Source organism: Amphiprion ocellaris, chromosome 1, assembly GCF_022539595.1.
Source record: "Amphiprion ocellaris isolate individual 3 ecotype Okinawa chromosome 1, ASM2253959v1, whole genome shotgun sequence".
NCBI classification, from domain to species: domain Eukaryota; kingdom Metazoa; phylum Chordata; class Actinopteri; family Pomacentridae; genus Amphiprion; species Amphiprion ocellaris.
Window position 1 is genome coordinate 4,711,354 of NC_072766.1, and position 118,912 is coordinate 4,830,265.

The 118,912-nt window shown below is 38.7% G+C and overlaps 5 protein-coding genes across 8 annotated transcripts; 4 read left to right on the top strand and 1 right to left on the bottom strand.

The window, feature by feature from the left end:
* Positions 1 to 12,490: 12,490 nt before the first annotated feature.
* gpa33a (glycoprotein A33 (transmembrane), paralog a) lies at positions 12,491 to 21,808 on the top strand. Its single transcript, XM_023267013.3, has 7 exons — positions 12,491 to 12,670; positions 13,424 to 13,593; positions 13,693 to 13,909; positions 16,238 to 16,402; positions 17,171 to 17,287; positions 17,382 to 17,508; positions 18,823 to 21,808. The coding sequence occupies exons 1-7, from the start codon at positions 12,631 to 12,633 to the stop codon at positions 19,235 to 19,237; spliced, it is 1,251 nt and encodes a 416-aa protein (XP_023122781.2). The 5' UTR covers positions 12,491 to 12,630; the 3' UTR covers positions 19,238 to 21,808.
* Positions 21,809 to 25,035: 3,227 nt separating this feature from the next.
* Positions 25,036 to 45,953, top strand: LOC111566424 (immunoglobulin-like domain-containing receptor 2). 4 transcript variants are annotated; one of them, XM_055013561.1, is made up of 11 exons: positions 25,036 to 25,210; positions 30,409 to 30,798; positions 32,887 to 33,006; positions 36,862 to 36,918; positions 38,979 to 39,125; positions 39,241 to 39,408; positions 39,867 to 39,995; positions 40,334 to 40,679; positions 41,495 to 42,230; positions 43,151 to 43,183; positions 43,548 to 45,953. In XM_055013561.1, the coding sequence occupies exons 1-10, from the start codon at positions 25,051 to 25,053 to the stop codon at positions 43,181 to 43,183; spliced, it is 2,286 nt and encodes a 761-aa protein (XP_054869536.1). In that variant the 5' UTR covers positions 25,036 to 25,050; the 3' UTR covers positions 43,548 to 45,953. The 4 variants fall into 4 exon arrangements, with proteins under 4 accessions (XP_054869536.1, XP_023122774.3, XP_023122776.3 ...); XM_023267006.3 differs by lacking the exon at positions 43,151 to 43,183; XM_023267008.3 differs by lacking the exons at positions 39,867 to 39,995; positions 43,151 to 43,183.
* A 7,939-nt stretch (positions 45,954 to 53,892) lies between these two features.
* On the top strand, positions 53,893 to 65,195 carry ildr1a (immunoglobulin-like domain containing receptor 1a). Its single transcript, XM_023267011.3, has 9 exons — positions 53,893 to 54,120; positions 56,303 to 56,473; positions 57,632 to 57,781; positions 58,322 to 58,441; positions 58,761 to 58,907; positions 60,934 to 61,056; positions 61,180 to 61,361; positions 63,232 to 63,840; positions 64,005 to 65,195. The coding sequence occupies exons 1-9, from the start codon at positions 54,072 to 54,074 to the stop codon at positions 64,041 to 64,043; spliced, it is 1,590 nt and encodes a 529-aa protein (XP_023122779.2). The 5' UTR covers positions 53,893 to 54,071; the 3' UTR covers positions 64,044 to 65,195.
* A 2,792-nt stretch (positions 65,196 to 67,987) lies between these two features.
* tmem39a (transmembrane protein 39A) lies at positions 67,988 to 82,241 on the top strand. Its single transcript, XM_023267012.3, has 9 exons — positions 67,988 to 68,275; positions 71,962 to 72,175; positions 73,072 to 73,294; positions 73,987 to 74,070; positions 74,206 to 74,360; positions 76,041 to 76,398; positions 76,545 to 76,732; positions 76,827 to 76,947; positions 78,271 to 82,241. The coding sequence occupies exons 2-9, from the start codon at positions 72,063 to 72,065 to the stop codon at positions 78,508 to 78,510; spliced, it is 1,482 nt and encodes a 493-aa protein (XP_023122780.1). The 5' UTR covers positions 67,988 to 68,275; positions 71,962 to 72,062; the 3' UTR covers positions 78,511 to 82,241.
* Positions 82,242 to 82,312: 71 nt separating this feature from the next.
* Positions 82,313 to 85,406, bottom strand: LOC111566425 (serine protease 23). Its single transcript, XM_023267009.3, has 2 exons — positions 85,104 to 85,406; positions 82,313 to 84,350 (listed from the first exon to the last, which is right to left on the bottom strand). Exons 1-2 carry the CDS (start codon positions 85,127 to 85,129, stop codon positions 83,174 to 83,176), a joined length of 1,203 nt encoding a protein of 400 aa, XP_023122777.1. The 5' UTR covers positions 85,130 to 85,406; the 3' UTR covers positions 82,313 to 83,173.
* Positions 85,407 to 118,912: the final 33,506 nt, after the last annotated feature.

Consider the following 118,912-nt stretch of genomic DNA (forward strand, 5'->3'; position numbering starts at 1 on the left):
CATATACATCATATATTGTACAAATAACAAGTCAAAGGAAAGAGACATACATTGTAGAATTGTAGTAATTGTGGGCTGACTGATTTACTGATTATCAGTATTTTATTTTGTACTGATTTACGGTAATAAATAAATTTTAAAGTGGTGCTACTTTTGCTCTGAACCTTTATCTACCTGTGGTCGCTCTGTCTTCTGGAGTGATTTGACTGGCTATACGTCACAAATAAAACTCCTTTAACTTAACATCAGTAAACAAAACAAAAATGCATCCACAAAGTTTTCTGTTAGAGTTTGTGTTCTTTTAAGTTTAACTGTAAGATTTTAAATAATTTCATTTACTGCAAAAGGATAAGCTGCTCCAAATGTCTCACTAATAATCATTATCAGCCTTAAAAACCCACAAAACACCCCTCTATACTGGACCACACTTAGTACAGTCCGGTTCCCCCTTCTATAAATCTGCTTGGAATCATCCACTTCCTGTTTGTCAAAGTGGCCTTCTACCTGGACAGGTTTTGTTGGAGCTCATGCAACAAACATTTTGGGTAACTGCACTTTAATATGGATGGATGACACTGAATTAGAGTCTGTTTTAATGAGACTGAGTTAAGATGTGTAGCTCTGTCATTAAATAGTAAAGTATGTTTCAGAAATCACAGAGAAAAGTCTGAAATGTTTGCTAGGTTAGCATCCCACATGTTCTGTGGCCCAGCTAAAGCTGACTTTGTCTGACTTCTGGATCTCTTGAGTTGCTTGTTGTTAAAATATCTTGCTAGAGGTGCTGAAGCTCAGAAAGTCTGAGGTGTTTGTTCAGAATAAGCTCATTCTCAAGTTTGATCTCAACTGTCCTGTTTTGTTTGAACTTTCCCTAAACTTAGGAGTTAATGACAGAGCAGCACATCCAGACTCAGTCTCATTTATGTGGAGATGAAACTTCAGTGTCATTCATTGATGTTCAAGTGCAGTTTTTCAAATGTTTGTTGCGCATGCTCTCGACCAAAGCAGTCCAGGTGGAAGATGATGTGAAGAGAAAGCTCCAGAGGATGAATATCACACATTTACGTTGGAAATAAATGTCCTTTAATTAGACATTGTCATGCAAAAGTTGGATTTCCCTTCAATGATGTTTAAATCTTTGTTGAGTGCTTTGTTGATGTTGGTTTCTAAATGTTTTCTGATGCTCGGCCCCAAAGATTAAAAGCTTTTACGGCTCACAAGCTGCAACAATTCACACATTATCAACTATCTTTCTGACTAAACTAAGATCAAAAAGTGAAAAACTGCCTGATTCCTGCATCATGAATGATGAATCTGTTTGGTGTTTATGACAGTAAACTGAATATATTTGGGTTTGACATTTTATAAAACAAAACAAAAATTGAATTAGTGGAGAAAACAATGAACAGATTAATGGACAAAGAAAATGTGTTTTACAACATATATGGATGAATTACTCTGTTATTTCAAGATACATACAAATGTAATTCAGTTTTATTGATATAATGCCAAGTACAGGTAAATTGTGTCCAGACACTTTATTTTTATATTTTTTGTCATATTTAAAATATGATAAAGTAAGAAGTTTAATCCTCTTGACTAATCAAATTTATTAAAGGATTTTTAAGAGACTAATTGACAAGTCAAATAGCTTTCTTAATTGAAAGGGGACAGTGGTGGTGGAATGGTTTTGTCTCTGGACTACTTATCAGAAGGTCAGAGGTTCAAGCTGTGATGTAGCTACTGTTGGGCCATTGAGCAAGGCCCTAAACACTTCCTCTTCCAGGGGCGCTGTACTGTGGCTGACATGTTGCTCTGAGTCCCGCAATTGTGGAGAGATGTGAAAATCAGAATTTGTCCTTGTGGGATTAATAAGGGATAATAATAAATAAATACAATCAATAAATATGAGGTCAAATAGAAGGAAGAGTTTTAAATACTGCAGTCACATGGCGACAAGAATAAAGTTTGTCAACAAAAAGTAAATCTGCAGGTGGATTTCATGAAAGTCCTAATAAATGACAAGAAAGTGTAGTTGAACATGTGGATGGAGGTTTATAAAAGTTGACCTTCCTTCATTTCTGTGGAGTGACTCCATGGATTTTATGGATGGTGGTTAAAGACATGCTCTTTTAGTTGTCTTCCTTGTAGTCTCTGTAAAAAGTCAGTGTATCCTGACCGATTTCAACATCTCTTCATGACAACTTGTTCTGCCTCCGACCTTGTGGAAACTCCAGAAGCTCGGGACAACCTGTGGAGACTCGAAGAATTCGTGGAGACTTGAGGAACTTATTGGGTGGGGGAAGGTGTGGTGGGTGGAGGGGGAGTAGAGGGGGGAGGCTGCCACCCACCTCCCTGCCTATTCTCTGTTTTAACTCCATCCAGACTCTGCCTTAGCCCCACCCATGTGGTCACTTGGAAATTACGATGACAAAGGGAGGATGAAATCATTTTATTTTCATATGATCTGTAGCTCAGTGAGTTAAGCATTTGCTTGTGGAGCTGGATGTCGCTGGTTCAAGACCAGACCCTTCTTAAATTTTTTCCATGTCTTGACAAAGACAAAGAAAGAAAAACAGAATTAGTGGGTCTTGAACTTGCAACCTTACACTTGGTAGTCCATGTTGTTATCTCCTGAGCTATTTGCTCAGATACTAAAGCTTCTTTATTGTTGTGCATGTATCATTTATATTGTTGCCATTTGTGAGTTTTTTTTAACTTCAGTTTTGATGTGAATGTTTTTGTGAGGAGGTTGGACTTTAGGCTTTGTGCTGGAGGGTTGAACCCTGATTTCCAAGATGTTCAAAGTGTACAGACCTCTTGAGTCCTGAGGAGATGAGCTTTTACACAGTCTGAGGGCAGAAATTTTTGAAGTCTCACAGTAGTTGTTTGTAAACTAGAATGTTCAGATAGTCCAAGGACTCGTGTCTTCTATGTCCATGTGTAGTTGTCTGTTAGATTGAAATTTCAGATAGTCTGAGGGCTGAAATGTGCAAAGTTTCTTAGTACTTTTATGTTAGTAAGAAAAATCTGTTTAATAGAAGCCTTAAAAGTTGTGACCATGAGTCTTGATTTCACGTTTAGAGTATCCATTAGAGTTTTGGTGAGATATTCACCTGTGTGCTTGTTAGAAATGGTCAAGAAACTTTGATTGTATTCACTGAAAAGTATAGTTTGTGGTGATCAGAAGGTAACATTAGTTTGATCAATGATTTCAACTATTAGTACACTTTATGAGGGAAGCAGTTTAGAGAAAAGAGTTATTAGTAAATCAATACATAGTGCAACCCAGAACATTGAGAGAGGAAATGTTTGAAGAAACAATGAGATGTTTTTGTTTTAGAATAGAAAACGTTTTAAGATATGTATTTTTTTGTTTTTTATTTTGATTGTGTTATTGTGTTTTCAGTGTAATTAGATAGTCAAAAGTGTAATAGGTGTTTTTTCAGATTGAGTGTGTGTATTTTGATTCATCTTAAAAGTGTAGTGTTGGTCTTTTGTCATTCTTTATTATTTTATAATATTAGATGAGAAGTCCAAATGTTTTGTGTTTTTGATGTGTAATTGTTGAGTGAAAAGAATAATTGTCTGTTATGAGTTTGAATTTTATTTTCAATATTAAATCTGTAGATAAAGTCGTATAGGTAGTAATTTTAAAAACTTGTATTAGATTTGAAAGTGTAATTGTATTTTTAAAGATTTCATAGTAATAGTAATAGTAATTTGTGTTTAATTCCTAGTAAAAGTGTTATTGTCTGTAAGATGTATTTTTGTAAATAAACATTGAACTATTTAAAAAAGTATAGTAGTCTCTTTCACTTTTTGTTTGGATAGGCATAGTGAGAGAAAGCCGGACAACGGGCTAGAAATCAAATCATACAGCATGGGGTTGCGAGCGGGAATCGAACCCGGGCGTCAGCGTTGGGGACCTAGTACATACGTAATTGGCTTAACCCGTAGAGATATATGAGCACACATGGACTGTGCTTTGAAACGTGTATTTATTCATCAGAAAGTCTAGGGGTAGGGTTAGGGTTACAGAGTAAGGCCCTTACAGCTGTAAAGCAAAAAATAGGGTTAAATTAATATTACACAGTAATATTTTTAATGTTAATACGAAGCAGCTGAATAATCAGAGGAATTAATTCCCGGTTTTTCCTTCTGCCTTTTGGCCGGGCTATATGCATAAGGTTATAGCCCGGCCAAAAGGCAGAAGGAAAAACCTCAACTTTATTCAACAAATTTTTTGGCTAGTTCGGATAAATATTAAATTATGAAAATATTTAATCACCATAATTTTGGTACATTGCTACTGTCAGGACCTCTCTAACCCTAACCCTACCCCTAGACTTTCTATTGCATTTATACACGTTTTCAAGCATATCACATGTGTGTTCATATAGCTCAACGGGTTAAAGCACTGACGTATGTACTAAGTCTCCTACGCTGAGGCCCGGCTTCGATTCCCGTTTGCAACCCCGTGGGATATGAGTTGCTCTCATTCTTATTTCTACCCCATTGTCTGGCTGTCTCTCACTACGCCTATCCATCAATTAACTGAAAAAGACTACAACACTTATTTATAAATTTCTTGTTTATTTATTTAATACACTTCTTCTATTTCTTACATCTTTTTTTCCCCCATACTTTATAAAAGTTTGATTGTCTTAACTTTTTCCCTTTTATTTAATTGCTTCTTTTTTATGTACTTTCTTTCTTTAATCTTCTTCTTCTTTCTACAATTTAACACCAACCTTCAATTTTGGCTCATTTTTTGACATTTTGAAAAGCTATCAACTCAAACAGGGTAACACCGACAGAGACGACATTCAGCCAGGATGTACTACACACATGGTTGATCAAAATTTATCAAAATGCTCCGCAAAAGTCTGAGGGCGTGGCCATGGCAAGCTCCTGAACTTTCATGCTTCGCCATGAAGCATCAACTGCTGTGTAACTGCCCGAAACATACTCTGCCTCAAACTTTACATGTATGATCAGAGTCCCGCCCTGATGACATTCACATGCTGAAATACAGCCACAGTCTTAGCGCCACCTGGTGGATAGAAGGAAGAGCTCTATAACTCGCCTGTACATGGTCCAATCTGCCTGAAATTTTATGTGTCATTCTCGGTCGCAGCGCCGCCTGGTGGACGTGCGCGGATTCGCCGACCAGCAAAGATGCGAGGACCCGTCCAACGCTGCTTGCAGCTTTAATTTTGAAATTGCCTTTCCTTGTGTATTCCTTGTGATTTTACTTCTCTTCTTTGTCCCTCTTTTCCCTCCCTTTTGATTGTCCTGATTAGTTTCACCTGTGTCTTGTCTTCCCAGTCAGGTTGGAGTGTTTAAATAGTCTTGTCTGATTTGCCTCCCTCATGTTAGACTTCCTGTCCATCTGCAGGAGTTCTTTTGCTGTGTTCACCTGTCTCTGGTTTGTACCTTTAGTTTTCTGAGCCCTTTTGTGTTTATTTCTTGCTTCCGTTTATGCCATGCTTTTGCTACCATCTTAGATGTTTGGTTAGCTCCCCATAATTTAATCGATCTGGACTGTGGTCAGCTGATTAAAGTTTTCTTTTTGTTCCTTTAATACTCGTCGTTGGGGGTCTGTATGTGGACCTGTAACAGTGGAGGTGGTTTGGAACTTTGGAATTTAAATGTATGGTCACAATCAAAGATAAGGGAAATGTAATTTTTACATATGACCTTGAACATGACGTATATGTGAACCGTACCAAATGTTGTGATAGTCTCCCCAGCAACCACTTAACTAAGTGAAAATGAATAACAATAATTATATCATGTAAATGTTCTGGCTAACTGCATGTTTAACCATTTCTCTGAACCAGTGCAAAATGTGTTCTTATGTCTTTTAACCACTGTGAAAATTCATGCAATTATGTAAATTCAAATGGAATTTTTATTTCACCCAAGAAATGACAGTTAGAAAAACCAATATTAGGGTCAATATATAATTGCTGGACTTTTTGTAACATAGTTGACAGGTATCATAGTTGACATTTTTGCTCTTTTCAAGCCTAAAGTCTACGTGGCATTTTTACAGAAAGATTTTTCTAAAATATTATACATACAATTGAGTGAAATTGAAAGCTATTCATGAAAATATTGTAGGAAACCTGTTGACGTGATAAATCCACACTTGACTCACACACTACTTTATATTAAGTAACTCAGAAAGTCTTGGAGTCTCAGACACAGATACAATTTATTCTCCATATAAAATATGATATATTACCAAAAAAGAAATATGTCATGATTATCTCAACTTAACAAAGAAGATTTTTTTGAATCAGCTCATTTTATTATTGTTTCTGTAATTAGAAGGTGGTTGTTATTAAATTCACATCGTTATTTATTTTTTCAATCATTTTTTATTAAGTGATTGTTTCCATAATAAATAATTATGAAATTTGTAAAGACATTATCATATTGAACATGAAAAAACATTTTTTTAACTTTTAATAAAAATGTATGCTAGATATATCCCATGGACTTCAAACGTCCCTCGGTTATATATTGACCTACTACATTCCAGCCCATAAAGGTCAAAATAACTGAATTTAACTAGGACTGTAAGCAACAATATAACCCAGCAAAGCAGTTGCACCAATCAAACAAACTTGTAACAGATCTGAAAAGCACTGATCAGACCAGTTACACAAAACAGGGGAAACATAAAATACCTAAAACTAACAGTAAAAGGCACAAAACAGTGCAGCTGCTCTACTTAATCCAATGAATAACATATAAATCCCAAACTATATCTAATTGCCCAACACAAATCGTATGAATGAAGTAATATTTAAATAAAAAAAAACTGGTCCACCCCTTAAAGTGGCAGCCACTTGGTATGATCTGATTGTCAGCTCTGGTATAAAAGTCTGCTGCTCCTCTGATGCCATCTTTAGCTTGAAGCCATCCAGGTGACCACAGCTGGTGAAAACCAGATACCCCGGCACTGGTAAGGCAAAGAAAAGATTAGCAGAACTTAAAAAAACAATGGTCCCCATACAGAAATTAACTAAACGTGCTCGCGACAAATAGAACTTAGCTTCCCCAAATTTAGTCAAGAACACCTCTGCAAATGTGAGACTGAACCAACAGCAATGCACTCCATGGATAAGAGACAATTTTGAAATACAGGAGCTTTTCCTCTTTGACCTGCTCGGACACTGGTGGAGACGTTTGGTTTTTTGAACTCTGGTTAAGCTAAGTCTCCATTTTGAACCAATTTTCAGGCTTGTCATCTTTTCTCGCAGCAATTTACGGCAACTTATTCCTGCTGCTTAACCCTTTTGCCCTCCTTAAACCCTTAAATATGCAACCACACCCCAGAACACATTCCTCCTCATGTAGTGCCAATTGTCATTTCTGCACCTGAAATTATTTGAAGGATTTTTCTTACTATATTAAATTAAGAAGGATTACATTTTTCCCTGACTTTGAATTTGGTTTCTGTTTTTGTTGGGCAGTTATGTGCAAGATATTTTTGTGTTTGAGTATTTGTGTTGTATACGAGCAGATTTAGATAATGAAACTGACTTGATGGATGAGTTTTCCTTTTAACTTGTGTGTTTTTGTAGCAAGGATGCTAAGCTACCCTGACTTTACCTCTAATTTGTTTATGAAATTAACTTTCTGAAGTGACAGGCGGAGTTTTGCCTTTATTCTCTGGTCTGGTGCCCGACTTCTTTTAAAAATTAGACACACCCTATGCGACACCTTGACTCCATCACCAGGCCAGAGTGGGTTAGGTTTGTCAACACTGATCGCATTGAAGCTAATCTATATATTGTCAGCTGCAGCTACACCAAGTTTGATGCAACAGAACTGAAGCACAACAAATGCTCCATCTGTTTCAGTCCCAGCGGTACCAGGCGGCATCTTCACTGAATGCGTCGCCGCTTCAGTTCAGACCCAGTCTTTTAAAACCGTGACCCATGTGGTCCAAACACATTAATCAGTCATGTCATGCTCCTGTGAAGGATATGAGATGTGGCGTTTGCAGACTGGCACTTTGTATTTACCTCCTGCTGGCTACACATCTAGTAAATACTCTGTGGGTTCCTGTGGAAACTGATGTCTCTGGACATTCAGCCGCCGCAAGATAATGGAACTTCACAGGTATCCAAGATGAAAAACAGCCCATCAGCAGGCATTCAAGTGGAGAAATGGTCGATGAAAGAGCCCAGAACCATTTATTCAACACAGATATCACAAGTACCAACAGAGAAACAGCAACAACCAATAGTCTAATACACCATTAAGGGAAAAAACATCTCTAATCCCTGTTAATCTCCATGGTAGGGCACAAGATGCGGGGCAACTTACCGTGGTTTATTTATGGTGTAAGAAAAGGTGTCATGGGGTCCGATGTCATCGTTTGGAGGTGAGATGAGAAAACCAGGAATGCAAGAAATTAAATTGGTTATAGTGTTAAGTAGAAGAGACAGAAAAAGAAACCTGGAGATGAGAAGAGTTCAATTCAGACACACACTTCTGCACTTTTTCTGTTTTTCAAGCTTTATACCCTCGATTCATGAAAATACAATATAGGAAATGAAGTATTTAACAAGAAGAAGGTTCTGCTTGGCACATAAAATGTCAGGAAAATATCAAGCATAGAATGCTGTGATGTTTCCACAGTGATCAAACACTAAGTGGCTAATTTCCCAGTGGAGACACACAGCTCAATTATCTTTAAATGCCCTGCTTTTTCTGTGGTGTGCCATAAAATGACATATTGGACCTGTTGTGAAGCTACAGAGCTCAATAAAATGCTGCAGGACAATGTAAAAAAGAAAAAAAAAATGTTTGGCCTGAACAACAAAATAAATGCAACTGTTTGCATCAATCTTTTGATTAAGTTCAACCAACAAACTTCATTAAAGTTAGAGAATTAGAATTTTCTTAACACTCAAATGTGTTTTTATTTAACAATTAGTGGGCTACACATACATTTTAAAATTGATTTCATTAATTAAACAAACTTTTTCATGTTATTTTCTTCAGCAGTCTCTGACTTTTTCATGTTTTTTGTTCATGTAGCAACTTTTAAGAAAACTTCAAACAATAAAATTGTTATTTTTGTCATTTTATTGCAGTTTTATATTTGAACATAGGTGTTACTGTTCTGGAAAACATCACCTCTTTTATTTGTCGAAGCCTGAGGTCCTTTAACCCATTAACTTACACAATTTGACTCATGGTGAAAATGAAAAGATGTTATTCATCAGGTTTCATGAAGTTAGTACAACTTGAATTTAGTTTTAAATCTATTAGTCTAAAAATCTGAGTTTAAATTACACAAAAATATAATTTTTTGGCTTTGACAGGTTAAGTTGAGAGGCAGACAGGAAAGTAACGAAGAAGACCTGCAGCAAAGGGCAATGAACTGGAATCAAACCCAGGTCGCTGCATCGGTGAATCTAACCCCTGTTTATGGGTCGCCTGCTCAAGTTGAGCTATCTGGATGCCAAAATTACACAAAATTTTAAGTTCATGCAATAACCAATTATTGTCCAATTATCCAAATATGTCTGAACAATTCATGAAAATAATGTTTGCAACTTAAAATGTTAACCTAAAGCAATAAGTGTGTGTGTGTGTGTGTGTGTGTGTGCATATTTAACAGACTGTAAAGGCAACATGACTCACAGAAAACCTCAGTGACGTCTAAGAAAGTGTGATTGCATGAAACATTCATAGACAAAGTCCTTGATGGCTGGATTAAGGCTGAGTGTTTCAAGTGATGACACACAACTGAAAAAAGCTGCACCTATTGTTCCAGAGTGAGACAAGAGAGCCTCATTTGAAGGTCACACATATGTATTTTTATGCTCATTGGTGCATCATGAGTGATAATTTCCCCGTTGTTTTAACGTGCCACGAGCTAATCACTGTTGCCTCTTTTCAATACCTGCTTATGGGAAGTCGAACAATGTACTTTTTTACCACATCCTCATGAAGAGAGGATGTAAAAGAACACACTGTACCCTTTTACCACCTGCCGATGGGAATCTGAATAGCAGCATCAGGAATACGACCTTCATCGTACTCCACGGTTAAATACAGAAAGAGACTTATGCTAAAATCTCTACTTGATCAACTGTGAGCAAACTGTGTCTGCTGCTTGCATTAATCTTTGTCTGGATTTCTGCTTCAGTGTGCAGCATCACTGACTTGTGTCACTAGAACTGTTTCGTTTTTTTTTTTTTTTAACCAATTAACGATTGCAACCTATATTTTTACTGCTTTACTACACCAAGGAACACGGTGGGGTTGTGAGACGATCAGCGTTGGTTGGTCGGTCTGTCTGTTAGCAACATTACTCAAAAACGGATTTTAATGAAATTTTCAGGGAAAATCAGAAATGCCTAAACACCACATGGCATTTTTAGAGCAATATTCCTCCAGTTATATAACAATTGGCGTACATTTGTCCGTTTTTCAGTGTGCAACATTTATCAAAAACGGACTAATAGATTTGGATGAAATTTTCAGGGAAGGTCAGAAATGACACAAGGACCAAGTGATTAGATTTTGGCAGTGATGCAGCTGATAGTCTGGATCCACGGATTTGTTAAAGATTTTTGTACCATTGTGAGATAGCTTCCTAGAGTCACTGTAACTATGACAAGTGAACGCTGCATCAGCTGCCTGCTGATGATCATGTGTTTGTGATCCTACTACAAATCCACAAACTGTATGATTTCATCCGTCAGAAATCATACAAGCCTTGGTGGAGTACTGTGCTCTGAGTGCTTCTCTTGTTTTTAATGCGTTTGTAGGGATCAGGTAATGGTAAAAGACAAGAAAATGTCTGAGGACTATTAGATAACAGGGAGAGAAGGTGCATATGGCTTTATCATGTGAAAATGCAATTCACAACAATTCTTAAATCTCTCCCCTTAACAGCTTAGATCATATGAAGCCCAGGTTTGATTACGTTGAACACATTGTTGGTTTGGTTGCATGTGAAAATTTATTTAAATATTTTGTCTGTTTCTGTCTTTTATTTTCTTTTCATCCCATTAGGAAATTAGGAGCCTTGACCTAAGATAATGGATTTTGAAGGGTATATCAGATTTTACAGAATACAAATTTCAGTGCAAGAACAGAATTTATTCTACGCTGTTTATTGTATACTGTAAAACAAATCTTTAAAAAATAATGAAAATCTTGAAACAAAAATTAAATAATGACTTGAAAAACCATGTAATACTGAAATATATTAACAGTAAAGACTAAAAAATAACAGCAATTATCTGTAAATTAATGACGTTTTTAGCTCATTTAAATACAACAGTGTCATTTTGTAGTTGTAGAAGAGAAAAAAGTACTATTTGCAAAGATTTTGATGTGGACATTTTGCACAGTTTAAACAATCTACAATTTATCAATCCCTAATGGACATATTTTTTAAAATAGTAAATACCCATAATTTTTAAAAAATAAAGATACAGTTGAAAATAGCATAATTTAAACGATGTGGACATTATTTACAGTTTTGTTTTGATAACTTCAGTTTTGTTTTTGAGAATTTCTTGGAGTTAACATACAAATTAATTATTGTTTGTGATTTGAGTACTAATGTGTATTTTAACAAAACTGGGAAATCTGTAACTGTTTTTAGAAATCCAGTAAAAATTGTCTTAAAATGTTGTTTGTTTTTTACTTTTTTCTCTCTTTTTTTACACTGTACATCACCAGAAAATGTTCCCCAAACGCCTCAAACTTCGGCAATAAATGTAAAGCACTTTATGAAATTTAGAATTGGGTTACATTAAATCATTAGGTTGTTCCACTTTGTATGTAACTGATATAGGATTGTTGGATTCACACACAGAAACGCACGTTTAAGGCTGAGCCAATCACTGAGGTTGTGTGTTAATTTCTCAAAATCAAATATTTCAGCTTTACCGGAGAACAGTTACGGTTTCACAATGCTTTCACATTGTGTTTGTGTGCTTCCGTGTGTGTGTGTGTTCGCCTCCAGGTGATAAATCCTCGTCAAACCAGTCCGACAGGGGAAAAAACGCTTCCCTTCTAATGGCACACAACAGTTCAGTGCTGCTCCACCCTCAGTCCGTCAAGTGTTCGGTTTGTCAATCCTGTAATGCCTTTAGTCCTCTCTTACAACATCAAGCTCATCTCCACAACAGAATAAAACATAATAAAGAAAGAAAAAAGGTTTCTATCGCTATCATGGGAAATAGACACAGTTATGTGATCAAAACGTCTCATTTTGGCATATTTGGTTCTAAAATGCTGCGTAAATGAATATATGTTCCTGTTGTCCGCAGATCCTGGCAGACACCGGTCTGACTGGAGCAGTATCCCTGTAAAGGAAGGTATGCTGGAGGAGAGGACAGGCCAGAACACGACAGGTGGGCGGAACAAAAATGTTACCTGAGCAGCAGGAGTCGCAGTGATTGGCGGAGAGCGCCGTCAGTCATCCGGAAGCGGAGGGCGCACCCAGAGAGCGCATCAGTCTCAGGACGAGCTCGGGTGTCGATGCAAATGTTTACCGGACGGTTCCGGTCCCCCGTTTCATTTTAGACACCAAAAACGACCAAACACAGAAGAGTTAGTTTGAGAAAATAGGTTTTCGCCATGGAGAGGAGGATTTCTACGTTAATTCTGCTCAGTCTGGGTGAGTAAGAAATGATATTTGCTTCTGTCCTTTTGCGCCTTTTCCAACTGCCACACCTGTTTGCGCACCTTAGAGTTCACCCTCTAAAAAGGAACAGGCCCGAGCCTGAGTTTGCAGGTGAACTTACTGATTTCCTTATAAATTCGTATTTTTTCCTCTGAAAATATATATAAGCAAACAGAATATAATATATACAAGATAAGGAGCTCTTGAAATTGATTCCTTCCTAACACTGGATGACTCAGAATGGTTTTGGTTTCTCCTAGAGCCTACGAAACTTGCACCAAAATTCAGTGGCTCAGTGACATAGTTAAAAACACAGGCTTGCACCAACTATTATTTCCATTATCGATTAATCTACCATTTATTTTCTCGGCTACAATGTGAAATGGTCAATAAAATCCCTATTACAAGTTCCCAGAGCCAATTGTGGTCCCCAAAGTGATTTTATTTTGCCCCAAATCCCCCCAAAACCTTAAAACAGTGAATACTGCTGCAGGGATGTGAATTGTGAATGTTTTGCTGATAAACTCTGCCATTTATTGCTCATTTCCTCTGTTGTTCTGTGAGTATGTGGGTGGGAGGGTGGGGTAATGAGTTGTTTTTAGCTCCAGATCTGCAATTTTTGCTGCGAAAAGGCTCCAATGCAGACAAATATAACATTGTAGACTTAATCACAATTTTACAGCGCTCATAAATGGAAGAGTAATTGTGTGCAAATTGTAATTATCTGTATGGTTGTTTTTAAATCAGCCTTGTCAGGTGTTGGCGCCCTCAATGTTGTCATCCCTCAACCTTTGTACGAGTACGCCCGGGGTGACAACATCACGCTGCCCTGCACCTTTACACTCAAACCAGGCTCCACACCACCCCTAATCTTCATCTCATGGTCTATTGAGGGTGTAGCAGCTAATGCTAAAGAGGTCAGTACATATCTATCTATCTATCTATCTATCTATCTATCTATCTATGGGCATGTCATCTTGATTTAATATTCCTGTCATGCTGTTGTTTTCCAACAGACCCAGATCATCTCCTATTATCACCCCAGTAAAATTACTGACGTTAAAAAAGTATACGAAGGCCGGGCGTCCATGGATGTAGACATTAATAGTGGAAAGGCTAACCTGAAGCTGAACAGCATCACACTGGAGGACAACAAGAATTTTGAGTGTAGACTCAATGTCCCAGGTGATGACGAGGGCAAGCCAGCCGCCAACACGCGTTTGGTGGTTCTAGGTAATATTTAATTGTTTTTCAAAGAAATATTTTAGTACTAGATCCAGTATCAGAGATTAAATACCATTAAAATGTTTAGCCTTGTGTACTGTGCCATGTCTGCTGGTTGTTCTTAGTGCAGTGTAGTATCAGAAAGATATGTCTGACACTTATCCTAGTCATCGGTATCTAGATCATGAACCAACATATGAGTTTTAATCCTCTGAACCCCAAGCAGTTTCTCTGTATTTTCCCTGAAATATAAAGTCCTGCACCTCTATTGAAACAGCACAACCATGGTTAGAAGTAGAGAGAACTCAAGCATCTTGTGCAGGATATTAAAGCTGTATTGTCTTAAATCATAAAAAGAAAATGAATGAAAATTTCTTTAATTACTAACATCAACATGTCCAACGGTTTTCCATTTGACCACAGATGTTACCAATACTTGGAAAAAATAAAAAGTGACTCTACATATTTACAAGTTTTATTTTTCTTTATACTTGTCTCCTGTCTGCCCTGCAGTTCACCCAAAAATATTAATAATAATAATAATAATAATAATAATAATAATAATAATAATAATAGTAATAATAATAATAATAATAATAATAATAATAATAATAATAATGATGGATTAGATTTATATAGCGCTTTTCTATTAAGGCATACTCAAAGCGCATACAATGAATCCATTATTCATTCACTCACACATTCTCACTCAGCGGTGGTAAACTACATTTGTAGCCACAGCTGCCCTGGGGCAGACTGACGGAAGCGTGGCTGACAATCTGCACCTACGGCCCCTCCGACCACCACCAACATTCACACGCATTCATACTCCAGTGTGAGTAGCAGCACTGGAGGCCAGGTGGGTAAAGTGTCTTGCCCAAGGACACAACAGCACATGACTAGGACAGAGCGGGAATCGAAACGCCGACCTTTCGATCATTGGACGACCCGCTCTTCCACCTGAGCCACAGCCGCCCACCACAAAAGCAAAAATATTACAGAATTTTTGTCATATGACTAGTGGTCAGAGCTGAGTCACTAACGGTATTCCAGTTGTGCCACAGAGTGCAGAGTTTGTTTTTTTTTCAAGGATCTGCTTAGAGTAAACTGGTAATTTGTGACAAATTTTCAAATGACACAAAGTGATTTTGAGGAAATATCATCAAAATACTTCTCCACTGTCTGTAGGCACCAAGGTCCTATTATCACACTTGAACTTGTTTCATGGCTCTTATCCAGCTTGTTTTCTCCTGACTAGATCCATTGTTGTGTTGTATCTACTCTGAGTTCCGTCGCTTAGGGTAAAAGCATCTGCTAAATGAAATTATAGAATTGTAGAAATATCCCAATTTTAAATTTAGGTTTGGAACGACATGTCAGTTCAATTCAATTTTATTTATGTTGCACCAATCATCTCACAGCACTTAACATAGTAAGGTGCAGACGATATGAATTTTAAACAAAGAAGAGAGAACCTAACAATCCAAAGTTGCCTTTGGATTCCCTATGAGCAAGCAGTTGGCAACAGTGGGAAAGAACCAAAAAAAAACATAGATAGTGAGGGGAAAAAAGCTTTAGACAGAACCAGGCTCAGGGAAGGCGTCCCTCTACCTCGACCAGTTGGAGTGAGATTGAAACAATACAACCAAAACAATGAACAGCACAGATGAGTTGTTCAAGGACCACTGCAGAGTTAAAAATCTGTCAATTCTTTCAGTTTTTACAGTATCTGGCTCTGATAAGGGCTGCACAGTGGTGTAGTGGTTAGCACTTTCGCCTTGCAGCTATTAGATCCCCGGTTCCCGTCCCGGCCTTACCAGGATCTTTCTGCATGGAGTTTCTCCCTGTGCATGCGTGGGTTTTCTCCGGGTACTCCGGCTTCCTCCCACAGTCCAAAAATATGCTGAGATTAATTGATTACTCTAAATTGCCCGTAGGTGTGAATGTGAGAGTGATTGTTTGTCTCTGTATGTAGCCCTGTGACAGACTGGTGACCTGTCTAGGGTGTCCCCTGCCTTCACCTGAGTCAGCTGGGATAGACTCCAGCCCCCCCCCGCAACCCTAATGAGGATTAAGCGGTGTATAGATAATGGATGGATGGTTCTGATAAACGGTGTAATCTTGCCAATTTTGTAAAGACATGCTCTTAAAACCTGCTGACCGGTTTTGGGGTTCAGAGGGTTAAAAGTAAATAGTAGTTGACACTTTGACCTCACAGCAAGAAGGTTCTGGATTCTCCCAGTGTGTTTCAGCCCACGGTCTAAAGGTATTGCGGTTAGTTGGCAACCCACTCTATATGTCTGTCTCTATATTTATCTATATTCATCTTTATTCCAGTGGCTCCATCTACACCCATCTGTAAGATCGAGGGAAAAGCAGAGTATGGTCAGAACATCAACCTGACCTGCAAGTCTGAGGAGGGTTCTCCGGCGCCCACGTACAAGTGGGACAGTCGGGATGTACAGAACATGCCTCGTGTTCGAGACCCCAGAACCACTGACAGTAAGTACCAGCGACACATTAGTCCTGGGAAAACAAGGCAGCTATCAGTGCAAAAAGATTTATTTACTGTCACAAAGGAACAACTATGGCCATGATCAGGCTGAGGATAGAGTCATGCTCTTTTCAATCTGGTAAACAAGTTTAATTTTTGTGAACCACAGGATGGCGTGTAGTGCTCCCAAATTAAAAGACCTTCACTCTGAACACACATGAAGCTAACAATTGAATTTCAGAGTGCTGGTCGAATATTTTCTAGATGTAGGGTCACTATTAAGTTTTGCAGCACAACCTGGATTTTTGAGACTGATTTTCATGATCTTATCTAATGTTTGTTGGTTTAATACGTTTGGGGGAATGGCCAGAAAGTGATCAAGATGTGCACTGAGCAGGACATTTTCCAGAAGAAGAAAAACAGTCTTCTGAGCACTCTCTTGAAGACATTATATGAATGTATTCGGCCTTTCTGTGCATCATCATTTGAAATAAGTTAAAATCGGGCTCTGCTTTCAAGGCTTTAAAGTGAGTAATTTGTGTAGATGAGAGGACTGTTGCTCTTCTCTTCTGTGATATTGTACAAAACGTACAATAAACTTTCAGAAACTACTTAAAAACAGTGTTGATTAAAATAAACAGCAGTTGTTTTCTTTGGAGTACTTTGTAGCTTTCAGACTATTAACAGTAGTAGTACTATTTCATTTGTTGTCAATAAAATTCAAAAAATAATAATAATACGTGTTCAGCAAATGTGACTAACTCTTTGTGTTTCAGAGGGAGGCGTCCTGTCTCTGTTTAATATCTCCAAAGACACATCAGGATACTACACCTGCACCTCAAGCAACAAGATCCGGTCTGCTACCTGCAACATCACCCTAACGGTCATGCCACGTAGGAGAAACCTTCTTATAGCCGCTTTTCATTTATTTTCAATAAATACATCTTCACAGCAGTTCTCTAAAATCATTTTCCTTCAATCTTGCAGCATCCATGAACATCGGTTCCACTGCAGGAATCATTGCAGGAGTCGTCGCCGCCTTGGTCGCCCTCATTGTCATCATCTACTGCTGTTGCTGCCGAAAGAAGAAAAAAGATGAGGAATATGCCATGGGGTAATGGGTTTTTTTTTCTCCTGTAAAGATGCATGCAAACACAGAAGAAGAAGATGTTATGGTGTGAACAGAAGTCAGTGTTGTTCATCAGGTTGAATGAGCAGCCGGTCGGTAATTTCAGGGCACTCAAGGTTTGCAGGCAGAGAAAGAGACTGTTTTCTCAGTTAACCCTCGTGTCGTCCTGTGGGTCAAAATTGAGCCTGTTTTAAAGTCTGAAAATGTGGGGAGAAAGAATATTTTCACAGTGAAACTTCTGATGTCCACATTTTCAACATTTTTGTGAAATCTTTGAACATTTTTTGGTGGAAAAAAAGAAATGTTAAAAATGTTTCTTAAGAACATTCACCAAAAAATCAACCAAATCCAGTGAAATTCGCTGGATTTTGGTTGATTTTTTTGTGAATTTTCTGAAAGAAAATATTACAAGTTTTACTGATATATATATGTAGTTACTTTAGATATTTTTAGGATTTTTTTGGAAGTTTTTTACTCATTTTTTTGAAAATATTTACAAGAATTTTCCTGCTAAGTTTGGGGGATTTTTTTAAAATAATACTTTTAAGGGAAACTTTTAAACAATTATTGGAGTTTTCTTCCTGAAAGCTTTGCAAAGTTTCAGAAATTTGAGAATTTTTTTTTGCTGATTTTTGGAATTTTTTACAGACAAGGAAACAATATTTTTGGTGCCTGTTAATGAAGACAGCAGGAGGGTTAAGATCCTGACTGTGAGAAGTGGTTTATACAGCATCATTTTTCATAAGGAAATGTTTAAAAGTAATAGTGAGTTTTGTAATTGTATTTAAAGGAAGGGCGTATTATTGCTGAGGAGGCAAAGAGACCAAAAAAAGTAGTTTTAACAAGCTGTCCGCAAATTGTCAGTTTCATTTTTATATCCTCTTCATGTGTATAAATAAAACGTCAAGACAAACAATGACAAAGAGCCTCACATTGCGTATTTACACTTGTGGATGGCTAAAGAGCTTTTTATTCTTCGTCTGTTTGGTTTGATACAGCCTGCACATTATATGTTTTTATCAATCGGAACCAAAGACAGATTTCTAAATCTTAGCATCAGAAATCCAACAAAACTTTTATTCTTTACACAAGTGGTTTTCAAATGAGTATTTGTGATTTTAAACACAGACAGTGTCCCACCTACCACCTATCTACCACGATGCATGGGATGAAAAAGAATCATACTGTACAATCCAATAGTTTAAAGAAATCAACTAGTAAAACAACGCTGTGACTGGATTTCTTTAGAAAATTCATGCAAACTGTGTTCCTCAAACTGTGTGTCTATGCTCCCACCAGAGTTCGCGAGGAGGAGTACCACGACGAGGAGCCAGATAAAAATGGCAAGAGGCCCCCAGCTGACAGGCAGGACAGCAATCGTAGTTATGATGGTTCTGGTGATCGACGTGATCACTATGAGGACAGGAGTGAGCGCAACTACGACCGCAGCGACTACGATGATCGGCGCAGCGACTACGACGACCGCCGCAGCGACTATGACGATCGGCGCAGCGACTACGACCGCCGCGAAAGGTACAGTGACCGCAATGAGCGCTATGACGACGACCGCCGCTATGACGACGAGCGACGCTACGACCGCAGAGACCCTCGCTACGATGATGACGACCGCTATGATGAGCCCTACGACCGTGACGCTGACAGGCCACCAGTGCCCTCCAACCCAAAGCCAACAAGGAGAGACTATGATGACTAAGATCTCAAACCACCATCCTCTGTCGTATCTCTGTCAGACTTCACCCCAATGACAAGTTAACTCACACTCAAGGTGTTTCCTGTGGGTGTAGTTATAATTGGCTATAAAGCACTGCTATCATCTTAAAGTTAAAAGGAAGCATAATCTGATACTTTCTGACTTGTTTATTAGGCCCCTTTCAGGCATGTGCTCCTTTCCATCAACCGGACGGCATCTAAATGCACCAGTTTTATGTCTGAATTAGCACCCTTATTGTTTTTCTGTAAATGTTCAGTCCAAAATAGAGACGTTTCTGCGTCACTTTCAACACAGCAGAAGTCTGAACAGCATGCTATAGCATCAACACAATCAGTGTGCTTCCAGTTAGTTGTTTGTAGGAGTCTTTCCTCTGAGTTTATCAAATAACTAGAGCAACAAATAGTAGCAGGATGCATATTAGTGTTGCTAAAGCAAGAAGGATGTATGCATTTATGCATCGAACAACATAAGTAATTTCAATAATTAGATATAATCATAAATTATCCTCTACATGGACACATGATTGGTCAGGATCTAATTGCAGTTGAATCAGTTGTTACGTCGGCAGATTTAGATTTAGTCCTTTTGTGCATTCGTGCATTAATATGCATTAATAATGTCCCTCAGTGTACTGTCCAGTGTTGTGTGTAGGACAAATAATGTGGACGTACTATGACTCTCTCCATCACTGTCATGGGTATGTCTAATGAAACCATGAGCAACATTATTGGAAAAGCGTTCTGTGTTTGAATGACAGAATGCCGTCACTTTAGCAGACCGGTGAGGATGGCAGTGTTATGTGTCATACGTCTGAAAAGGGCTTTACATTAACATACTGTAAGTGTGACTGAGAGGAGGAAGACAGAGTTCATATCAGTTTGGGAAAGGCAGGGAAACCCATTACGGTGCCCACAAATCCCATCTGATGTGTTTTTAGCAGGCAGTGGGTGAGTGGGGTCAGCAGGTACAGTCACTGTTTGGGGTATAAACACTCCCCAGGGCAAAACCTACATTATACATAAATAATAGGCACTGGATAAACATTTCAGATTCCCCCCAAAAACCTAATTTTCTTGAGATTTCAAAATAATATATTTGTCTCATACATGACTAATTATATTTGCTCATAACAGCACAGTATATAGGGTATTTGATGCAAACAGCAGAGACAAATTACACTGTAAACATAGACTCTCTACATTAGGTGTCTATTGTTTTTTTCCAAGGTCAATACTGATACAGATTGTTAGTTATCAAGGAGAGCGTTAACTGATATTTGTAACCATAAATTTACAGTAAAAATTGCAATCTCCATGCCAAACTTTTGAAGAACACAAACTCTACTGCAAAACTTTATCTAAATGCCTTTGTTTGTTTATGCTTTACAACTGTCTAGTTAAATGAGTACTTTTTACCATCAGACAGTGCTGTGGGCAGAATAATACAGCAGGAAACAGGGTGGTGACTACACTTAGCGGAGTAGTTGCATCACAGTAGTGTGTTTTTAAAGGATTATATAAGGAAAAAGTAAAAAAAAATATGAAAACAAGTAAAATGCTCAACATTGAATCCAGTAATCTGCCTCTTGATATGCTACGCTGTATGTGTCATTTTTATATTTTCTTCATCAGTAAATAGTTCATTCTCTGCTAACTGAAAATCTAACATTCTTTATTATCATGTACTTGATCTCTTTTTAGTGATATACAGCAGACAGGATTTTTACTTTGTGTATAAGGGCCATGTCTGACTTGTGAAATGTGTGTAATATAACGTTACAGCAGCTCAGTCTGGTTTGGTCACATTTTAAAGCGACTGAATGTTTGACACTGAGACAAAACATGCGACTCTTGTGGTGCCAAATGTGTGGGAGTGAGCTATGTAACCCAGAAATTAGGTCCTTGAGTGTTTAAATCCATGTCTGGCCTGTTTCTGTCTGTTTTTGTGATTGTCCAGATTTAACATACTTTCTGCTGTTGGGTTTAGCTAGTAGTAGGTTTAGTATTTTCAGTTTTTTTTTGCAAAGCTATACCTCCACCTCCAATGTAAAAGTCTTTAGCTTTGGGTTATTCTTTACATTTACTGAGATTGTTTTCGTATACAGAGTTGGATACTGCGTGTTCTTGTGCAGAAACAAAAGCATTGTTCCACTCGCTATTGAGCGGTTTCAACTTTTTTTTGTCACCACAATATTATAAAATGCTTTTATGGTCATTGCACAAGTACAATGTAATTGGATAGCAAAAAAAAGTAGAACTAGAACTTCCATTAATTGTTGGGCTTGATAATGTTACCACTGATGTCTTTTTTTTTAAACTTTTAACATGCATGTAATCTCCTTTTGCAATGTCACTTCAAAAATGTTTATGTTGAATTATTACACAGAAGTGTGCTGTACATATATGCTATTTTATCAAGCAGTGGCAATGTCAGGAAATTTTTATATTGGGATTTATCGAAATGTTCTGTATTATGGAACATATTGAATTGATTTGACTTGTATGAAAAATGCTGTAAAAGCAAAGGTAATGAAATAAAACGAGCATTACAACATGTTCGGGTCCTGAACACTAGATGGCAACACAGAACCTCACAAACAGTTGTCTTACAGAGTTAGACTGTAACCTAATTAGTAGGCCCTAGTATAAATAGTGCCATTTCCATCATTATTGGCAGTGTTTTCATGTTATCTTACTTTTTTGTTATTCATTATACACTGCCTGTCCAAAAAATTTAAAAAATCGCACAGTCTAATATTTCAACGGACTGCCTTTAGTTCTGAGAACGACACACATTCGCTGTGGCATCGTTTCGATGATCTTCTGCATGTCACAACATTTATTTCTGTCCAGAGATGCATTAATTTTATACCAAGATATTATATTGATGATGGGAGAGTCGGACCGATGCACAAAGTCTCCTCCAGTGCATCCCAAAGATTCTGATTCTGAGGTCTGGACTCTGCGGAGGCCAGTCCATGTGTGGAAATGATGTCTCATGCTCCCTGATGCATTCATTCACAATGTGAGCCCCATGTGAACCCTGGCATCGTCATCTCTGAATATATTGATGGAAAAACCTGGTCATTCAGTATCTTCAGGTAGTCAGCTGACCTCATTCTTTGGAAATATAACATTGCTGAACCTGACCAACCCCAGATCATAACCCTAACCCTCACAGGCTTGTAGACACTAGCCATGATGAGTGCATCACTTCATCCATCTCTCTTCTTACCCTGATTTGCCCACGTTTAAGTCCCAATCTTTTGAGTTCCCTTTGCACTGTGCATGTGGAAATGCTCTTACTTTCACTGTTAAACATAGCCGTGAGTTCTGCTGTTGATTTCCTATGATCATCTAAGAGTTTGCTCCTGGAAGATGATGGTTCTCCACTTTCCTTCAGGTTTTAATAATCTGTTGGACGGTTCTTAACCTGATTTTAGTAGTTTCAGTCATCCCCTTAGTTGTTTTCTTTGCTTGATGCAGGTCAGTAATTTGACTCTGCTGAGACAGATCGACATCCTTTCCATGACCACAGGATAAGTCTTCCAACATGGTTGTTTAAGAAATGAGAAGCTCCTCACTGCATCAGCTGGGGTTAAATAAGTTGCTGCAGCTGAAATGTATTCACCACTGCAGTAATTATTCAATGGAAGGCTCTTACTTATTTGCTTAGTTAAATCCCAGTGGGGGCTGCACAGTGGCGTAGTGGTTAGCACTTTCGCCTTGCAGCGAAAAGGTCCCTGGTTCGCGTCCCGGCTTTCCCGGGATCTTTCTGCATGGAGTTTGCATGTTCTCCCTGTGCATGCGTGGGTTTTCTCCGGGTACTCCGGCTTCCTCCCACAGTCCAAAAAAAATATGCTGAGGTTAATTGATCATTCTAAATTGCCCGTAGGTGTGAATGTGAGAGTGATTGTTTGTCTCTATATGTAGCCCTGCGACAGACTGGCGACCTGTCTAGGGTGTCCCCTGCCTTCGCCCGAGTCAGCTGGGATAGGCTCCAGCCCCCCCGCGACCCTAGTGAGGATTAAGCGGTGTATAGATAATGGATGGATGGAAATCCCAGTGGTGACTTTTTTGGACAGGCAGTGTACTGTATTTTAAACAGGGACTTCACCCTCCTGTTTCCCTCCATCCCCGCCTCCATCTATTGTCTTTGGACACACTGATGGTGCATCTGAGCGCCTCACAGCCTGCAGTGTAAAGTTACACAACTAGTGCCGAGTGCATAGTCAGTTGGGCTACAAAATAAAATTAAATTATAGATTTTTTTTTTTTATAAAAGAATATCCTTAAAATATGACAGGCCATTAATCTAATCTGCATTACTTCTTACATTGATGGCATAAATAATATGCTTTTAAAAAACTAGTGTAGTCATACTAATAACATATTATCGATTTCTGTATATTAAGCACTTTATCTTTCACAAGTTACCACTGCTATTGGGCTGTCATGAGATTATCAGTTTTATTACCATATTAATTGGAGTCTGGTGTTCTGTCTACAGTGGGTGTGGTGGTAGAATCAGTCTCATGCATGAATTTAGTTGTTTCTCTGAATGTCTATGTATGACATGCTTACATATTTCACAAATATATTAACCAGATAAATTCAATTTAGACATAAAAAATAACAGTGATTTCCTTTGTTGCTAAGATGGAACACAGTCAGTGGGACTTTATGCAGAATTTAGACTTCCTTAAAGTATACTGAACAAAAGCATGAACACAGTATGTAAATGGTAGTACGTGAAACATCACACTTCCATTATGCTGAAAAAAAAGTTAAATGTAGCCGTTTGTACACAAAATGTTTTTTAACTCCAACTTGTGACAAATTCTTAACCATTGACCTTACCCACCTCCTGGTCAGGTGTGACTTTAAAGGACAATGATCAGATCATGTGAGCAGCACACAGACACTCCTCTGACTGGTGACTATAAAAGGCCACCTTAAAACTTAGCTTTATTTAAAATGGCACGATGACTACTTAGGCCTGCAGCCGGCATTTGTAAAGATAATTTCAGACAGCTCTGGGTGGACATGTCCAACAACATGATCTGGTGTCCCAAAATGTCTGTCAATTTCAGGAACAGTGGGACAACATTTCACAAGCCAGCACTGATAACCTTATTAACTCACAAGCATGTGGCACTATATGATGCAAATCCATGATGGTTTGGTTTGTGACTTCTCTCTTGCTCTGTCCATTATCACTTTCAGTACATTGTATACTTGGTTGTGTTGTGATGTCCATTCTATTGTCGAGATGGTATGTCTCAGAGAAACAAATTTTCATCCCCTCTATGTTAAAAGCATATAAAGAATTCAAATGATTTTATTATCATATGCAGGAATAATTATTGCAATGAATTCCTGTTTTTCTGCCTAGTGCCATGATTAACCTATTTACATAATGCACTCATACAAACTAAAGAAAAGCACAAAAAATGTTTGTATAGAAAAGAAGTGAAAAAGAAGGTATGTGCATTATTTGTAGTTGTGTAAAAATATACAGTGGTCCATGCATAAAGTCCTTTAGCCAGTGAAATGTAAAATTAAAAAATGGATGGAATTTAATCAGATATTAAATAACATCACCTAAATATAATTCATTACAGATTCAATATTAATATGTGTTCAGCATACATTAGCACAGTACAGTTCAGTCTCTCTCCACACGAATCAGTGCTTCCAATTCTAACTTAAACATAAAGCTTTTATTTTGAAAGCCGGTGAAGTTTTATTTTGGCAGGCTTGACGCCGGTCTGCCAGTGGAGCCGCTGTCCCGCTATGAGCCCGTTAACTGTCCGCTGCCTCAGACGCCGTCCAGGGATGAGACGGAGGAGAAAACAGGACAACGTTCATCACAAAACGTTCGCGAAATCCACCTGCTGGACTCGGAGCATGTTTTCGACCCCAAAGTGGTGGATTTTTACCGTTTTCCTGGCAGGTAAGAGAAGAAAAAGACGGAAAAAGACGGAACCGACTGTTTGAAAAGTGCCGCAACAGGTTGTTAAAGTCAGGTTTAAAGTAACGGTACGGGTAATGTCGCTGTAGTGGAGATAACTAAGCTAATCTGCACTGCTGTGTTGGAGCGAAAATAACATCTTTGTTTTACCACTTCTTTTACCGTTAATAATTGTACTGCTTTCAAATGTTCGTTAAGGTAGTTTTGCGGCTCGTTTACCGGTTAAGCTAGCTGTGCTGCAGTCGACTGTTAGTTTGGATTTAGTCATGTGTGAATGATCCGACCAGAAGCTTTGGGGGTTGAGGATTGGCAGGTTTAACTTCAGACAAATTTAACTTGGTCTCTCAGTGAAATGATGGTTGACCTCTTCACATAGTGTATATAGACAAAAAGCACAATCTTCCCAATACCCAGTACCTTCAAAAAAGTCCTAAAACAACCACTGAAAATATAAACACAGCCAATTAGAGATTAAAAAAAAAAAAAAATCAACTTTATCAATAACCAAGCAGAGGAAATCAGCTTTGAGGTTTGTGGATTAGCAGCTTTAACTTCAGACAAGTTTAACTAGATCTCAGGGGAGTAATAGTTTACCACTTAATTAGTTTACAGAGACAAAACACTCCACCAATACCTTAAAAACACTATAAACATTGAAAGTGTGAACAGAACTAATTAGAGATAAAATGATCTCACAGTGAAATGATAGTTGACCTCTTCATATAGTGTGTATTGACAAAAAACTCAACTAATACCTTAAAAATGACCTCAAACAACGACTGAAAATGTAAACAGAGCTAATTAGAGATTTAAAAAAACAAAAAAACAAAAAAGCAACTTTATCAATAACCAAGCAGGTGAAATCAGCTTTGAGGTTTGTGGATTAGCAGGTTTAACTTCAGACAAGTTTAACTAGATCTCACAGTAGGATTAGTATTGTTTACCACTTTATATTTTTAGAGAGACAAAATACTCCACTAATAACTTTAAAATTAACTTAAAACAACAGTTGAAAGTGTAAACAGAACTAACTAGGAAAAAAATTTAACTTTATCAATCCCCAACCAAAATACAAAAAGGCAAAAACAAATATGCGTTGGGGCTCTTGAATTAGAAGGTCTAACTTCAGACAGGTTTTCTAGGTCTCACAGTAGGATTAGTATTGTTTACCACTTTATATTTTTAGAGACACAAAATACTCCACTAATACTTTTAAAAAGACTTAAAGCAACAATTGAAAACGTAACAAGAACTAATTAGGGATAAAATGAAACTCTATAATTCACTGAACAGGAAAAAAAACTAAAAGCAATTAAGTTTTGGTGTTGTGGATTAGGAGGTTTAACTTCAGATTTTAACTAGATCTCTCAGTAAAATGACAGTTTACTACTTTATATAATGTATAGAGGCAAAATAGTCCACTAGTACCTTCAAAAAACCTAAAACATAAATTAAAATGTAGACACAACTAATTGGAGGTGAAACTTTATCATTTACTAAACAGGAAGAATCAATAAACTAGCTTTGGAGACAGATTTAACTAGATCTCACAGTGAAATGAGAAATTTAGTTCACCCCTTCATTTGGTTGCAGCAGAATACCTTAAAAACTATTAAAAGGTACCTTTAAATGCATCCAAACCTAATTAAGGATAAAGTGAAACTTTATCAATAGTCAAACAGGACGCAGATGAGCAAATAAGCTCTGGGCATTGTGGATTTGGAGGTCCAACTTCAGAGAATATTTCAGTAAAATGACAGTTCACCACTTCATACAATTTATAGACAAATTTTGCATAATTTATAGAGACAAAATACGTCGATACCTTTAAAATTGTAGGACAAAAAAACCCAAAGCAAATTAATTAGTCAAATTTGAAAGCTACGTATGGTACACCACTTACATTTGTGCATTAATGCAAATCTCATTGTGATTGTTTCTGATATTCTATATCAAAGTGCATCAACTACAATAAATGACATATATATAATAAAAAACATAAAAAATATAATTTTAAAAAATAGTAATTCGCATAGAAATATGTGAAAGATGGCGTCATTGTTGTCAGATTTACTATTTATTATAAGTTGCCTTTGAATGTAGAAATTCTGATCAAACCAAAAATGTTTCACTTACGCAACTCTAAAAGTGTGATGTCAAATCAATGAAAAATCCTTTAATCTGTCAAATGTTCTTCTGTTCACATGAAAGCAAAGATGTTTTAATCAAGGCAGCAAAACATCTACTCTTCACTCATATCTCTCCAACACTAACATCCAAAGCAGTGACCGTCCTTTCCCCCTCCCTCTGCTTTCATTTTCTCCTGTGGAGGAGGCTTCCTCTGAAAACTAATAAATCCAGGATCGACCCACAGCCTCTGATCCCAGGGAGGCCTTTTTTTTTGGTTCAAGTTCTTAGAAGTAACATTCCCCTTGAGGAATTTCTGTTTTTAGGCAGCTTACTTTGAAACAATGCTCCTTTTTTCCCCCAAAAAAGTCAGACTTTTAGTGTAAAAGCTAACTGGCCTCAAATAGTAATGAAACCAGAAGAAAAATAGAATGATTGTAAGAACAAAATTAACATGAAAGTGAAGAACAACCTCTGTTGTGTACTTTTCAATAGCATGTAATGTCAACTGCAAATACAATTTAGGTTAAATAATACTACATTTTGGTGTTTGGGTTTTTTTTAATATAAATTTTACAGTACTGCATCTGGAAAAAACTTGAGAGGATTTGTGATGTGTCTGACTTGCTTTATAATCTCATTTAGCTTTTTTTCATCTTGAAAACTATAGGGTGCTCAGTTGTAATAATGTAGATTTGTAATTTATTATTTTTTAGTTTTGGTTTTAATTCTGTCAGTAACAGAGCTTCACCTAATGCTCATATTGATCAGCCACAGCAGTAAAACCACTTACAAGTGAAGTGAATATCATTGATTATCATTTTACAGCAAGTGAACAGTTGCTGCCTACAATGTTCCAAAATTCATGATGCTGATGTGTTCAAAGCAGGAAAAATGAGCAAGTATAAGGGTCTCAAGGCCAATATAGCTGGACATCTGGGTGAATTATCCCCAAAACAGCAGATCTTGTGTTCCTATGTTCCCAGTATGGAGTAGTTGATATTGATCAGAAGTTGTCCAAGGAGCAACAACCAGTGAATCAGTGATATAGTGATAGATGCAAAAGCTCACTGGTGCACTTGAGGAGCTAAAACTGGCCTGTGTAGTTTAATCTCACCAAAGAGCTACTGCAGCACACATAGCTGAAAACTTTAATGCTGATTATGATAGAAAGGTGTCAGATCACAAGGTGCATCACAGATTCCTGCATGTAGGGCTGCGTCAATGCTTAACGGTCATGTATGTGAATGTTGCTTTGACACGCACCACCAAGCTAAACGTTGTTCCAGTCCATGTACACCCCCGATGGCAGCAGCCTCTTCCAGCAGGATAATGCACCCTACCAAACTGCAAATATATATTTCAGGAATAGTCAGAGGAACATGATAAAAAGTTCAAGGTGTTGGCTTGGCCTCCGAATTCCCCACATCACAATTCGATCAAGTATTTGTGAAATGTGTTGGAAAAACTCGTCTGAATCCATCGAGTCCTCACCTCGTAAACTGCTTCGAGTATCTGCTGCTCAGTTCTTGGTGCCTGATCCCGCAAGAGACCTTCAGAGATCTTGTGAAGTCTATGCTTCAGCTGGTCAGAGTTGTTTTGGTGGCAGGAAGAGGACCTACAGAATATTAGACATGTTTTTAATGTTCTTGCTTGTCACGTATATGCATAACTCCTGTCAAAATTAAATTTTATACACAATATGCTTGATCGTCCATTCTTTAAAATGTCAAAAATAGTGATGAAAGCTCTCCTAAAATATCCAGAGGCAAAAGTAAAACCTTCAAACTCTTAGTTTTTCTCAAATCAGAACTTTATATGATCTGAAGATACCTGAGATCTGAGAAGCTAGGACATTCTTGCTTAACATAACATTGTGCATGCGGCAGCTTATTGGTATTTAGACTTTATCAGTCGGTTCTTTGACACCAGGCGTGGGCGTCCAGTTAGGTTCATCCTCAGTAATAAAAAGAAAACAAAACTCAGACCTGGTCTGGATTAAGTGAAGCACCCCCTTATTATTTCTCACCTCTCCCTTGTTCACTGGTCCGGTTCAGTCACACCTCCCACCTCCCTCAGACTGACAAATACACACAGATTACACAGATGTTTCTGGGTGTGTGCATGTGTTTTTCACATGGTCGGCTCTCTAGTGTGTGTTGCTGTTAAGCTGCCGATCCTAAGATCCTGGTGATCATGTGACCCAGAGTCCCGCAGCTTCAGAAGCCCAAAACAAGGCCAGGTCAGCTCACAGTCAGATTTCACTGAGCAGAAGCAACTCAAATACTCTCAACACAGTCTTGTTTATCTTGCCAAACTGAACAATGACTCCCTTCATTCCAAATGAAAATATCCAAGAATTTATTTTAAGTGTTTGTCCAAGGAATTTTAAATCTGTTCTGGACAATGGAGGTGATTTGATTTTGTATCTTCTGATGGAATAGAGTATGTGATTTGTCAGATTTTTTTAGAACAGTAGCAGGTGTGTCTTTAGACATCGACTCATCGTCTGAATCATTGTGTGGTTGCCTGCTGTTGTGTTCCTTAAATCCCCATAATTTCAGTTATTACTGATACCTGGTTTAGCTGCTGGATCAATGGCAAGTTTGTCCAAGACAAAAGTTTCTCAAGTTGGACACTTTCCTTTTGACAGTTCCTGTTTGCAGCGCATCTATAAATTCATGAACAAAGCAGTTGGTCAGGATAGTTCTGGAGTACTCAGAGGCATCAGTTTTCTTTGATTTCTCATCGGATTTATGAATATTTCATTTTTAATGGTCATCAGAGAAATCCGTATCCTCCAAGACACAAACTCAATCTAACAATATATTGGATTCATGTCTCGTCCCCTTCAGTCCTCTACAGTTTGTCCTGCCCAAGTAAAATCAGATTTGTTGTAGTCTCCATCCCACACCAGATAATCACTTATTAATCATTGAAAATGAACCAAAATCACTCATTACAAAATGAATGTAATGATTATACAAACCTACCGATTTTTAACCCTTCTTTCTTTCACTTTGCTGATCCTTCTACCTTGTCTTCTCTGTCAGGTGTCCTCCCTCCATCTTGCTCAGGTGTTCATGTATTTGTCCGAGATGAGAAGAGGTATGCGGTGCTGTTCCAGTCAGTGGTTCTGCCGTGCCAGTACACCAGCGTGTCCACCCAGACCGCCGTGGTGCAGTGGGTCTACAAGTCGTACTGTCGTGACCGTACGCGGGACTCATTCAGCTTTCCTGACAGCCTGGGTGGAGGCCTGGGAGGAGGAGGAGGGCTGACAGGCGGAACTGGAGGAGTCGGTGGAGGATACGAGACGGGGATAACAGCGAACTACCTCGACTGCTCGGATAACAGCCGGACTGTCCGAACCGTGGCCTCCATCTCTGGCTCCTCAGTCACACTGTCAGAGTATTACAAGAACAGAGACATCTCCATCATCAACAGTAAGACATCTGTGGTTCCACTAGCACCTTTGCTGTTGTTCTTCTACTGAAAATGATCTTTTTCAAATTACACAGCAGCTATGTTGCCAGGCCAACACATTTGTGTTGAGTTATAGGCTGAATTTGAGCTCACCAGCTTTAGATGGAATTTCACTTCACCTGGCTGCACTTGGAAAGTTGTGCTGGAGAACTACTGAAGTAAATATTGCAGACTTGTAATGTCTTAAGCAGCCAGCCAGGCATTATCAGTTATAGCATCGCACGTTTGCATCCAGTTTAATTCGTACAGTAGGAAAAAGCCGCTTTTCTGCTTTTTTATAACATATTGATTCAAACTTATGTTCTTATTTCGTCTGTTGCCAAACCTGACGCATATTGTCAAAGCAGTAAATTCATATATTGGTCCGTCTTTCCCTTAGATTCCTGAGTAAATGACCAAAATGAAGTCAGAGTGAAATGCTGCAGGATCAGAATATTAGTCCATTACTATAATCAAGCCTTTTGTGCTCCTTAACAAATTAGTTTCTTTCTTTATTATATAACCATAGTGTCATTCTAGGAACCTCTACAGGACACTGTTGTGCATACTTGCATGTGTGTAGTTGTGGTTGCATGTGTGTGTACTTGCTGAATACAGAGAGGTATTCTTGTTTGCTGGCCTCAGATTTATGAAGCTCTAACTCTGGCTGAAACGAAGAACACGGATAAAAGAAGCGGTTTTCACGCTGTCCTCTCATTCATCCTGACCTCTCACTCTTTTCCCTCTGATGTACTTCAATGTCTTCCTTTATTTTTCCCCTCTGGATCTCTGGACATCCCACCATCCAAGCACTCATTTGTTTCACTGTAAGACTTTCTTTGAGTTTTTATTTTCACTTCTTGTCCTTTTCTGTCCCACTCCAGCTACTGTCCTGAAACAGGTCACTGTAGTGTTGTAAATGGGCAAAAAAGTGAAAGCTCTGACTTTGTTGCCTTTGGAGACGCCCAGTCATCCATACCCATGTAATCCTATTCAGGGTCACAGGGAGTTTGGAGTCTGTCCCAGCATGCACTAGGCAGGGGGAGTTCTGTTAATCACATAACTCACACAGTAGGCACACAACACAGAGAATACAGTAATACACTGTAGAGGTAACATGAATCAAAGAAAACCAACAGAAAATATTTGCTTAACCAGGTAGTTTTAAATGAAAATAATCAGTACTGAACTAAAGTAAACAATAAACAATGAAAGCCTGCATACTGAACTAGTGAAGGTGACACTTTGTTGAAGGAGAAGCTGGTCACAGTCTGCCTCTTTTCCAGCTTCCTTGGCTAGCAGGAAAAGGAAGGGAATTATACAACCCATTTCCTGTCTGCTGTATTTATACTTCTAACCCCCTTACAATGGAGTCGGTGGCCCAGTATTGTCTTACATGTTTAACTCCTGAGCTAAACTGCATTTGAAAAGGAAGCTTGCTTATTTAGTATAAAAACTAGTGCCTTATCAATTATGCAGCTTTATGCATTAATCTGGGCTCTTAGAATGTGGACACTCTAGATGCTTGAAATTAATGTGTGGAACTTTTTTTAATTGTTTGGGTTACTCTGCTTTACTGAGTTCGGGGAAGAACTTGACTGGCCTACACAGATCCTTGACTTCAACCACATTTAGAAACTTTGGGAGAAATTGGAATGCAGACTGTGAGCCAGGCCTTATCGTCCAACATCAGCTGACCTCACCTCAGTTAGAGACGATAAAGTGGTTAAATGGAAACAAATCTCTGCAGCCAGGCCCTGAAATCTGGTGGAAATACATCTCAGAACAATGGATTGACTGATTAATGCCTGTGGTTTCACAATGAGATGTTCATGAGAGTAATGCATGGCTTTGCACGTATTGTTTATGTCTTTAAAACAGATGTAGTATCTAGAAAATTTGGTGTTTTTAAAGTTAATACTTCCAAATATGCACCATTTCTATGTTCTCTAAGATGTCTGTTTGAAGAAGGATTCTGATTTATTGATTTATTTAATTCCCAGTCTCCTATAACAAAGAAGGGTTAGATGATTTTGTCTCTCATTTCAAATCTTTTTTTTTAAATGCAGAGGCAGATCTGCGACTAGGAGAAGTCCAGTGGGGAGACAGTGGAGTATACATCTGCAAAGTGGTTATATCTGATGACCTGGAAGGACAGAGTGAGGCTTCAGTGGAGCTGCTGGTTCTTGGTAAGCTGCCGCTACTTTCCTAATGTGCATATTGTAAAGGATTTTAGTTTTGAAGTTCAGAAAGTAGCTGGAGCGCTCAGTCACAGAAAACAGTGTATTCTCTGTGAAAAGCTCCTCTGTGTCTGATTGACATCCATGAAAACTCAGCTGATTCATCATTGTTGAAAAGACTTACAAATTTAACAGGTAGAGCAGAGGTGTCAAACTCATCGTAGTTCAGGTTCCACATTCAGCCCAATTTGATGTCAAGTGAGTTGGACCAGTAAAATCACAGCATAATAACCTATAAATAACCACAACTCCAAATATTTCCTTTGTTTAGTGCAAAAAAAGTACATTCTGAAAATGTTCACATTGAAGGAATTATCTTTTTACAAAATATTATGAACAACCTGAAATTTCTTAAGATAAATAAGTGCAATTTCAGCAATATTATGTCTCATTTTATTATTTACACACTACAACTTACAAATCACAGCGTGTCCACAAAGGATTTAAAATGTATTACTGCTTGTTTGAGTCTTTGACACTAATATTCAACCTCTGACCGTGTCCCATGTAAATCTTGTCTGTAATGTGTTGTGTTACAGTAACAGTCTACTTGTCTATGTTCATTTGCAAATGTTGCCATAGAAACTGCCGAGAGGCTTTGTGGCTCTTGGTGCCTTAAAACACTCTGAGGCTGAACTTTTGTTTGGCTGGCATGCAGAGACTTATGTGTATGCACAAAAAGACACACTCACAAATGCATACGCTGGTACTGAACAATAAGCTTTTACAGTTTGCTGTAGAATGAGGGGCTTCTGTTAAAGGTTGGTTACAGCTTCAATGTTGAAAATATGTTACAGATAACGATAGGATAAGAAAACACTCCAGGCAAAGGAAGATGGCACAACTTTGCTGCATGAGTTGATTTTTGCAGTATTTACCCTGATATTAGAGGCCCGAAATCCCGACATGCTGCATTTCCTGGTCTTGGTGTAGCTAATATGGCATGTGAAGCACTTGTTGTGTTTCCATAACAACAGTTGGGGCCACGGCGAATAGCTCAGGGGGTCTTTTGTCTTTTTAGCAAATGGCTTCGCAGAAAAGAAGACAGGGAAGATTTAATGATGTGGAGGGGGGAGGGCAGAACACAGTGATACAATAGATGGAGGGTGATGTCACGTGAGACACTCGACTGATGTGGACCCTTGAGAGTTCAGTGGCTGATTTTTAAAAAAGGTAGAGAAAATTCAGCATTTCTACACACTGCCTTTTAAGTGTCATTGTTTTCATTGCTCTGATATTTTATTTTTTTGCTTATGATGCAAAATTTGGATAAAACACCATAATGCATAAATATTTTTCTCTTGTACGCTGTGAACGTCAGTGGGCCAACACTCATAAAACAATGTTTTCAATCTTTTGGGAACCAGTTTTACCGGCATCAAAATTCTAAAAATGTTTTCTGCAGATTTCTTTCTCCAGTAGGATTTAGTTTGACATTAATGTGTTATAAACTCTTTTTGTGATTGATATTAGGAAATATTCCAATAATCAGAGATGCTAGATCTCTGATTTTTATGAGCCATAATCACCGAAACTAAATTTTAAAAAGCTTGAAATATTTTAATTTATATGTATTGAATATATAATATATGGAAGTTTACCTTTTTGAATTAAATTATGAAAAAAAGACCTTCTTAACAGTGTTCTGATTGTTTGAGATGCACTAGTAGATTCCCTTTCACTTCATAGTTTATCTCCATAGGAGGAGTGTATGTGGCAGTGTACAAACACCACCTGTGTGGATCATCATATAGGGTTAAACAAGAGGTCCCAGCGTATTTGACAGTAAATCTTGGTGAATCACCAGCCTGCAGGCTAAATTCTAGAGTCAGTAAAAATTCCACATGTGAGCTGCCTTGAACTGCTTGAGCTTAGAGAGAGAAGACATAGCAACAGATAAACACTAAATTAGAGGTGTTTTAAATGTACAAGAACAGATAATGTAAATTTTAGCGCATAGTTGGTTAAATGCATGTGCTGATTCTCAGTGAACTTAATAGGTTTCTTTCTGTTTTCAAATCCAGCAAAGAACATGTTTAGCCTTCCAGAAAGATACTCAGTAAGGTATGTGCACTGTCAGCCAGAGTAAGGCCAAGATAGTCCAGCTTGTGCTCTGTTTCTCCAGCCCTCCTTTTTCACCATCAGCACTCCTTTCTTCCTTCCAGCAATAATCACAAAGCACTGGTATCTGTTCACATCACACTCCTCTCCTGGCTTTTTCACTTCTCACATTTTGCACACTCGGACCCCGTATGCACCCCAACCACATACAGTCATGCACATTTTTGTACCAGCTTGTGACACACTGCTGCTATCTACCGTGTTAATGCCTCATTCAGACATCTGCTGACCTCCTTAAAGCAGTGTTGAAAGAAAAATGTAAAGAAGGAAGACATAACACCAACAAGATACCAGGAACATCTCCTTATGTTTTTATGGTGTTTGGGTTATTTCCTGTGTTGATGTTTCTCTTTTCTTTTTGCCTTAATTATGTGTGGAAATCATGAATCTAACCCTACAGTTAGACTTGTAAGAAGAAATATAACTACTCTACATAAGACAATATAAATATAAAACCAAAACCTCAGCCATGACACATCAATGTGCAGAATGTACGCTCTCTTCTCAGTAGCAAGGGATTTTTAAAAAATTTCTTCTGTCATTTTTTTTTCCCAAAGGAATTATGCATTTTGTAATTAAACAGTTAAAATGTTCATGCCATGTCTCCCCATTGAACCTGCAAAGCTACGCTTTTACCCCAATACACAGTGATAATTAAGTTGGCCCCATCTCATTTTCAACAACTGACATTTAATACTATATCTACAACTGTTCTTAATGTATTTTAGCTTGATTTTAATTCAGCTGTGAATATCCCAAAGAGTTTCACCTAAATTCCGAAACAAATGGTGAAGAAAAAATGAACCCTATGATTTTAGCCAAGATAAAACAATTATTATTTTAACTTTCAACAGCAACATCTAAGTTACTGTTCCCTTTTCACTGCCACAAAATAGTCCCAAAGTCTGTGACACTGTAACTTGTCATTTTCAGTCCTTGGTAAAATTGTGTGGAGGCCAGATTCAAGTATCCACTCAAGTACTAAATATCTCTTGCATAGTACTGACAGAAAACTTCAGGATCATCTTTCAGTATGATGTAAGAACACATTTAGTTAGAAAAGTTAACAGGTAGGTGGCTTGTGACTTCAGGTGTCAGCGGAAACCTTTCCCAAATAAATAAGCAAGACAACTAATCTAAATAGGGGAGGTTATTATAGAGAAAAATAATGGACATATGGTGTTCATGTGGTTCCCATCCAATATTTTCCACTCGCTTTATTGACCCGACAACAAGAAAGAAATAGTTTTTGAAGCCAAATGTTTCTCTGCAGCCTGTTAATTTGCTCTGGACCTGAGACATCTGTGAGATTTGCAGCTCTGCATGTAACACAACTCACAGCTCCTGCCTGTTTATCACATTATCATGACCAGAATGATTCATGTTTCAGTTTGTCTTTAAAATCATATATCACATGATCAACCTGCTGATCGGTTCCTCTGATATGGTGCCTTTCTGGAACAAGAACAGAATATCCTCTCATGCATGCTTCTGTTGACCTGCCAGCTCTTTCTGTCTCCTGTATTTTTCTCATTCTTTCTCTGTATTTTGCTGTTTTGTCTTAATTCTGTCTTAATGCATGCTGCAGCAGTAACATTCTTTGAATCAATCATTCCAGTTTATATCAAATCTATTTCCTCTCCTCTCTTCTCTCCTCTTGTCACCTGTGCTCTGTCTCTCCAGGTTTCTCAGGTGTACCTGAAGATCTGCTGCCAGACTTTGATTTGAAGATTATGCCAGGTAGGGGCATAATGTATTCTCACCCTGACCTGCTTTCTTCCATTCCTACTAACACTACTTACTGCTCAACCTATGGCTGTAGGAACCATTTGGATGGTCATGGAGGTGGCATTTTCAATGGGAAAAGTTTTAACACACAAGAAACGTGTGTGTAAAAAACTTTTTACACCATGGTTAATGGTTCCTTTGCTAACGACTGTCCAATGATACTGTCCCACTTAATCTCATCCCACGTCTGTAAATAACACAACAGGTGTTTGTGATCCAGCTATAGGGAGGCTTTGAGAGAGTTGAGTTCAGAGCTGTTTTTACCCCGACAAGCTGATCCACACCCATCAAATAATGAGCTGGCCGCTGCTCCCACTAAGACGAGCTGTGTTGGAAAACAGCTATTATGGTCATTATGGTTATTTATGGTTGCGGTCAACATGTCATTTGACATCATTTGGATACTACCAGGAAAAAGGCAGCAATCAGGGGGGAGGGAGCTTTGTTTATGTCACATCACATTCCTTTAATGTCTGTCAGAGTTCTAAGAAAGTGATAAAAGAATGTATGGTTAGTGTGGAAGTAGAATGACTTGGCATGACTGACTCAATCTGAATGGTTACTGCAAGCTTTTCTCTGGTGTTAGTGTTGCATTAGTAAGTGTTGTTGTCCACATTGACTCCCACAGTGCTGACATGTTGGTTAAATGATGTGTGTGTTAGTGGAGGAGTCATGGTGGTTGCAAATGAGATCACATTACAAGCTCTTCTGTTTTAACAGCCTGATCTTCAGTATCTTACAGAGCAGCATAAACTGTCCTTTTCCTTCCCGTAGCAAAATCAGGTTTCCTGCATGTGTATGACGGAGAATGTTGTCCTTGGTTTTACATTGTTAAAGATTTCCTTATCTGCCCTCTCCTTCCCTTTCCTTTGCTTTGTCCCCATAGACAGATACATGTAGTCTATCTGTGTACTGACTGTTGTCTTCATTTCAACACCGCAGTACTCTGGCAACATAAGTAATATTATCTTTTTTTGTTGTTGTAATGCATACTCTAAGTTATCATTTGTTACAATCTGAAAAAAAGTCATACATGGAAAAACTCACTAAAAACCTAGACACTCATTTCACCAGTCTGGCATTCTATCTTTATCTGATTTCCCAAAGCTTTACAGTTTAAAATGATCTCTGACTGTGTTTTGTCCCATCACAATATCCTGGTTCTGTGAGAAATACGTCACATTAACAAATAAATGAGACCATTTCACCAAATGTTTGAGGAGCTGACATGCATTCAAAGAATTATTTAGTTTGGATGGAATCTTTATTGTAGTCTTTGTCATCCTCTGTCAATAGTGAAGCTTGAGAGGTTGTATAAAGGATATGAGAGATGATTAACGTTTTTATTTACCAATTACTAATCATTGTATAACCTCCAGGTTTACTGGGCTTTGATGTCTGTTTGTAATGAAGATACTCCCTATACAATTCATTTACTATTTCAGTTCCATTCATCACAAAAATATTCAAAAGTCCAACAACTTTGCAATGTATTTTGGCATTTTTAAGCAACTTTAATCACTTTTCATGTTAAATATGAGACATTTTCAAAATAAAGTCTCAAGAATATTCAGTAAGCAGCTACGACCTGACTTGTACTGTTAAAACGTAATAAAGACGATGTATTTAGAGTCAATATATCCATACTTTCTGTCAGAATACAGACATGGATGTGAAGAGGAACTGATTTTACACAAACAAGTCTGTTTACAAGACACACTGTTTGCTGTTGTGTTGCATCTTGGGTAATGTAGGCACTAGCTTTTGGCACACGGGAGAAGAATGTATAGAAATATAACAGCATCAATTTTTTGAATTTTTTTTTCTCTTGCTGTCCACGTGAGAATGACAGTGTTGCCGGAGTGAAATCAAACTAAAATGTGATTTCTTTGTTTTTAAGCACAAAAAGCCATTTATAAGCCAGGCATGTGTGTGTAGTGATCAAATCAAACTGTTCCTGTGTGAATGCTTGTTTATTTACAGGCAGGATTTTGTGTTGTGTGTCTTTACAGAGTGGGTGTTTGTGGTGGCGGTGGCGCTCGGCAGTGTGTTATTCCTGCTGCTGGTTGGGGTTTGCTGGTGTCAGTGTTGTCCTCACTCCTGCTGCTGCTACGTCAGCTGCTGGTGCTGCCCCGACACATGCTGCTGCCCCAGACACTGTGAGTACAAACACAAACTCAGGGGGTGTGAAGCTTTGTGCTCAGTATACTGACACTGTTTGAAAGAAGTGTGTTTTTCTAGAAAGCCTGAAGAGAATGTGTGTGTTTTTTTTAGTGTACGAGGCAGGGAAGGGCATAAAGACGGGCACCTCCACCCCTCAGTCACCTGCCTATCCTCCATACTTTGTCTCTGGTGTCCCAACCATGGTCCCCATCGCTCCCCCCTCACTAGTGGACAAGATGTCTTCTGTCCCCACCTCAGATGGGACTCTACTCACAGCAGGTGAGGTCTTACTTTTTTATTGATTTTCAAAGGATTTCAAGATCTTTTTTCTGTCTTTCATCCCTGTAAAATCATCCCTAGAGTTTATTTTCAGTTTGAGTAAAGACTCTCTAGGGTTGGAATAATCTCTAAGATAAATTTTGCTTGGAAATGCTGCCTATCAGGCATTCAAATAGAGCTTTCAAAAAGTTTCACGAGGAATGCAGTTGTCTCTTTTAATTGCTTTTAATTTACTATTTGTGAACATTGTACATTGCTGTTAGTATATTTTTAAGATCACAAGTTGACTGTTTTGTTCTGCTAATTATACCAAACAATTCTAAAAGACTCAACGGATTAGAATGTAGAGTTGTTGTTTTAAACGTAAAATAGAAAGCATGCAAAAACAGCAGTATGATCCTCAAACTAATAAACACACACAAGTTGTCCATGCTGATGAGTCAAGTGTGTATCTGCAGTGCCGATGCATGCTGTAGGGGTTCCCTACCGCGTGCCTTCACCTCAGGATCAGGATTCTCTCAGGGTGCTACAGTATGTAGAGAAACAACTGGCTCACTTCAATCCTTCCAGGTCCATCAGTCACCAGTGTAAGCCTCACAACTCGACTGCTAAAGCATGCGTATGCTGTCTACAGTGCTGGTAGTCTTGATTGGCTTTTCATTCTCTCCAGCTCTCTGTGCTCCAACTTTCTGCCTGCTGAATCACCTGTAGTTCAGATGTGGCTTCAGATGTAGCAGGTGTGCATGCCTACTTAACAGAAAGAATTTGTTTTAACCACTCTCACTCCAACCTTGAAATAACTTCTTCCAGATCTTGATTTTCTTCATCTGCAGTGTTGTGCTTTGGGACAACTTTTCTCTTCAACTGATTATTTTTCTCAGCAGTTATTCCACATTGATTGGTTATATTATTTTGACTCGTGCAGCCTGTAGCCTGTCTGAGTTGAGCTCCCTCCATGAGGGAGAAGCCGGCTTCCGCCAAACCTTCCGAAACGTCCAGAAGAAAGCCCTGCCAGCCATCCCCGATCACGACGCTGAGCCTGAACCACAGTGTCACCGCGACAACCGCAGCCCGGAGCCGCAGCGTTACCGCGATAATCCCCCATCGCCCCATCGTTACCGTGACGACCCAGACTCGGAGCCCCGCCAGAACCAGGAGGAACCTCTTCCTCCACGACGATACAGCGACGACCCCCCATCGTCCTCTCGGTCACACAGACATGGCAGAAACCAACGAGAACAGAACCACAGCGAGGAGGAAAACCACAAAAGGTACGGACATTTCTGAATCCACAGACACATTCTGTATACACATCATTCAAACTTTATTTATAGAACACTTTTCATACAAATAAAATGCAACACAAAGTGCTTTGCAGACAACATAAACAATACAATGCAGCAGTACAAGCAAACCCCCAACCCCACCCCCATTCCCAACCCATCAAACACCCCCAAAATCATGTTATAAATAAAGGACTCTAAAACACAGGGATTGTAGGAGATACATTCAGCATGGTGAAACATCTTTCTACAGCTGATGAGCAGAATAGAGAAACACAAAATGACATAAATAAGACATGAAACAACAAACGAAGACACAGAAAGACAAAAATGAGAGTGACAAAAAGAAAAAAAACAACAAAAACAAGACACAAAATGACAAAAATGAGAATGAAAAGATCTAGAGAGGCTGGACTAGAAATTCCCCTAAATTACCCAAATTGTCCATAATGACTCAAAACTGTTGTTATAAGTAACATTTCAATCATGCTGAACTAGTTTGAAGTAATTTAGGCGAGACTTCAAGTTAATTTGGACAATTCTCAAGTAGCTTGAGGAACTGAGGAAAACAGAATAGCAAGTGATCAAAATGAAGTAATAAGCTGTACGTTAAATATACTAAAATATGTAAATAAGTCAATAAATAGAGAAAACAAATGAGTCAAATTAATTCTAAGAAGAGTAATAAATAAAATCTATCAAATCAATCAAAAGCTTGACTGAAAAGGTAAGTTACGAGTTAGCCTTTAAAAATATCAACTCTCTCTGCTGATACAAACATACACTGTTCTTGTGTTTTACAGGTGGAACCCTCGTTCAGAACATCTGCAGAGAAAATCGTACCGCACTGCAGGACGAACCGGATCGCTGGACGAGCTGGAGGAGTTCGCTGCTTCGTACAAGCAGAGAGGAGGCAGAGGAGCAGAGAGGAGGGAGGAAGAGCGAGCAGACTATGAGATGGAGCTCCGGGAGTTGAACCGATATCCTTCCTACCGCGATGGTCCGCCTCAGCATTACCACGGTAACGACGAAGAGCTCGACGACAACAGCGACCATGAAGAACATCCCAGACGCAACAAGACCAACAGGCATAACATCAGCCCACTTCCTTCACCCAAAAAGAGGAGGGCCACTTCTGAAAGGGAGCGCACCGTCCCACCGCCTCCAGCAGTAGGTCCACCGTCAACTTCCTCTCAAGAGAAAGACTACGATGCCACATTCCTCAACAGCCTGCTGGACCGAAAGGCCAAGCTGAGAGGGGTTGGCCAGGGGAAGAGCGGGGCCCGTGGTGAGGAAGATTCAGACACACCCTCAAAGAGCAGCTCAAAAAAGAGCAGCGGGGAATCTAGTCGACACTGCAGTCGTTCGCCTAGCAACAGGCCGGACGCAGATTCGCTGCCTCCGTACTCAGAGTCAGAGCGAAACAGAACTGACAGGCCATCTCCACGGCCGCCACCAGCAAACACTCGCTCCTCTCAGCCGTCTCCTCATTTCCAACCAGGTCGCAGAGAGGAACCCAGAGACAAGTCCCGGAAAGCGGTGAGTGACATTGACGCCTGTGAATTTTATGCGGGTTGTGCTATTTTGGAGATCAACAGTGAGTAGAGCTCATTCAGCATGATTTCTAGTTATTGATTGGTGTGTAATTAATAAAAATGTGTGTTAGAACAATGTTAACACTGTTAACACTAGTCTCCTTTTGATTACTTTTTCATCAAACACATCAGTCATGAAAACAGTAAATACAAAAACAACTAGATGACTGAATTGTTGTTTTCTAGTGTGTGAACATTTTGTAAGAAAAGCAGTTTTAATTTGACATCAATCTAGTTTAGCCAGTTTTCATGGTGTTTTATACAGTAAGAATGCAATCAGCCTTTTTTTCCTGAATTTAAATCATCATTGGCACAAATAACTATATTTGCTTCTGTAGACAAAGTGAGCCTGGAGAGACAGAGCCCATTAATCAACATACTATTATGTGCACACAAAGAAAAACACTCTCTGGGTAATAGTGTAATTATCCACACATCAAAACACTGCTTTAAATTTAAGCTGTGTGATCTGCAATAGGTTGTGATCAGTTTAAATTGTCTGTGAATAAAGAAACAGACGAGCATCATGAGCTCATACAGCAAACATGTTGTCTTTTACATTGCTGTAAATGCTTTAGATTAATATTTTTGGTGCTAAAGTTCTCTCGACCCTCCCACATGGAGAGTTAAGAGATCATGAGATTTGGATTAGGGCACCCTTTTGTGTTCTATTTCTAGTAGTACAGAGGAAGCTCAAAATGGACTATACAGAGAAGATAACATATTTCAAAACTCTTGATACTAAAAACAGAGAATAATAAACACATATTAAAATGTTGTCTTTACTATATGGGATCCTGGTGGGGAAGAGTTTGAAAAAGGTTTGTAGGCCTCCAATAAGTGTTGTTGTTGTACCTTCGACAGGTCAGGTTCAGAAGCTACCAGAATGAATACTAGGTAGAATATTCTGTTCTGTATCCAATTACTCTCCATAACAGTCATAACTGGTTGCTTCCTCACTGACAAACCTGGGTCAAAATGGTCTTCAACAGCTAAGACTTCCTGTGCAAAATAAAGAACAAATGTAACGAGAGTCGACTTTCTGGACTCGAGCAGGGTCTTAAAACTGATTTTTAAATCATTTCAAACAAAGTTGAAAAGCACTTTGTCCCAGGTTCCTCCTCACCATAATAACCCTGTTTGGCTAATGTCCACAGCCTCTTTACTGTTTCACTTTACTGAGCAAGATATAACTTCATATTTCAGCATAAATTCACTGTCGTTGCTTTGATTGCTCAGACTTTTTTCTTATCCTCACCAGAGCACTCTTCTCAGCCGAGATTCCCTCATTGTCTGATCGACTTAAAGCCACAGAGACCGAAAGCTTGGATCAGACGTAAGATGTAGCTCTGATAGTCCACAGGAGCTGCATGTCATCTGACAAAAGATGACCGAACTGACTGTGAGTTCTTAAATGTATGCTAAACCCACTGTGGTGAAATTCAGTAGAGGTGAAGCAGAACTGGGTGAAGAGGTGGACGATTTTCCTATCAAGACTTTGGTGGGTCTTTTGCTTGTGAGGTCATTCAGAAATGAAGTCACTGGCTGTGTCATATACATCAGCTGGACTAGCACTAATGTGAGCACGGCGAATGACCTGGACGGTTCCCACCACCAGCAGGACGCTGTTAGTGTTTCCCTCGTCCCTTTAGAAAAGGCTCAGAAGCAGAGAGACTTTCTTTACTCTTCCAGCAACAATGGGTGCATTCACTTCCATTTGATGAGCTATTTGAATTAAAAGCACCGTTGTAGAATAGACGGTATATGACAACACCATTACTGTAGCTACGGTTGTAAACAATACGCACACTGTGTCACTCAGTAGCATCATTAGGGAATAAAGCACCTAAGGCCCGTGTTATACGACGGTCCACGAGACCGCGTGACATAAATTTGGTTATCTCCACCCATCTCACATCTCAAGTGCGACCGCAGTGTGTTCAATAATTCCTCCATGCGAACTAGAAAGTAGTTTAACACCAAACTTTGCATCCGTGTGCGTCTCCTCAAGGGACTATAATCAAAGCATTAGTCAGAAGGCTTTTACAATGAGACTTTAATTTTACTAAAAGCTCGAAGTAGTAACTGGCATTACCAAAATGTTTGTTTATTTATTTATTTATACGTGACCGTTCACATTAAGCAACACTGATGTTAGGAGCGCCAATGTAAATGTGGTGCTAGTTAGCTTCAGCTAATCTGCACCAGCAGCCTGAAAAATAACTAAAAATAACAAATGAGCGACAGCATTTTTCTATAGAATTGTTACAGTTAACATAATATAAATAAGAAAAGCACTGAGAGAGCGCAGTACCCCTTCAAGGCTGCTCAGTCGTATGATTTCCAATGGATGAAATCTTTAAAAAAAATCTGTGGTCTGCAGCGGTTAATTTGTAGTAGGATCACAATCGTGATATTACGCAGAGTAATAAGCAGCTATTCACTAAAACATTCTTGATATCATCTTCATAGGGTGATCTGTTTACAGCTGTGTGCCGTAGTCAGACATGCAGACAATGTTGCTAATATAAGGCTCAATACCTTTGAGCAACATTTATGGCTAGAAAAAAGGTCTGTCAATTGATATAATTGTATTTTTGTTGATGTAGTTATGTAGTAGAACTTTTTAAAAACCCTTTTAAAGCAGTGTAAGATAAAAACAGAATTCTCAAAAGGCCAAATATTTAGTTTCTAAATTGCATAGCTGCTGGTCAGAAAATAACATTTTATGTTACTGGGAATAAAACACAGATACAGTAGCTGCACTGACGAAGTACTAAACTAATGAGGGCACATCTGACTCAAGCATATGCAGGTGATTTAGTTCCTTCTAGGTTTTTATTCATGACACAGTAACATTTTCACAAAGGTTTGAGATCGAGTTTTTACAAAATAACCGTGTTGTCCAAAAGATTAAGGCTTGATGAGATTTAGTATTTTCTGTACACATTGAACTGCCTCCTGCCTGTAAAAGATTTTTGTACTCCAGGATGAAGACATATACTATTATATACTATTTATGTGTACAGTGTGATATGATTATAACGTGTAAATGATTCTGTTCGTCTGAGCACTCGAGCGTGACATGAAGTGTCTTTGACTGGATTAATGTAATTCAGCATTTGCTTTTCACTGCTGCTGAGTCAACAGCTAAGCCAACTGTGTGTTATCAGCCGCTATAAACACACACTAATACCAGTCATATATGTTCTAACTACACACCGTACAGTATTTTTATTGTTCCTGCCTCCGTGGTTGGTTTTCTTTCCTTTGTGTTTTCTGCTGTTTGGTACTGACAACTATGTGTGTGTGTGTGTGTGTGTGTGTGTGTGTGTGAGACAGAGAGAGAGAGAGATGACTCTTTACTTTTCTGTAAAGGAGACAATGTGTGATTGAGTGTGACTCATGTCTTTGTCCATTGTTTAGTCACAGACTGCCTGTCTTGGCTACACAGCTGCGTCAAAACTCACATATCACTTCTGCCAGCTCAGCCACAGATATCTGCCCTGTTTGTCGCCTGCATGCAGATTTTGTTACAACATTTTAACCTCCTGTAAGTTTCTAAAATATTTATTTGTGATGATGACAAGATGCATGATGGCAAACATTAGGACCAACCGTGTTTTCTGCATGTATTTGCAGTAAATAAACTCAGCAGAAAAATGAACTCCAGGTGTTTTTTTTTTTGTGTTTTTTTTTGAGCTTCTTGTACTAGAATGTTCAGATGGACTGTTTTAACCCTCCTGCTGTCTTCATTATGGGCACCAAAAAATATGGTTCCCTTGTCTGAAAAAAATCCAACAATTCAGCAAAATAATTCCCCAAATTTCTGAAAATTTGCAAAACCTTCATCAAGAAAATTCCAATAATTCCTTAAAAGTTTCCCTTAAAAGTTGTACAAAAAAATTCCCCTAAATTTGGCAAGAAAATTCTTGTAAATATTTTTTAAAAATGAGTAAAAATCTCCCAAAAAATCCTAAAAATATTTAAAGTGATTACATATATATCAGTAAAACTTCTAATATTTTCTTTAAGAACATTCACATGAAAATCAACCTAAATCCAGCCAAATCTGCTGGATTTTGGTTGATTTTTTTTTTGTGAATGTTCTTAATAAACATTTTTAACATTTCTTTTCTTCCACCAAAAAATGTTCAAAATTTCTCAGAAATGTTGAAAATGTAGACATCAGAAGTTTCACTGTGTAAATATTTTTTTTCCCACATTTTCAAACTTTAGAACAGGTCAATTTGACCCGCAGGACGACACGAGGGTTAAACTATGCAGGAATGTTAGTGTCTCTCTTTCATTCTACTTATTACAAATTTCAGAAGGATATATTGATTCTACTGTATTTACTTGCCTAATCTGTTTTCTAATAGCTTTGCAGATGAGGATTTTACTCACAGAACACATGAAGAGTAGGGACGTCCGATACTGGCTTTTTTTTCCAATAACCGTTATCAAGTTCAGATTCTGATAGAAACTGATATCGATATATGTGGGCTATTTAATTTTAGGTAGCATCACATATGTCCTGTTGTGGAATTAACACATCATGCCTAATTTTATTGCGATGCCCTGTTGGATGCATTCTCAAATGCAACAAGGCTTTACAATGCATTACTTTATCGGTTTCATGATAGGTAAAAAACCCGATAACGATATTGACCAATATTACATTTTTATGCCACTATCGGGCCGGTAATATCGGACATCCCTAATGACGAGCTTATAAAATGTTGATTTTTATACATTACACTGCCTAACAATTAATCAAAATTAGCTCCTGAATGATTAAATGCTCTTTAAACATTCACCCACAAAGAATACAACTTCTGAAACCTGCATTATAGACATTTATAAATACTTAAAATAGTTTCCATTGCTAATACATGCCTCCTCCTGTTTGATACAGATTTTAATTGAGTACTTTTACATTCTTATCACCACCATTTGCTTCTGTGACTCCAACAGGGAGAACTGAATTAAATAAGGCAAGAAGAATTATTTATATTTCATTTATGAGGAGGAAAGAAGTCTTTTGGATCTTATGAGTTTCTGTTTGAATGTTTGCGATGGGAGGGATCGGTTAAGACGGAGACCACTCACAGCCTGAGAATATGTCAGGAATGTTGTTGAGCAACTCTCATCTTTACAGAAGCATCAGCAGGGAAATATTACGTTACTGTATCAGTGTGTGTTTGTTTTTTATGGCCTCTTCTTTCTGGTTTAACACAGACGGGACTCACATGGAAGAATGCCAAATATGTGCGTACATCTGTCAGACTTTGGGAATCTGATGACAACTGATGAACTTTTAGGTTTCTGTTGATTAAATCTGATCCAACCAAACACACACAGTTCTTAGAACAGTATTCAACTTCTGAGAAGTAAGTCCATATGTTTGTTACTGTTAGTGTCAAAACAGCCACAATGGAGAAATACTCTATTGCAGTTTATAAAAACATGCATTCAACAGTTTACTTAGGTGAAGATAAGTCAAAAGGTACTTGAATATGAAATGTAAATGTTCATAATGCAGAATTAAAGTATCACTTTTTCATGGGAAAAGCTGCTGCTGGTGTGAGTTGATTACGTGTTGTGTTAATAATCTCAATCTGTGCCGCAAGCAGCTTCTTGTGTAGTAAAAAGCACAATGTTTGCCTTTTAAATGTTAAGAAGTCTAAATATAAACTAACATAATGTGAAATTATTCATGTAAAACATGTAATTAAATGTACTGTTGTTACTTTCCACCACTTTTTATATCAGTGCAACCATTTCTTGAATCATAATTCTGATAAATAAGCCTGTGCAATATAAAAATATACTCGATAGCACATGGATTTAAGTTTGAAATGACTTTCCGAAAAATTAATATGGCTCAAAACACAGTAGCCGCAGAATAGATGGATTTAAATGACGTGGAACAGGAAAATGAAGTAGGAAAGTTGAATGCTGACAAGTTTCCAGTCTTAAGTATTTACAACTTCACATTTTTACTGTATAAAAAAATGAAAATACAATGCATAACAATGGTGCAGTCATTCCCAAATGAACATGTGTTTGTGCTTTAAAGCCTCAGCAGAAGCAAAAAGATTCAGCCAAGAATGAAGGAAACACAGAGTGGATGTTGGCTGACGGTTCCAGGAAAACCAGTCTGAGGGGGCTGCAGGTGCAGAGTGGGTGTTCTCATGGAGAAAACAATCTTTGAAGGGTTCGGAAATCACTTCAGCACAACAAGCAAAAGCACAATGGTCCCATTCATATGCAGATGAATCCAGACGTTTATGAAGGAAGACGTGTTTGAAAAGTGTCTCTAGCAGCTTAGAGGAACTTAGACTGAAAACAGAAACCTCACATTGATGAAGCTTCAGCTCAGACAGTGAAAAGCAGCTGAGGCTGACATCTAGTGGTTCTAATTTAGAGCTACACATCTTTTGTGTCTGAGAAGTCAATATATAATTGAGGGACTTATGAAGTCTAAGGGATATATTTTGCATACATTTTTATTAAAAATGAAAAAAAAAACGAATGTTTTTTTATTTTTATTGTGATCGTTTCTTTACAAATTCCGTAATTGTTTATAATTGAAACAATAATTTAATAATAGAAAATGGCAAAAAAAAATGTTAACTATGATAACAACTATGTTACAAAAGATCCCGCAATTAAATATTGACCCGTTCAGATTTACTTGAAAATTATCCATAATTACGGAAAACATGAAATATGAAATTTGTCCTAAATGACTTGAAAATTATCCCAGAGACACAAAAACGATCCGAACTGACTCAAAAATTGTCCAGGTCAATATATAATTAAGGGACTTTTGAAGTCCATGGGATATATTTTGCATACATTTTTCTTAAAAGTAAAAAAAAAAAAAAGAAAAAAAGTGTTTTTTTATGTTCATTATGATCGTGTCTTTACAAATTCCATAATTAGTTATTATGGAAACAATCACTTATTAATAAAAAATGACTGGATATCACTAAGATGTCAACTAAATAACCATCCAAATTTAATAACAACTACCTTCTAATTAGCTAAACAATAATAAAATGAGTTTATTCAAAAATAGTTTTGATTGTGTTCTTTTTATTAAGTTGAGATAATCATGACAGATATTTCTTTTTTGGCAATATATAAAATTTTATATGGAAAATAACAAATTGTATCTGTGTCTGAGAAATCACTTTCATCTAAGTTACCCATTATAAAAACACCTCTCAAGGAAGTGTGTTAATTCCAGATCACATGACCTGCTCTACATGATGTCATTGGGAGCAGAGTTCCATGGGTGCAGCATCACCATCCAAAATAGTGAGTTTAAGCAGCTACTTCCATTTGTACTGTGCTACAACATTACAGCTAGAGAAAAAAAAACTGTGTTGATCTTAGTATAAAATCTGTTGTCAGGAAGTATCCCACTTCTTAGATGAAAAGACAGACATGAAAGCTGAAAATATAAAGCTGCAACCTGCATCTCTTTAGCTTAGAGAAACACTCTGGCACATGATCTCCTGTAAAACTTGTTTTTTTTGTATGGAATAAACAAATGTTGGAACGTTTGGATATTGAAGCTGAGTGAATCTGCTGCTGTCTACATATTTACAGCACCGATATGAGAGTTGCAAATAAACCCACTTTTAAAACATCCAGTCACCTAGTAATTGTATTGCTCTGATGACACTCATGTACTGTCTCACTGTAGATTTGTAGCTAAAACATAATGTATGGCTCGTTCTCGGAACATCTGACAAGTTGCATTTTAAAATGAGTCAAACATTCCCAGCTAATTACAGTGTGGGGATGTTTTCAAAGTAGTTAAAAAGTATTACAGCAAAGATATATGTAGAATGCAGGCACATGCTGGGAGGGGCTGAAGCACCTGCCCCTTTGCCTCTTGATGCCCAAAGTGCCCTTTTGTCAAAGTTGTTTTTTTATCCATCCATCCATTATCTATACACTGCTGAGTCTATCCCAGCTGACTCAGGTGAAGGCAGGGGACACCCTAGACAGGTCACCAGTCTGTCACAGGGCCACATACAAAGACAAACAATCACTCTCACATTCACACCTACGGGCAATTTAGAATAATCAATTAACCTCAGCATATTTTTGGACTGTGGGAGGAAGCCGGAGTACCCGGAGAAAACCCACGCATGCACAGGGAGAACATGCAAACTCCATGCAGAAAGATCCCGGGAAAGCCGGGACGCGAACCAGGGATCTTCTAGCTGCAAGGTGAAAGTGCTAACCACTACACCACTGTGCAGCCCCTAGTTGTTTTTTTAATTCTATTTAATTTTGTTTTTTATTTGTAAGTGTGTGTGTAAAAGTCTTTGAGGTCCAAAATAATAAATTTTAAAAAGTAATAATAATACTACCCTCTACCCTCGGTTGGTCACGTGATCCACGTAGACGTCCCTCACTGCTCTGAGGTGTCCAGATGTTCCCTGTAGCTCAGCGCTAGCGCCGCTAGTCTAGAAACCGGAGACCCGAGGGAGGACATCAACAACTGATGGTCCTGATGGAGAGGAGGTTCTGCAGCGGGATTCATTTGTACACGGTGTATTTTTGCAAGATGACTGATGAAGTGAAGTGAGCATCCAGACAAACAGTGTTTCCAGCCCCTCAAACATCACCTGTGCAGAGTTCATCAACTCCCACAAGTACCTTGGTCTCTGGCTGGACTCTTCACTCTCCTTCACTCCTCACAATAATATTCTACAGACTAAAGTCAAATCTAGACTGGGGTTCCTTTACCGTAACAAGGCCTCATTTACATACTCTGCCAAAAACACTCTTATGAAGACGACCATCCTCCCCATGTTCGACTATGGTGATGTCATCTATATAATGGCCCCTAAGTGGCCCTAAACAGGCTTGATGTCCTGCATCACTCAGCCATCCATCTTGCTGCTGGTGCACCTTTCTCCACCCACCACTGTGACCTTTATAAACTGGTAGGTTCACTGAACTGCTGGCATTTATTTAGATTGTTTTTAATCTGTGTTTAAACACGTGTGTGTACTTTTTTGTATATATATTGTTTATTTGTTGTCTTTCTTCCTGCTGGGGCCTTTTGCCAGGTCATCATTACAAATGAGAAAATGTTCTCAACTGATCTTACCTGGCAAAATAAAGGGTTAAAAAAATAAACAAAATGAGCTGCTGATGTTGCTCTGAAGAAAGACAAAGTGGACCAGAACACCTTAAAATAAAAGTCACAACATCTTAAGCACAGTGGTGAATCTTGCAGGGCATTAGATACTAAATATCTGTGTGTTTGTACAGAGGCAGACCTGCTGATCCCTGATGTGATGTGGACAGACGGTGGGACGTACTTCTGCTCCGTTGATGCTGCTGGAGACACCACTGGAGACAACGACAAAGAAGTCAGACTCATTGTCAGCCAAAGGAAATTGAAGCAGGACCGTCCTGGCTGGCAGGAGACTGCTGCTGACTTCCAGTTTGCTCTGAGGCTTTTCGAGTACATTTATTTTAGTTTGACAAGTTACCTGCACTGAATAAGCTCAGTGACTGAACAGAAGGAAGTGGTGGAGGATGGGTGTTACCTGAGGAGCCTAGGAGAGACAAAACAACACACACCCACAAGAAACATGCAGAGCACTGCAGCAGGAACAGAAGGTTTATGAATACAGGAAATATTGTACTCAGGTTCAGTTCTTTGTCTACACAGTGTGTTTTGTGATGGCATATTTTGGGAGTAAACCATATAATTCTACAAGTTTTCACAAGGAAAAAATTAAATAGCACCTTAACCTTGTGTGAAGTGATATCAACATGAAAGTTAAAGAAACACAAAATTCTCAACAGTTTCAAAAAGGCCAAAAACTTTGTGTACAAACTGCAAAAAAAGGGGAAGCTGCACTGATGAGGGAGTTGGTGAATAATGCAGTGGCAACCAATCAAATCTGCACTAACCCACATTTGCACTGTTTTCAAAGAATGCCTTTTAGTTTTTAGTTTACTGTAAGCAAATGTGTGAAAACTAATCAGCTAAATTAATGCCATGTTATGTGTCAGTGTTATTTCCCAGTGAATTAAAATCAAAAAATCTAAATTTGTATTTTTTTCCCCAAGATTTAGCAGCAACTTGGTCTTAAAATATTTTTGTACTTCAGAACTTGATATTAATTTGAAGTTTGAAGATTTAAATGGATTTTTTAAAGCTATATAGCTGAGCATGCCAGACATAGCTTTTGTTTAATTAATGTCACAGTTTCAGACTTTGCTAAATGTATGAGTTTGTATGTAAAACAGCAGTGATGGAGCAGATTTAAAGAAATCCATACAGACAGGTTTGATGCTATAATCACGACTGTATTCACATCCAGGACCACAGTGGAAATAAGTCCTGGATTTTATTGTGTTATCCTTATTTTATTGTGTTTGTTTGTGCAACGTCAGCTCATCTTTTTTATTAAGTCATCTCAATGAAACGTCAGGAGGACAGTTCTACATTTGCAGTAGAGCTTTGGGATAATCAATATATCATTTTTAAAATCCACATTTGTCAATTTTTAGATACATGTGAGATTTCAGCTCTTTGAAAATGCATGAATGAAGTCTACTGTTTCCAATGCAAATAATGTTCACAGCTTGTGTCCAAGTTAAATCCTGTTAAACAGTGTAGAGATATAGGTTAAATCTGGTGTTCTACTGGGTTGTATGTTAATAAATCTGAAGCTGGGCTGCACAGTGGTTTGGTGGTTAGCACTCTTTCACCTTGCAGCTAGAAGATCCCCGGTTTGCGTCCCGGCCTTCCTGGGATCTTTCTGCATGGAGTTTGCATGTTCTCCCTGTGCATCGTGGGTTTTCTCAATGGGTTCTCCGGCTTCCTCCCACAGTCTAAAAACATGCTGATGTTAATTGGTAACTCTAGGTGTGAATGTGAGTGTGATTGTTTGTCTCTATATGTAGTCCTGTGATAGATTGTTGACCTGTCCAGGTGTCCCCTGCCTTCACCCCAAGTCAGCTGGGACAGGATTATTCTGTGAACAAAGATAAAGTTTTAATAAATATCTATGGTAAAATGCTGTTTTTTTATATATATTTTCAATATTTATCTTGTTGGATCTGCATTTTTAAAATGACTGATGATTTTGGATGTAAAGTTAAATGCAGATTTACCTTGTGTGATTGTGCTCAAGTGAAATACTGATCATTGGGAATTTACTGCCACCTACTGACACATGCTGCTGATGCTTTTTCACCCCCACACTAATAAAGATAGCAATGAAGAATATAATCCCAGTGAACAAAACAAGTGTAAATTTTGCTCCTAAAGCTGTTTTCCTAAAAAAAAACTCTGTTTCTGTTTTGGCTCCATATAAAGGTCCAGTTTCACCAACATGTGGAAGTTTATAAAAACATCACGATGTATTAAAATTTGAATTTAACCCAAGAAAAATCACAATCCCAGTGAGAATAACATGTTTACCATTTATTTCTGTCTGTCTGAGCTCCAGTCCTGGTGTGTGCTGCTGTGTGGGGTTTCTGCCCACCTGTCTACGTCACCCTCCGGATGAGCTCACCTGTTTCGGGGCGTGGCCTCGGATGAGCCTGTCTCACATCAGGCAGCAGATAAGCGACTCTTCAGCCGAAGCAAGGCGTGGACCAATGAATGGTTTCTCTCGGGTTCTGGATAAAACATAGACTAATCATTTGAGGGTTTTTTTTCTCTTATTTGAATTATTTTTTAACTTTTGCCTCCTGTTTTTCCGGAGTGCTTTTGCAGTCTTTGCTCATCATGCGGAGTCTAACAGCAGCACTAGTTCTCCTGTCGTCGCTTCTAAAAGGTAATTTCCATTTCTTTACATACTGGCGTCGTGTCTCTTTAAAACAAATCCATTTAACTTGTTTGTGAGCTGAATGTGTTTTGAAAAGTCTCGTGGAAGTGGAGGTATCGATCACATGACTCTGTTTATCTGAAACAAAAGAGCATCTCTTATTTTAGAGCCTAATTGTTGCCTCCAAATTGGGATGCATAGCGTTAAAATGTAATATGGTGAGTTTACCTGTACTTACAGGTTGAATTTGGTCCAGTGGTATATTTAAGGTGTATTTATTATTTTTCCAGTCTGATTTAAATGGTCAGTGTGACCTGTCCATGTTTAGATGAACCACAGGTTTCATTCTACCGTTTCAGTGTTTGGCTGGTAGTTTCACAGTAAGCTATTTCCTGTGTCTTTGTTTGTGTCACCTGTTTTTCTGGTTCTGCCACTTTGAATGAAAACCTTGGTTAGCAGAAGCACACACACACACACACACACACACACACACACACACACACACACACACTGTTGCATTCCTGCCACACTGGACATTTGGCAGTAAATGGAGCACGTTTCTCTGAATTGTCAGCATCTTTTCTGACACAAAAATGACAACTAAATACACAAACTGCAGTGTACAGTGATGGAAGAAGTATTCAGATTATTTATGTACGTAAAATGCCGGTACAGTGATGTGAAATACTTTGCTATGCATGAGAAAGCGTGCTTTCATGTAAATACACAAGTGTTAGCCGCCAAATTCAATTGAAGTATTAAAGTAAAAGTAGTGGCTGATATCGTCCTGGGACCCATTTACATCCTCTGTACTAGACATTTGTTTATATATCTTCTGACTCATCTGAGCTACCCTACTGGTTCCTGATGTGCTCAATAGAAGACATCCTGGCCTTTCCAGTGATGTTTCAAATGATTGGGTGGGATGAGGGGAACTTTGTTTTCATGCTGAGACAAAACGGAGACTGCAGCAAAACACAGGCCTCCTGACTGTTGAGTTTAATTTATGCTCATGTTCAGTTTAATTTAGCTTCTTAAAGTTTAGAAGATTAGAAAATGGATTGGCATGCTTGTTTTGTTGTCAGCATATTTGTTTTTTCTGGGTTTTTTTTGTTATTTTATTTATTTATTTATTTTTTTTGGGGGGGGGGGTTGTTCTAAAATTGTAAACTGTAAATTGTTGTTTTTGCTCCAAAAAAAAGACAGGAAGTCATTAAAAAAAGTTAAATAGAAAGATACTTTCCCCCCCCCTTGGTTCTCAGGAGGATATTATTCTATATAACATCAATATTTGTAGTGAAGCATCAGTGTGTTGTAGCTGCTGTAGGTGGTGCTTTTTAAATCTACTTTGTATACACTTTTATATATAAATGGACATCAGATAAATATGTACCGACTTTTTCATAAATATTGTATCCTTGCTATGATTTTGGTCCATCTGTACATTTCTTGACATGAAACTATGTGAGAGGTTTAGAGACGGAGCTAGAAATCTGAAATTGTCTCTGACTATACGTTGTTTTTTGTAAGGTGTCAGAAGCCAAATAGGTTTGAAGAAACTGGTTTAATCTTCATCAGTGTAGTTTTTAAAATCTTCATAAGCATCATCTGATGTGTGATTCACTTCTGAGGAAGACTGTAGACAGCAGTCAAAATAAAAACTCACCTTTACTAATTTGTGGGAAAAAAGAAATGCTAATCTCAACTTTTGATGTACTTGTACAGGAGTACTTTCACTTTACAAACTTCCAGTTCATTACATTTCAGTAGTTAAATGTCGCTTTCTACTCAACTACATGTATTTGACAACTGTAGCTACTCTGACAATGAAAATTTTACACAGCAGATAAAAAAACTACATTTAGATTTAAAAAATATGTAGTTGAGTAGAAAATGAGATTTAACTCCTGAAACGTAGTGAACTGGACGAATACATTTGTGTAAAATTAAAGTACTTAGGTACAAGTAAATCAAAAGTTCAGATTCACGTTCTCAGAAAGACTGCAGACATGTCAAGGTAAAAACTCACCTATCATCTGACTTGTGATTCATTTTTACTAACTAGTTGAAAAAAAGAAAGGCCAATCACATAGAATAAGACGACAAAATGAACAAAATCACTCTAATCTCTAAAGCTGTATTGAAATTGCCGTGCTGACTGTATGTAAATGTCTCTTTTGTCTGTCCACAGTGTTGCTGTGTATTCAGGTGACTGTTCCTCAGCAGGAGCGCAGCACGGCTCTGTTCGCCTCAGTGATCCTCCGCTGCGACTTCTCCACCTCCGCAAACCTCCAGGATGTTCTCGTCACCTGGAGGTTCAAGTCCTTCTGCAAGGACCCGGTCCTGGAGTACTACTCCACCGGTAAGAGGAAAGTCACCCAGCTGGGAGAGAAAAATGTTGTTCTGAGTTTGTGGTGGAAAGCCACAACTACTTTTGGAATTTTTTCTAAGCTGCACTGTCGACATGAACAGGAAAATGCTAAAATAAAAGACATTCTGTTAGATATGTGAAGGCTTTTGCTAGAATGAAAAAGTTCCAACTAAAAGCCTAAAGAGCTAAGTTACTAAAACTGAGATGGGGTACTTTGTTTGCAGTTCTGACTGTTGTCTTCCCAATTGAAAAGATTTGGCTGATGACTATAAAGGAGGAATCTGTGAACAAAGAAGAAAATTTGTGTAGTCAAAACACTATTCTAGCCTAAAGTCATAAATCAAACACAATAAGACCAAAAAAAGCCATTTCTCTCACGTCACCAGGATGAATTCTGACCTCTATGTACTAATGTCATTTTGGCCTATAGTTTCCCTTAAATTGTGACAAATGTGAATTTTACACATATTTATAACTTTATCATTGGATTTTACCCTCCATATTTGTTTTTTTCTTAATTCTCAAACTAGTCTCTTCTTTTTTTAGCATAGTAACAAGTATAACACACTGCATTTGACTGCACTTTTTAGGTGTGTAATATATGGGCTCTGTATGAATTTTGTGGATGGTGAAATTCAGTTTCACAAGAGTTTTGCTTGGGTTTTTTGACAAGAAGATGTGCCTATAACAAGATGAAGAGTATGAAGTCATGCTAGCAACTCTTTAAGGCTGAAGGTAGACACATCTTAGTTTGTACGGTCACATGTTAACGTTTAGGAATGGGAATGATGCTAAACCCGCAGGTATTTCATTTAAAAAAGTATTAGACAAAGTAAAAATTAATACTCTGAGTCAGTAGAGTAAATCCTCCTGTGATGTTGAGTGTTTGCATGAATTTTCCTGTCAGTCCATCCAATACTTGTTCAGATATATCAGTCTGGAGAGTAAAGTCTTGGACTTACTGATAGACCAACACTGATAGTATAAAGCTGACACCAAACATCCAACATATCAGACTCTGTGAGGTATAGAACAAAGTTTGGAAATTACTTCAATCACAGTCCCTCGTTCTCACAACCCAAAACAGTCAGCAGAAGAATACAACTGTCAATTCCCGCTTTAATAAAAAGGTTTCCCCTGGTTTTCCAGCGTACCAGTCTGCACTGCAGTTAGGACAAGACCCATCGAATGACTGTCCAGACCGTCAGCGGACAGTTCGAACTGTAGTCCAGAAGAGAGGAAGCAACGAGCCGATACTGGGAGCAGAATACAGAGAGCGCAAAATCACCATCCAAAACAGTGAGTTCACGCTAAGATGGGACTAAATGCAATGTTTCTCTAAGGAGTCCAGAACTCAAACTTAATTTATGTCCTTTATTATTTTGTTTATGCATTGATAGTAGAACTGAAATGACCAGCTGATTGATTAATTAGTCGAATAACAGAAGAAAGTGTTTCTTAAATGCCATAATATGTCCAGATGTGGTCTCTCAGTTATCAAAGTTTTGTGGTTTTGTAGGCCCTTTATGGGAGTATGTTTTTGTGTTTTGAATTTAAATTGTTGTCATTATGGACTAACCGAGCAAATCCAGAAATGTATTCCTAATGAAAGTAATTTTCAGTCATGTTATTTAAAGTTCTTAGATTACACGTGTATGTGAATGGTGGGTGTGAAGATCAGCAACATTACAGGCTGCAGCACAAACATCAGTCCAAGTGTGGATTTGTGCTTCTAATGTGTAGCTCAGTACAAGAAAACATATCAGTTGTTTACAGTTTTACTGAAAAGGTAGCTTGGATACTGGTTAAATGAAAGTACCTGTGTGAATATTTGTACAGGGGCAGACTTGGTGATCAATGAGGTGATGTGGTGGGACAACGGAGTTTACTTCTGTGCTGTTGATGCTCCTGGAGACACGACTGGAGACTCGGACAAAGAAGTCAAACTCATCGTCTACCGTAAGAAACAGGAAGATAATCTGTTATGTAATGTTATGATGAAACTGCAACTTCTGCTGTTAATGTTATTAAACCTCGATATGTGTGGCAATGGATCAATATATAATTGTGGGACTTTTTGTATCATAGTTTAAATTTTTGCTGTTTTCAAGCCTAAAATCAACATGTCCCTCAGGTATATATTGACCCCAGTATAGGTTTCTATTAACAAAATCAGGAGGGTATATTTAACACCAGAACATACAGAAATACCTCTGGAGAACATGCCTTCTTCTCAGATCACAGCACACTGACCATCTCTCTCTCTGTTGTCTCTCAGATTGGCTGACAGTGTTGTTCATCATCATCGGCGCCCTCCTCCTCCTCATGCTCTTCTGTATCTGCTGCTGCCAGTGTTGCCCTCAGAAATGCTGCTGCTACGTTCGCTGTCCCTGCTGCCCACAGCAGTGCTGCTGTCCTGAGAAAGGTAAAAAAAAACAAAAACAAAAAACACAAGGATGGTGGGTCAGACTGGTGCTTTATGGATGCTCCAACAGCCAAATGTAAAGCATCGCATTCACAGCCTGTGATGTCAGAAATACTGAAGACAAACAATAAGGTGCTGTACTATGAAGCGAGATTAGTGACATACGTTGAGCGTAAAGTCAGAGTTTTCAGTATCACAGAAGTGGTTCTGGTTTAACCTGCTAGATCAACATGGTAACCGATGCTACAGAGCTAACCTGGTCCGGAGCAGGTTTTGTTCAGAGTTTCAGATTTAAATCAGCTGTAACAAGCTTTAACTACTCCGGTCTGATTTACAGAAGGCCGTGCATCATATAGACGCCTTTTAACATTTAATTGCTCTTCGGTCAGCCGACACTGTGAAAACTGTGAAAATAAACAACATACAAACATTTTAGAAATAAACAAAGTTTCACAAAAATATCTCTAATAAGACGGATTCCAAAAAGTCTTTCAAGCTAGTTATCTGTCGTTAGACGGATCCCACATGCTGGCTTGCGACAACACTGTATTAAACCGTCCTTACAACGCACTTCAACAAAAAATGGCAACAAATATGAAACAAAATAAATCTCATAAGTCACAGTTACCGTGTGTGCCTCTCTGACCGTGCAGAATAGTTTGGTTTTTTAGGCAATGTCTTTCCTCTCTGGTAATGTTGTCGTCTTCCCTCTGCAGTCGTATTACATCTGACCCACAATCCCACATATGTGACCCTGAACTAAACCACAGTCATATTGCATCAAATGAACATTGTAAAACAGTGATAGATGTTAAGCCAAACATCACTTTTTAAAGGTGTATATTTACCTTTCTTAACATCCTCTTTGTTGCATTTTTCATTAGTTGTAATTAACCAAATGAACTCAAACATTTATGACATGATGACAAAAAACAACAACCAACTTGAACCTAGAAATTCCAAAATTACTGTCTTTTGGACAGTTACACAAGCGTCTTCCTTTAAAGAAATCATTTCCTGATGATTCTCTATAAGCGATAGAGAGTCTCAGCTGAGGAAATATGTTTTATCTGCAAACCTGTTGAGCTGTATGTTACTAAAACCACCGAACGAAACCGTACAGTTACAGTATCACCCACTGTATGCATCACGTTGCCATGGAAACCCAACATGTGTTTAGTTGGTGATGCAGAAATCACATAAATATGTTTTTATGTTTGGTCCTGATTTACTGCCAAGTTCGTTTCCATGCTGGTGCTGCAGCTGATGGAGCACAGATGAGAAAAGAAGTAGAATGTTGAATCAGTAACAGTAATTTTACTTTGATTTGGCCAAAAATTAAAGAGATATCCTGCATTATTGAACAGTGTCAGAGCTAAATGCACTTCAATACATATCACATTTGAATGTATGAGGTTTAAAGTTTAACAGCTCTGATGTGCAGCTGTCAGAAATAGCTGCACTGATCAGTAAAATAAATATTTTCACACAGTTTTCTACCAGCATTCATGTCAGTAAAGGTGCTTTTTAACGTCCAAATTTTTTTTATATTTCTTGTTGTTCTCGATTATAATAACTTGCTAACTGAAGCAGCTGCACATGATTGTTTCATTTTGTGTGGAAGAAGATTCAAAATTCAGGGTTTTATGCAGAAATCCTGAACTGAGAAAGAAAGTTGATAACCACCTTTGTGATACCTGTTATCTCTGACTGCGGTTTTAGTTTCTGCTGAGCTGACTTACACAAAGAAAGTGTGACTGTGTTAAACTGGCTTCGTAGTACAGGCCTCAGGTCATGTGAAGAATAAGTGCCATTCGTCATGTCTCCAAACATAGCTCACATGCCTGCAGTGAGTCATCATTTGTTCTGTCAGTACTGGCAGTGTGCAGGCCTCAGTTTGTCTTAAGTCGCATTTTAAAGTTTAGCTGATGCTTCCTTTACACAGAGCAGATAAAGAGCCTGTATACTTTAAGATACCTTCATATGTTGATTTAATATGAACGCGTGGTTTGTCCTGATCTTTCAGCGGTGATGCAGCATCGTATGATGAAGGAGGCTCAGAGGGCCATGGCTCCCTGGATGGGAGGACAGCCGGTTTACGGACCGATGAGCCACGCCTCCTCCCAGATGAACCCGCTGCTCTACGCAGGTAAAACACAAAAACACGTAGCAAGTCTGCTGATGATCACGCTGTGTGTCCTGTGTTCATAGGATCCATAAATGTCTCTAAATCTGTATAACCCACCTTTAATTTTGAATGTTTTTATCTCAGGATCTGTTTCAGGGAAGAGCATCCCTCTGAAGCCAATGCCCCTCCCTCCTCCTCAGTCTTCAGCTTACAGCATGCCCCCTCCCAGTGTCCATGGGAACCACACCCCTGCCAACACCAATCCGATGCTTGATTACCTGGAGAACCAGGTGAGGGGGATGGACATGAACAGCCCTCTGCTACAGGTATGTAGTCACATGTTTTCATGTAAACAGAAGAGCACCTTGTTATGCTGTAATTTGAAGCTGCTTACATGTAAACCCTCTCTGCTACCATTCCTGTTTACTTTGTTGTTGTATCTTAGCATCCATTTGGAGAGCTAAATTGTGTAATTGGACAAAAACAAGCTAAGCTAAATAACAGAATCCAGTGAATTCCAATTATTTTTTACATACAAACTAAGAAAACAATATATTATTAACTTTTTTTAGTGTTAAACCTTTATAAGGCAGCCAATAAAGCTAGAGTTTTGGTGACTGGTAGGAGTCATGATATAGTCAGAGTTAGTTTATACTCAGTCAGAACTAGTTTGAGACATTTAGTCAGATGATGGCAAAAATCAACAGTGTTTAGACAGTATTTGTTCCGCACAGCCACGCTTGAAAGCAGAGTGAACAGCAAACAGGCATTCATAGTGTCATACTCAGGTTGTTCATGTGGAGAGTGAAAGAAATATTTGGGTGAAGAATCCAAAAAAACAGCTTGAGAGACCCGATTTAATCTGAATCATCTCTCACATCTTCACAGTTAACCAATGACAGCTGTGTGTGTTGTCAGTTTTACAATGTTGACCATCTGTCAGTATACCGGCTCATTTATAATGCACAACTGGGTTATTTTATGAAATAAAAAATAAACAAAAAACAGTCAAACTAATTGATGACAGGTTTTCCCAAGAACACTGTTTAGCCGAGGAGGTAAACCACCGAGATCCAGAGGCATGAAGGTTCACGTTTTATTTCAGTAATATATGATAATAGCATGGGATGGTCTTTGTTTCAGCTCAGGTAGCTATAAAACATTGGAAGAAAGTATTTAGAGGAGCATATTTTCTTTTCTAAGCCTGAAATTTGCCACAGTGGTGGAGTGCGATGACATCTGGTGGCAGCTGGATCATTTCCTAGAGAGCAGCACTTCTTGTGTTACACCTGCCAAAACACTATACGGGTTAATATATAATTGAGGGAAGTCCATGGGATATATTTTGCATACATTTTTCTTAAAAGTAAAAAAAAAATAGTGTTTTTTTATGTTCATTATGATCGTGTCTTTACAAATTCCATAATTAGTTATTATGGAAACAATCGCCTATTAATAAAAAATGACTGGATATCACTAAAATGTCAACTAAATAACCGTCACAGTTTAATAACAACTGCCTTCTAATTAGCAAAACAATAATAAAATGAGCTGATTCAAAAGCAGTTTTGATTGTGTTCTTTTTATTAAGTTGAGATAATCATGACAGATGTTTCTTTTTTGGCAATATATCAAATTTTATTTGGAAAATAATAAATTGTGTCTGTGTCTGAGAAATCACTTTCAAGTAAGTTACCCATTAAAAAAACACCTGTCAAGGAAGTGTGTTAATTCCAGATCACATGACCTGCTCCACATGATGTCATTTCCTCCTGAAGAAAAGACTGGCCAGACTCCAAGGCTTTCTGACTTATTTAATATAAAGTAGTCAACAGGTTTACTACAATATCTTTATAAATAAATTTCAATTGTACTCAATTGTGTATATATAATATTTAGAAGAATCTTTCTGTAAAAATGCCATGTGGTGTTCGGTTAAAGGCTACCATGTTAATTTTAGGCCTGAAAACCGCAAAAATGTCGACTATGTTATAAAGTCTTGCAATTATACATTGACCCATATACTGTACTAGTAGTGTGGAACTGGTGCACAGCTCTTGTGTTTGTGAATGTCACTGATATGTCATCACCTGGGAAAATCTAGTCCACACACTAGTATAGATGCTCCCACATTTTTTAAATTAGTGCTTCATGATACCTTTTACATTAATTTACTGTCTTTCTCCTCTTCTTCAGTCCCAGCCACCTCCGCCCCCTCACATGCAGCAGATACCACCTCCTGTCCAGCACGTCCCCGTCAACGTCCCATTCTCCCCCGGCCCTCCCAGCATGCTCTCTGCCCTCGACGACGGCCCGGCGGAGCGTCGCATCATCACGCTGCCACCAATAAGAGAGCAGCAGCTGGGCAGAATTCCACCTCCTGCACCCAAGACTCGCCCGCCAAGCTCCAGCGAGAGCAGCCGCAGCGGGTTCGGCCGCCATGACGAGCGAGGAGGATCGGGGGGGAGACGGTACCCCTCACCTCCCAGATCCAGAGGTCTCCCCCGGAGCTACAGCGAAGAGTCACTGGACGGCCGGGGTCGCAGCAGGTCGAGAGGAGGCGCTGATCGCCCTCGATCCCGCTCCAGGGATGACGTGTTCGACAGCAGGTCCAGGGGAAACTACTCGAGGAGAGGATCCTGGAGCTCGGATGATGAGGCCAGCAGCAGGAGAGGAGGAGGAGGAAGGAGAGGAGGTGGAGGTGGAGGTGGAGGTGGAGGTGGAGGCTGGGTGGACAAACCTCCCAGCTACACCGAGTACGAGCCTGGACAGAAACTGGGAGCACGGAGGAATGAACGCTACTCTGTAAGAAAATCGCTGCTTTAGTGGGTTTAGACACACATCATTGGTGATGCACTTAGATCATGAAAAACTCACAGATTCTCCAACACACAGTCATATTGTTTTGTTTTTTTAAAGTCTGAGCTCCGCTGATTGCTAGTGATCTAAAGTTAGTGTGTCTCTCTCAGGACAAGAGTTCTCGCAGTGGCACCAGCGTCGTCATCTGAACCCTCCGCCTGCACTGTGACCTCTGTTTCAGAGAACAAAGCACAACTCACTAGCCTCGTTGTCTGGCTACTGGTAAACATACAAAGACAGCCATTTTTAAATATTAACAGGAATAATGTACCAGCTTTTTTTGTTTTTTATTACCTTTTCATAGGTGAAAAGCTCATGGAAGGATTTATGAAATGTGAGATTGGAAGATTCAGAAATTTGGAATAATTCTCCCAAAGTTTACAGGAGGAAAGCCAAAGGATTCCTATAATAGTTTTGTCTTTCAGATGTTCCTTTAAGAAAACTATGAATCTTTATTGTGACTACTGAACAGATTTTAGAACCCTACCTAATATTTTCAGTACACTAACAAACCAGCAGAGGGGAGTATTACCCTAAAAGCCTGCTGTTACATTACTCAGTCATGTGGTTTTAGTTGGGATGTTCGTCCTCTTCAAGCTCTATTTATTTTGTAGCAACAGTTTAGTCTTGTGATGTTGATAATGTAATTAAAGCCATAAAACAATAATCATGAAGTACAGAGGAAACAGCACTCTGGGCCAGTAAGTAAATACATTAAATCCACATATATGAAAAGATCTACTGGGATTAGTTGTTGTTTTTTTTGTTTGTTTGTTTGTTTGTTTGTTTTTTAGCTTTTTATCATTTCTGTAAATATGTTGTTATTTTTCACATCTCCAGTACATGTTGAAGTGACTTTACTGGATCTGTTTCACTAATATTTTGAAGCAAAGTGTGTACCGTGAGCCGCTCTTCAGAAAAGGCTAAAAACCTATAAGGTGAATTATGCGTTATTGTTATCAATAGCTGTAAAGGCTACATGTAAATAAGTCATTTACATGGTGTTGATGTAGGAAATGAAGAAATATCAAGAATGTTACAGGCCAAAAATGTAGATTTTTTTCTTTATACAACTGCTAGCTTTCTTTCCGTGCAGTTTTGGAGACTTAGCTTTTCATAGTATAGTTCAGAAATGCACATTGAACAAAAAATCACTTGTATGCAGCGTTGAAGTTTTTGACTCTTCCACTGTTCTTAATGATTTTTTCCCCTGTTCTTTGAATTTATAATGTACAGTATATTTGTGTTTATTAATAATATTGATAATAAAATTTTTACCTTTTGGGTGTAAAAAAGAAAAACCTGTATAGTGTGCTTTCCTCTTTGAACTTCTAATAATATCTTTATTTATATAGCACCCTAAAGAACAGCCTTTACAAAGTGCTTTGAGAGTTAAAGCATGTAACACAGAGACAATCAAACAAGCTATGGGAGACAAGTCAGAGCAGTAAAATAAAAACAAATAGTAAAAATGTCAATAAATTAAATGAATAATTTGCTAGATTAGCACGCAACTCAAACAAGGGAACTAGGCAGTTTGAAAATTAAAGAACAAGATTGAGGGTTAAAATTAAAAGTAAAAAAACAGAGAATTAAAGAAATGGAGACAACATCACACCAAAGGAGCAGGCAGCTAAAAGTCAAATAAAACAAGAGAAAAAATCTAAAATAAACAGGAAATAATGCAAAAATAAAACACAAAAAGTAATTAAAACTAAAAGTAAACCTCACATAAAAGCAAGTCTATAAAAGTGGGTTTTCAGAAGTGATTTAAAAGAAGTTACTGACTCTGCAGACCTTATCTCTTCAGGCAGGTTGTTCCAAAGTTGAGATCCTGATGGAGAAAGATTGGTCACCTTTAGATGTAAGCCTGGACTTTGGAACGACCAAAAGGGATCCCCTGAGGATCTAAGGTTGCGAGCAGGCTCATAAGGGGTCAACAGATCACAAAAGCTTTAAAAGTGATCAGTAAAATCTTAAAATCAATTCTAAAACCAACAGGGAGGGAAGCCAAGATAAGTGTGATGTGATGTCGTCAATCAAAACCAATAAGAAGCCGAGCTGCTGCGTTTTGGACAAGTTGGAGGCGACAGAGGAGCTTTACAGGAATGCCAGAAAGGAGAGAGTTACAATAATCAATACGAGAGAAGATGAGTGTATGGACAAGTATTTCCAGGTCTGGGTATGTGAGCATCGACTTTATCTTGGAGATTTTTCCTATTTGGAAGAAGCAAAGTTGGATAACTTTTTAGATTTGGGGAGCGAAACTGAGGTCAGGGTCAAATAAAACGCTGAGGCTTCTGCAACAGGCTTTATGTTGGTGGATAATGGACTGAGGTTGTTGGTGATGAGACTGCTGTGTAGGTTTGACTTAATAAATGTTTTTTTCAGTTGTCTAAACGCAACAGTAAAGTCAACAACATTGTTAAGAGAAACTAATTTCCAACAAGACATGAAGAATAAATGTAAATGAAACACAACGGAGGTAAGCACAGTTTATGCAGAAGAGGTTACATAACAGTGGTCGAGCATATTATGCTTTCATACATTAGAATACATTATTTATTACAAAAACCTAAAAATTGTCTGCTGCTGTGGTTGTGCAATATCATCGGACTCTTTCCTAATAGGAAATGAAGTCTAAAAATCTGACTATGTTTATAACTTAGTTTTGAATGTTGAGTTACTGTGTTTTGGTAATAAAGTCTGTAGTTTTGGGATTTGTAGATTGTTTATTTATTAGGTCAATATATAATTGTGGGACTTTTTGTAACATAGTTGACAGGTATCATAGTTCACATTTTTGCTGTTTTCAGGACTAAAATCAACATGGCCGCCTATAACCAAACACCACGGCAATTTTACAGAAAGAATCTTCTAAATATTATATATACAATTGAGTAAAATTGAAATTGAAAGTTATTTATAAAGATATTGTAGTAAACCTGTTGACATGCCATAAATCCACACTTGACTCACACACTACTTTATATTAAATAACTCAGAAAGCCTTGGAGTCTGGCCAGTCTTTTCTTCAGGAGGAAATGACATCATGTGGAGCAGGTCATGTGATCTGGAATTAACACATTTCCTTGAGAGGTGTTTTTGTAATGGGTAACTTAGTTGAAAGTGATTTCTCGGACACAGATACAATTTGTTGTTTTCCATATAAAATCTGATATATTCCCTAGAAAGAAATTTCTGTCATGATTTCTCAACTTAATGAAAAGAACACAGTAAAAACATTTTTTGAATAAGCTCATTTTACTATTGTTTAATTAATTAGAAGGTGGTTGTTATTAAATTGGGACAGCTATTTAGGTGAGATTTTAGTGATATCCAGTCATTTTTTTTATTAATAAATGATTGTTTCCATAATAAATAATAATGGAATTTGTAAAGACATGATCATAATGAACATAAAAAAAAACTTTATTGTTTTTTTTTTTTTTTTTTTTTTACTTTTAATAAAAATGTATGCAAGTTATATCCCATGGACTTCAAAAGTTCTTCAAGGCTGCAATAATAACCGTAATAATGCTTTACTGCATGGTGAGAAGTCCATTCTAAAATCTGACTATGTTTTGTAACTTAGTTATGAATGTTGAGTTACTGTGTTTTGGTAAGAAAATCTGTAGTTTTGGGATTTGTAGTTTGATTATTTATTATGCTAGCAAGAATAGATTTTGGTTGTAGTTAAAAAGTTCCACTAAAGCGATACACTGGTTAAAACACTGATTTAAGAGGTAATTTGGATAACAGAAAAACTGCTACCCTGAAATAAATGAAATATCTGAGCTCCTAGATCTATCTATCTATCTATCTATCTATCTATCTATCTATCTATCTATCTATCTATCTATCTATCTATCTATCTATCTATCTATCTATCTATCTATCTATCTATCTATCTATCTATCTATCTATCTATCTATCTATCTATCTATCTATCTATCTATCTATCTATCTATCTATCTATCTATCTATCTATCTATCTATCTATCTATCTATCTATCTAAACACTTCCGACCACCACTCTGTTTAGTCAAACTGCGACTGTGCAGAACGGACTCGTTTGAGTCGCGCGTTGATGACGACACGGGGAAAGGAGGTGCAGCTTTGCCACGTCGGTCTCTGTGCAACGCATTTACACTGTTGCTCCTCCATCCCTGGGTTAACTTTTGGAGCCGTTTAACAGCTCTGTCCGGAGGGAAAGCGACCCCTCGGCGTTCCCGGTGCCGTCGTAGCTCGTCGCCACATCAGTGCAGTCGGTGAAATTGAAGCTGGAAGGCGGAAAAATGCTCGGTGCTGTCTGGACTCGTCACACAACTGACTGATGCATCCTCGTTCAGTTCAGCCCCCCGCATGTTGTCGATGTTGTGTGAGTACCGACGGCTTTGAGCAGCTTTTTAAACTACCCAGGTTTCATTCTGAGAGCTAGCTACCAGCTACACACTTGTACCTCTGTGCTTTTAAGGCCTCTTTTAAAGTTTAAGTGTAAAAAAGACAAGGCTGCCTGATGTCATGGTCCTCACAGGCGGCTTTAGTGCATGTCTTAGCAAGTCTCTGCCCAAAAGACACCTCCTGACAAAATGTTCCCCAAACACGAGCTGCTTCGTTTTTACTCACCTTTTGAAATCATGTTGAAAACTAGAAACGTGTTGCACTGCCACTAAATTGCCAAACGCCATCCTGCAAGCCCCCATTGTAGTTCATTTCTGCAGCCTACAGTTCCTGTTTTCACTTTTGAATCTCAACTGTAATTTTGCTCCCTTGTGGTGTGTGTCTGTCTGTGTGCCTCTCTGTATGAGTTAACGTCTGTTTCCGGTTTGTATATTCAGCTCTAATATCGTTTAATATCGCAGCTTCTGAGCCTGCTCTATTATCATCTCCATCAACTTTCAGAAGCCAAAGTGGCACAAAGGAAACGTTGATATACCCCGAGGCTGTTTCTTATCTGGCTTTGGTTTGTGTTCCGCTAAGGTTTCTATCTAGGACTGGAGTTTTACAGTCACCGAGTAATGATAAGAAGATAAATTATCCTTAAATATGTGGCTCTGTTACACTCAAACCTGCTTGGATGAGATTTCATTGACTTTGATTGTGTTTGGGCGACAGAACACAATCATTTTCACTGTAGATTAATCAATCAGTCAGTCAATCAATCAATCAGAGTTTATTTATTTAGCCTTTTACAGCAACCCAAAGGGTGACCAAAGTCTTTCACAGTGAAAGCAAGAGAGTAACTTAAAAACAATACAGTGACTTAAAACAATTAATCTGGTGATTAGTTTCTTAATTTAACAAGCACTGATTTTTCCTGTATGGTCATTTATATGGCTTTAACTTTCACAGAAATACTTGAAATAGGAAGGGAATTGTTCTGAGTCAAGGTGGTTTGTTTTCAAATATCTTGTTTTGTCCTAAAATCCCAAAATATTCTGCTTTACTGCCACATGCAACAGCAGCAGATAGAATAATAGAATAGAAATACCCGATGGATCCTTACAGGAAAATTCCATTGTTACAGTAACAAGGAGAAATAGCAAAGTGACCACCACCACAATACAAATAAACAAGCAGACATATGGTAAATTGCCATATTTGAGAAGTTGGAACTGGCGAAAATTTACTTGAAGAATAACTGTCTTGCCAAAATATCTCTCTCTGAATTTCTTCTTTCTTTTTTTGTAGATTGACGTTCATTTATTGACTTTCGACTCTACATTGCACCATAAGCACTGAAAACACGCTTATGGTGCAATTTCTTATGTCTTTAAACCTCTAATTGCAATAGATCAATTTCTCAGGTTGCCTTAGCTTAATAAAACTGTCTGTACAAAAATGTACATACATCTTAGATTAATTAATGATGTAATTCTTCTACATTTAGGTCAACTTACAGATTAAATAAAGAATTGCTTGCCCCCTGGGGACAAATAAAGTTTTCTGAATCTGAATCTATAGTGTTAAATGTAATTTGGCAACATTGAGTGATTATTCTCATGTTGTCAATTCATTTGTCAGTTCCTTTTGTTTATTCAGTGATTTTATGCTCTCTAAAGTCTCTGAACTTCGTGAGAAAACCCCACAAGTTTCAGAAGTTTTAGGTGGTGACATACTTCTTCATTTTTTTCCTGAACAAGCTTCAAACCTCAAAGCATTCATTTTACAGTGACAGTGATCCAGAATAAGGAAGCAAAAGTTCAAAATAAGCCACTTTATCAATTGATAGCAGTTGTGCTGTTGGACTGCAGAATGGTTTGCCTTGAAATAAACCTTAAGTTGAGGTAATAATGCAGATATGTTCACTGTAAAAACAAAAGGATCCAGGGTTGCCAGACAAATATTCACCTTCACAATAAATTATGCATCTCTGACAGCTGAGTTGCGTTTGTGACAGCACATTATTTAATATCAAATCAATAACAAACATAACTACGACTGCATTTCATTTAGTTGGTTCCCTGGCATGTCTAAAATGAAGATTTATGTTATTAGTTACATCTGTGCTTCCCAGCTTATTCTTAGCATTTAGAAACCATGCAAGTACATCTGTGTTTGTAGGCTGGGAGCTGAGAAGATGTTCAGGGGATGTTCAGAAGGGATTATAGAAGTTCAGTATTTAATAATCCCGTTGAACGTGTTTTTGTACTGACAGCTTCAGCTTCAAAGATGCATTAGCATTTGAATGAAAGCCTTGTTTGAGATAGAGACTTTAGATTTGCCTCTGCAAACACCTCCAGGCGACTGTTTCCCAGCATGAGCTTCAGGAGGTAAAACTGTATATGAACAGGTTTGATGATCTGTGTAGCTGTAGATTGGTGACGGCTCCGTTTGCATTGCTAAGCATTGGTTTGACAGCAGCCAGGAGTGTTGCCACCAGCAAGCCTTTGTGATGCTTCTCTGATCTAGAAGCAGTGGCAAAATGAGGAACTATTTCTAAGATGTGAGGCCTCCAGGAGACAGCTAATTGCCTCATTCTGTCTGTGTTCACCAGAATATTTGGTACACGTATCTATAGCTAATGCAAATTCAACAGTACTGCAGTAAATCATACCTTCATGAAGGTTATAATGTTCATTTTATGTTCAAAAGAAGTGTTGAGCTCACATACAGTCATTTTAGAGGCTGTAGTTTGTGCTGGAGCTTTTATTGCACTGTACAGGTTGGTGTGTGGTGTCTTTATTGTCATATTAATCTACAACTACAGCTATAAACTACCCTTAAACCGGCCACATGGGACACCTCTCTTAAACAATTTGAACAAAAATGTTTTTGTTTTATTCAACAAACTGTCCAACACCAAAAATTATCAGTCTTAGATAGCTAAGAAGACCAGCAATGTTGTGTAATTCTTACAGAAATAAACAAAACATCAAAAATTATTCTTCTTTTATCTAATAAAATGTGTTTCAAAGTGTGGCAGATTCTCATGCTGAAAACAGATTCCACAGTTGCTTTATAGGAACAGATAGAAAATGTTTGGTAGTATGGGCTGGTAACCTGAAGCCTCGTCTGTTAAAGTTGCGGAGTTGAACATTCCAATTATTACAAGTACTGCAACAGTGTACTGTCACACTCCTTTGTAGCAAAATGTGTAGAAAAAAGCATAAAAAGGTCAAACATGTCAATTCTTAAAGATACTCTGAAGCATAAATATACTAGAAACCTCTGCATAACTAGTTTCTTTTTTCATGTAGCTATTTGCCATTACGCTCATTGATTAATACAGCTGATGAGGTTAAAATAAGTAAATAAAATCAGTAAGAGGTGAATTTAAAAAGAACTGAGAGCTATCTCATTGATAAACTGGAACCTCTGTACAGTTCTTCAATAATCTTTCCCTAATTAACTTCACTACTGTTAATATATCACAAGCATACAGAAGTAAATACCTCAGAACACATCTCTGCTTTAACTGTTATTTGGCTGCAGAATGCTGTTGATTGGGATATTTATTAGACCTCAGGTTTGTTGGTTTTTGATTCTACTTTAACTGTACTTTTTTTTCATATTCCGTTTACTGTTGTTGTTGAAACTTTGTTCTGTTTGTTTGCTCCACAGAGGCCTGGCTCTACATGGTGGCTTATTGAGGAGAAGGGTAGGAGTCCCAGTGGCTTTTGGTTGGTGGGCGCCGTCCGTGGTTGCCACGGTAACTGGCGACCATGCCAGGAGGCCGCAGGGGTCCCAGCAGACAGCAGCTAAGTCGCTCCGCTCTGCCGTCCCTGCAGACTCTGGTTGGAGGCAACCTCGGCAATGGTACTGGCCTCAGGAACAGGTATGTGCATGTGGAGAGCCCCTGGAAACAGGAGGTTGTGTTGATGTATTGTGTGGGATTTTGATGGTCAGAATGCCATGAAAAGTTGTGTAGATGTAGTGTTGCTGTTAGGATCTTGCTTCTGTCGCTTGAAATATCCACATAGTACAAGCGATAAATACTAAAGATAGATGGATGGATGGATGGATGGATGGATGGATGGATGGATAGATGGATAGATAGATAGATAGATAGATAGATAGATAGATAGATAGATAGATAGATAGATAGATAGATAGATAGATAGATAGATAGATAGCAGTTTTTATGTAATGACCCAAAATTTGTCTGAGCAGTTTGTAGACTTCTACAGTCATGCTGTATAAGTTCATTAGTAACAATCCTCTAAAAACAGTCAAGATGCCCAAATAAAGACATTTCATCAGTTGTTTTGTGTTGATATTGGCAAAAAATAGATACAGTGGTCCCTCGTCTATAGCGATGGTTACGTTCCAAACCCCCCCGCGTTAGTAGCGACCATATTTATTTTATTTATTATATATATTTTAAGGCTTTATAAACCCTCCACATACTCTTATAAACACTTCCTATGCTCTTACACACTGTCTACACTCTTAAACCTATGTAATTTTAACAACATGTAAAATTCTATATGGGTACTTACCAGTGAATAACTACAACTTAAATGATGGTGATGATGAATTAGCTGTGCAGTACGGATGACGATGAGATGAATGTACTGCACCATTAGAATGGACAAGGCGAGATGCTGAACATATGCTATATAAAAGTGCACCGCGATATGGCGATGGACCACTGTAATAATGAGTCTCATAGCTGCTTTCTCCGGATAGGTCTGTTTACGAATGCTTGTGCTTTTGTGTATCTTCTTCCAGGAGCAGTAACTCAGTGGGTTTGTCTGCCCCGCCTCTATCAGCCCTCATCACTCCGGAGCCGGTTCGTCACTCGAGGATCCCAGAGCTGCCGTTGGACAGCAGCCTGCTGTTTGAGTTCCTGCTCTTTCTCTATTTGCTGGTGGCCTTGTTTGTCCAGTACATCAATATCTACAGGACGGTCTGGTGGTACCCGTACAGCCACCCCGCTGCCTCTACCTCGCTTGTAAGAAAACACACGACACCTGTAGTGTTGTTTCTGCCAATCATTGCTGCTTTCTTTTCTAAGTTTAAAAATAAAAAACTCTTACAGATTCCCTCACAAGACACAAACTTGATATCAAGCAACAAGGTTCCGAAATTTAGGTTTTCTTATTAAAGTTTTTTTATTTATATTTTGAATACTAAAAATTGAGTAAAATCAGTTTGTAGTGCCATCTGCTCTATAACCATTGTATATGAATATATAAATAAATAATGTACACAAATATATTAACAAGTGATACACATTTATTTATTTAACTTTGTGTTACACCTCCCACTCAGCTTTTGCTCCACTTTCACATTTTTCTGTTTCGATTATTGGAAAACGGTCTTTGCTCTGGTGGAGACCTTATAAAGTGTAAATGACAATAAACAGTATCTTTTTGTTGCACAAAACAAAACTTTCGGATATAAAATTTCTTCGAGTAAAACTGGAGAACAGCAAAACCTATAAACCTTAACCTGAACATATTTTATCCAAAGTGACGGCGTGTGCAGGTTTTTGGTGTTTTTTGGTGATTGATTTCCTTAAAACTTGACATTCCTGCTGATTTAAAAAGAAAAAAAGTATTTAGGGCTTGTAACTGATTTTACTGAGAGGTTTAGCAGTGACTTCATGGAAAACTAATGATAGCTTTTTTGTCTTCACTACAGAACTTCCATCTAATGGACTACCACCTGGCAATCTTCATCACAGTCATGTTGGCCAGGAGGCTTGTTTGGACAGTTGTTTCAGAGGTAAACACACAAACCTGATGTGTATATACAGCTAACACACTATAGCCCCAGTGGGAACTGAGCCCTCATTACATCACCGTTGGTGCCTCAGTCTCTCTGATATCTGTGAGTTATTCTGTTGTCTGTCTCCTCCAGGTGTCTCAGAGCAGTGGGGGATCGTTGTTCCGCTATGTGGTCCTTATTGCAGCCCGGCTCAGCCTGCTGACCATGTGTGGCTGGGTGCTCTGCTGGACGCTGGTCAACCTCTGCAAAAACCACTCTGTGCTCAACCTCCTCTTCCTGGGATACCCGTGAGTTTTTAACACCCTTTAAAGGCCAGCTTATGCTTGATCAAATTACCTCAAAGCAGAAGTATTTCTGTCTGTTCTGAACTTCCATACTAGAAGGTGGAACGAAAAGCTTTCCATCAGCGGAAAGTTACACGAATCATACATATGGTGATTTCAGTGGACGCTTCTGCACTTTCTATGCTAAAAGGCATTCATAGTGGTTGTTTCCAAAAACTGAACTAGTTTTGCGAATGAATGCAATACAACATCCCGAGAGAGTAGTTGAACACTCTAAACGGTATGTTATTGTTTAAAACTTCTGAAAATTACTATCATATTTTTACCTTTCTTACAGTCCTTGAACTAAGCAATTATGACTGTAACCAAGCCAGGCTCAAAATGGGGATATTTCTTCAAAATGACTACTTCCTACATGCTACATTTTCAAAAAATGGCCAAAAATAACAATATTCCTCAAAAACAAAACAGTTCTGTGCTACTCAACTGCAACCAGCAGTTATGTGACAAAAAATCAGGGACTTTTCATCTGAACTGGACTTAACTTGCACACTTTGTTTCACAGAGCAGGTAGGAGACAAGGATGGCGACAAATTAGAAATGAGAGAAGAAAGACATCTATAGCACATATTACCACCACTTTTTTCCAGCATTGGTAACATCTGTGGGCACTTGGAAAAATGTGGTGTGCGTTGATTCCAGATTTTTTCAATTGTGCACAATGAATAATCAATAAAATTCTACTCTCATATTTTCTTTCTACTGTACAAAAGAAATCCCTGAGCTCTTTCCACTTCTAGCTACGATTGTGTTGTTTCCGTAGCGGTGCAGGATTTTATATTGCAGTGAAAGATGAACTCACGGTGAGTCAACATGTGAAAGGAACAAAAAACACCCAGAAACTGTTTTGGGTTCAGAGAGTTAAACCCTGCTTATCTTTTTGCCTCAGCACACTGAACTTTGTGTACTGGGTGCAAATGTTAGAAAGTTGGTTTGGGGTTAGAGAAGTTGTCGGTGGAGCACCTGTTCCCAACGTTGTAACGATACGCAGGGAATCGAGTTGGTTGGCAATCTGACAAGCATTTTCTCTGAAGTGTATTGATGCTTTAGTTCATACTCACACACATACATGTATATCTGAGGTGAAACTACAGTGCGACTGGTTTATTGACATATATGCCAATATGATCATATTGTTATATGGCTGTCAGTAACCCATTATTTGCCTTCAGTTTTCCAATTGTGTGCTTTCTGTGTGTTTCGATTGTGTGTATGTGCCATAAAAATCATATGCAAAACATTGCTTTCATGCACAAACCATAACATCAATACAAAAACAACAAATTAATTTGATTTTGTTTGTTATAAACTATTGAGTCACAACTGTCTAGATGATGACGTGACTTTCAGAACAAATTATTCTCAAAGGTATTTGTTAATCTGGTCATTGACAGTGATACTGTAATACTGTGGAGCATGTTTGTTTATTTGTTCATTTTTTCCTAATGTTTGTGGTAATGGAGAAGGAAATTGTGGACCCACCCTCCCCTAATGTGTCTCACCATTTTAATAATGCATGATGTTTTCACATCATATCTCATCGTGCCATCATTTAAAAACTAAAGCACGCTGCTCTGTTTTTCTGTTTTTCCTCGTTAACTCACTGCCCTCCCTCCACGCCAGATTTGGTGTGTACGTCCCACTGTGCTGTTTCCATCAGGAGGGAGGGAAAAGTCAAACTGCTCCGGCCGACTGCGATTACCCAGCCGACCACCAGCAGACCGACCTAACAGAGACCCCGTTCTTTCGACCACGTGACTTCCTCTTCCTGTTACGGGAGAACCTCAGAGAGCAGTTTTCCAGCCCTCCGCACATGCCGACTCACACCTGCCCACCACACACACACTCACACACACCAGAGCTGATTCGAGCCGAGGTGGAGGAGCTCAAGAGCGACTTTAACCGGCGAATAAAGGAAGTGCTGTTCAACTCGCTGTTCAGTGCATATTATGTTGCCTTCCTGCCTCTCTGCTTCGTCAAGGTGGGTATCTGTGATTTTAATTCCACTGCTTTATTGTGATTGTAGTGTGAATGTGAAGACACTTGAGTATATTCACGCCCCTCTTTCACTTCATTACCATCACTTCTTGTTAATTTTCTGCTAATCTTTTTCATTTTGCTCCACAGAGCACCCAGTACTATGACATGCGCTGGTCATGTGAGCACCTCATCATGGTGTGGATTAATGCATTTGTGATGCTCATGAGCCAGCTGCTGCCTCCCAGCTACTGCGACTTGCTTCATCGCTCGGCGGCTCACCTGGGCCGCTGGCAGAAGCTGGAGCATGGCACGTACAGTAACGCACCACAGCATGTGTGAGTGTCCCTTTGCGTGTACATTTTCAGAAACTTAAACATTCTTTATATATATACATAACACCGTATGTAACTGCACTATTAACATTTTCAGGTGGTCAGAAAGCACCATTTGGCCTCACGGGGTGTTGGTACGACACAGTCGATGTCTATATAAGGCAGTCGGACCCTATAATGTCGCTCTGCCCTCTGATGTCTCCCATGCAAGGTTTTATGTGAGTATTTTTTTGTCACACTGACAGTGGACATGACTTGTGGAAGATGGAATAATGGCACTTTTACAGTATAATATATCACCACAGACTACGCAGCTTAGAGTTGGTTCGCTGCAGTTTCTGTAGTGTGGGAAATGCACCACATCACCTAAACTAAAGACCGCTGTTGCTAACATCAGCAGAAAATATACTTAAGCTTGATTTACACTTCTGTGTTAATGTCTTATGCTGTACTTACAGCTCCGAAGCTGCGCTGCAGTTCATGTGCACTTGCTTATAAATATATGCATACAGTAGCTACAGAGGTGCAACATTTGCACTGCAAAGATCAGTAGCATGTCATGTTAACTACGAAACATCTAAAATCGGAAACATTGACATCATGTAGGATTGCTGAGGGAGTTAAACAATGTAAATATAATAAATACAAAGGGTTGGTGTGGTGGAACATTTAGCACCACACAATAAGAAAGTTTGAGCATTTCAAACAGCTGGTCTGTCCACCCGTTCATGCGTCTTCAGCAGGTTTGGGTGAGCTGCATCTCTAACATAAAGTCATGGAAAAAATTATTAGACCACCCTTGTTTTCTTCAATTTCTTGTTCATTTCAATGCCTGGTACTACTAAAGGTATATTACCTGAAGAATACAATTAACACATCAAAAAATGCAGCTGATTCCATAATACTTTATGTCCTATTTGACATGCTTAAGCTTAATTGTATTCCCAGAGTATGTAAGAGTTCATTTCATGTCATCAGCACCACTGCTCATGTAAAGGCCTAGAGTGGTTTCCTGCTGACATCCAAGCCGTAGCACAACTCAGAAGTTATCAGCTCTCATGTAATACCTAAAACAAAAGAATTACGTGAAGCCACAAAGGCAGCCATCTTGGCACTGCTGGAAATTGTCATGAGTGAGAGACAGGTAGCGAAAAAACTGAAGATCCTCAAGACAGCCATTCATTACACCAAGAAAAAACAAGCTCAACATTGTGTTACCAAATTGCAAACAGTCTTCTTCCATCAGCTGGAAAACTCTTTCCTGCCTCCGATGACTGGATTCTCCAACAAGACAATGCCCCTTACCACACGGCAAGGTCAGTTAAAGGTTAGGGTTAGGGTTTTAAAATGAACAAGAAATTCTAGAAAACAAGAGTATTCTAATATTTTTTTCCATGACTGTATCTGTAGGTGTGTATTATATTTTATAAATGGTCATTTTATTGCTTTCACATCCTGTCTATTGAATGTTTTCATGTATGACCCACCGTATGCTCTGCAGTGTGTTTATTTCTGAACTTCTTTTCTGTTGATTTTTGCAGTTCCTGTTCCACAAGCCATTGCGGATCCTCAACCTGCTGATCTGGATCGAGTCCAGTGTGGTTTTGTACCAGTTATACTCTCTGTTGCGCTCCGAGCGCTGGAACCACACACTGTCTCTGGGCCTTATTCTCTTCTGCAACTACTATGTCCTTTTCAAACTACTCCGAGACCGCATTGTACTGGGCAAAGCCTATTCGTACCCTCTGCCCTCCAACAGTTTGGGGCTCAAGTCGCAGTAAAGGTTCGGCACAGCGAGACCTCAAATACAAACTCTGGATGTGGAGGGGAGATGGCGGGAGGTCTGGTAATGTGGAAGACACTCGGAGGTTAAGGGACAGACTGTGAACTCATAATTGTGTTTTGATACGGTTCTATTTTTAATGCAATGTTTATATATACCTATTTAAAAAAATATTTTTATTTTGTATACTATTTCGAGTTACACCGGGCATTACCACGCTGATGACATTAGCATTTTGTGTTATGTTGTTGCTAGGCGTCAGGGAAGTCAGGGAATGCCAGGAGGTGACTTTCACCAAAGATATTTTAAGTGCAGGAGGCCAATCACAGAGTGGACTCGGCCTCTGACAGTCAGTTAGACTAGTTGAGCAATTCAGAGGAGAGGATGGAGTCGTGCCTGAGATCCTGATTTCTGATTGTCCCATAATCTACTTCGGCCTTGAATCTTAAATTTGGAACCAGTCGCTTTTTGGGGTAGCAGGACGATTTGATCACTTCACCAGTGCTGCAGCCATTAATGTTGTTTGTCTCTTCTGTTGAAGAAACAGTTTGTCATTTAGTGAAATGTGTTTTTCTCCTTTTGGGCAGTGATTAGGGGATCAGTACCACTCATTTCTCAAGCTTAGATTTAAGACTGCAAACAGGAAATCTGGAAAAATCGACCAAATCAACCAGCACCTCTAAAGCTCGTAGATTAACATTTTATATTTTCAAAATGTAACAGCAACAATTGTTTGACCAATCAGCAGAAACTACCTAACAAAAAATAGTCCAGAACATAACCCACTATAAAACAGAAAGTTGTCATTTCCAATTTTTAGTTTTTGAGCAGAATAAACTCCATATATTACATTAACTAATGAGCTTTAGAGGTCCTTTTCAGTGAATTTTGTTCCTGTTTGTTTAAACAGAATTGACCAGGGTCATACTAGCCTTTTTTCTGTTTCCTCTCTTAAGCTAAGCTAAGCTTATAGCTGGTTGTAGCTTCACACTTACCGAAGACACAAAAAGGTGAGAGAATTACACAGATTTTTGGACTGTTCCTTTAAGTGGAGGGTCAGTGTGAATTCGATAACCAACCAGTTATTGAATTAAACTTTGGTGCAAACTAGTCTGTCTTGTAGACTGTCCTGTCTACCATCTCTGCAGAGATGTGCTGTTTTCTTCTTACTCACCTTATTAATGTCTTTATACTGTCACCATCTGCATCATTGGCTATCTGAAGGGGCAGACACTATTGGCGTCCTTAAACTCAAATCACACCCAAAACTGTAAAAATCATAGACTGTAGATAAAGATGTATATAGCCTCTGGGTCTGAAAGTGACTTAAACCTACATTACTGTGAATGACCAGCAGGGGGTGAGTCTGTTTGTATAGTAGTCTATTAGAAAATGATGCTACATCTTGATTTATTACCTAAATATTTTCAGTCTTGTTCAGTGCAGCTTGGTGTTCATTTTGTGAATTGTGGAAACGTTTAGGGTAAAATAGAAGATAAAGCAGGGTATTGTTGAGGGCTACCTTGTGTTTGACAAGTCACTGCTGTATGGATGTGAGTAATGTCGTCAAGTTCTCAGTCAGATCCACCCCTTGCTGGTCATGTCAGGTTTTAGAAGACAAAAATGGCAAAAGCCAAATTCCAAACTTAAGGATTCAAAACAATAGTCCATGAAGCAATGAGCAATGTCATGGCGGTTATGTGCATCTTTTCTATACAGTCTGTGTTAAAACTAAGCCCTGCATTTCCTGGTTATAGTTACTTAAAAAGTAAAATCTGAATAGCGGCTGCTGTAAGCAGATGTTTATTAAAGTCAAGACTAATTTTGACATGCTTAACTCTTTCTGCTATAATATAGCGATAAACTTTGTGCTTTTAAAGTTTCTTTCAGTCACTTTTTATTCAACCCTTTTTAAACTTCCAGATTGTCAAATAATGCTGCTTTGCTACTGGCATCTGAGTGGTTTCCTTTGTCATTGGTGCCACCTGCAACAATATTTGATTCCAATATGTACATTATGTGCCTCAGCAGGAGACAGTGTAAGTCACACTGTTCCCTAAGGAAACTATGGTTTGTGTCCTGTGTCAGACTATTATTTTTCACTTAGTTTCATTTTGACTTAAATCTCATCATCACTTGCTGTTTACTTTTGTTTACATTTGCTATTTGGTTATGTTAGGTATAAAAACTACTTGTTTGAGGTTAGGTAAAGATCTTAATTTTGTTATCTGAAGAAGGGCAAATAGCAAAGAACATTTTTCTGTTGACCCATGGTGTCTATTTCTTAGAATCAAAGATTTTTACTGGTCTGTGTGACTGCAGAGTGCATTCAAATGTAACACCAACATGTCCTTGCAAAGCAGCACTATGTGACAAATCTGGAGTAAGATTGGGCTCCTTTTTAATTTCTGAATGTTTAAACCATAATGAGATTTAATAATACTGCATCACATAAGGTCCTCTTTGTGGCTTGGATGCAGATAACAAAAGGAATGTGGCTAATGATGAAGTTTCCTGCTGGTGCATCCCAAGACCTAACCCCTGTTCCACTGCAAATATTGTCATCACGCTCTCATATGGAGGTGACAGCAGAGGATGTTTAACAGTTTTCATGGGTGATGAATGCAAAATCAAATGGTGACGACAGCTGGAGGGGAAAGACTGTATGTGTCACCTCATTACCGGTTCATGTATTCTCAGTTACCAAAATGGTGTTAAAAGCAGGTTGCCTTGCATGCTGTTGCCTTTCTGTATAGTCACACTTCTTTACCCTTCAGTGGTTTTCTCTTTAAGAGTCCCCTCTACAATAAAATCTACAGTTGGTGCAAAACTTCAGGCAGTGTTAAAGATTAGTGTCAGGGTCTGATTAACTGTCCCGATTTCAGACAGAAATCCATAAAACATAAACACAGGAGATGTATCTGAGAATCAATCTTTCCTATGCTGTCGTGGCTTTCACATTAACTGCCTCAGTCAAGTTTCAGGTTGTGTGAATGAGTGGGAGGAAACCAGTGAATACGTCTGGACAAGTCTGAGGAGGCTTTGATTAAACTCAAATGCCATCCACGTGCCAGTTTGTTTGCAAACTTAACCCTCGAGTCAGCTCTTTGGTGCTTATGTCCTGTTTTCAGTCATTTTCTACTTGAATGTAGCAAATTTTGAATTGTTGTTAACTTGCATTGGCATGTTTTTTTTTTTCTGCTGGGGGTACTGGCCTTGAATTGGACACCATCACTGGAATATCAGTAACACAGAAATGACACATTTTATAGTTTGCTTTAAATCCGGCTTCTACGTCTGTTCTTACTTGAATGATAAATCTTTGCTCCAGTGTGCTCTGCTTTTTTTGGGTTTGTGAAATCAATGAAATAACAACTAAAGAGAAGAAATGGGGAAGGAGACTTAGAAAGATTTAAATTCATGTCCTCTTGATTGCGTTGCCCTGAAGTGTACTTGATCATCCTTAAGCCAACATAAAATCTAGAGAGGCGATAAAAGTGAAAATGATGATGATGATCTGTGGCTAATTTGTGGCTAATTTTTTTTTTCTTGTGCCATATCCCCAAATCCATTTTCAGACTCCTAGTTGAATCTGTTCAGTGTGTCGGTGCTGGAGAAATCAGGGGAGCTGGTCCTCACATTTCGGCTTTTTACAGTGTTCGGTTTCCCCACAGCATTTCTGAATATTCTTTTTGACATCTGAAATAAAACAAATGGTGTTTAAACCGATATTGTGCTAATTGCTGTGCACCAACATGTGTTGTGTGAGCTGAAGGAGAAAAAATATGTGACACAGTTGCCTCTTTTTTTCAAAGCATATATTTCATGAAATCCGCCACAGTTTTCTGTTTAAGAAACGTCACAAATAAGAAAAGAAAGTTTAAAAAAAAAAAGTGCTTATGTAAGCCTAGGCAAAGTTGGCATAATGCTCATTGTGGACACCTGCAGTGTTTTATGTAGCCACCAGATGGCACTAAGCAATAAAGAATAACATTCAACAAATGGTGCTTCATGGAACAAGGAATCCACACCCTTGGCAGAAGACAAATGCAGTTTAACATCAACCTGTATAACAAGTTGAATACTCTTTCAAAATGTATACACTATGCTTATAGATAACTAGTGTGTCCACAGAGAGAAGAGTTTGGAAAGAAACAGTTGGCAACTTTGGTAGCTGACTTGTACATTCATCCACAAACACCATTTTCAGTAGAAAAAGTTTTTTAACAGTGCAATCTTTAGTATTAGCTCAATAAAAGAAACAAAAAACAGGCTATAATGTATAGAGAAACAGTTTTCCTGGTCCTACTCTATCAGTCCATATTCCAGATCGAAGGGGCTTGACTTGGTTGTCCAGATGAGTGTTTCAAGAAGCAGAAACTTTCATATTTTTGAAATGTGAGTGAAGATGCAATACTAAGCTAAAACAAAATGCCATGTTCATATAATTTAGTATCAATACTAGATTTGTATCTGGTCTGTACTGATGCTGGCATCTGAGAACAGGGGCAGCAAACTAAATTTGAATATTTGTATTAATAATATGTCACTGCTACAGGTAGTGATCTGAAAAGTGTGATGTCTTGTGTTCCAATATTCCAACTATATGTGTAGTTGGTTGGTGGTTTTGTAGCAACACTCCTTCGTGGTCCTCATTCTCCTCATCCCTCTCTGCAGTCCACAAAGTTTCCTTTTATCCAGTAGCAGATCTGAGCGTATTTGAGAGGTGTGATTCTCACCGCTACATTAAATTCCTGAGACGCCCCTTGTCGCTCCACCCACTGATGCCCAGAAAACACACCTATCACCTTTCGCTCCCAGCGCCGGCGCCGCCCGTCCCACATCCGAGCGTAGACTCCTGAGCCGCTGGCCCCGGGTTGAGCATCGCAGTGCTGGTACAACAGGTCTGACGTCTCCTCGCCGGCCCGACAGAACCGGTACACCAGCTGTCCTGGACGGTCGTTATCAAATCCTGAGAAGTGGACCCGTCGACCAGGCAGTCTCTGAGCAGGAGGACTGACTCCTAACTTCATGTGGCGCCGTTTGTGGGCCTTCTTGAGTTCCAGCAAAGCATAGTCATAGTCCATCCCAATGTCATTGGCATTCCCTTTAATCCACCCTTTGGGAACATGGGTGCGCTTGGCCCTGATCCACTGAAACTTCATTTTGTCGTTGGTCGGTGGGGCGTACAGAGCAGGGCCACTTTCAACGTGGTTGGTGAAGTTGGAGGGAAGGTAAAAGGAAGAATATTGTGCATCTCGTTGCTTGGGTTTTAAAAATCCAACCCGGAGCTTCTGAGCTCCTTTCACGTAGTTTTTACCATCATGAACACAATGAGCAGCTGTGAGAACGTGGCGGTCTCCCACCAGTGTACCAGAACACCCAGTGGACAGCTTGACAGCCACTGAGAACGGATATTTCAGCAGGAAGTCCTGCCCGGCGATGCTAAAACGCCCATCGTGGCCAAAAATCTGTCGCTTTCTTCTGACATGTGACCTCTCGGCCTTACCGGATGACCCGGAGGAGTAGGCTGGACTGGTGTTAGGACTGGGGTTGTAGCCATAGATCCCAATCGCGGTCTCAGTGAGTTGACCGTCAGAATGGAGAGTCTCATAAGCCAGGAGGCGCCGCAGGTCCCAGTAGCTTGGGCGAGGGGCTTTCTTGTGGCATTCTGGGTCACAGGGGGAGCTGACATCCAAGCGAGCCGGAGACAGAAAGTGAGGAGCTGGTCGAGTCTCCGTCTGCTGGGGGAGGACCACCGGGACGCGCTGTAGAATCCACTGAGGTTTGGAGGAGAAAACAGGTGGAACGAGAAGGAGAAATAGGAGGGAGATCAACCTGAGGATGGATGACAGGAGAGATCAAGTAAACGACTGATAAACATCAAAAGTGTCAGACACAATTGTTCTGCAGAACAAAAGCAGTTAAATGTGACCGGATGCCTGGACCCCTGATCAAACATCCTCATTCCTACAGGCAGCATCGTGCATTTATGGCATGCATGGGAGCTGAGGGAGAGTAATTCAAGTTGAAGAATTTTATCTGTGCAGGAATTTGGCTTTGGGAACCTTCCACTGTTTTTAATGCTGCAAATATGACAAACAAGGCAAAGATCAGGCTCTGGTGGAAAATTCCTGAAGTGGCCTGAGGGATCGGCCTGAAGCCTGCAAAAGTGGCTGAATAACATTTAGCTGAACTGGAAACAGACAGTTTTTTGTAAATGGGTTAGGGGTGATACAAGTTACAGTTTTGTAGGCAATCTCACACCCTCCCCTCTGACTTCATCTCCTGAATACAATATATAGTATTGTAGTGGTGGGTTGCAGGAAAATGTCAAAATTCTAAACTTGGCATCATGTTTGTTGCAACTCTTACCACCAACAGAAGTCAAAGACCACATTTGGAGTCATTATTAAGAAGAAATGTCTTTAATTTACAGGTGCATCATTAATATGTTAACAGTAGAGTTAATAATTATTTTTCCACTGTGTAACTTCGCCCTAGATAAGTTTTTGCAGCTTAACTTGCTAATGTAGCCGCAAATCCGCTCCTACTTTACGCACGAACAAACCCGACGCAGAGGTGACTTACCGGGGGAGCGCCGCCCAGGAGCGCATGGTCTAACGTCTGCAGGTGAGCTGATGGCTGAACACTGAGGGAAAATCCCTCGATCCAGAGCACTCAGAGCTTAGGACAGAAGTTCAACTGCTACAAATAAACACCAGTCGTCCCCTTTGGCCTCTCTTCTCAAGAACTGCCGCCTTTAGTTGATCCGTGACAGTCTGGAGTCGTCCAAAAGAAGCAGCCGGGGCGCCAGCAGAGGAGTTGGATCATTGTGCGCTGCTGGAGGAGGAGGAGGAGGTCTCCAGTCTGCCGGAGCTCGAACTGTGTCATCCGCAGACGAGGAGTGTTTCTGACCCCAGCACGGTCATGTGACCCATCACATCACTGCTGCTGGGTAGGTCCACGGGAGAATCTGCTCCACTCAGTATTAAGGTCAATTATGATTAAGTGTATTGCAGGTTTTAAGAAAAGCTACTTTGCATTTTGCACATCGCTCAAATTTCCTTCTAGCTGTTTCTACTGATGATAACAATTATCAGTGATTTCATTTCAATAGATTACCAGTGTTGGTAAAGACTAAATTTCTGTGAAAAACTGTCAAATCATGACAGAAAATTTGACAAAATCTCGAAACTCTAAAACAGTTTGATCCAGTTTATACAACACTAAATCACTGTAAATAAGTTAATCAGGAGCAAACTATTTTCTAGATTTTTTCTCTTGTATTTTTGCATTTATTTCTTTAATAGAATATAGTTTTTCACTGTTGAATATACATGTGCTGATAATGGAAACATGCCGTAATATTTATAACAAGTATGGCGATTTTTTATTTAATTTCATGTAAAAAAAAAAATAAATTTAAAAAAAAAAAAAGTTTGTTATGGTCAAATTGATGTAGTTTTTGGTTAATAACGAACATATGGTTTAATATTTGTGACGGTTATAACCAGAATTTTTGCATATATATCACAAATTTGAAATGTTAATTATGCTAACTGTTGGGAAAATGCTGTGATATTTATCATAGGTCACACAAACTTTATTTTATGGGTATTTTCATGTAAATTTTCAAATACATTTAGTAAGTACATTTATAACCACAAAATCAACACTATCAACACATTTCTTTACCATAAATGAACAAAATGTTTTGCTGTAATTTTACGGTAATGTTTTGGCTACCATAGCTGCTGGAATTTTGCTGTGTAAATAACAGTTGGTTTTTTTTTTACAGTGTAGACATCAAGAGGACAGATTCGGTTTGCTTACTGTCAGAACCATAGTTAAGCATGCCAAAGGGATCCAGGTGCAGCTACACTGATTTATGCAACAAAGAAACAATGCAATTTTTAAAATCAGATCTAAGTTGTTGATTAGAACAATGTGGTGTTGCCAGGTTGTGAAAAAAACCTGTTCAGCTTTTCTTTTCTTCTTTTTGTAGTGAGTGATGTACACTTACCAAAAATATAAATGCAGCATGCAAATGGTCTTTCATTGTGACTTACAGAAAGGGTTAATAACGCCCCTTCTGGTGGGGCAACTGTTGAATTTGTGTAATGGTTTTGTGTTGTGCATCTGGTGACAAATTCTCAACCACTGACTTAATCCACACCCAGATCTGCTTTAAAGGACCAGGATCAGATAGCATGACCAGTACACAGACACTCCTTTGTACCAGTGACAATAAAAATCCACCTTAAAATGGAGCTTTATCCAAATGGCATGATGCCACAGATGAAAAGAGAAAGACGAGAACACGTTGTAAATGTGCTGGATTCTTGCTTGCAGTAAGAGCTGAAGCAAGCACTCGAATGCCTCCAGCTCCACTTTTAGTTGTGCAGGAATTTTTTTTTTGAAGACAACTCTAGATGGATGTGTCCAACAACATGATCCTGTGACCTTTAATGTCCACCAAGGCCTTCAGGGTCTGACAACATTCCACAAGCAGCATAGACAAGCTCATTACCTCTACTGGCTTGTGATTTGTAGTCTATGATCCCACTGTTGATCTGCCATTATCATTTCAAATATAGATACTTATTTCCCTGTGTTACAAAGAATCGATAGAATTTACTAAAACATTTCATATTGCCCTTATGTTTTTGTGTAGTACAGTTATAAATGTGGTCCTGCATTATTAGCATAAATACTTTTAGGTTTCATACTTTCCAAGCCAAGCTACATAATGGGCAGTTATACGTGGAAATAACTATAATAATCTTAATATTCTAATGTTACAATAATCAATACTAAGATTTTGCTTCAGAATATCAGCAGGAATTTCCAGAAAATAAGTGCCATTAGAGGATAATCATGCTAAATTAAGGAGTTATGAAGATTTGCTGGAGTATTCGCAGCTGTCATGGAGATTTTTTTCTCAACCTGACCAACCAAAAACATTGTTTTACAAAGAAAGATTAAAGGATTTTTTTTTTAAAATTGCACTTACATTTATTATAAGTACATTACCACTACTGTACACCAACTTGAAAATTTAGAAAATCGAAAGTTTGGTTTTAGCTTTATGAATTTAGGGTTTGAAATATACTGTAGTTAGTAAATTAAGTCAGTATGTATTAATGCAGACTGGTGTGAGTGGACTGATTGGGAGTTGTAGCACTTTATTTGTACTGCTGTTAGAGAAGAAAATTTGACGAAATTATGTTTTAGCATGTTTTACCTTGTATGTCATTGTGCTTTTTTAATATAGACTTTTAATGGTTTTATAAGCAGTTTGATCAAGTGATGATTTCCTGTTTTTACTCGTGAAATTGTTTTATTTTTGTACTGAGCTTAACTATCACCTTTTGATATCCATATTAGCTTTGGCTATCAGATAAAACTACATTAGAAAAACTGAAATTTCTTTCTCGTTACATTAGAAAAGACACAAGGTGATGCCTTGAGGCTTTGATGGACTAGTACACTCACAACCATGAGCAAATCTTCACGACTTGAGAATTGTTGATATAGGCTTGTGGTACCTATAATATAAATGTAGTAAATATAGGTACTGTTCTATGGCTTCATCAAATAGTATTAATTTTGTGTTTTATAACGAGGACCCTGTTGACCCCCTGAACTGTTTCACTCTGAAACTTTGAGGCGCTGCTCAGATGTTACATCCACTTGGCATTTTGTTGTCAACAGGACAGAGCGAACAGCTGGATGAGCCTGTGCCATCTCTCCGGAACTGTTGTTGTAGTGAGAGGAAACGTTCAGAGTGCAGAGTAGATGATGGAAAAGGAAATTTCTGAGTGTGTAGTCATGAGTATGTTGGTGTTTAAGAGAAAAATCGAGATGCTGCTCATACTGTGCGACCGACTCGTGACACAAACGCTGACCCAGATCCGTTCTTCAAATGGAACACCACAACCAAATCCCCCTCCTTCTCCTCCTTCTCCTCCTTTTTTCCCCCTTCTGTCTGTTGAACTGGGTTGACCAACCTCATGACTCTTGGCATTAATCACTTGGGAGAAATCTGTTTATTTCACAACAAAAACCTCACTCCTTTCACATCTTGCAGCTGTGGTTTCTCTCGGAAACAGGACCTTTACATTGAAAAATCACCTCAGTGCTTTTGTCACTGAGGGATTAGTTCAGTAGGAATCAGGATGGTTTTGCTGCCAGTGTTGAAAGTTTGCTTTCCACTTCAACCACCCATGCTGAAATTATACAAGCTGTTATTATGGTATGTAATGATTTTGTTTGGAACAACTGCCGTCGGAAAGGGAGGGAGATAAACAGAAAATAACAAAGGGGTGTGGGTGGTGAGTGGTGGGAGACACATGCATGGCTGAGCAGTCAGCCAACCTCCACCCTTCAGGCCTTGTTCTGCAGAAATGTGTCAATAGATGGATTTTTTGCAGCAAAAATGATCACATTCCTGGGAACGAACACTGTTTACTGTAAAATGAAAGCAATGGTTTAACATTTTACAATAGAGAAAAAGCTTATGTGTGTATTGAGAACAGTTAGATTAGAAGGTGCATACCTTTCTCAGGAATGTATGAGTTAATGTATAGCTGGATTCAGGAGAAACCGTTGGCACAGCTTTGTCCAAAGATTGAAATCACCTGGCAGCACTAATTAGAAATGTTTTCTAAGAAGCACATCTTTAAAAACTTTGCTGATCTCCAGTAGTTTAACTTTCTGCAGTAAAATAAAGGCCACATCTACAGAGCGCATCTGACAATATCCAAGGTGAAACGGGCATGAAACTATCAGCCAGGGAGGGCAGCAAAACACTGCTGTTCCACCTACTGTTAAAGCTATAGCACTGTGTGCCAACTTGCACACTTTTTCTTTTCACTTTCCGTATCTACTGCAGTTGCCCTTATAAGTATGCACTGTTGCAAGCAGCACATGCACACAATTAGGACATCCTTCATCACATTGTGCCTTGACCTTTAATCCTCCTGCTCATAAATCTGTTGCAGTCTGTAGTGCAAAATTTAAAAGTAAAAAGAAAAAGTATGGGACTTGGTAAGTAGTTAGTGCTCTCTGCAGCTCAAAGTTATATATAAAAATAATAAACTTTATTTACACAGCTTTTTTTCTTAACATAATTGTGAAGTCGCAACAAAAACAAAAAGACCATAAAAGCAGCAAGAGAGCATAAAAACTGAGATTACAAAGGTCTTAAAACTGACAGGAAACAATAAAGGTAAGACAAAACGTGGTCATATATCAAACATTAATAAAGGGTTTCTGATAAAAGAAGGACTCAAGAAGAGATTTTAAAGAAACTAAAGCTGCTGCGAGTCTAATGTCAAAGGCCTGGTCATCCTTGTTCACACGCCAAGACCTGGGAACAGCCAGCTGACCTCTAAGAGAGCGCTCCCTGACATAAAGGATAAGCTCATTTATATAGTTTGGTTTAAGACCATTTATTACTTGAAAAGTGATTTACAGAAATTTAAAATTGATGCAAAATTATACATGTATCTATTGTAAATGAGCAAATACTGGCGGAAGGTGATCATATATCTTAGTGCCAGTCAACATTCAGTAACACTAAGAACCAGTTAGTTGGAAAAAGTGGCTCTGACTGATGCTGGTATAAAGGGAAAACATAAATACATGTATGCAAACTAGTGTGTCAGCATGCTTTGACAGTACAAATCTATAAGAAAAAGTTAGCTTTGCCCAAAGCTACATAAATATTACATTTTAATTTAGGTTTGCTTATACTTGCTCTGAAACTGAAATGTATGTCAAGTCTCTTCCGCTGTGCAGAGGATTCTGGATCAGAATGTCCAGAAAAGTGTGCTGGCATGTTGTATTAAGCTTCATCTGTGTTGCTCTAACTGACACAGGCAGCTACTGCCTGCTTCTACAGTGATAGAAAGTAGTACTTTTGTAACTTTGGTGTAGTCTTTACGCTCAAAAATGCGGTCTTCTCGTGAAATTGTGGTGTCTATTGGTAAGAAAATGTTCAGCAAATGATGTGTTTTGCCTGTGATAAGGTGGAAGGTGCAACAAAATGAGAAAGTTGTATAGTATATATTGAGAATCTTCAATATCGAGTTTACCATATGGGTTGTTAAATGCACAGTAATTGTTGGCTACAGTTGTTAGTTCTGACAGCTGGCCCATCCATCCATCCATCCATCCATCCATCCATCCATCCATTCATCCATTCATCATGGAGGCAGTAGATGAAGCAGGTCATTCCAGACATCCCTCCACCCACCCAGCAACACTTTCCAACTCTTCCTGGGGGATCCCGCGGCGTTCCCAGGCCAGACGGGATACATAATCCCTCCAGCGAGTTCTGGGTCTACCCTGGGGTCTCTTCCCAGGCGGACGTGTTCAGAAAACCTCCAAAGGAAGCCTCCCCAGAGGCATCCGAATCAGATGTCCAAACCACCTCAACCAGCAGCTCTACTCCGAGCTGCCTCCGGATGTCTGAGCTTCTCACCCTATCTCTCAGGCTGAGTCCAGCCACCTGTGGAGGGAGCTCATTTCAGCCGTTTGTATCCGTGATCTTGTTCTTTCAGTCACTACCCAGAACTCATGACCATAGGTGAGGGTTGGAACGTAGATGGACTACTAAGCTGACTTCACTACGATGGTTCGGTACAACACCAGCATTACTGCTCCCGCTGCACCAATCCATCTGTCCATCTCACGCTCCATTTTTCCATCACTCGTGAAAAAGGTCCCAAGATACTTGAACTCCTTCACTTGGGGAAGCAACTCCTCCCCTCAACCCGGAGGGAGCAATTCACCAGTTTCTGGCAGAGAACCATGGCCTCGGACTTGGAGGTGCTGATACAACTGGCCCCTCAATCCCAAGTCAGCATCACTCGTCACTGTGTTACTATTTTAAAAATGTTGCATTTGCTGTCATGGAAAAACCAATACTCTATCAAGTTGATGATGCTAACCACCAGCACCAACTTGTCTGACAGAAGACAAGTTAAATCCACATTGCTCTTTGTCCCCATTCTTTCCTTTCATGCTCGCCAGCAGATGAAAGCTAGATTCACTTTTGTGCTTTTCTTCTTTGTATGTAACCATGTAGCTACGTACTTGTGACATCTTTGCAGAGATTTCTTGCTTCACCTGCACACAGTTATTGTCTAGGATCAATACACCCACTGCCCAAAGTTGGAACCGAGAAAATTCCCGAACTAAGCAAAAAATTAAGTGAATAAGAAAATACAGGCCTTTGCAGATTAATCCACCACCCCACAAGTGATGATTGAGAAGGGTTACGATTGTAGGAGTCTATACATAGTTCTTTTTTTTTTTTTTTTTTTTTTTAAGAAAAATCCTCCATAGTATTCCTTTTGGGCTGCTGTTACAATGCAATCTTCTGGCCAAGAAATACTTTTCAAACGGTAAATTGCTGTTTTTACACTTTGGTTTTTGTACAAATTAAACAAACAAGATAAAACGTGTTAATGAGTGAACTTTTGAGATGCTTGTCGGCAGATCCAAGCTTGTTTTTTCCCACCTGTTTCCAGTCTTTATGTTAAGCTAAGCTAACCGGCTGCTGACTGACTTAAAGAAGCATCAGTCTTCTCATCTGGCTCTCAGCAAAGCAAGCAAATGAAATGCTGTTAGGCCTATTGTTCAAGGTCTCCTGCAACTGATTATAGAACAGCACCTTTGCCAGCACAAAGGGCGGACCTGCTGGCTCATCAAACACTGCTCTGAATTACAAAAGCCCCACCCATCCCATAACACAAATTTACAATTAACGCTCACACACATACCTCTGTTTCTCCCTCTGAGGAGCAGTATTTGGGGCAGGAGGGTCGATGTCTTCATCCTCCTCTCATCCCCCTCATTTGATCAGCTCCACAGCGTTGCCAGGAAGTTCTATTTTCTCACACTTACACAGGAACACAAAGTTCTTGGAGTTTCAACAGATCAGTTTTTGCTGTTTCACAATAATAAATATTTATCAGTGCAAAGCCACATTTTGAAAACACTTGAAATAAATTGGAGCGCAGAAGCTAAACTAGATATGCCGGAAGAGTTTTTTGGAAAGGAACATATGAACTTCTTCTCTAGGATGACAGGAAGGGATGCCCCAATGGCAGGGTGCTAATAAGGGAGACATTTCTGTTTGTTTTGAGTTGTTATGAAAGGGCCTGTTTGTTTGGCTATGCCCGCCGTTGTCAAGGAAACCGACATTCCCCAGAGTGCTGTTCATGTTAATTGTTATATTCCTCCCACTCTCCTCCTCTCGCTTCTGGCCATAGACACAATCAAGCAAGTGTGAACCGACTCGCATGTTAGAATTCTCCCCTTTTACATCCTTCTGTCTCTTTCCGTCTTCTCTGTTCTGTCTTTGTATTTTCCTCCTCTCTGCGCCTCACGTGTTTGAATAATCTCTTCCATCCCGGATCTCTGCTCTCACTCGTCCCTCGTGGACACAAAAACAGCTGTTTGGCAAAAAACTAGATAACCACAGAGGTCTTTAGAGAAATTATTCGCTGTGAAATCTTGAGGTGAACTTAAGCCAAGTTTAAAGCCCAAGGCAAAGCCAAACAAAGATAATACGACTGCTGGCAAGTGCTTTCATAACTTTAATACCTCATATAAAAGATGGTAAACATTGTCTCTGCTACAGTTGAAGAACATTTCCACTCTTCATGCTAAGTACATTCCAGGAGTTATTTGGTGATTAAGTCTGCTGATTTTCTGGCTGGAGGCTTTTCTTTCTTCTCCTATGTGTGTATGCTTATGTCATCTTGTAAATTCTTTTGTTAATCCGAGTGCCCTTTAGAAGTCCCACAATGTGATTGCATAGCAACGGCATTAGAGAAATATACTTGCAGGTCCATTGCCCCAACAATTACTTCATGGTGACCACTCCACATTTTGAATGCAAACTCATCATCACGGTTGCATACACTGGAATGTTGACATTATACAATCACCCCTGTAGGGACAGCTGGGTTTATGGGGCCCTGCCTGATGGTCATTTAATAGTTAAAAATTAAACTTGTCAGAGTTCTACGGTGACCAGAGAATGCAGTAATGGTCTAAAACATGTTGCTGGCATTTCTGTGCTGAAATTGTTTCTCCCTTACCAACTGACATGTTCACCTTCACCAACACTATCTGCAATAAGCTAATGTCACATTGCTGATTTATTATTTAGGCTTCATGTCAGTGTTTTAGGATGTTTCTTTTATGTGGTGTTTGACTTGTTTTAAATACAGTTATGTATTCTCTGGGCAGGAAAAAAATTTGTTTTTTTCTCTATATATTTTGGAATCTGCATTAACATTGACATTTACCAATATTTTCGTTCTTACCTGCCTTTTGCTGCTGTTTTGCCATGTTTTTTTGGTGCATAACTTCTACCAAATGTCAATGAGTGCAAAATTGCGTAATTGTGATAGTTATAGAGCACAAGACAAACGATCTGCCAAAAACAAGACTCCAAAGAGCCACTGGCAGTCCGAATGAGAACCTTTGAATAGCAATTCAACACTAAATTGTGCTACAAAAGCTTGTTAGCAGCTGTCGTGCCAAGTGTACAAAGCAGAACACTTGCTGACTGGATGGCCTCAGCTTGTGTCTTTCACACATAGCTGCAGGTTACTGTGGTGAGATGGTGTCATGCAAGAATGAGATGTATTCCTCTTCTCCTGCTCTGGAGCAACAGAGTATGACGGTGACTTTACATTCAGGCACTGTTGCTCCTCTGCTAGATATTGGCAGAGAGGATTTTAGCATAATTTGAAGGTGTAGTTACAAATTTAGGAGTCGTTTCTCAGTTTACAGCCCACTCTAGTTAAAAGTTTTGTCACCTAGCAGTGTGGTTGGGTTTGGTCAGAAGTGTGCCTGTTGTCCTGGAGTCTATCTCTCTACATCAGTGTGAGAAGATAACTTTATACAAAGCTGTGCACAACCAATTAAAACACCATTGTCAGTCTATCACTCAAGTATAATTATGGAAGTTGTTTCTAGGGAGGGCTGTACAATAGATCACACTTCTTCACACAAACAATCAAACAATATTGTCATTTGTGATGCTTTTTGCGATTAGATGTGCTAGACATGTTGTCAACCACAGATTGCAGTGATCAGCCCTGATAAGACTACCTTTAGTGTGATTTTGCTTCCTTTTTTTTAACATTAAATCACCCACACACACACATTATACTGTCAGAGTTCCACTCTGATAGAGAAAGCAACTTATAATGAGAAACAGCATGTAAACAATTCACTCAATTTTTTCCCCTCCCAGTCACAGCAGTTCTTCTCTCCCTCGTTGTCCTCTTTCAGACAAACGCTTTTGGTGACTGAGCTATTTGAGTTTTCGCCTAAAGGAAAGGAGTTTTGCACCATGATTATGGGTAAACCCACTGGTTTGGCATGACATGCGACACTCTAGCTTATTGGAAAATGACTGATATCCTTGTGAAAGATATGACAAAACATTTAGGAATTGAGGTTTTCTGTTGCTTTTTTTGTGGTTTTCAGTTTGTTATAATTCAATGTCTTTACTAACTTAATTTGGTTTATTCAGTAGGTAAATATTATTTGAACTCTCCTCTCCTCTGAGGTCATTCTTTGACTCACAAGATCAGTGCATGCAGTCAAATCAAATGGTGATTGAATCAAAACATTGAATCTTTTGTAAAGCAGAATTTCTGTGGTATTTACCCATCAGATATAGGAATGCTGATCATGAGTGCAGTTTACACACTCGTGATGCTAAAGGAATGATGAAAAGAATTTTTTTTTTCATTTTCAGAATTATAATCTACCCTGCCTTTGACTCTTGCTGTCCTGAGTTTTCCTTGATTTTCCTTCTTTGCTGAGGTTTTGTGGAGTTTCTCCTCACCAGTGTTGGCTGATGGTTATTATCAGGATGTTCTAATAGCTCTCTGAAAAGCCTCCAGTTGATCCCAAAACTCTTCAGCAACAGTACTGACAGGAACTAGCAAGAGAGATCTCATTTTTCCCTAGATCAGCTTCTCTTCAGTGATTCCTTGTAAAATCAATAATTGAAGTTGAAGTCCTTCTCCTCATATACAAAGCCATTATTGACCACCTCTTTCATAGCTTAAAGGCTTCAGAGAACCGTATTTTTCTAGTAAAATACTCTTCTCTCAGTGCAGGGTCACTTGCTTCCTACAATTTCCAAAAGTAGGCTGAAAGGCAGAACCTTTAGCTTTTGGGGTAGAGGCAGACACCCTTTCTGATTTTAAAGTGATAGTTCTGCTTCTTTAGAGTGGGGTTGTATGAGGTACTTATCAATAGTTATTGTCAGTATACCTCCCATTTGGACAAGCAGACAGGAAGATTTGCATTTAAGATAAGAGATAGACTGGACAGGGTCAGCAACAAAACATCAAAACATATACAATTCAAAAAAGAAAAGTCAGTTTAAAAGCATTCTTTGCAATATTTGCACCACTTTGCTGTCAGACAACACTGTCTGATTGGGAATTGAAGCTTTTATATCACTCAAAATATAGTAAAAACAATAATTTTATTCTCAGAATGTTAGAGTAGTTGGTCTACCTTTATTTTGGATCTGTACTACCATGTTAAAACACCACAGTCACACAATAACAAAAACTATCTGATGAAGGCAGCGGTTAACCAGTGTTGTTAAAGGTAAAATTGCTGTTTTATAGAGTTTTGTGGTTTCTAAGAGCAATATGAGTGTTTAAGTTCCCCTGTGATGCTGAGGGAATGAGGAGAAGGAATAATTTTCCCTCCCTCTGGCTGTCATTCTCCTGAGAGTTCCCTGATTTTCCTTCTTTGCTGAGGTTTTGGAGAAGTTTTTCCTCTCCTGTATGCAAAGTTACATTATGCTGTTTGCTTTTCTTTTTTTTTTTTAATTGGCCTACATCATAATTTGCAGATTATGTTATGGGTTGTTTCCAATTAGTAATGTTTTATGGGACAGTGGGGTATTTGAAATAATTTGAAAAAACAAATTGATTCCAATGAAACCATGAAGTGTGAACAGCTGAATAACAGTGGAGACTGTGTCAGAGAGGCGGCTGAATTCAGTTTAATAACTGACGGATAGTTTACACTTCAAATTAACACATCAAAATTTAACTTTTGCTGGCTTTACTTGCTAAACAGTGTCTATAAACCTCCAGATTCAGCTACTCTGCAGCTAATAAATGTACTCATACGTCTATTTTACACATCTATTGCAACTGATCCAATAATTCAAGGTTTAATTGTTTCTTATTCTGATTAACATTCAGTCTAATCCAATTTAAAGCAATATTGCAATAGTACAGTCCTCACTGTAAAATTTAGCATCTTTTGGCAATTTGTAGCTGTAATTGTACTGTGACCAGTTTATTATTATTTTACAGATTTTCACTCTTTTGCTATATTACAGATAAAATCTAGTAAAATCCCAGAAAAAAAACATTAATTTACATGTTGACTGCAAAAAATCAGGCCAAAATTGAAAATATTGTCCATATCAATAATATATATTTTTACAAATTGTTATTCTTTCTTTTACAAAGTGTGCCTGTGAAATGACAGTTTTTAAATCCGTAAGAATTAAGAAAGATTAATAAAGATTTTGAGCAGTAAAGTATTCCACAATTTTTTATCATTGTTAAACATTTTTTTCTGGCATCCCGGCTGCCAGCTTTTCACTTTTTTTTTCCACTTTTTTCTTCAGTGCAGTTTATCTTTTTTTGTTTATGAAAGTTTATTTTGAAGATTTCAACATAAAATCAAACAACAACAAAAGACAGTGAATACGTTGCTCAAAAAGGAATGGGAAGAAGTCGAAGCTTATCGAATCCCACCCCTTCTCCTTACACAGTGATTTCAAATCTATTCATTCTGCTTCTTCAAAATACTACCATTTATAAACAATAATAATGACAATAATAATAATGATAATAGTAGCAATAATAAGAATAATAATAGTGGACATGATTTAGAATAAATATACACCAATAGGTCAGTTTACATTTATAGAAAAGGACCTAACAATAGCAAAACACAACAGAAAGAAAAAGACCCAACTAATAATACGTAAATAAAGAAAGAAAGAAAGAAAACAAATCATGTAATAAATAAATAATTATTAACAGTGATCTGTGCACACTCAGTGACTGTCACACCCCCACTTCATCCCTTTGTTCTGTGAAAACATTATCTTTGTATTTAGTTTTAAACTGCTGCATGTTTGGACGTTGTTTTATCTCCTCACCCAAATTGTTCCAGAGCTTCACCCCACAGAATGAAATACAGAATCTTTTTCTGTTTGTATAGATTTTGTTCATTTTGAAGTTGTATTCTCCTCTTAAATGATATCCCCCTTCTCGATCCCTAAACAATTTCTGTATATTTTGCTGCAAAACGTTATTTTTAGCTTTGAACATGATTTGTGCGGTTTGGAATTTGACTATGTCTGTAAATATTAATAGTTTTGACTGTATGAAGAGTGAGTGACTATGATCCTGATGGCTGACATTGTGAATAACCCATACTGCCCTTTGTTGAAGAATGGTTAATGAGTAGATTGAACTCCTGTAATTATTTCCCCAGATCTCCACACAGTAATTGAAATGTGGTATGACGATGGAACAGTATAGGGATTCGTAGTGATTTATGGACAAGAACATGTTTTGCTTTGTTTAAAACTGAAATACTTCTTGAAAGTTTGCTTTGTATATGTTTCATATGTGGTTTCCAACTGATTTGCTCATCTATTATCACCCCAAGGAATTTAGTTTCATAAATCCTTTCAATTTGCACCTTTGATACACGAAGTTAATCTGAACACTAAGGTAATCAGTAGCAGAGGAAGTATTTATAGCCTTCATTTAAGTAAAAGGAATACTGCATTATGAAATATGCTAGAACTCATCAAAATGTATGTCAAAAAGTTATTCTTTTAAAGTGCTAAATGCTCAAGCAGTCAGTCCTACGTAGAATAGACAAACTTTAGACTTTATCACAAAGCAAAAGACTTTTCACAGCAGCACTGAACTTGATCTCAAATATTCTTCACAACAGTAAACACATCTTATTTATTATCATACCATTCACATGAATGTTCATACATTACCAGCAACATGCTTTTATAATTCAAATGTACAGCCTGCCAAATTCTGCTGAGTAGACGAGTACCTTATTTGCTCATGGTTGCTCTCAGCCTGATCCAAGTGGAGCTGAGTCACTGTGAGTATCCACCCATCCCTGAGAAAGCAACCACGCACTGAGGAAAGCCACAGTCTGTCAGCCACAAAGAAACCCCAGATATCAGGAATACCTGTGAATCCAGTCCATCTCTAAACTCCTGTGGGACTTTACAAATGATTTTTTAGGGCTGCCATCCAGAGCCTGTGTAATTCTCAGAGCAAAAACACATTCATTCCTCAGTCTGCAGCAATTCTGTGTGGTTGAGAAACAAATGTCTCACAGTCAACACACAGCTTTAGATAATATCTTTGAGTGTGTGCGCATGTGAACTTTTTACAGAGCAACAAGTAGTTCAGTATGTGGCACAGTGTGCGGAGAAAGATGAGCATCTGTCGTGCAGGAGATGCTATTAATCTCCACAGAGCTGCAGGGATAGTGCAGTACAGTTTCTGTGTGACTCAGATAACCCAAAACACCCTCAGCACAATGTTATTCAGCTGCAGGTTTCCTGCTTTGCTGTGGAAGCGGACTGGTCACTGTCGCTCTCATAGTTCACCTCTCTGTGTTTCTGATATCACAGCTAAAAGGTCACATATTAAACGTTTCCAACCATTCAGAGACGGTCCAAGTCTGTCAGCATACTGGTAAAATCCCCTCTGACCATAATAAACACTCAGCAAAACACAATCGCCCCCTTTGCACTTATGATGATGAAATGATCTCAATTTCTTTGGTTCAGACCCAATTATTTCCACTATTCTGCAGGGAGTTTGTTGTGTGTGTGTGTGTGTGTGTGTGTGTGTGTGTGTGTGTGTGTGTGTGTGTGTGTGTGTGTGTGTGTGTGTGTCTGTGTGTGTGTGTGTGTCTGTGTCTGTGTGTGTGTGTGTGTCTGCATATGTGTGTGTGTGTGTCTGTGTCTGTGTGTGTGTGTGTGTCTGCATATGTGTGTGTGTGTGTGTGTCCGTGGGAGGCGTGGGGGATGTAAATGATGGGGTTTGGGATTTGGGATCTGTGAGTCAGTTCCAGGTCGCTGAGCTGCTTGATCTGCTCAACTCCTGCCTCCTCTAAAATTAATCAGCCAGCACCTCCTTTCTGTTTCTAAACTTATTTTTGTGCAAGGTTTCTTCTATTGTGTGTGTGTGTGTGTGTGTGTGGGCTTTTCAAACTTGGAATATTACGAATGTTCATTTGCTGTTGCTGTGCTTCAAAAACATGCTGCAGTTTGTTTGGTCCCCAAAGAAAAGTCAAGAATTCAGAAATCCACTGGTAAAAACTAAATAAATGTGAGGCTACAGTCATGTTAGCAGCTCCAAGATGCTTGACCATGTTGCTTTGAGCTAAATGCTGATGCCACCCCATTAAGATGCTGGTGTTTAGGAGGAATAATCTTTACTGTGTTTCTAAGCCGTTGATCTTCAGCCTTTTCTTTTGTTAGAACAGATTTTTTTCTCACAATATGGATGAATTGACCAGCCCCAACATGGCTGCTCACAATGAATGTAAGCTTGAATCCCTGTTGCTTTAGTGCCAGTGAAGTGTCTTCAAACAGGATGATTGTTTCCTCGAAGGCAGCTCCACATTGTGCAATTTAGCATGAGTAGAAAGCAAAAAGAAAACAAGACAGCTGTGGTTGTAAACACAGCTGGCAACATTCACCTTGCTATTCTGTTCTGCAGTGGAGTCCAGTTCCCTCTTCCATGTAGATCCACATATCTCCACCAAGGCTAAAGTTGTGGTCACAATATGTAAAATGTAAAATCCCAGTTATATACCATAATTCACGTTAACGCTACAGCAAGCTTGTGCAAAATCTCAATATGGAACTGCTCGAACTGCAACACAGACAACAAAAAATTTGGACACAGCGACCCAACTGATCATCTGAAAGCCATATTACTGATCAATGATTATTTAGGTGATTGATTAGGGTTAGTGACCTTAACTCCAGTCTGATAAAATGAAGGCCACACATCATACAGACATCTTTTTAACATTTATTTCCCCCTGTAGTCAGCAGACACCATGAAAACTGCAAAAATAAAGAACATACAACTTTTCAAGTACACATTTCCAAAAAAGTGTCTCTAATTAGACGGACTCAAAAATAAGTCTTTCAAGCTAGATTCAGTTGTTAGACAGGTCCAAATATGCTAGCTTGTTACAATGCATCAAACCATCCATACAAAGCACTGTGAGTAATATTGCAAACAAATATGAAACAAATAAAACTTGAAAGTCACAATTTACCGTGAGAATCAGTTTTAACAACTGTATGAATTCAAACATTTATGAGATTATAACAGAATGATAAAAATAGACATGAAACTGAAAATTTCCAATGTAACAGTTTTTTAGACTGTTACAGTGACCCTCCTCAAATTGTAAAAACAACAGAGGTTTGGTCTATTTCTTAAATTAGTGAAGGTAGCTATGCATGCCTACAATTAGGCATCATCTTTGCAGTGTATTTGCTAATTAGCACTAAAAACAACCTACTGCATAAAAGAAAACCTGCTGGTGGCGCCAGTGTTAAAGTATCTATAGAGTAGCAGGTCTGTACTAAAGGTCACAGCAATACACTTAGCTGTTGAGATATTTTGCTCTGTACCAATGTAGAGCAACAATCGGCACTGACATCCGTTGATTCAGAATGCAAGCAGGTCTGAAAAGCAGCAGAATCATTCTGCTTAATATCTATGCACTGATAAAGGCTTCACAGTGAAATGCATTTCATTTCATAAAGAGTTTGTGATCCATGAATTTCACAGAAATGAACAAGACATTCAGGAAGTTGTTTCATTTTTTTTCAGTGTTCTGGTATCTTTTTCCTTAAATTGCTCGAGGGAAACATTTCCAACTTTTCTTCCAGTAGGCAGCAAACAGTAGAAGCTGCTTTGAGCTGTTGATGTTAACAGTTCCGCCAGAGATAATGTTTTATTTGATAGACTGTTTGTTATACTGTGGAAGGAAAAGAAACAGAAGTTCTGCAGTGCATCCAGAACTAATGTGCTCCCAGAAGGGTAGAAATGTTTAGCTCATGAATCAGAACTTAACGATGGTCGTTTCCAACACGAGAAACACAATTAACTCAGCTGGTGTTTGGCAGAAAACTTCATAGAGTTTTATGTGCTTAAGTACACAGTTAAAGGAGAGCGAATTGAAGACAGAAATTGCACTTGAGCACAGGGACAGACAGGCGGACATGACAATTGTTGGGTCAATATATGATTGTGGGACTTTTTGTAACATAGTTGGCAGGTATCATAGTTGACATTTTTGCTGTTTTCAGGCCTAAAATCAACATGGCCGCCTATAACCCACATGGCATTTTTACACAAAGATTCTTCTAAATATTATTTATGCAATTGAGCAAAATTGAAATTGAAAGTTATTTATAAAGATATTGTAGTAAACCTGTTGACATGTGATAAATCCACATTTAATTCACACACTACTTTATATTAACTCAGAAAGCCTTGGAGTCTTGCCAGTCTTTTCTTCAGGGGGAAATGACATCACATGGAGCAGGTCATGTGATCTGGAATTATGTTTTTGTAATGGGTAATTTAGTCGAAAGTGATTTCTCGAACACAGATACAATTAGTTATTTTCCGTATAAAATTTGATATATTTCCAAAAAAGAAATATCTGTCATGATTATCTCAACTTCATAAAAACAATACAATCAAAACAATGCTTGAATAAGTTCATTCTATTATTGTTTAGCTGATTAGAAGGTGGTTGTTATCAAATTGGGGCGGTTATTTAGTTGACATTTTAGTGATATCCAGTCATTTTTATTAATAAGTGATTGTTTGAATAACATAATGAAATAATAAACATTAAAAAAATAATTATTTTACTTTTAATAAAAATGTATGCAAGATATATCCCATGGACTTCAAAAGTCCCTCAATTCTATATTGACCTTATTAATGTCTTTACGCAGGGCTGCAGGGGACTGTACCTGATGATGTTTTTTAAACTATCTGTATGACTCAGGGGCTGCACAGTGGTGTAGTGGTTAGCACTTTCGCCTTGCAGTAAGAAGGTCCCTGGTTCGCGTCCCGGCTTTCCCGGGATCTTTCTGCATGGAGTTTGCATGTTCTTCCTGTGCATGCGTGGGTTTTCTCCGGGTACTCCGGCTTCCTCCCACAGTCCAAAAATATGCTGAGGTTAATTGATCATTCTAAATTGCCCGTAGGTGTGAATGTGAGAGTGATTGTTTGTCTCTGTATGTAGCCCTGTGACAGACTGGTGACCTGTCTAGGGTGTCCCCTGCCTTCACCTGAGTCAGCTGGGATAGACTCCAGCCCCCCATGACCCTAGTGAGGATTAAGCGGTGTATAGATAATGGATGGATGGATGTATGACTCAGAGAATCCAAAACCTCATGGGTACAGTAACTTGTTCAGTCGAAGGTTTCCTGTTATCTCCTGTGTATTATGTCAGAGAACAGAATGTATGCTTTCAGCATGTCAAATGTTCTTTCTCGAACACAAAAATAAATGAAAGAGCATCAGTTTAGTTCATTTTTCAGTTACTTTTCACACAAAGCTTTAATCCCTCATGAAATCCGTTGCATATTTACAAGAGCTAACATGACCAAAGCTACAAACAATCACAAGACATCTTACTGTGCAGTCTGCCCCTGTGTCCACACCAGACAAGCTTTTCTCTGTAGCACATCGTTTGACCTCTCTCCCCTGCTCCCACAAAACAGCCGTCGCCATAGTAACCCCCTTAACCAGGGCACAATCGCTGACCAGCAGGAAGTACGGTGCATTTCGGGTTAATGAGAGCTTCCGTGTGGGAAGGGGTGCGCTCACAGCAGGAGGGAGACCTCTGCGTCATCCCGACAAAGGGGTTTTCCATGTTTTTATGACAGTGGGAATACTGTTCCGGAGTTAGTTCATTCAGTATCGTTCTGGCCGGACAGCTTTATCGTCACGGTAGTTTGTTTTTTCCTGTCAGGGAGAGGCCCTGTATAATTTGTTCCGTCTATTGTGTCTGATACCTGTGAAATATTTCCCCACAGCAAAGTGTGACTCAGAAAGGTATAAAATCTAATTTTCTGAGGAAATGCGTCATTGTGCCATTTCCATGTTACTAATTTTATTTATTCACTTAACCTTCAACCTTAATTTTTAAGATTATATAATGTTTTCATAGTATAACTAAAATGAACTTTCTGATCCTGCTGTTTTTAAAGAATGTTGCAGTTTTTTATGCTTTACTTTTCCCTTTTGCAAAATAATTCAGTTTAAAAAAGCAGAATTTGAAGACAGTTTTTGACTAAGATGGATGTACGTGTAACAGTTTGTCTCTCAGTAGGATACATATGTAATCCAACAGTTCCTCCAGGGATTTATGGCTGAAATGCTTCTGGAAGAGGATGGATTGCAGTTCATGTCTGTTTTTCCCTAAAATCTGTCAAGCTGAGTGCAAAGTGTCGTAATACTGAATACATACAGCCTGGACCAGGGGCCGCGGTAGGAAATGGCCTCTATCCAGTTTGGCTCGACTGCATGTCAGCAAGTATTTATGTTATGTTACATGCTGATGTTGGACCTGAGCTGCTGGCTACAAATACACACAGACACACACAGCCTCATTTTACTATAGCTGTGAGGATGTAGTACTTCAAATATGTCATCTGCTACCTACCTAATGGCCTCATCACGTTGTCATTTACAACAGCTTAGTTTCACAGTGAAGTCATTTCATTTCAGTGGAATTAATATGATCTGTGGGTTTGCTCATATGGATGAAGTCAATCTGTGCACTCATTATTTGCATCAAGGCCAGCTTTAGTGAAACTTGATGTGTGAATTTGCATCGCTGATTAACACGAAGCTGACAACAAGCTGAAAAAACTGTGAGCCAATGAGTCCAGTATGGAGGAAGTTATTGTAGGTTATTGGCTGTCCACTTCTATTGACCCTTTTGTGTTCTGAGTGTAAACTGCTCTACATAAGAGCTGCCGATTGAGCTCACTCACTCCACTGTTATATATGACTCTTTAAAGGTGGAGTATGCGATTCTGGTACACTGCTGTTTTGGGGAAATTCTGCGACTATCTCTTCATGAGTCATAAGATATTTGCTCTGTGGGCATACTTTCCTGTATCAAGTCCTGGTTCCATAAACAGGAAACAAAGTGCTCGCCTGACTGATCCATGCAACGCTATTCCAGCGTGTCCTTAACACATTTGTACATATGTATGTTCATCCTCCAGCACAGGCTAGTGCAGGCATCCCCAAATGGCAGACCTCGGTCCGCATCCAGACTGAGTGATGGTTCTGTCTGGACCCGTGACCAATACCGATAGACTCACAAGAATAGATTTTTATGGAGCATTTTTTCCAATAGTCGCAGCTATAGACAGCGGGCGCTGCTACTCCAGTTAATACGGCAATAGCTCCTCTCAGTTGAGCCAGTCAAATCGTTTTCTTACCCTGTACGGCCAGCACACCGAGCGGACGGAGAAATTTTTGTTCATTCTTTCGTCAGTCAAACCAATGTGCCTCATATACTCCGACAATGTGGCATTAAGTGGCAGCGTGAAGGCCTTAAATTTATTTGCCTGGGATTACTTACATATATGGTTAAAGACCTAGCTGTGTGCTCAGTTAAACAAATCCTGCATTGAAAATTGACAGTAAGTATTGCTGACACCATGAAAATATGGACATGGGGAAGGCTATAAGACACAAACTGGACTTCGGTTCGGACCTTTTACTTGGAGGAAATTTTACTAACTGGACCTCAGTGACTTTTAATTGAATACCACTGGGCTAGTGGGAATTAAAGGGGTAGAGGAGACAAAAAATGAGAGGTACAGTAAATCCTGCAAATGCTAACTATCGAAAATATCAACAGTCTCTGTCTCCAGAACCACCAACTACCCCTTTAAGGAAAGAAATAATACAATACTGAGAGCAAAACGGCAGAGTGCAGAGGAAATGAAAAGAATCCCAGAGAGTTACTGATGGACAAATTCATGTTCTTGGCATTGTCTCAGCTTTTAGCCTGTTGTAGCTGCTCACTAACTAGCCTTACGAGTGCAATGCTTCTACGTTAGTGTAACAGTGTATATATGGTTAATAATTCTACTTGCTTGATGTCCTTTTGTTTATTTTATGGGTATTACACACTATGATTTATTTAGATGTTAATTGGAGTATGTTGACATATTTAATGTTTTTATTTGAACCAGCCAGTGTCAGTGTGACTGTGCATGGTTACATTAGCAAGCATCTGCACTCCCATTTTGCAAAAACACACTGATGAATTGCATTCCTGGTGTGATCAGGCCTTAAGTAGCTTTCACACAGGATGCAACAACGGCACCACTGCTCTTTGAAACTCATTCTTTTTAATAGGTTACACCACAAAACATTGCTCTAGTTGGAGAAGAATCTGAAGTCTTTTTTTTTTCATTTGGACGGGGCAGTGCGCATTAATGAACATACAATCTCATAATAGTTTACAGTAGGTTAGAATAGGTTGCAGTAAATATGCCGGATTTAGCACAAGGCTAATTTCCATCCGTTGTCCCACATATAAAAGAAAAACATACAGGAATACAGACATATAAAAAACAATATAGTTTTAACCAAAGACAGCAATAAATTAATACTGGCTGGCTTAAACCTACCCTAAAGTGCTACTTTTTTAGAAAAGTACTTTCTAGGCATAGCCTGTCATAGAATGCATATTGTTAAAGTGCCTGTTTTTAAAGTGCCTGATTTTAAAGTACCTGAATTTCTCAATGTTCACATGTATTATTGTTAATCAGCCATGCCTTACACTGCCTCTTAAAACTGACAAAGGTGCAGCCTTCTCAAAAGGCTGTAGGCAGTTTGTACAACCTTTTGTAGATAATGCATTCTGTGCAAAGGAGGACTTTCTAAATTTTCCTTCAGTCACCCCTGGTGGCTGAGCTTGTACTACCAATACTATTTTTCTTTTTGATAAAATGCCCCAGGGGCGATGGGGCCATCCCATTCACAGACTTATAGATTCAACAAGCACTTCTAAATGATTTGAAATTGTCAAGGCTTAGAAATCGATGTTTCTTTAAGACTGCACGTTGTCCTTCTGGACATTTTGAAAACTGCGCCCAGACAGTGCACTGAAGCCAGCAGCGTTGCAATCCACATTGCACCTTTGTAAAAGGGTCATAAAGCAACAATAATACCTTTTGGACCACTTGGGGTCTGTGAAAATAAGCCGAGGTAACTCAAAACTGACACCTTATTGAGTTAACATATCAAATCATAAGAAAAAACTCTTTAGTTTGACTTCTAACAGACACTGATCAACATAAACTTTTATTTGGAATCATGTCTCTGAGCACCTCCTTTGCTCTCTGACTTGTTTGCAACATCGATCTAAAAACCAAATCCAACTCCTCTTATCCAATACGCCCACATGTGGCTTTCCATGGCATGAGACACAACGTGCACTCACAAGTCAAAATGACTTTAACTGTTTGTCAGGAGTCAATCTTGGCAAGTGTACAAGTAGATATATACATATGGGCAAGCTCACACACACACACACACACACACGCACACACACACACACACCCTTCTTGGTTTTGGCAGGTTATCAATATTCTATCCATTTCTCTTTTCCTTTTCCTCTATTCTCCAGCTGTTCCCATCTATCAGTTCTGCATTCATTAGCAGCAGGCAATTACTGGAGGAGATACTGTACTGAATGCTATTCAGACTCAGACACACACACACACACACACACACACACACTGGCTTTGAATGTGATGTTTGTGTTGAGGCAGGGCTGCGCTGTAATCAGTCATGCTGCTGCAATACATTTAGCATGATCTACTAGCAGCTGGAACATACTGAAGTCTCCAGAGGCTCCTCCCTGCGTTATCTGCCAAACTGTTGCATTAAAAAGAAAAACCCTTCCACCTTGACTTAATATCGCAGCTCTCTGGGAGCCGTTTGTTCATAATATCAGGAGACCCTTAGTTATTAAAGGACACAGAACAAGTGCAGAGGGATTGGAGAGCATGAACTGTAGTTGATTAATAGGTGAGGATGTGGGGAGTGGCCTGCAGGCAGCACTGAGACTCACAAAGTGTGTGTGTGTGTGTGTGTGTGTGTGTGTGTGAGGAGGAAGAGTAAGGGGTAGAAATCTTATTGTAACAATTTTTTTTCTAAACTCAATTTCAACTTGTTTGCTGTCTTACCAGGAATTTTACAGTGGAATCATACTATTTTGTCTTCTTGTGTTCAGTGAAGGAACTGGTCATTTATCCTTGGCATGGGGTCTGTTTATGTGGGGAGGTTTAAGACGAGGTCTAACCCTCCTGTTGTCTTTATTTACAGGCGTCAAAAAATATTGTTTCCTTGTCTGAAAAAAATCCAAAAACTTAGCAAAAAAATTCCCCTAATGTCAGAAAATTTGCAAAACCTTCAGGAAGAAAATTGCAAGAATCCCTTAAAAATTTCCCTTAAAAGTTTTATTTTAAAAAAATCCCCCAAATTTGGCAAGAAAATTCTTGTAAATATTTTCCAAAAATGAGTAAAAATCTTCCCCCAAAAAATCCTAAAAATATCTAAAGTGATTACATATATATCAGTAAAATTTCTAATATTTTCTTTAAGAACATTCACAAAAAACTCAACCAGAATCCAGCGAATTTCTCTGGATTTTGGTTAATTTTTTTGTGAATGTTCTTAAGAAATTTTTTTTCAACATTTCTTTTTTTTTCAAAAAAATATCAAAAAATTCCCAAAAATGTGGACATCAGAAGTTTAACTCTGAAAAATCTATGTGTTTTCCACATTTTCAAACTTTAAACTGAGTAAATTTGACCCGCAGGACAACATGAGGGTAAATAGGTCTTGCCCATCTTGCCCATGTCCAGTTCTGCTCTCACTGTTCATTTTCCAGGTCTGTATGTGGTGAAGAGCAATCTACTGGACACAAACTACGTTGTCCAAACACCTGGTCGCAAGGGGAAAACTCGCTTGTGTCACATCAGTATGTTGAATCTTGACCCAGAGAGGCTTCTGAAAACAAGAGGCAGGAGTGCTGATGTGTTGGACCCCCATTAGCGCAGAACCACAGTGTTAGAGTAGTGGCTGGTGCTTGGTCCTGTGGATGAGTAGTCCTATTTAGATTAGTATATTGTTCATGTGAGCGTGAGACTTGTGTAGTGTAAGCAAACAGGTGTGTTTGTTCTCATGGGAGGGAGTGTTATGTTCCTTGGTGTGTGTATGTGAGTAGGTAGGGTAGATTGTGGAGTTTTTTTTTCTGTTTTCCCCCTTGCTCTCACAGGCTACGCCCAGTGAGAGTGGCCAGGTGCACCTGTGGCTCCTAACAATCAGCAGGGGTGGTTAAAAGCTGAGCCAGCCTGACCAGCGTGGCCAGTGGGCCAGATCAGCGGCTAGTGTGCTGTGTTCGTGTCTCACGTTCTGCTAAAAGCTAAAAATGTGGTGTTTTGATTTTTGGAGTAGGTTTCTGTTAATAAGCTCGCCTTGTGTTGAATTTAGTTTAGTTTTCTTTGTTATTTACTTTTGATACATGATCAGTTTTCCTGCCTCTTTACCCGGTTTTTCTTCATGCTTATTACCCCCGTCATCCTCTAGTTCTCTGGGACATAACAGAAGCATTAAGTTAAAAAAAAAACCTTTTTCTTCAGTGTTGACCATCTCTTGGTGCATTATGATTTATCCAGTGATCTGCTGGATTGGGTTCAAGCCCCACTGTTAAGAAAACCAACTAACAGGATATAAAATAGTTGAAACTGCCTTCAGCTAGAAGTGAGCATCTGTAAGATGCTGCTTATTCATTGTCACATAAGTCAAAACACACTAGAAAGGTCTTGCTCCTTAAGTAATGGATCTAAGTAGGTGCTGTATCTGGTCCAGATTTGGAATGAAGATGGGATTGTAGATGCGCACAGGTTCTAAGAATCAGACTAACTCCTGGGTAGGTTTTCTGTGGGTCAGATGAAGAAGAATCTGGGGTGCCAATGAAATCACAATGTGAGGAATAACCTCCTTAAACAGTGTTCACTTTTGACAGTTTGGTCAATATTTGTGCAATACTTCTGTCACTGAAATAGGAAATGCTCTTCTAAAATGCATTTTACGTAGATTTTTTGCACAAAGTTACTTTTTTAATGTTGAATATGATCTTTTAATTTTTTCCACTTGTAGTTATTGTCTTTCAGTACTTACAAACTTGTGAAACAATAGCGTTTTCTATTTCCACGTTTTTACTGAGAAATAATATCACATGTGGGTGTGCAGCTTTTAAGTGTATCTTTGGATAAGCTATACTGAAAGCTTGGTAATGTTAGGAGTAAGATGATTAAGTGCTTTTGTACTTTTTTTTCCCAGCTTAGTATTGTCAGTGCTTTTTGATTACATTCTTTCAGTATCTTGCCATCTGCTGCTCCTGTGTGGTTTGTGTGTACAAATGTTGTGAAATGCTGTCTGCAAATCAGATTTCTCTTGTGGGATAAGAGAGAACTCAACTGAACTCATGTCGGGAAACAAGACTAGTGTGAAATCAACTGATATTAGTGAAACTTTACATTTTAGAACCCATTTTAACAAATTTTTGTGGTAAAAGAAGAAACATCTGGAAGAAAGACTTCCATGTGACACAGCATACCAGCTATTTAGGCAAGTTATATTTCCAGCCCCTTTCTTTACGTACATCACTCCATCAGTCCCTCTACTTCTTCCCATGCCCACTGGCTCTGCCTCAAGAGACCCACTTGCATACTTTGACCATAAACAGGCATGAGAGAGGACTGAATACCGAACTACACATAAAGACACGCACCAGAACCATGTAGTTCAGAGGAATTTAAATTGCAAAATCCACCTGCATCCTTCAGCAAATAAAGATGTGATACAACACGTTGCCCTGGGTGTTGCTGCTGAGGCAGTTCAGACTGTATCTGCACAGCTTTGCACTTAATCTCTCCTCTGGTTTATATGGATGTTATTATGCTGAGTGTAAATCTCAGCTCACTGCTGCGACAGCTTGAGAAATTCTTTGAAAAGACACAGTGTACTCTGCTGAGCAATTTAACTGCATCATACCACAAACTATGACATGCAAATACCACTTTGGAACATCCGTACTGATCTCCCAGTGCTGCTGCCAGCATGGACTCGCTGCAGCAGCTGCATCTTTATGCTTATAACTGAAGACGTGTGTTGCATTAAGCTGAACAGTGACCTCTGGTAATGAACTGGGGACGTGCAAAAACAGACGGATACATTAAAGGGTGGAAGGATAATGATGTGAAGTGAGAAGAGGTCTAGAATGAGAGGTCATGATTGAGGAGGGTGTCCAAAAGTAATACAAGAGAAGGACATTAAGTGGTAAAACAAAGGCTGATCTTAAAGCTAGTTTGGGAAAGAAAAACAACGTGATAAAAGAGGATGAGGTCGAGGTTAGAAGGGAAGCGAAGGGGGGAAGGTTCAATGAGGACAAGGGAGTTCAAGGTTTCTTTCGTCATAAGTACAGCTGCCCTGAGGCAAAAAAAAAAAAACACTGTAAAAATTAAGAGTTTGAACTTTAATTTACTGCTATTTAAAAGGTTTTCACTTTGTTAAATTATACATAATATCTAGTAAAATGACAGAAAAATACACAGTAACTGCATAAAACAGACAAAACTGTAAACACTGTTGAAAATCTATTTGACTGTAAAATGACACAATTTTGTAAATGTAATTTAAATCCTCGAAAAATATAATTATTTTACAGATATTTGCTGCTGTTTGAAAGACAAAATATACATTATAGAAAATCAAAAATCAAAAATAGTAATTACTTTAACTGTTACTTTATAGATTTTTCCTGGGGAATGAATATTATGGAATGGAAAATGATGAATATTTAATTTATTATTATATTTGTACATATTTTTCCAATTTTGTTAAATTACATGTTAACCATGAAAGAATAGTCCAAAACAAATATTATCCAGATTATAACTCTGTTTTTACAAATGGTAATTTATTCTTTTACAACATTGAACTGTAAAATGGCATTTTTTTTGTTAACTATATTTAAATTACCAAAAAATCTAATAATTTTAACAGATATTTGCTGTTTAAAGATTAAGGATTGAAAATGATAAATATTTTTAGCAGTTATTTTACTGATTTTTCTTGTTTTGTTACATTATGTATAATATTCAGTAAAATCACAGAAATGAAGTATTAACTTACATGTTGACTGTAAAAAATGTGCATAATGTTCAAAAATCTGTATTATTACAGATGTGATTAATTCTTTTACACTATGTGTCCATAAGATTACACTTTGACTGTATTTAAATCTGCTGAAATTTTTTTTCTACAGATATTTGCCATTATGTTTACTTTTTTGTTTTGTTTTGTTGTTGTTTTTACAGTTTTTGAATGTTAGTATTTCACCATTTTATTAATGTATTTTTAAGCACCCCTGCCATTAGATTGTTATGTTTTTTCATAACTTACAGTGTACATATCTTTGTGCCTTTGTGTTTATATGTTGAGGTATTTCAAGTGTGAACCATTAGGAAGTGATCAGGGAGGGACAGGAAAGGAGGAGACTTCAGCAGAACAGAAGAAATATATTTTTATCAGGAAGTGACACCTTTTGACACGGACAGTCTGAGACGTGAGACGCCCTCTGGATTTATGTGTGCTGTTTGTGTGATGCAGAGAGATGAAGGCTGTGTGTGCATAGGAGTGTGTGTGTCTGCATGGGAGTGTGTGTGTGCATGGGAGTGTGTGTGTGCATGGGAGTGTGTGTGTGCACACACGTGTTCGTATATAAAACACACTGTTCAGGGGCTGAGGGAGCAGGCGTGGTTGTTTCTGGGCTCCAACAGCTTTTAGTTCTCAGATGTGCTGCAAATAACTCTAATCAATAACAGATCTCACTTTTGAAGGTAAATAAACAGTCTTCCCTAATCATAATCATAATTATAATCACAGCCATAATCATATTCATCATCATTATTTCTTTATGGTATCTTCAAGGTGCTTCTGTTTTTTCATCAGTGAAAAATTGTATCGCTAACCTCCATTATAGCTTTTTAACATCCCAACGGCCAAAAATCACCATTTCTACACAGCCGACTATTGTGTTAAGAACTGTGCAGCATCTTTATGCATTTACAGTTGAGTGAATGTGGAAATACAAATGTGTCTAAAGCATGCTATAGACATATTACACAACATACAAGACTAACTATCTTGGATGAGTTCTACTTTGTACACAGATCAGTTTTATTAGTGACAGCTGCAATTCTTCTCATTAAATTGTGAAGAACTAAACATATCCTTGTTACGGTGATAGATTTGTTCACCACATTTGGATGAATGTTGAATTTCTTATACAATAGTTGTTTATTTACACACCTTGCAGACATGGAGCAGCAGCATTTACTGATCTTCCGATGTATCCTCTCCCTTTACATTTTGGCCTCCACCAAGTCTTGAATATGTCTTGAGCCACTAAATACTCATTTATGTTCTTTAATTAGTTACTAAAGTAGACAATATACAGTGGATTAACCTGACTGTTGAAGACAAACTGAACTAAGACTGGACCAGGGGCCTCTTTCATAAAAGAAAATTTTTAGACTGCAGATCACAAATGATTTTTACTCACAAACTGCAGGTAAATGTGTGAGTTCTACAAAACTCATATAAAAAGAGCAAGTATGGAGGTTGTTGTGAGCAATAAAATATGCTAAAATTAACATGGGAGAATATTATTTTCTGCAAATTGCAGCTTTGCACATTGCAAATTTGGTAAAATACACCCAAGAACAGTAAAGTTAAAGGCTATAAGACCAAAACAATGAGTTGAAAGATATGAAATCACCCCAGAGAGCCGAGGGGAACAGCCTGGCCTCTCTCATGTGTTTGCTTTATGGGGATTGTACTCTGGTCACTGTGGGATGGCGTGTGGGCAGGGTGGGAACATCTGGATCTGAAATGAAGCTCGGACACTAACTGTCAAAAAGCCAACATCCATCTGCCTGCCAGTGAAACGAGGATGAATATCCATTAGATCCACTCCAGTCTGGGAATCTGGAAACGGAAACATACACACATAAAACAAAAGGCTGAGGGAACAGACAGAGAGAAATAGAGGGTGGACACTGTTTTCCACAAGTTTGTCTCATTTCAAACATGTCACAGTTTGTTTTTAAATCTCATGTTTGAACCAAATAAAGTAGGACACTTCTGAGCTGTTGCAGAACAAAAACTCAGCCTCACATAACCCCCTCCACTGGATATCTGTTGTCATGACATGACAACATGAAATACACTATATTGCCAAAAGTATTCGCTCACCTGCCTTGACTCGCATATGAACGTAAGTGACATCCCATTCCTAATCCATAGGGTTCAATATGACGTCAGTCCACCCTTTGCAGCTATAACAGCTTCAACTCTTCTGGGAAGGCTGTCCACAAGGTTTAGGAGTGTGTTTATGGGAATTTTTGACCATTCTTCCAGAAGCATATTTGTGAGGTCACACACTGATGTTGGACCAGAAGGTCTGGCTCTCAGTCTCTGCTCTAATTCATGCCAAAGGTGTTCTATGGGGTTGAGGTCAGGACTCTGTGCAGGCCAGTCAAGTTCATCCACACCAGACTCTGTCATCCATGTCTTTATGGACCTTGCTTTGTGCACTGGTGCACAGTCATGTTGGAAGAGGAAGGGACCAGCTCCAAACTGTTCCCACAAAGTTGGGAGCATGGAATTGTCCAAAATGTCTTGGTATGCTGAAGCATTCAGAGTTCCTTTCACTGGAACTAAGGGGCCAAGCCCAGCTCCTGAAAAACAAGCCCACACCATAATCCCCCCTCCACCAAACTTTACACTTGGCACAATGCAGTCCCACAAGTATCGTTCTCCTGGCAACCACCAAACCCAGACTGGTCCATCAGATTGCCAGATGGAGAAGAGTGATTGGTCACTCCAGAGAAGGTGTCTCCACTGCTCTAGAGTCCAGTGGTGGCTGCTTTACACCACTGCATCCCACGCTTTACATTGCACTTGGTGATGTATGGCTTGGATACAGCTGCTCGGCCATGGAAACCCATTCCGTGAAGCTCTCTACTGAAGCACTGTTCTTGAGCTAATCTGAAGGCCACTTGAAGTTTGAAGGTCTGTAGTGATTGACTCTGCAATATATTGGCGACCACTTCGCGCTATGCACCTCAGCATCCGCTGACCCCGCTCTGTCAGTTTACGTGGCCTACCACTTGGTGGCTGAGTTGCTGTCGTTCCCACACACTTCCACTTTCTTATAATACAGCTGACAGTTGACTGTGGAATATTTAGGAGTGAGGAAATGTCACGACTGGATTTGTTGCACAGGTGGCATCCTATCACAGTTCCACGCTGGAATTCACTGAGCTCCTGAGAGCGACCCATTCTTTCACAAATGTTTGTAAAAGCAGCCTGCATGCCTAGGTGCTTGATTTTATACACCTGTGGCCATGAAAGTGATTGGAACACCTGATTCTGATTATTTGGAGGGGTGAGCGAATACTTTTGGCAATATAGTGTATGTTGTCATTGGTCTCCTGCTGACTTCCTCTTACAGGGGAGCAGAGATGCCCCATGAGGCAGTGCCCTCCACCCCTCTAATCACACCACAACACACTCCAAAGACAACCATGAGTCCATACACAACTAATGTTGTAGTTCAGCTGCCAAACCTCGATCCCAATTCTTAAATTGTCAGCATTTCATCCAAAGTTCAATTCTAAGGAAACCACCCAGAGAGTAAATCAACGCCAGACACAGGATTCATAACAGAGTGCAAAGAGTGTTTGTTTAAGGAATCTTGGGAGTTTTTTTTTTTACAGTGAAAGAGTCTTGAACTATAAAACAAAGCTCTGAATTAAGTGGTCAGTCTTTCATTCCAGTTCGAGATGAAGGCAGATATTGACAGTGTGGATGCAGAACTGTTTCCCCAGTCTGCTTTCATGCAGTCTAGATGATGGTTCTGCTGATTTTATGGCAAATTTCCTGTTTTGTTTTTGCAGAATCTGTGTGCTGAACTTTGTACATGTAGCTGGCTCATGTACTCACAGTGGAGTTTGAGGAATTGTTGTGTTTCATAAGTGAATGTTTGAAAGTTCTGTGTAATTGAAAAATGTTTCATCATACATTGCTGTGCTAACATTGGACCAGTGCATACATGTCACATAACTAACAAGACAAGCACTCAGAGAGCACAGTATTCCGCCAAGGCTGCACAGTCGCATCATTTCTGATGGCTGAAATCTTTGATCAAAAATTACCTTGCGGTGAGCACAGGCTTGTGTTATGCATGTGTACGTTATGTACGGATACGGAATCACATGAACTATATATGTAGTGGGCGGCGGGAATTGAAGGGGCTCTGAAACACTCGGAAATTTACCCAATCATTCCTTGTGTGTTTTTGACATGTAAGTCCCGATAAATCTGCAGCGGTTGATTTATAGTAGGATCGCAATCATGTGATCGTCAGCAGGCAGCTGACGTAGTGTTCACTTGTCATAGTTAGTGATGCCATGCCGCTATCCTGCAGTACAGAAATGTTTAACAAATCTGTGGACCCAGACTATAAGCCGCATCACTGCCAAAATCTAGTCAGTTGGTCCTTGTGTCATTTCTGACTGTCCCTGAAAATTTCATCCAAATCCATCTGTTTTTTAGTAATGTTGTGAACAAACAAACAGACAAACTTGGGCAGATGGTCACCTAACTCAGCCGAGTTCCTTGGCAGAGTAAAAATGACTTTTCTAGGCTCTAGGAAAGTTTTTACAAATATACACTACCATTCAAAAGTTTGGGGTCACTTAGAAATGTCCATATTTTTGAAAGAAAAACTGTTTTTTTTAATGATGATAACATTAAATCAATCAGAAATACAGTCTAGACATTGTTAATGTGGTAAACGACTATTCTAGCTGGAAACGGCTGATTTTTAATGGAATATCTCCATAGGGGTACAGAGGAACATTTCCAGCAACCATCACTCCTGTGTTCTAATGCTACATTGTGTTAGCTAATGGTGTTGAATGGCTAGTTGATGATTAGAAAACCCTTGTGCAGTTATGTTAGCACATGAATAAAAGTGGGAGTTTTCATAGAAAACAGGAAATTGCCTGGGTGACTCCAAACTTTTGAACGGTAGTGTACATTCCTCACAATTTGAAAATTCATGATACAAAGAGTAACAATTTACACTGATTGCAATTTAGGGTGTCTATAGTCCCCGATGCAGTGGTGTGGTTCAGTTCTGGCTCATGGTCTTTGGCTTCAGGTCTTCCCCCCCATTCTTCTCCCTACTTTTCTATCTGCCTCTCAACTACACCTGTCAAATAAAGCCAAAAATGACCATAAAAATAACTTAAAAACATTTTCAGTGTGGTAGGTCACTAGCCCAGAGATTATTGTTTGCTGTAGTGAAGTGGATTTTAAAAATGTTAACATGCTGATAACAGAAGAAGAGGAGAAAGCTGCATGAAATACAACCAATGACAGGCTTACACCCAGAGTCTACATCTGGTGAGTCAGACTACTAAAGTTTCATAGCTGACATGACGTTTCACACAGAGACGCAAATATCAACTGCGTAAGTTGGATGACCTCCAAATCCATTTGGATTTATCCTCTGCATGTATGTCTACAGAAAAAGTATGGGAAGAACAAATCTTGAATAAACTGTACCACAAGGCCTTGCAGGAGATGATTGGTTCAAACAGAGGCACACAAACACTTGAGGCAGAGGAGAGACTAATGAATAACTTTTGTTTTTGACAGTGGTATTCGTTTTAGGGGATTTTTATTTTCTCAGAGTTTGGTTCAAAGCCACAGTTTGACACAAATATCACAGTTTCTCCAACTCTTGTACAGATTTCCCCTTGTATCAGGTAATCGATATGAGTTCAGAAATGTACGCACACCACAAGGCAAAGAGGTGTTTTTGAAGTGCTTCTGTATCCTGCAGTAGGTCTGTAGCTATAATTGATGAATTTATTGTACCGCAACTGGTTTTATAGAATAATTTAATGTTTATAAAAAGAGTTCAAGAATCCAGTGTTTGTTGATGTGTTTTCTGGTTGGATCCTCTTCTGGATCATGCATCTCCTCACTCTGATACGGTATGTGGGGGGTTACACCGCTTCACATCAGAATGATTGTGTGGGGCAAGTTAATCTGCGTCTGTTTCAATACAAAGACCTTTATGAGGTCATTAAAGGAGTTCTGGCTTCTCAGAGAACTGGGACTACAGCCAGACATATATTATCATGATCTCCCAACAGATCATTTATCATCTATGGAAACTCCCCATTGCATGAACCCATCCTCTCATATCAAAAGACACATATCTGTTTTCATGCTTATCTTGTTTTGCTTTCCTGGCTTTTATCCTTGCTCTGATTTGTTTTTAGTTTCAAATGATTGATGAAGAAACTGGCAATTGTTTATGACGATTTGTGAGTTCTTACTTCTGTTCTCGTAGTCATGGCAAACTCTGGGCTCGCTTTCTTTTCATGTCTTTGTAAGGTCGGCCTACTTTCCTTTATTTGTTCATCACTTGTCGGGGTCAGATATGGGACAGCTACCTTTCAAAGTAATTCACCATGCATGCATGACTTGTGATTCTCATTCTGAGAGTAATTACAAAAGAAGACATTCCTGCCAAATCTGAGTTTCTTTTTTCTGAAATAGGAAGCCTTCCTTGAGTGTTTTCCAGGTCTTAGTAGCTCCATCCTTTCTGCTGTGTTCTTGTTCTGCTCTGTTGCGTCCTTGCATAATGTGCATCAGTACCAGTTTACTAGTGTATCAGTATCACGACAGGTAAGTTCACCTGGTGCCGATAGGCTTAATCAGCTTCGTGTGAACTCTTTTGACAAGGACTTGAATGTAGTGGATGTTAATTTATATGTAAAAGTCCTACACTCCAATTTTAATGTTCAAGGACAAGGGTAGACACAGCAGACAGTGTCTTTATCGTGTTTGCCTTTTGGTTGCATGTGTAAAGTCCATGACAAATTCAAAGCTGGTCAGAATGTAAAAACAAAACTTTTGTGTTAATATACATGTATTTATTCTTTGCCTGATTTTTTTAACAGTCAACAAATTGTATTTAATTATACTGCCTACAGTCTCCTTTATACAATACACGAGTCTTCTTGTTTT

Coding starts and splice junctions, on each gene's coding strand:
- tmem39a (XM_023267012.3), top strand. CDS start 72,063: ATGCCAGGAGGCCGCAGGGGTCCCAGCAGACAGCAGCTAAGTCGCTCC. Junction 76,399..76,544: donor TGCCTCTCTGCTTCGTCAAG/GTGGGTATCTGT, acceptor TTTGCTCCACAG/AGCACCCAGTACTATGACAT. Junction 76,948..78,270: donor TCTCCCATGCAAGGTTTTAT/GTGAGTATTTTT, acceptor TGATTTTTGCAG/TTCCTGTTCCACAAGCCATT.
- LOC111566424 (XM_023267006.3), top strand. CDS start 25,051: ATGAGCCCGTTAACTGTCCGCTGCCTCAGACGCCGTCCAGGGATGAGA. Junction 39,409..39,866: donor TGGGACTCTACTCACAGCAG/GTGAGGTCTTAC, acceptor GTGTATCTGCAG/TGCCGATGCATGCTGTAGGG. Junction 42,231..43,547: donor GAGACAAGTCCCGGAAAGCG/GTGAGTGACATT, acceptor TATCCTCACCAG/AGCACTCTTCTCAGCCGAGA.
- gpa33a (XM_023267013.3), top strand. CDS start 12,631: ATGGAGAGGAGGATTTCTACGTTAATTCTGCTCAGTCTGG. Junction 12,671..13,423: donor GTTAATTCTGCTCAGTCTGG/GTGAGTAAGAAA, acceptor TTTTTAAATCAG/CCTTGTCAGGTGTTGGCGCC. Junction 13,910..16,237: donor CACGCGTTTGGTGGTTCTAG/GTAATATTTAAT, acceptor TCTTTATTCCAG/TGGCTCCATCTACACCCATC.
- LOC111566425 (XM_023267009.3), bottom strand. CDS start 85,129: ATGCGCTCCTGGGCGGCGCTCCCCCG. Junction 84,351..85,103: donor TCCTGGGCGGCGCTCCCCCG/GTAAGTCACCTC, acceptor ATCCATCCTCAG/GTTGATCTCCCTCCTATTTC.
- ildr1a (XM_023267011.3), top strand. CDS start 54,072: ATGCGGAGTCTAACAGCAGCACTAGTTCTCCTGTCGTCGCTTCTAAAA. Junction 61,057..61,179: donor GAACCCGCTGCTCTACGCAG/GTAAAACACAAA, acceptor TTTTTATCTCAG/GATCTGTTTCAGGGAAGAGC. Junction 63,841..64,004: donor GGAGGAATGAACGCTACTCT/GTAAGAAAATCG, acceptor TGTCTCTCTCAG/GACAAGAGTTCTCGCAGTGG.